This window comes from Bacillus rossius, chromosome 1, assembly GCF_032445375.1.
Source record: "Bacillus rossius redtenbacheri isolate Brsri chromosome 1, Brsri_v3, whole genome shotgun sequence".
NCBI lineage: Eukaryota > Metazoa > Arthropoda > Insecta > Phasmatodea > Bacillidae > Bacillus > Bacillus rossius.
In genome coordinates this window covers 70105293-70233925 of record NC_086330.1, presented here as the reverse complement: position 1 = coordinate 70233925, position 128633 = coordinate 70105293, and the positions used below count along the sequence as shown (strand labels likewise).

The 128633-nt window shown below is 40.8% G+C and overlaps 2 protein-coding genes across 4 annotated transcripts in view; both read right to left on the bottom strand.

The window, feature by feature from the left end:
• Positions 1-9993: 9993 nt before the first annotated feature.
• Positions 9994-123071, bottom strand: LOC134537359 (abscission/NoCut checkpoint regulator). 3 transcript variants are annotated; one of them, XM_063377720.1, is made up of 8 exons: positions 122935-123071; positions 55959-56134; positions 53708-53933; positions 49470-49613; positions 34389-34543; positions 26528-26627; positions 26362-26439; positions 9994-10814 (listed from the first exon to the last, which is right to left on the bottom strand). In XM_063377720.1, exons 1-8 carry the CDS (start codon positions 122935-122937, stop codon positions 10656-10658), a joined length of 1041 nt encoding a protein of 346 aa, XP_063233790.1. In that variant the 5' UTR covers positions 122938-123071; the 3' UTR covers positions 9994-10655. The 3 variants fall into 3 exon arrangements, 2 of the variants coding, with proteins under 2 accessions (XP_063233790.1, XP_063233782.1); XM_063377712.1 differs by lacking the exon at positions 122935-123071 and adding an exon at positions 74202-74463; XR_010075984.1 differs by lacking the exons at positions 9994-10814; positions 34389-34543; positions 122935-123071 and adding an exon at positions 74202-74442.
• Positions 123072-126648: 3577 nt separating this feature from the next.
• Positions 126649-128633, bottom strand: part of LOC134537352 (trafficking protein particle complex subunit 6b) — a 10821-nt gene continuing 8836 nt past the window's right edge. Inside the window, exon 4 of the mRNA XM_063377699.1 lies at positions 126649-127221. Coding sequence (XP_063233769.1) covers positions 127096-127221 — 126 coding nt within the window. The 3' untranslated portion in view covers positions 126649-127095. The remainder of the gene's footprint in view (positions 127222-128633) is intronic.

Sequence of the window (128633 nt, the reverse complement as noted above, 5' to 3'; positions counted from 1 at the left end):
GGCGGTACAAATATACTAGTTAGTTTTATGCATTTTTTGCTTTCCAAATTCAGCTTCTGTTTTGGACAAGTTACGGTACTAAGTTATTATCATTGAATTAATTATTTTTAACAATCTGACCATGTGGCATAATGAAAAGGGGAGTTTGCCACACAAATTCTGGGGGGAGGGGAGGGAGGATATTTTTCTGATCAGAGAATGAGTAGTGCTTGTTTTAACAGGAGCAGAAAAAACATTTCCATATTAGGAAACAGGAACCAAAACTAAGAAAAGTTTTGAAGGTGGGTTTTCGAAATATCCGACCGTTGTGTGCAGTCATTGACTGTTTCCCAGGAAACAATCCCTGTAATGGCCTGCCCACTTGCAACAGAAGCACAAGCGTTGCAAAACATTAGCCTGTGAGAGCGAGCACTCTGGAATTGCATGCCCTGGTTCACGACCTTGCCAAGGTCGGCCATTAGGCTGCACACCTTGCCTTGAGGTTCAACCAGAAATTTTACGCAGTTTAAACTGCAAGAAAATGACTGGGGAATACGTTGTGAGAGACTTGGAACAGTATTTTATAGCCAGTGAAGTAGTTGAAGGAAAAGGTGAGCCAATATTGCTGATGTTTTTTGGATAAGAATGCATATAATTGCTGCAGGATTTGTGTACATCCAAGAGGCCACCAGAATTGAAAATGCTAGAAATTGACATTCATGAAGGACCACCTGAAACTCAGGACATCTAAAGTATCGGAGCGATACAAATTTAAGGAGAGGAGGCAACTGCCAGATGAATCAGTTGTAGAATGCATGGCTAGTCTAAAACAATTATCGCTTAACTACAAATTTTCAAATATAGAAAAGAATATTAGAGATCAGTTAGTATGTGGATTGCACAAGTCCGGACTTCAGAAACGATTGCTTAGTGAACCAAAACTGATTCATGAAAAATCTTTTGTAATGGCCACAGCATTTCAAACATCAGTGCATGAAGAAGCAGAAATGAAGAATGAAAGAGCTACAACAGAAGGAGTAAACATTAATTATGCACGTGTTCAAAGGAATTCCAGAAATGAGGCTACTAAATAGCAAGTTATAGAAGAAAATTCAACACAACCACAAGTATCAAGTTCTGTGTGTGGCAGTGAGTTTTCTGGCCAAACACTTTTCCAAGATTTTATCAGAGTTTTAAGACTTGACGATGCCACGCAAATGCTGCAACGACAGTAGCATCCTCAATGTTAAATCTTTTCCATATAGGTCTGCGTCGGGTTGGCTGATGATATCAATCAGTAGGCACTTCTTGTAATGTGCTTTCAAAGTCTTGGTAACATTTTTATCCATTGGCTCTATCAGTGGAGTGCAGTTTTTTTTTTGGCAAATACAAAGCCTGTGTGTAACCAATAGTCATCTTAGCTCTCAATTATTCCTTGTCTGGGTGTCCTAGAGCATTATCCAACATCAAAAGGGCCTCCAATAGCATATTTTTTCCTTTTACGTGTTCTTCGACTTCTTGTACAAAATGTTTGGAAAACCAGCCCAAAAAAACTTCTTTAGTGACTTACGCTCAGCTTTGGTTTTTGTATGTTACTGGAAGAGATTCAACTTTTTTTTTAATGCCCATGAGGACTTGGATTTACCCACAGCTAAGAGTTTTAACATATGGCTTCCACCAGCAGCTCTTTGTAAAGTTTCCTCCCTGAAACTTTTTTTCTTCCTCCATTACAAAAGTTTTTGTTGGGAGTTGCCCCCAGTTTTAGCCTGTTTCAGCCGGTTTCATTGGCATTGTACAGTTGCTTGGGCGTAGAGCCTAGTTTGGCGATTTTGGCGTTTAAATATTGAATGAATTGAGAAACTTAAGTCTCATCGGCTGATAGTTCTTCTCCGGTCATCTGCAAAAAACGAATGTCATGCCACTTCTTAAATTTTTCGAACCAACCATTGCTGGCAAGAAAATCATCATTGTTGGTTATTCCAAAATGAAAAACTGGGCTTTCTGTTTTAATATATCTCCGGAAATAATGGCATGTCTGCTTCTTTGTTACTTAAACAAGCGTACAGAGCTTCCTCAACTTGAGTGTATTTGCTCAAGCGAAGAGTTTTTCTCTTAGTCATCTTCTGCAGTTTATGTAAAGTGTTTTATTTTACCCCTATTTTTTACTATGTCGTAAATGGTAGGTCGCCTGTAGTCAAAAACTTTACAAATGACAGTTTAAGTAAATTAATTCAGAAAACAACACCTTTATGATTTTCTATTTCAATCTGCACAAAACTTTACATTATTGTATGCAAAAGAAAATTTAATTATAAATTATTTATAATATATGATTGTGTACTAGCTAAATATAGCTAACATTCAAATACTATACTTCTGTAGTAATGCAATTTATGAGACGGTTACCAATACAAATTAAATATTAGTTAAGAGTCTACAAAATCCTGTACCGTACTTCAAACACTTGAATATCAACATTTCAAAAGTTAATCAGCTTAGCAAAGTCAATAAAGATGTTATTCAATAATAAAGTTACAAGAATAGTTATCTTTGGTAACCTCTGAGTATATGGGAAAAAATGCAAAATTGGAATCATAGCACTTAAATAGGGTGTAAAACAAATGAGAACCTATTATGAATTAAAACAAGTTAAAATGATACTTCGTTAGAATGTTAACTAATGAACTTATATTATGACTCACAATTACACACAACACATTATAACCCTACACAAATGGCAATATAACAAAATATACCTCATTTAGTCATTTACAATCGACATTCATCATATTTCCTACATTAGGAAATGGTAATTTTCAACTAGTGTTGATGACTGTGATATGAGTCCTTCTCTACACAACCACAGTGATAGTACTGGAATCCACCGAAGTTTCAAAACAGGACACAATGACTGTCGGAGTGCCGAAATCCTTCTACAGCAGCAGTAGAACACTCCAGCTCCAGAAATCTGTTCTGAGGCTGTCTACAATTCACCGAAGTAACACCGTCCTCCAATTGTTCACAAGTCAAAGTCAGTTCTTAAATCTTACAGCAAAACCAGTACAGCTGGGTTTCAACATGGTCTGTATTGATCTTGATAATTCAAATATTACACGAAACCAGTAGTCATATGTTTGTGCAAACATAGTTCACTTAACTGGTTTCCACTTCCAGTGTATTGCAGTTAATGGTGAACACTCTTAACGGTTCTGATCAACATCAGTTAAAATAGTTCACTTATTGTGGCTCGAAGTTCATTTCCCCACATATATTCTTACACATACACAAAATAAATATATCTTCCAGTTACACACAATGCTTAATTATAATTTGTCGCTTCATAGACAGTTTTTAGTAGTTCAATTGAATATATAGTAGTAGTGAAGCTCATTCAAGACAAAACACTTCCGCTTATATGAAATGCTAAAGCAAGAGACTCTGTTCCAAAAAAAACTTTTAGTCCATCGTCTTTTTTTCTCAAGGTAATAAATTCCTAACATAATAACACTCGTACAGCAATACATTACACTACCAAGAATTATAATTTTGCAAAGACAGAATGTCTTGCGAGTAAAATATTTACATCCTATGGTTGTAGTTAAATAAAAAATTGAAATTTATAATGTTTCTGTGTAGATAGTTTTCCATCCGCTCAATAATATTGAAACTGTAGTGAGTCATGGGGCAGATGGGAGGAGGCACTTCTCCCTCCAACAAGTGTGTGTGTTTCTGTGTCTGCAACAGTGATGTCATCCGACACTGCGTTGGACTACTTAGCGTGTCGGACTGTAAAATGTCGGATTATCGCAAATCAACTAAACTATCAACCATCCTATGCTATGAAAGACACAGTTGAAAAAGAAATTGATCATTCTGTAGAAATGGGGGTACCAAAACAAGTGGATTACTCAGAGTGAGGTATGCTTATTATTACAATTGTTAATAATGAAAGAAGTCACTGTCACAGTTAAAATGTGTTGAAAATTGACAGATATCCAGTTCCTAAAGTAGATTTATTGAAGACTTCGAATGGAGCCAAAAATTAGTCCAGTAGACACTTATTGTAACAGACAGTCTTTATTGACAGATATCCAGTTCCTAAAGTAGATTTATTGAGGACTTCAAATGGAGCCAAAAATTTGTCTGTTACAATTAGTGTCTACTGGACTGTCTTTATTTATAACAAAGATAGTCATTAATTCCTATAATCTAACAGAGCCAACATTTTTAATATTAAAAGATATAAAAAAAATTGACAGAAAAAGTTGAAACCAATAACTATAAAAGTAAAATTGATAAATACTAGGGATGGGACGAATCCACATTTTGGTCGAATCCGAATCCTTGTTCGAATCCTCAGTGTTTGTCATCGAATTTCGAATCCCAGTCCCACACTAAACTTCACATGTTATTAAAAATATCACACATTTATTTTAAAAAATTACATAGGCCTATGTATTCAAAAAAAATCACATGTGTATTTATAAAATTATAAAATAAGTGCATAGTGTATACACCTGATATAAAATAGAGACAAATAACCTCAAAAACTACACACGTAAGTTTGCATCTGTCTAATTCTCTGTTAAATTAATCCTTCCTATGTTTTCAATAAAATACGTTTGTATAACATACACCATTTAATAAAAGTTACGTTTTTTTTGCAATGTTATATTATTGAATGTTGGAAATGATTGAGTAGTTATGCTAATTAACAAAATGCAGCATAGTTTATCTTATGTTTGTGCTATTTCCGATACCTTCATAATATAGTTTAGGTATACAATTTTCTAGAGCTGGACGAACCTCAGTTCTCTGGTTTCGAACCGAACCAAACTGAATCGAACCATAGAAAAAAAATTTCGAGCCGAACTGAACCTCATACAGAAATTAATTGTTTTGAATTAAAATGAACCGGCCACCAGCATTTTGGTCTTTCACTGAATGGTGAGAACGAAAGGTTCTCCAGCCATATGTAAATTTAAAACATTATATAGGTAGGTTAGCTTTATTAAAACATTGCAAAACATTTTATAAGTAAAGTTTATGCAATAAATAATGAAGGAAATAAAACAGTTTAGAGAAAATCATTTTGCATTTAATTTCTTTATATATATATATATATATATATATATATATATATATATATATATATATTATATATATATACACACACACACACACACACACTTTTAATTCATGAATAAGTTCCATATAAATTTCAAAAAGACTATCTTCCTTTTTCAGTGTACACTAACCTTCATTTAAAAAAAAAAATATTATTATAAAGATGACGAACATTCAGCATAAGGCCACATAACATATTTTTGTGGTAGACATAACCTAACATTTTTAATAAGTAAAACTTTTTAAAAGGACATTAAAAAAAAGTCGAATGTGAATTAAGCTACCTATCTACATTACAAAACTCGCTGACTGCAGTTGCTGTTTTCTTGGAAGAATGCTGCTCGTCAGAAGAAACTTTAAACATTTTTTGGGGTGGTTCTGGGTCATATGGGTCGACATTATATTTTCTCCATTTGGAAAACTTAAACGACGTAAACCTGCTCATCGCAAATGACCTCAAGAACAATAATATTGTAAACGTAACGTAAGAATTGTGGTTATAGAAATTTGCGTCGGAAAAAAGAAAACACGAGAAATAATGATGGCTGCCGCGACTACGCTAGTCAACTTAGTACCGTACTGTAAAATTCACTGGCCAGTACTTTTAATACACAAGATTAAATTATTATTTTCAGTACCTGACTGTTATAACCAAAAAAGGCAAAGAAAACAAATACATCCCAGTAATTTACGTAATCATTTCCTACCGCATTTGTCTTGTGTTAACTTGATCACGTTAGTTTTGCCGAAATACGAGAGTTCTCGTACATGCGCTTTAGTTTAACGTATGGGGTACGCAATCTTTGGTGATTTCACAATACTTCTCGTACACGCACTATAGCTAAAACTATAATAGACAATACCTTTGGCATTTGTACGATAGTTTATATTACGTAGTACGAGAAATGCATACAAAAATCTCTAAAGTAAACAAAAAACAAAGCGCGCCTATATGAAAAAAATGCTATGCGAGTTATGCGACGATTAATAATTTTTTTTTTAACTTTGTCTGCGCTTGAAACTGTTGAGGCGACGATTATGCGATAAAAGTCGGAATATTACAAGTAATGGAATTTTGTTGTGCTGTTTTGTGAATGGTCTCAAATGGGGGTTAGAAAATTAGAAAAACGTAATTTTTTTTAAACGAACGTACGGTTTTTCGAATATATTTTAAGAGGTTTCGAACCGAACCGAACGTAAGGGTTCAGTTCGGTTCTAAATTTTCGAACTTCGCCCAGCACTACAATTTCAATTACTACCTAAAACTCTTAAACACCCACCTCGAATCCTACCTTGAATCCCTCCTCGGATCCTACGAATCCTCGAATCCATAGGATTCGGTATATTCGACGAATCCAAGATTCGAAAATCCCATCCCTAATAAATACATAAAGTATTAAGAGTTGTAGGTAAATTAAGAGTTATTTTCTTTCAAGTTTAGAGGTTAATGTTATTTGAAGTGTGATTCTGTGCATGTCTGTTTTGGTAATACAATAAATTAGAATTGATAATTCTACGTTAAGTCAATCTTTTCCGAGTACAAATACCCTTTAGTTATACATATAGTAACCAATTTTTATATATATAAAATCCTTTCAGATTATATGCAAATATGTAAATATAGAAGAAACAGTGTCTGTAGATTATTTTGGAATGCTTACATGTGGAGTTCAAGTCGCAAACCTGTCCTACAGCACTAGAAGCAACCATGTACAGCCCCCCTTTGCTATGAGTAACTGTTTGAATTATACACTCAAGTGGTTGAAACCAAGGTGGTGTCTTTCCGTTACATTTCCTTACAATACAAAATTTATTATTATCAGACGATGCTCTTGATGAAACACAACAAATTAAATTTTTTTAAATAAATTATGAAGTTGTGTCCAAAACTATTATACTCTTGGCTATCTGGCAACAGAGCACACTGAAACAAGGAAATCATTTATAGCAGATATCATGCATTTAAATATAAAAAGTAAATGCCTATTTAAATGCACACTGCAATCTAAGGATAAGGCACACCATAGTGTGGTATCGCCTCTAAGCACAAGGCTGTGTGTGGATAGGACAACTATGAGATTTCAGTGGTAATCTAATTTAAATTTCATTCATAAAACACTTCAATAAGTAATGAACTAATAATCCATTACACTTAATTCGCAAACTTTTAATTCTCTTCAACTAAACTTGCTTCATTCTGTTCAATAGACAAAACAGGTACTATTCCTTCCCACCAGTTAAAACAACTACTATAGTATTTATGACAGTTCAATCGTGTAAGAATGTTCAAAACTTAGGAACAAAGTCCTTATACTTGCTATTGGTACTTGTTCTTTTTCATTTTAAATGCCGCAGCTCCTGAGACTAGGCCTGTGTGAATATTTGAGAATTTTCAAATAAGAATATTTCATTATTCGTATTTGTTTCGATTTTGAATACTAATACTTTGAAATAATGAATATTCAATTGGTTACAAATATTAGACATACATGCCATACCTCATGAATTTGTCATATACTATCATCTATCACTCACTGTTGATTTTAAGTCATTTGTGCTATATAAATACCCAATTAAGATGTTTTCAGGAACCGCATATTGAAAAACTTGAACAATACTCAGTGTTTTAAACATGCAACAAGTATTCAAAGATATTTCACAGTGACTCATGAAACAGCAGAAAAATTGCACTGACAATTAAACCACTGATTATTTAAAATGTTCAAACTTAAAAACCAGCTATTATTTTAATTTTGCCAAATTTACCACTAGTGGTGGATAAATAATAAACATCTACAACTACGGACTACAACACAAAAAACACACACTCCTTTGATATCTGCCAACTTTTTAAATTTTCGGAAAATATTACATTTAGTGTAAATCATACACTGCAACTATTACGTAAGGATTACAATTTGGGGAAAAATTTTTACATAGCCTAACTTTCCTAGTTTACTTTTAGTGTTACTTGTGATACACAGCCAATTTTGTATTTAAAACATTTTTATAAATGTATATTTTCAATACAAAAAATTACACTCACAGTTTCTAATAAAAATTAATTTTATATACATGTAGCTCTAAGAAACAAAGTACATGAATTTGGACTTATATTTGAATCTCTTAGTGATAAATATAATAATACAAATATAATACAATAATACTAACATTCTGTCTCAGCAACCTTAAATTGTTTACAATCTTTATTTATTCTAACTCATTTCATCACTGAAATTAAAATTTGTGTACAGCACATTTGTTTAGGCTCTCATAACCTAAAAATTATAGGATCTTAACAAAAATAAACCCAGGGGGGGGGGGGGAATATATATATTTTTTTATGTCTTTAAGAATATTTGTTGGTTAAATGCACCAAAACAAAACTTTAATGCCAAAAAAAATTGTAATCAAACTTAAAACTTTAGCTAAGTAAAGTGTTTTAAATGTATGAACACTTAAATAAATATTGGAAATTTATTCTTTATACAAACCTCTTAACAATATAAATAATTTCTAAAAGTTCTACATTACTGGTACCCCCCGAAATCCTCTGTCCTTAAATAGATTACAGTTTTTATACGTCTTGGCCACCATCTTTCCTCTGCATATTTACTCCTAACAAATGACCACAAGTCGACAACTGGTGAAATGAAATATAGTGAAAATTAATAATCAATTAGACAAAAATAATAATACTAAGAAGTAAAATAGTGCCTTTAGCATAGTAACAACACAATCATCTCACTACAGACGTATATCTCGGGGCCGGGGCCCTCCCTGGAATCAAAAAGCCACTTGCTGAGGGGGTCCGCTTGCTCCTGCAAAATCTTAAATGTGAAATGGGAATGATCAGTGTTATCCTGCGGGCCCCACTGGGAATCCTACAGATTTCTGCCATGCATCTCACAACCATATTGGACATTACACCCCTTGATAACTTTATCAACTCTGCCACAAATACTTAAATGGTTTTTGTTGTTAGTGATTTGCAAACACAAAGCATGGTGCTATTTCATTTTTTTGGGGTCAAAATGTGTATCCAATGCTGCAGTAAGTTACAGCTAACTAGAGTCATGAAAACCTTTAGGGGTGACCAAAGATGTCAACAAAGTAAATTGACTCACCTACAAGTGTTAAAAACATCGCTCACGACCGTTTAGCATCTTAAATCTTATTTACCTCTGCAAAAAATTAAAATCTTTTATAACCTGAGTCATAAGCGTAGTAATCAGACACACCAACTGCCGGGTCAAGCTGCCCTAGCTATTCCAATTGCAATGTTAAGGGCATATAAGGTGTGCCTCATTGCTTGGTTGGCTATTTCTCAAGAAAAATTAAGATTTGGATTTTTTCTTTTACAAGCTAGATAGCTAATGGGAAGTATGTACTTGCAAAATGTTTTTTGTCAAAATCGGCAACCTGAAGTTTGTGCCCTCCCCTAAGTGTATGGATAATGTTTCATTGAACAAAGTTTGACAACCACCACATAGTTGCAGTCGTAAAATGATTTTATTCAAATATTTGGGGTAACAACACGTCACAAAAATTTATGGTAAATTAAAGCAGCCTTGAGAAGCACTTTAGACTTTAAGTTGTAGATGTATTTTTAACTTTTTTTTTGTGTGATAAACCTGTAGTCATCCTGTATTGGGTTTGAATTTAAACAGTGACTAAGAATTTTTTTTTAAATTTGTATTACATACAATAATACCGAAGATACCTACCATACTGGAATGCATGTAAATCAAATAATTTTCTCAAATTTGGGAGAAAGATAAAAATGAAATTGGTAAGAAAATCTTATGATTGTAAAACTTAATTTTCAATCAAAAACTTTAATTACATACAGCCACAAATAAAATATTGTTCAATAACAAATTCAGATTTTCTGCCTATTTTTATTTTGCTCAACTTCAAAGCACTTACAAAACTGATACAAATTATATTCATTCCAAAGAGAACTGAACATGCTTCTATCAAACATACATCTCACATATGCAATGTGACTAAGCAAAGCAATAGTAATATGATAAGTGCAGATATAATGTACTATGGCCAAAAAGGATTATAAAGACAAACCTTAGTACGATTATGCTGCACAACAAAGCATAAGCTAAATAATATGTTTGAAACACACTCTGCCTACAAATAAGCAGCCCCATCGAACGGCTGCCACAGCATGAATACCACAAACAGCACACAGTTCAATTTCACTTGCAGTACAATCAGGTATTATTTGTATTCAAGTTAATATTCAGAAGGTAAAATTTAATTTACATTTATTTAATAGTGCTGGTGTAATAATAAGGTAATAAATTCACATGTTTGTATGGAACATTTATATAATATTAATGCTACTTTCTATAAGCCAAGCTGTCTTAATTTTCAGTCTGCTGGCTGTACTATGTAAGATTCTCAATCACAGAAATAGCTGTGCAAATACATATGTAAAAAAAATAGCTGTTTACGATAGCAGAAAGCCTCTTCGTGTATTTCATATTTCCTTCCAAACACTGGGGAGCTGCAATGCAAATGCCAGAAACAGTTCACTCTGCTTGCGGATCATACTTCACTGCAACATGATCCATCATTCCCCACTGCTCGTGACCTTTGAAAAAGCAATCATTGCAGTACGTGTCTCCGGAACAGCCTGTGCACTTGAGCGTTGCATCTTTGTCGCAGATGATGCACAAACGTACTTCGTCCTTTAAAAAAACCACAGTATTTACATAGTCTTAGTACCACTTTGCTAAAACATAATGCACCAACAAAAATACCCCTATGACTAACATGTTAACCAGCAAAAGTCTAATTTATACTCTACCTTCTCTTTAATTTTGATGAATTTACTGCTCATTCATTATCAATTTAAACCTCTTTTCAAATCTAAACCCTACCAAGTAACCTACCTAAAATTAAATTTAAGAAGTTCACGTACCACATTGTCTACATAATAGGGTTGGGCATAACATTCCTAAGTAGGTGCCAACAACTTTTCAGAGTTACAAAATAATATTATTTCAGTTCTAATAATAATTTTAAAGGCATGAACTTAATATTTTCCATTATTATAAATAGTATTTAACCTGTTAATGAAATCCCCAACTCTGTTGTTTACTAAATGTGTTTATGCCATGATTTGCCACTAGCATATCCTAGTAAGCACACGGTAAACTAGCTCTGATAACTTCTAGCTTTACTCTCCAAAGATGCTGCTGACATGCGGGTTGGCATTAAATAAATGTTGGCTGAACCTTTGGGTGTCATCGGAAATAATACGCAACGAAGGAAGAGGATAGCTACTAAGAAAGAGCAAAATATAGTAGTTGATTTGTCACATACATTATTGATTCGTTGCATTGTATTTAATGCTACATAAGTCCAACGCCATTGTGCAGGCATAAAGATTCATGTAAAAGAAACAGCGCTACTTCAAATCATGCCATAATTCATTGGTGTTGTTACTTAAAAACCATGCACGTACATTTTATGTTTGAATCAGTTTGTTAATATGCATTTAAATTCAATATGCTAAAATACCGAAACTACACGAATTCGTAATGTCCGCGGTGATTGGCTAGAAGTTTGAAAATATTTCTGAATCAGTCAGACTAGCAGATGTTTTAAAAGACAAAAGTTGATCATTCGGATTGACAAAACAAGAAAATGTTCTGAAAATTTTTAATTTTTGTCTGGACTAGCTCCGAATAGGAAGCTTTGAATTTAAGGTCCAATTTTTCAGCAGTACAATACTTTGGAAGAAAAGATTTAATTCACGATGCTATCAAGTTAATCAAAATACAGAAATACATCAAAGACAGTAACATCAAAAATTTTATTTTGAAATGTTAACATTTTGTATGGAGTCATCGGCAATTGGAATCAAGATATGATTCGAGTTGAAATTTATTACTAACTGCTGAAACAAACAATGGAAAGAGGAAGAAATACAGATCCTGAGTCACTAGCTAATCATTTCTAGAGCCACAACGATTTCCCCTGAAGAAAGGAAGCTTCGTTGGTGTTATACCGCTGGATGAGATTCATCACCTTTACAGTTTTGTTACGTTGAGGTCACTAACAGATAGACAGTTGCGAAGTTGTTAACCATATCAAAAGCATTCTGAGACTTTATATTTTGACTGCAAAGTAAAATCCCGCACGTAATTACTAATTAGTTTTTCATTTCATGTAAAATATATTGACTATGTCACACTAACTATATTACATAGTTTATAGAGTCTTACACCATAAAGATGACTAAACTAGTTTTTCCAAAAATGATACGTAAATATTAGGTATATATTTGCTACTTGAATTTGTTTAAACGTTCACTAACTTGAAACGTCAAAACCAGTGTTAATCGCTCTGCCATTTGAAGTCTAGTCAAGGTATTTGCATGAACCAGTGGTATAACTTCCATACTACTAGAAGTAATTATAAATTTCACTATTTTCCCCTATATTTAATTCTTACATTTTGTTTTTCTGACTAATATTTTGTAATATATGTAATAATTGTCTGTGATATTTTGAACTCTTACATGTTGTCAATTAATTGGTCCACGGCATTACTATTTCATTCGTTCTAACTATACTGAACATAGTCTTCAGCTGACCAAATCATTTAAGTAATAAGACTAAATTTTGTGTAATGAATCAATGATACAATGTTCATGTGAATGTTCATTAAATTGAAAATACATATTACCAGACAAGTACGTAACAGTTAAAATTATTCCAAATTATTAGTTGGAAAATAGCACCCACAAGCATAAAGAAATTCATTAGTGGAATTTAAGAAATTCCAGGATTAATTCAGGTGAATATTTATTCGGTGATAGATACAGTTACTACCCAACTAATAAATATAACTGTGGAACAGTTACTGTTGAAATACATGCAAATATATTCTATTTTACATAAAAGTAATGAAAGTAGTCCCATAAATCTGTAGTCCAACATGATAGCTAAAAAGTTACATAGATCTAGCAAAACATATAAGTGTAGTTTAGCTACCTCATATTTGATGACAAAGTGAGAGGAGTCACCCCACAATGTTAAAAATACAAGGTTATTTAATTTGTTGACTTCATGCATTGAATATATATTTGCAACAATTTAATAGTATTGTAACCCCCTCTTTTGCCTGACCGAGCCAGAAAACACTAATAGGGACCAAGCAGAAGGCTGGATTACAATAATAATAAACCCAGGCTGATGGTATTAGTTTATAATATTCAGTTCCAAAAGAAAAAATATACACAGTAAATATTCCACATCAGAAGAAGGCATTACTTCAGTTACAGACTCCAACAATCTTAAAATCATATAAAAAAGAATAATCAATGGGGTCAAGGTCTCTAGCAAAGGGGGCATACAGGCCGTTCCCCTCCAATACAACCTCCAGCCTCACAAATTCTGGAATCACCTGCCCCCGTCGTCCGGTGCACCGGTTACACCAGACCACTTAACCCCACTAAAAATTTCATAAAAAAAAAATATATATATATATATATATATATATACATTCTTAAATACTCAGTAACTCTATCTCGGTGCTAAAAATGTATTTATGATTGTGAATAGGCCAGTGATCTAATGTGTATGATATTGATGTGTGTAATAGTACCTGAACAAGTAATTTAAGTATTTAAATATTTTTATATCGATTGTTTACTTATTCTATTTTGCTATATATATATATATATATATATATATATATATATATATATATATATATATATATATATATATATATAGAGCAAAATAGAATAAGTAAACAATCGATATAAAAATATTTAAATACTTAAATTACTTGTTCAGGTACTATTACACACATCAATATCATACACATTAGATCACTGGCCTATTCACAATCATAAATACATTTTTAGCACCGAGATAGAGTTACTGAGTATTTAAGAATGTACCTGCACTTCTGCTAAAACAAATTATAATAAAACACCTATTATTATAAAATGCTTCAAGCTGGACTGGCAATAAAATCTATACCTACTATGTACCTTGTAATCTCAATATAATACCACAAAACATTTCTAAAATTAATAATCACCTAACAAGTATTATAGTTATACCTAACCAAGAACAAAAGTTTCTTCAGTTCACTATTTCCGTTACGAATTTACTTTATGAAGATAAACCAGGTGAGCACCAATAAATATAATAAAAATAATTTAAATTCCAACGGCACAAAATCAACTTTACTTTAGCAGGAAAGGAAGAATTTTTAACAAACTACTCATCCTATTTGTGTGGCAAACCTGACTAAGCCTCAGCATTTCCTAGTCGCCGGATTTTACAGCCGAATAGTTAGTCGGCACCAAAAAAAAGCACAACGAAAGAAAAGCGACACAACATAGCGATCAATCAGTGCATAACTCCACGAGACAAAAAAAATATTAAATCTGAGGAAAACCTACACATGCCTAGACTCCTAATTAAGAGAGAAATAAATCTTCGATATATCCACAAAAAAAAAAATATAAAAATGTCAACACTTACAGTTTGAAGGAAAACTGATCTATGAAGAAAAATCAAATTGCCCCTAGCAATTTACAGAAGTGTCAGAGGAGCGGCCCCATTCTCTCCAGCCGCTGACATGCCTTGAAGTCGCCGCACTGACATCACTGCTGCACTGACTTCACAAAAACTTCTTTTCGTAGACTCCAGCTTCTACTTCATTATCCAAGCAGGTAGAACACGACATCCTCGTAGCAGCACTCTTCATATCTTCATGCGCCATGAAAAACTCTCTCTGCAGTAAACTTCCTTCTTGTCCTCGGCAAAAAATATTATTACAACTTGTGGCACCCCGACGTGTAGATTTATGAGAGCAAAACGTTTTATTCTCGTGATCAGTCCAATACTCCGACGCAGTTCGGCTTCATTTCTTTCTCCACTTGCTTACTCATCGTCACAATCTCTCGTGAAACTAATGCTGATTCAATCCATAACTCTCGTTAGCTAATCAATGAAAGGTGAGCCTCTATTCCATTGTACTCTTGTCTCGGGCGCGCAGCTAAATTTTTATTTTTTTAACGTCTCGTTATTTGTTGCGGAAGCTTCCTCACAGTTAACCGCCTTTTACTCCTCCTCCAACCCTTCTCTTCAGTAGGTACGACATTCCTCGTTTTGCGACTCGTATCAACTCACTCCACCAGCTGTCTCCTACCAACTCCTCACACACGCCCACTCCTGCCAATACCTTCACCCAAGCGCTAAATTCCCTCGCGTACCAACAGCACAAAAAAAACACACCCGATCGCAACGCCGCGCGACAAAACCAGCAACTAACTCAGATCGCCGCGCGCGCTTTCACACAGATAGCGTGCACGATTTGCGCCCGCGCCTCGATCACACACACAGCCTGAGCAAACACAACGTGGCACTCGAAAGAGTGTCACAGCCACCCCTCCTAAACACTCCCCCCGGCAGACAACAAACAGACCAAAACCGAAGAGAAAGATGATAGCAGAACCGCCAAACTCCAGGGGGAAAACTAAATCACCAAGACAATACCAACGATTACAACAAGGAACAACATCCCCAACAAACGAAAAGGATCTCACCCAACTAAGGAAAAACCCAAGAAGAAAATTCAAACACTTTCAAGCCCACCAAGAAACTGACAAGACACCATAAGGCACGATTCCTCTAAAACCCACCAGACAGAACCTCTAAGAAGGTATAAACTTCTTAACAGCTGAAATATGAGCCTTCTTCACTGAATGCCCTTTCTCCGGATCGCCAAGGTTGACCGTAACAGGAGTCAGAAAAGATAGCACACGAAAAGGACCCTCATATGCTGGACTCAACTTGCTAGAAATGAAATCTACTTTCTTACTCAAGACGACTTTCCGACACACCACCAGATCACCTTTCTTGATGTCCGAGTCCTGTGCTTGTTGTATCTTCTCGCCATCACAGTGTGTGCTTTCTCTAACGCCTTCTCTGTTTCCAACCAAACCTCCTCCAACTTTTTCCCAGTGCTCTCGAAACAACCTGCAGGTATTCCCCACATACTCAGTAAGGGATGCGGCAACTCACGCCCAAACATGATCATGCTAGGAGATTTACCAACTCCATGTACTACAGAATTCAAGGCAACATTGAGTGAAGGAAGTTCAGTATCCCAACCTCTTTGATTTTGATGATGGAAAATTGTCAATGCAACCTTTACCAATTTGTTTACCCGTTCGACCAAATTGGGGCATGGATAATATGGACTCGTATGCACTTGCTTGATGCCCCACTGGAAGCACATATTTTTTATGGTGATGGACGTGAAGTAGGTGGCATTATCAGAAATTAATAACTCAGGACTCCCAAAAATCTTCCAAACTTCATTCTCTAGCTTCGAGCTTACAGAAGTCACCTTCATGTCTCGGAGCAGGAGTAGAAAAACAAACCGTGAAAAGGCATCCACCAATATTAATATGCAATTCATCCCCCGGCTCGATCTAGGCAAAGGTCCAAATATATCAATAAACACCCGCTCCCATATCCTTTGTGGTGTCTGGACAGAGTACGCTCCCACTTTGGTATTCTTAGGTTGCTTTGCGAGTTGGCACTCCTTACATTTCCTGACGTAATCTCTCACATCTTCATGTAGGTTATCCCAAAAAAATTCTTGTCTAATTTTACTTTCCGTTTTTTCTATTCCCATGTGAGCTCCCACAGTAGAATCATGGAAATACCGCAACAACATTTCTCGTACCGCTTTTGGTACCCAAACACTTATTTCCCTTTACGATTGACTTTATGAATGATATTCTTAAGCATTACGAAGTCCTTACAACTTCCTCGCACGATCTTGTCTCTGAGTTCTTGACCCTCCTCATCATCTTGCTGCCATCTTTCAATGTTGATGAAGGATTCAGGAATGGTGTTGATGGCCAAAACAAATTCTTCTTCTTTTTCTCCTTCCTCTTTCTTCTCTACCTCGAATTCCCCAGGATCATACATTCTTGAAATGGCATCTGCCACCCCATTATTACAGCCTTTAATATGAGAGATATTAAACCTGAACCTTGACAATCGCATTATCCATCGGCTGACTTTACCTAACTGTCTCGGGTGAGAGAACAGCCAGGTGAGTGCCTGATTATCCGTAAGCAGATTGAACTCGGCATGTTCCAGGTAGTTAGCAAACCGCTCCATACCAAAAATACAAGCTAAAGCCTCTTTCTCATAGGTGCTATACATTTGTTCACACTGTGTAAGCGCCCTTCCCGCATAAGCTACAGGCCTCATGTTCCCTTCATCTCCCTGTAACAGCACTGCCCCTAAGGCTAAACTGCTAGCATCAACTTGAAGGGTGAAAGGCTTCTGAAAATCTGGTAAACGAAGAATAGGGGGATGAGAGATGGCATACTTCAGATCTTCAAAGGCATTCTTCTGCTCATTTCCCCAAACAAATTCTACATCTTTCTTCTTGAGCTTATTCAACGGCGCACAACGCTCAGCATAGTTAGGAATGAACTTCGAGAAATATCCCAACATGCCAAGAAACTGCATGACTCCTTTAACATTCTTGGGAGCTGGGAAATTCACGATTGGGGCAATTTTCTCTGGATCCATAACCAAATTTCCATCCGCTACCAAAAATCCCAAAAACTTGACCTGTTGTTTAGCCCACACCACCTTGTCTGGATTGACGGTGAACCCAGCGAAACGCAATTTCTGCAAAACCTTCTTCACATGCTCTAAATGTTCCTCGAAAGTCTCGGAGAACACAAGGATGTCATCCAAGAATGAGACAACAAAATCAAACTGAAAATCCTCCAAGAGTGTATGCAGGATTCTGGATAAACATTGACCTCCAAAATTTACTCCGAATGGTACTCTTTCCCATTCAAAATGGCCCCAAGGTGTGACAAAGCCTGTGTATTTACAACTCTCCTTATCTAATACACACTAATGAAAGGCTGAATTCAAGTCAAATACTGTAAAATATTTTCCTCTACTCAAATACTGAAAAAGAACTTCAATATTTGGTAAAGGGAAAGGGTCGACCTTTACCTTCTTATTGAGTAGACGATAGTCCAGTACAAGCCGGTATTTGCCAGGTTCCTTTTTCTTCACCAGGAAAGCAGGTGAAGCATAGGAAGATAAGGTTCGCTTAATGATCTTCTGGTTTTCCAACTCAATAATCCCCTTGAATGCCATCAACTTAGGTGGCGAACACTGGTAAGGCCTACATTTAACGGGCTCTTCATCACAGACCTTGATCTTATATGGCAGCATATCACATCTTCCTAATTTACAAGTTAACACATCTAGGAACTCTTCAATTATTTCTTTAATCTGATTTTCCTGCTCTTTAGTTAATTTCCCTTCCTCTACTTGAATTCTTGAACAAACTTCTTCCCTATTTTTCTTTTCCAATAACGGAACTTCAAAGTTATCTTGAAATCCAAACACCAGTTTCTGCTCTGCGCAATTAAGAATGGCCCTCGTCTCTTCCAGAAAATCAAGACCCAATATCACATCTCCTATAAGGTTGGGTAGAATCCAAAATTTTCTTGTCCACGAAAACTTCAGAATCTTGAAATGCATCAAGAAGAAAACTTTCACCTGGTAGCTGGCACCATTTGCAACTTGCAAACTGAAACCTTCCCCAATACGTATCCTACTCTTCAATTCAGGTCTGTTGTTTACTAGTTGACTCACAAATCGTTGACTGACAAAACTGCTATTAGCGCCAGTGTCTACCATGGCTTGAAAATTCTCTTCACCCACCTGCATGTTCACCCAAAAACTTTTATACTTCTTGCCCCCATCTTTAGCTTTAATGACAGCTACTTGACCCGCAGCATCTTTGTCATGTTCCTTCCCTTTTCCGACAGTCCCACTGGAAGTTTTTTGCCTGGCAAGATTTAGCAATATGCCCGCTCTGACCACACTGGAAACATTTTCTATAATCAGGTCTTTGATCCTTACATCTGCTAGCGATATGTCCAGATTTATTACATCTATAGCAAACAACCTCGCTCTTCTGATGTTTAGAATAATTTGTAGCGGACACCCTAAACTCACTTTTGCGCTGGTCATTCTCTTTACCTTTCAATTTTTCTTGGGCCTTGTAAACACGACAGGTGTACACAAGATTATCCACTTTTATTGCCCATCCACCTAACTCCTCTTCATTACTAGGACGCTGCAGGAAGGCACATTGTTGCCGGATTCCAGGATCCATATTCTCTAAAACCCGGTTGATAAGTTCCTCAGTAGTCAGTATCTCCCCTAAAGCAGAAGCATTTTCCTTTAGATGTTGAATATACTCCACCATGCGTTCCCCCTTCCGTTGAAAACGTTGGATGCAATTCCTAATCAAATCCTCTTTTTCCCTCACAGGACAAATGACCTTCCAAACTTTAGATTTTATACTCTCCCAGGTGTTCCCTTTCTCAAGACCTTCCAATAACACTTCCAGCACCACCCCTGAGCACTTAGTTAACAACCCTTGGATTAATTCGACATCTGAACTCAAAAGAAAACTGCGCTTGAGTTTATCTACCTCAACCATGAACTGCAACACAGCCATAGGATCATAGCTGTACAACTGTGGAATATTCTTAAAAGAAGATAATACCAAAGAAACTTTCATTTCAGCCCCCCTAGAGCTAGCGCTGCCCTCTCCAACATTCTCATTTACACCTCCCTTATTACCTTTAAGGAAAATGATCATCTTCTTATGCAAAGACTGTATATCCTCAGATTCCTCAGTCATAATCCCCGCTGCGGATAAATTTATTTTTGACTCAGCCTTGCTCAGCCGCTGAATCCAGGCGGTAGGCATGATGCAGAGCAAGGCTTGCCACAGCAATACAACAGAAACAGCAACACTGACAACTAACACCACAGCTCTAGTAGCAGAGTGGCACAGCCTGTAACCCCCTCTTTTGCCTGACCGGGCCAGAAAACACTAATAGGGACCAAGCAGAAGGCTGGATTACAATAATAATAAACCCAGGCTGATGGTATTAGTTTATAATATTCAGTTCCAAAAGAAAAAATATACACAGTAAATATTCCACATCAGAAGAAGGCATTACTTCAGTTACAGACTCCAACAATCTTAAAATCATATAAAAAAGAATAATCAATGGGGTCAAGGTCTCTAGCAAAGGGGGCATACAGGCCGTTCCCCTCCAATACAACCTCCAGCCTCACAAATTCTGGAATCACCTGTCCCCGTCGTCCGGTGCACCGGTTACACCAGACCACTTAACCCCACTAAAAATCTCATATATATATATATATAGCAAAATAGAATAAGTAAACAATCGATATAAAAATATTTAAATACTTAAATTACTTGTTCAGGTACTATTACACACATCAATATCATACACATTAGATCACTGGCCTATTCACAATCATAAATACATTTTTAGCACCGAAATAGAGTTACTGAGTATTTAAGAATGTACCTGCACTTCTGCTAAAACAAATTATAATAAAACACCTATTATTATAAAATGCTTCAAGCTGGACTGGCAATAAAATCTATACCTACTATGTACCTTGTAATCTCAATATAATACCACAAAACATTTCTAAAATTAATAATCACCTAACAAGTATTATAGTTATACCTAACCAAGAACAAAAGTTTCTTCAGTTCACTATTTCCGTTACGAATTTACTTTATGAAGATAAACCAGGTGAGCACCAATAAATATAATAAAAATAATTTAAATTCCAACGGCACAAAATCAACTTTACTTTAGCAGGAAAGGAAGAATTTTTAACAAACTACTCATCCTATTTGTGTGGCAAACCTGACTAAGCCTCAGCATTTCCTAGTCGCCGGATTTTACAGCCGAATAGTTAGTCGGCACCAAAAAAAGCACAACGAAAGAAAAGCGACACAACATAGCGATCAATCAGTGCATAACTCCACGAGACAAAAAAAATATTAAATCTGAGGAAAACCTACACATGCCTAGACTCCTAATTAAGAGAGAAATAAATCTTCGATATATCCACAAAAATAAAATATAAAAATGTCAACACTTACAGTTTGAAGGAAAACTGATCTATGAAGAAAAATCAAATTGCCCCTAGCAATTTACAGAAGTGTCAGAGGAGCGGCCCCATTCTCTCCAGCCGCTGACATGCCTTGAAGTCGCCGCGCTGACATCACTGCTGCACTGACTTCACAAAAACTTCTTTTCGTAGACTCCAGCTTCTACTTCATTATCCAAGCAGGTAGAACACGACATCCTCGTAGCAGCACTCTTCATATCTTCATGCGCCATGAAAAACTCTCTCTGCAGTAAACTTCCTTCTTGTCCTCGGCAAAAAATATTATTACAACTTGTGGCACCCCGACGTGTAGATTTATGAGAGCAAAACGTTTTATTCTCGTGATCAGTCCAATACTCCGACGCAGTTCGGCTTCATTTCTTTCTCCACTTGCTTACTCATCGTCACAATCTCTCGTGAAACTAATGCTGATTCAATCCATAACTCTCGTTAGCTAATCAATGAAAGGTGAGCCTCTATTCCATTGTACTCTTGTCTCGGGCGCGCAGCTAAATTTTTATTTTTTTAACGTCTCGTTATTTGTTGCGGAAGCTTCCTCACAGTTAACCGCCTTTTACTCCTCCTCCAACCCTTCTCTTCAGTAGGTACGACATTCCTCGTTTTGCGACTCGTATCAACTCACTCCACCAGCTGTCTCCTACCAACTCCTCACACACGCCCACTCCTGCCAATACCTTCACCCAAGCGCTAAATTCCCTCGCGTACCAACAGCACAAAAAAAACACACCCGATCGCAACGCCGCGCGACAAAACCAGCAACTAACTCAGATCGCCGCGCGCGCTTTCACACAGATAGCGTGCACGATTTGCGCCCGCGCCTCGATCACACACACAGCCTGAGCAAACACAACGTGGCACTCGAAAGAGTGTCACAGCATTAAGCACACAGCCACATGAGACTTACATAAATGTAAAAAAAATTTGAAACATAGTTTAAACTTTAAGAATATAGAAAATGTTTTAACTCAAAAGTGTTAGGGCTCAGTCTATAGTCAGAATATTTTGACCAGCTTAAGAGGGAAGGGGGAAAAAGGATGGGTTACTGGGGATGGACAGTACCTCACACCCCCTTTCACCCCATGGAGACCTACCTGACTGTTAGGCCTCTGAGAATTAAAAGGAGAGAGGAACTTCCCTAAAATGTACAGAACGAAAGGTTACCTCTCAGCTCTCACACACCAACTGTAGTTAGGCTTTGATCTGGCTTTTGCCTACCATATTCAACATGATAATATAACTATACCATTAATTTAAACCCCAGAATGACTAAATTAGTTTCTGTAAGTAAAAATCAAATAGTTACTGCAACCAGAAAATAGGTCTTCTTTGTCAACCGCAGTAAAATTCTGCTCATAGTACATGTATGTACTGATACACATGCACACCAGAACATTTGATGACATACAGCAGTTAAATTTGTAAATTCCCTATTGATTACTCAGGAAGTGTCATGCAATAAGGTGGAATACACATAATGCAATGAGATAAAGCACACAATAGCAGAATTTTTGGAAAATCACATAATTCTTGGCTCCAGTAAATGTGCACTGAGCACCACATGTAGCCAATTAGGATGAGGATATCACCGAATATTATAATTAATTCTCATGGTAAGTACTCGATTCAATTTATCACAAAGTAAGCTAAAACTTTATTTCTGGAAAATGTCAGGTAATTTTTTGGTAGAACTTCTGTAGCCACCCTGAGTCATTCTCAACCAAAAAATCAATATACTAAATGCCGATACTTCACAGTAGCTGCCAATCCCTACTTACTTGGGCATTCCACTGGCACTTAACGACAGAAAATTGTTAGGGCCGAAAAGCTCTTGAAACCAAGATGACATCTCTCAGTTAAAAATGTAATTTTGTTTAGTTTCATATGACACATGGTTGTCAATGTTGTATGTAGCTGTTCTGGTGGTATTCATTTACAAACATAACCTCTAGATACAGTAATTTTACATTCAGCACAAGTGAAAAAAAAATTATTTAATGTCTCTTACCACGGTGAGTATTTAATACAGCTTGAGTTTGCATTATTTACAGCATTAATGAACAAGTGTTGAATTTAAATTTCACAGATAGATGTGATGTATGTCATTTTCTTTGTCCTCTTAAGTACCGTGAGAAATATTGCAGTTTGTTATATGAGGTAGATGAAGACAAAAGGAAGCATATCAGGTTCTCTCCATCAGTAAACTGAATGTGGTACATAATGTCTTTTATTTCTGAAATAAAAAAACTGTTTTTCCAAGGAGAAAAATCACTATCCTGAAAATCGGGCATGTCTTTTTTCCCAACTCTCATTGTAAGTTTCAGGATTCCACCCACCTCTAATTTATAAAAGAACCAGCAATGTAAATGAAAATACTGTAATTGCTCACAAATAATTAAAATGTCAACATCAAGAATACTTAAATCAAAACAGTTCACACTGACTCAAAAGAGCATCCAAACAACCACCAAATACAAGCAACACATGTTGCAACAATGTGGAATCCTACTTCCGTATTTTCATTTTATTAAATATATATTTTTAAAATGCTTTGTTATATTTCCATATATAGTCCAGGAAAATTAGTTAAATGAGGGCCAGTATCTCGGAATGAGAGATAGTCAGCTATAAATTTGTATAAACCTTTTTTTGGCACCCTAAAACTTGTCTCAAAACCTACTTATCGTAGGGTGTCAGCGACTACAGATATTCCAAGGTCAAAGGTCAAAAAATTGATTTTTTTTACACATTTATTGCATATATCTTGTTTCCTATGGGTTTTATGCTATTTGTATTTATTATAAATATTGTAGAGGATTAAATTCTCTACAACTTTTGTTTAAAATTTTTTTTTTATATTTTGAACCATTTTCGAGACAGAGGGCAGAGCGCATGCAATGTTTAACTATTTAGATTTAGAGTATCATTCGAGGTCAACCTGTAGTCCCGATTAAAAACACGCCGTATAAAGTTTATAAATTATTGCTATAATTCTAAATAATTTGCATTTTTTATTAACTATTACGTTATAATTAATATTTTTTCCCCAATACTTCAGTATCTATTCATTTAATAACACTTACATACTCATGTAATTATAAAGTTATTAAAGGATATACTTTAATTATTTTTTTAATTCTAATTTTATTTATACTAATTGCTTCCTAACTAAATAAAAAGTAAAAGAATTAAATTTTTAATTAATGTTTTTATTGAATAATACCATTTCATACATTTATGAACGTTGAAATTTAAAAAATTGAATAATAAGAACTACAATTTCTAATTTCAATTTTCTTCTTCTTCATCATCATCTTCCAGTCGCTGTAAAATTTCAAATTCCCCTGTGTTCTCGTCTTCAATGACATTTGTCTCCAGTTCTTCCAGGATTTCGTGGTCAAAAGTATTGTCTTCATTGATATCACTCTGATATGGTGAAGCATTAAGACATGCTTGCCCATTACACAGGCCGCAAGCTAAAGAGCACTGCAACCCTGCTTTCCTGCATCCACATCGCGAACCACAACCTTTCTTGCAGTTGCAGAATATTGTGTTCAGCAATTCCTCCACAGCTGGTGGATTCATTGTCATAACAGGTTCCAGGAATTCATCACGCATTATCCAACCCCAATTCTGTTCTAAATCATGCCCTAACCAAGTCTGAACTTGATAATAAACACGGTTGAAATGTTGGTGAGCTGCTGCACTCGGTGGAAGATTTGATAACTGCACAGGTTTATTCAGTTTTGTTAACTTGATGAACTGTGCATAGCGAAGACGATTGATACAGTCCTCAGATTTTGGAGCATTATAGATTGCCCACAAGGTTCCTCATATTGAAAAAATATATGACTTTTCACCAATTCTCCGAAAGTATCACCACGTTCTTCTGTTTTTTTTTTATAACATTGTCTTTAAACTCAAGAGTACTCACTGTACTTATCTTGCGTTTATACTTTTCTTTTTTCTTTGTCTCTGCAGCCTCATCAGCTATTTCACCACAAAATAAGCACTGCTTCTTGAAATCAAACACTTCACTTAGTCTTTTATGGGGTACAGTTGGAGAAGCTGTAGTTTTGTCTTGTTCTATTCGCCGTTTTGCTGCTAGTATACAATTTTTACTAATGTAAGCAGTTTGGCACTTTACATGCACTTGTACAGAGGTCACGGTTTTTAAATAATCAATAAGACAGTTGTTTCGTTCAATACTTGCAGTTCTCAGAGTTTTTATACCACGCACTACATTCACTAATGATTCACCTTCCGAATCTGACTTTTTACATATAAAACACAAATTATCCATAACTCTTAAAATTGTACGTCGATACTTACCAAGATACGATTCAAAACTAACAAATGACAGTTGCTCCTTGAAAAAGAAACCGGTCGTGAGTAAACAATTGAACCTCTGTCCTTTCTGGTTATCAATAAAAAGGTTTGTACTATACAATAGAGATCTGTTGTACCAGGGATACTTTTTAACGTTTTAAAAGAATCTATAAGTTTACGGATTTCAATGAAGATGTTTTTAATTATTTTCTATTAAAACTGTAATTAAAGTATTTCCCGTAATAACTTTATAATTACACGAGTAGGTTAGTGTTATTAAATGAATAGATACTAAATTATTGAAAAAAAATTATTAATTATAATGTAATAGTTAATGAAAATGCAAATTATTTAGAATTATATAATTATAATAATAATTTATAAACTTTATAAATTTCTTTTTATTTTAATCGGGAATACAGGTTGACCTCGAATGATACTCTAAATAGTTAAACACTGCGCACGCTCTGCCCTCTATCTTGAAAATGGTTCAAGATATAAAAAAAATATTAAAACAAAAGTTGTAGAGAATTTAATCTTCTACAATATTTATAATAAATACAAATATCATAAAACCCATAGGAAACGAGATATTTTCAATTAACGTGTAAAAAATAGATTTTTTGACATTTGACCTTGGAATATCTGTAGTCGCGGACACCCTACTATAAGTAGGTTTTGAGACCAGTTTTAGGGTGTCAAAATAAAGGTTTATTCAAGTTTATAGCTGACTATCTCTCATTCCGAGGTGAAACCCCTAATTTTCCTGGACTAATAAAAAGATGCAGCATTCTTCTCAACATAAAAAAAAAATCAGGTTACTAAGGAAGAAATTTAATAAAATACTTACAGGTAAGTTTTCACTGCTAGTGGACATTCCATCTTCACTCGACATCTCATCCTCATTCAACTGTCCTTCAGCCATTGCCTGCAAGCAGCATAGCAATATACAATTTTAATCAAAATGTTTTCATTAATGATTTCACTCAAAAATGTTTTCTATGATGAATACTTGCCCATGAAATAATTTCTCGTACTTGTTTTTCTTCATCTGAATCAACAGCCCCACTTATTTCTGAATGTTTTGCTTCAAGTTTAGAAAGCATTTCCTTTAAACTGCAACAAACAATACACAAAAGAATCATGATAGTACAAGTCCAGTTTATAACATTTTCAGTAGTAGGAAAATGCCGCTTCAACAATAGACAAAGCTAACTGAGGAGCCGGCCGCTATATTGGATGACTTTGTCCTCGATGACCATCTTAGATAAACTTGAACCCCACAGCCAACACATTTAAGCACTCCTGAATTATTCAATTTCCATTATGGCCATCACCATCAAGAGCCCCGCTCCCAACCGCCATTATGAAATTTATCCTGCTCTATCATTCCACTTAAGCTATAGTCATATAGGGTGTTGGCACATGGATATTTAAATGAATCATGGTGAAGAATGGCTTATGACAGTATGGAGATCTACCAGCTGCCATTATTTATTTAAACCACTAAATTCAAATTCCCTTCTCCCCAGTACTGTCAGACAACACAGGACTGCCCTGTTAGCTGGACAGATTGAAAATGAAAGTATGTATGTAAACACTTCTCGTCCCCCTTCCCCTCTACCATCTTGCTTGCCAATGAAAGAGAAAGTTTATTTTTGCTGTTTGTTCCTACAGTGAACCAATATCGCTCTGTCTCATGCACCTAAGATCGAAGTTTCACTACCTACCAGTGATGTTATATCCAGGGCTCGATTTTAGCGCCTGTCCGCCTGCCCGGGACAGGCAAAATCTCGTCCGGGCAGGCAAAATAAAAAAGGCAACTGTCCGGTGGACAGGTGCAACTTGTGACGCCGAGGTTATTCGCACGCACTAATGCAGCAGAGGTGATTAATAACATTTATGCGACCACGACCGCAAATAAAACGTCTTTGACAGTATCTATAAATAAACAATAATGGCTGCTCTTTTGTGACGGACGACTCTGGCTATTGTATACCGCGGGAAAAAAAAGTAGGTTATGTACAAACCGTGATGAATACTTCTGAATCATAATTCTTAAAATCTTACTTTCACGTCATGATTCACGTAACATAGTCGTATTCGTATGCTAGAGATGCAAAACGTCTCACACCGATGATGTTTGTTTTTGTTGCCATGTTTTAATATTAATTTCGTTGCAGTGCAGCCAACAATTACGTAATTTACCGTTGCATACTTTCAAAATATAATTTTTTAAATTTATTGTCTTTATAAATAACGACTTTACTAATTCTTTGCTCTACTTTAACATAGTTTGTTAACAGAAAAGCGTTTTCGCATGGTTAACATTTCACAGCGTACTCCAGATACAGCTGACAGTGGCCGCAGTGACTGCGACTGCTTGAAAATTCGCCTGTCAACTGTTGCATCAAAAAACAAACATTACTTCTTTACAGAGGACACTGTAATCTTTTACAGTTTATCTTGTCACAGCGATTGTTTAAGTATTCAATTAACTGCGTTACACAATGTGGAAATTCATTACTGGTGTTTCAAAACCACCAGAAAAGAAAAGAAAAACGGATGAGGACAAGTCAGAATATATTAATAAATATGACAAAATAGCCCGGTCCCGTACCTTTTTAACGTCTTGGTGTTCCGAGTTTCTTAGGCTTTGTTACGACACAGAAACAAAACAAATGTTTTGCAAAGTCTGCGAAACGCATTCAAAATCATCTGGATCAGTTTTTGTTACGGACTGCTCAAGTCTGTAAAGACTGAAGTCTATAAAGACAGACTGGCGAAACTGTCTAAATGATGATACACTGTCTGCCCTCATGCGTGTTCAAATACAGTCACCTTCTGAAAGTGAGTTTGATCCAGCACCAGCAATAAATCTCTGGTATCATAATGTTCAGAGAAAACGTCGACCCTTTCAGCCTCCTTATCGAAGATGTTCAAGAGAGAATCAGCAAAGTAATTCGTGCAGTGACTTAGACAGAGACTCGTCTGAAAATGATTAAATAAGGATGTTAAGTGTGTGATAAAAATAGGTGCAAAATATAGTAAAAATCCTTTTTTCTCACTTTTTCAGCGACTTTGAATTTTTTTTTATTTGGGTAAAACAGCGGACAGGCAAATTGGATGGCGGACAGGCAAAATTTCGATTACACCTGTCCGTTGGGCAGGTTAAAATAATCCTTAAAATCTAGCCCTGGTTATATCCCTTATAGATATATTTAATTTAATATTTTATACAAAATATGTCGGAAGCGAGGTGATTTGAACCATGAAAGGTCAGACCTTTGCACTGAAAACGACAGTTCACAATTATTATTACAATTGCGTGTATATTCAAGTCTATGGCATAACCACAGTAGGCACAGTTTGGTGATGAAAAACCGACAGTTGATGAGGTTTCGATCATTGAAGTCACTGCAGCTGATATTATAGATACCACCGAGTTCTCAAGAATAGTCACTGAACTTAGGCACCAGACTAGTCCAACCAGATGACCCACCCCTACCAAAACTCCTGGTGAACTGACGGTACCTGCTACCTGGGCTTTACTTATATACTAATGATCAGTGGTACAATATGTAAGTCAAAACAACAATCATTTTCATTAATTATAATACATAATTTAGTGTTTCAGTTTTTTGTATGAATTTTAGTTTGACCAATCAGATTCAAACAATGAGTCCCACCGGGGTATGCAATAAAATCAAGTAAAAACCAATGTAAAACTTTATGATTACTATAGGTACAAAATTCTTCTATGCCTACAAATAGCTTCAACAACTGGTTTCAATAATCTGAAACATTCATATAAACCAAAAAATTCTTCAAATTAAAAGACCACCTAATTATGTTATATGCATGCTATAAGATCATGCTTCCTTGAAATATGATTGTATGCTTACTACAAGATCTAAAGATCTTGATCAATGAAATCTTCACACTCTCAAAACTCAATTAACTCATTTCACTCATGACACTCAATTCGCACATGCAAAAAACACAATTCATTCATTTCACTTATAACATATAAATGTATCACCAACATTTAAATCACTCAATTACAACACTTGATTTATTCATTGCAATCACTTACAATACTCACTTTACTAACTCAACTACTAAATTAACTCACTAGTAAAACCTCCATTAACGAATATTCTATTTAACGAAAAACCCCATGCAACGAAATAAAATTTTGGTCCCGCTGAACCTCCATAAGATCAATGCTGTTTTAACCTCTAAATACTGAATTTTATTTGTTCCGAAATAGTGAATTTCCCTTTACAACGAATTGTCGCTTTTGAAAAGCACGCAAAAATAAACATCTCCTACAAGACATCCACTAATTTTTTTTGCATTCACTGCTTAAAAATACGTACAATAAATAAACAAAGCATCATGGATAACACAAGTCGTGTATACATGCCACACTTTGTTCAAAATGGCGGGTACATTTAGCGCTAGTGGCGGAAACCTCCCGTACCATCGCTCTGGCAAGACGAACAACTAGTATATTTTGCGTTTCTATGGTTAAATATTTCTAACTAAGGTGTAGTACAATTTCCATTTTTTTTTCCCTTCAGTTTTCACTGTTTATTTATTTCCACACGTAGTTACGGAAATCAACACGGAATGTACTATTGTAAAATTAATTCTAATCATAAAAATTGGCGACAGATTGACATTAAAATAAAATTAGAAATTTTAAACACAGTTGACGAAGGTGGAAAAAAAAAGTGATATAGCTAAACGTTTCAACACCCGGCGTCTATACTTTCGACCATATTATCCAACCGTGAACAGATTGAAAACAACGCTTCTCTGGTAGGTACAAATCGAAAACGTTTGAAAGTATTAAAAATGATTTAAAAATGATGATTTGGACAAGATACTTTTTGAATGGCTAATGGAGGCTAGGGCATCTAACAACGTCTCTGGGCCAATTTTACAAGAAAAGGCACGCCAGGAAGCACTGGGGATGGGAATTGATAATTTCCAAGCATCAAATAGTTGGCCATCAAACAAGTGTATTCTATGTACGTTTTCATGTTTAATTCCTCATATTGTATTAAACAGTCAGAAAGACAGTTCTAGCCATTTATGTGAAGCTTTATGATGACTAAAAATATATCGTGCAAAACCTCCATTTAACAAACCCCTTTACAACAAACACAACAAATTTTGGTCCCTTGAGATTTGTTAAATAGAGGTTTCACTAACATTCACTTCACTCATTCCAAGCACTCAAGGCACTTCATTCGCTAATGTTACTTAATTCACTCACCCATAACACTCACTCCATTTACTCATTACACTCAATTCACACAATTCACTCATCTAAATCCACTCATATTACTCACTCATTTGTGACACTTCACTCACAACACACAATTGCACTCACTTATGACTCACAATTCACTCCTGACAACACTCACTTCAAACATTTCATGCACTCAATGACATTCAATCCACTATTACATTCACTTCACCTACTCACGATACTCCAGCCACTGATAAAATATGTTTATTTTATACCTTAATAACTTCTAAATTCATAAATAAATAGTTACACACTAGGAGCCAGATGGAGCCAGATTAAGCAAAATGGAACCAGTTGGAACTTGATGAAGCGATGTAGCTCAAATGCTCAATTATCTACATGTGTAACTGACACAGCTCATCCCACATTTGCTATCATCTACACACAATTAGACATACACTAACACTCTTTGACACATTTTACCAAAATCAACACACAAACACCTAGATACACATTCTGACATGCATTAAATATTCTATACACATTTTGACCCACTCATCATCACTGATGAACAATTTGACATACATCAACACTAGTCAACACAAAAAACACATATTCACCAACATAATCACACAACTAGACACACATTAACACTCATCGACACACATTAACTCTCGTAGGCACAATTTTACACACATTAACACTTATCAATACACAATACAACACACATTCATCACCAACTCACATCATCATACTGGATCTATAATTACATATGCTAGATGGAGCAATGTAGCTTAATTGGCTACATGTATAACAGATGCACAATTCAACACACATTTGCCATCATCGTCACTCAACTAGACACATAACCACCATCATCAACAAACAATTCAACTCACATTAACACTCATCGGCACACATTCAACATACACTCACCATCAATACACAACTTGACACACATTAACACTCATCGTCAAACACATTAGCCATCCTAAACTCTAATTCAAAGCACATTCAACATTATCAACACACATTTCAATACCCACTTTTATCGCATAATCATTGCACGTGCATAATCGCCACACCAATATTTTAGAGTGTCAAATATGTATAAAAAAAACCTCTCGCGTAAATGTTGCATGATGTTTTTGATCCCACTATTAGATTCCGAGCGCTTTGTGTAGGTATCTTTTCCGTATAAAACGATGTATTTTAAAGTAGAAATCTAATATTTATTCCATAATTATCTCCTACTTATTTTATTTACGGAAATACAAAGTTGTCTGATGTGTCAATTTTCTTTTAAAAACGTTTTTAAACGTTATAACCTTATAACCTTTATCTGTTTGTCTGCGTCGCCGTGGTGTACCGCTCATAAAAAAGTAGCCAGTGCTAGTTGGCATCATTCATGTTTGGTTATGTTGCTTCCCGTATAGAGCGCGCACACGTAGTCAAACATCGATATCTCACCGATTGCATGCAACGCGCGCTCTCTGTCGGGTGCCGAGTTAACTACATTTGATGGCCCGCATTCTTTCGTGGTTAAGTGTGTACTACGACGATAGTTCAGGCTCGCATTCACATTTTGTTTTTCTATTTAAAGGTGTAGAAATGTTTTTGTTGCACGAGTTAATTTAAATTGTTTGGCGTGCTCTTGTATACTCCACTTTTCAATAAACAAATGTTCGATGAATGGTTTTTTTATGAATAACTTTACCTAACAAAAAATCTTTTTTCCCGCATAAATGTCGCACCCCTACTTTTCAAACTTGGTTTTAGTATAAAATGTGCGACGATTATGCGATAAAACATGGTACATTCGTCATCATATACACACATTAACACATAATTTAATAAACATTGCACACCGACAACTACACACACATTAATAATCATCTACACACAATTTTGCATAAGTTTACACTCACAGACACACAACTTAACACACATTCAATATATATTCACCTATCTCAAAACACAATTTGGCACACATTCGCCATCATAAACACACATGATTCAACATACATTAACACACATAGACAAATAATTCAACACACATTTGCCATTATCAACATCAATCTAGACACTTTAACATTCATCAACACACAATTAGTCACACATTGTCATCACTAACACTCACAGACACATTTCGACACACATTTATTATCATTGATGCTCTTTTCGACACACATTTATCATCATATTCAATACATAGCAAACATTATCCAAAACACATTTCGACACACATTAATCATCGACACATTTACACTCATTCACGCACATTTCAACGAACATTCCGATACAATCTCACCTTCATCTACACACATTCGCCAACTTCATCATATAATGCACTTATCGATGCACAATACAACATACATCCATCAACATGTTATCGGTTTCGGTAACTTTCTTCATTGTTTAGTTAGCTGTTGCCTACATGAGTTTATTTTCTTTGAAGAAGTATTTATTTTTGTGTTTAATTAGAAAATACTCATATTTATTGGTTTTTGCCATTTTGTTAAAGTAATGTCGTTAGGATGCTAAAATGAAACTGAAATCGTTTGCTACATGAACGCCAAGTGTTGAGTGGGTAATGGGTGTTCCGAGCAATCCCGAGCATAGTGTAAGGTGCACGACGATGACGTGGCGGAGTGACGCGCAGAGCTGTGGCGCGCGAGCTGGTGAGCCGAGACTTGCGAGCCAGCGACGACGACAGCAACATGGGCCGGCGAGAGTTGGCGGCCGCAGGTGTGGCGGCGACCGCGACTCGCGTGGACGACCAGCTGGGGCCCAGTCAACGCATATAAAGTAAGGAGTCAACGCACATACACCTTGTTGCCAGAATAGGCGAAGGGCAGGCCCGTGTCATACTAGTTTTTGAAGTGGACGTACTTTTTTTTGGATGCTTTTTATGAGAGGTGCAACATTACCCACTTAGGCCGTGATTGCTCGAGACAGACAGCAAACGAGTACATGCATAATACCGTAAAAGTGCGCGCACAGGAACTATAGACACTCAAGGACGTTTCATTTAATATTTTGTTGTGCCAATCAAGTGAATTAAATGTACTTTTAAATATAGAGTTATAGTTTAATGTTCTTAGGAGTTAGTTTGAATCATGCTACTCAGTAACAGCCATGAGAAAATTAAAGAATTTGAATCCTGCTCTTACATTGTTTGGTTTTAAAGCATCTCACACTTGCAGAATGAAAAGGGGAACTATATTTTGTACAATCGCTTGCGGTGGGATCGTGCCACCCACGCAAAGTTTGACCCTCCTTGGGGCAAGAGTGTGAGGACAGATTGTTGACCACGGTGTTGTTGGAGTAAAGCAACAGGGCGGTAGCAAACATTTATAATCACTCACTTACAAACATACAACTATATACACGAGCAACAAAGACTATATAAATGCTAGAAAAATAATATTTAAATATTAGTCATACTCATCTCATTTATATGTATATGACCACTGCTGAAAGTTGCTCATCAAACTGTCACTCTATTCTCTTGTTTGTCTTCAACATATTTGTATCAGTATGTTTCTAGTATACTTGTAAGTTGTAAGCCCTAAATGTGAGGGAAGCTGTGTGCACTATGGTTTCATAATTACCAATGTTTATTTGTGCTCTCAACATCACTTTCATCTTCATCTTTCATTTCATTTTGAACCTGCAACAGCAGAGCCGTAACTTCGCCCAGCGATGCTGTTTCCAGCCGCGGATTGTCCCCACCTCCAGACGACTGTCTCCCAGGCTTACGCTCCGCCTGGAAAACAACCAGAGTGTCAACAAAGAGATTCTTAACTAGTGCTGCACAACAACGGCAGCCCATCAAGTGGTTGGCAAAAAGTCCTGTGTTCTAGCTCCGACTAGGTCACGATTTTGTCATCTGCAAGATTTCCTTGTTGAATTGTTAAGTTTCAGGACCAGATGATGTGTTAACCCTTACCTGTCGTATTGTGGAAGGCTGATAAGCACTGGCTAGTCTACAGTCTTAATCAGCCAATAACAGTCACATTTTAGCAACCTGACACCTAAGTGGTTGCAAAGTACTGGGAAGAAGGGGATGTGCATTTTACTCTTTGGCAGAACTATTTTGTATTACAACATGCCAACAACCACCTTGTGTATAGCGGGTAATGTGCTAGGAACAGCATCTGCTCTAACACTCTAATCCAGTGTCTGTATTCACCCACCGCTACTCTATAGCAACTTTTCCCTCTTATCGCTTTCCTTTCACTTCAACTACCCTCAGCTTTCTACCCAAACTTCTCTTTATCACTTTCCCCATCTCTCCAAATGCCCCTCCTCACTCCACAACAAATCATGGCCGATACTTTCCCCACCATCCCTGTACAACTGTACAATAAGCCTAAGTTAATACTCACCCTTCCCCTTTTCCCATAACTTCTCCTCCCCTTACCCCTTTACATCCTAATTTTTCCTATAAATTATATAAGGTAGTCACTACATCGATAGTTTCATCTGCAAAATAAAATATTTTTCACAATGATTTAGACACTGATAATAATTCACTATGCTGATGCAAGTACAAAAATTTGCTGAACTGAAACCAAACTATGTAATTAAGTCATCAGCAGCCTTTCCATAATAAAAATACTCAGTAAAAATTACAAATTCTTTCTCTTCCTTATTATTTGAACATGGGCTGCAAAACAAATGCATAAATTAAACCTTTCCAAAAAAACCTTCAACTAGTACTATTAGGTAAAAAGTACAATAATAAAGTTTTGCTGCCTACTTCATACCTGCCAACTTGTTAGGAGTGCAAGCAGTAAGATTTACAAATTAACAAATCTATAGTGTAAATCAGGCGCAATGTTTAAAATAAGTGATCCTGAAAACACGTGTTTATTTTGCATTGATAACACCACGTCTATACCCAAAATTAGGGGTGAGCCGATGCTGATTGCCGATTATTAAGATTGGCCGATTTTGGTCATTTTGTCATTTGCATGATAGGCTTCATGCATGCCGATCCTTTTTGCCGATTACCACTTTCTGAAGACAAAAAAAATCTCACGCAACACAAAAGTGCCGACATATTTTTTGCTTCAGAACTGTTGCTTGACATTTTTAAGTAACATTTACGTTACTTACGTGTTTTAATCTTTTCTGCAGAAAAAAAAATTAAGTTATTCTTAAAAAAATTAACATATTCATGAAAAGTACGTTTGTTTAAAAAGCGTAAACAAAAGCACACCAAACCATTTCATACGGCATGCAACAAAAACATTTTGTTCAACTTAAAATAAAACAAAGAAAACGCATTTCGTCGTTGTGTTGTCCATACTATTTGTTTATTTTCATCGTTGTGTTTATGTTTGCTACGTTGTCCAGGTTTGTTTTCTGAACTATCGTCGTAGTACACACTTTCCACGACAAAGTGCGGGTTATTAAATTTAGTTAACTCAACAAGAGAAAGAGCGCGCACGTTGCATGCGTACGGCGAGCTATCGATATCGATATTCGACGACGTGCGCTCGCTCTATATTGGAATCAACATAACTAAACATGAATAATGCCAACCGGCTACATTTTCATATGCGATACGTAGCGGCGACGGAGACGAACAGATAAAGGTTAAAACGTTTGAAAATATCTTTAAAAGAAAATTTACATATCAGACAACTTCGTATTTCTGTAAATTTAATACGTAAATAGTAAAATCCAAATGAATAATAGATTTAAACTATAAAATACTTTGTTTTATATGGGAAAACTACATACACAAAGCATACACATACATCTAACAGCGGGACCAAAACATATTGCGACGTTTTTTACTCGATTGAAAACAATCCATTATTAATCGATTGTGTGACAAACTGCGATAGTTGACCACGATTGTCTGGCGTATTTACAACAGTATTTTCATCACGTTTTTTGTTTAGTCATTTTGTTAATGTTTTGAAAGTCAGAGTTAAAAATTGGAGTTTATATTTTCCAGTTAAATATTGCATTTCGATTGTAAATGTCAAAGAAAAGCACAAATAGCTTTGTTTGGAAACATTTTAAGGTTGTTGTAGGTGATGAGGGGAAAGCAAGATGCAACCTTTGCAAAGCCGAAATTTCACGTGGTGGAAATTCAACACGTGGCTTCAACACTACACATTTTTCGAGACATTTAATGTAATTTCATGACGCGAAATATATTGTGCATATATATATATTTTTTTTTTATCAACAGTGATCACGTTTGTATCTTTATGTAATACTTTTCAAGTAATTTGGAGCATATTTTACAACCAACTTAAAAAAGCACTTATCAGTCAAAAAAATCGGCATGATCTGTACCACATTTCTGGCATCTGCATGATCGGCAAATGTGTTGATCGGCTCACTCCTACCCAAAATACGAAAGTTAAATAAAAAGTTACTGTAATTTATTAAAACTTAACAGCTTGAATGCAAAATAAATTATTTAATAAACATGTACACAAGTTAATGTATATATATATATATTTTTTTTTCTTACCAAGATAGGCCTTTATCATAAGTCCTTTAGTTTCTTCCCTTTGGAGCACAAATCATAAAATTAAGTTCACTTTAGAGCATGTCATTACTATCAGTTCAGAAAAAAAAAAAAACTTCAATTTGCTAATTATGAGTTAGTGATGGCCCGATATCCAAAAACCCGATACTTATACCGATATTTCCAAATTTACTGATCCGATACCCGATACCCGATAATAGGCCTATCTCATTTCTAATACTGATTCTATAAAATTGTGGTTCTGGAGTGTTGTTAGAGACAATAATTAAAAATGTAAAATATTAATAAAACATACTTATGTGAAAGTATATTATTTTTATTAATTGTAAAATATTGTAAATTCACATTAAATGAAAGCTAATAATGAAATTATCATAATGGTTTACAAATAAGCTCTCTAAATTCAAGGTCTTAAAAAATTAAATTGTTTTTCAAGGCCAGATAAAGCAATATTCTGGTGTAGGTATTACCTACAGTATGCAAAAAACATATTGTAACTACAAGGAAACAAATTTCAGATTTTTGTGGAGAAATGTTGAGAAATCTTGTAGCTGTCCGGTATTAGTCTCTAGTGTATTTGCCTATAATGTATGAATCACGAGTCACTGCATGTATTTAGTCCAGTGTCTCAACTGTAATCTACGAAAAATACAGTCCAAAAAACATCAAACTTTTGTACCCTTTGTAAAATTTCATCATGGTAAACGACACACTAGAAAGGAAATTCTTCAATTAGCAAATTTTGTGACCATTGTTCAAGTGTATCACTCCATTTATTGGTGTGAAAACACGTTAAAAATACGTGAAAAGTAAGCAATTGGGTACCTACGAGAAGGAGGCCTTGGCTTGTCTCTATGGCGTCGAGAAATTTGAGTCCTATCTTGATTGCCAGGAGTTTGACTTGTTTACGGACAATCAGGCTCTCAGCTGGCTATTTAATCATCCCCATCAGCTGGGAAAACTCGGTCGTTGGATTCTCTGCCTGTCTAGATTTTGTTTTGTGTTGTGTCAAATTAAGGGTGTGGACAATGTCATTGCAGACACCCTCTCACGTATTTTCAATCCTGACGAGTTTGAGCAAGCTGTAGATCCCGCGCAGGCAGGCCTTGTAGAGCCGGCGCAAGTCTCTGTAGCCAAGATATTTCCTGAATCATATTTTAACATTCGCGACTGTCAAGCAGAGTACATGTTGTGCTGTGAGATCAGGAAGGACCTGGCGGCGAGAAAAGTTGTGCCGTATGTTGAGGAGAAGGGCTTGATATTTTATAAAGGCAACTCCGGTCGCGCCCGCAAGGCCGTGGTGCCAGAAAAGTTACGCCCCATGGTCATGTCTTATTTCCATGAGTCTTTGATAGGAGGGCATTTGGGCGCAGACAAAACGTATAAGCGTATTGCCGCCCATCTTGCCTGGCCGGGATTGAAGGAGGATGTCTGGGTTTACGTCCGCGCCTGTCCTGATTGTCAGTTGTCAAAGCCGCCCCATAACACTAAGGTGGGCCTCTATAGTGCTGACGCCCCCATTGCCCCTTGGCACGTGGTGCACATGGATATTTTTGGCCCTTTGGCTCGTTCCCGTAAGGGTAATAACTGTTTGTTGGTTCTCTTGGATATTTTTTCTAAGTACATGGTTTTGCTGCCTCTTAAGAATATGAAGGCTGAATCCATTGTAAAGTCTTTAAGGGATAATGTTTGGAAAATTTTTGGAGCCCCTGCCATGCTAGTATCGGACAATGCTAAATATTTCCAGTCCACGGCCTACAAAAATATGTGTATAGAGTGGGCTATTAGGCCTATTTTTAGTAGTGCCTACTTTCCAAAGGGTAATCACAGTGAACGATTAAATTAAGTCCTAAAGAGCCGGGTCCTTGGGGACGTTCACGGGCTGCCGTCAGTACCTACGGCTGTGGAGCATCCGCTGGGGCCACCTGCGGGGGCTGCCGTTCGATTCCCTGGGGACGCTCGCGGGCTCCCGCCAAGGCTTGGTGGCAGTAGAGCTTCCGCTTGATTGCTGTCCCCGGGAGCTGCGCCGTTCGTCTCGCGCCCTTGTCTTGCGGGCTGCTGACTCCCAGGGCGCAAGCTCTTACTGCGCCTGGGATCCCTGGCCGCGGCTTTTCGTTTCGACAAGAACTACCGACGAGTCGCTGGTAGCTGGAAGCTGGTTGAAGGCCGCAGGACGCTGTTGCCGGGTGCCGCCACCTCCTAGCTGCGCAGCGACGCCGATCTTCAATCTACCTTCATTATGAACTGTTTCGTCAGTACTCGTGCAAGAAGATGGGTGCACATTGTGTATCATCTGGCTTATATAAGAATGCTAGTTCCTGAGGTGCTAAGTAATTAAAGAAAAAAAAATATATTTTTTTTAAGGGGGGCAGAATTTTAAGCGGACGTTTCCGCAGTCTTGTAAACGCGCGCCATAGTTACCCTCCCTTCCTTCTCTTGGTAGAACCCCTCCCCATTCCTATCTCCACCCCCCCCCCCCCCCTTGTTTAGCACCGTGTGCAGGTTCCCACCCTTCCGTTCTGCGCACACGCACTTGTTGTTGGCTCGTCTATATAAGGATCTGCAGAATGATTGGGGCCTTCTTATTCGCCTTAGTCGCCTTGCCTTTATTTTTTAGTCCTACCTAGTCTGTCGACCGTGCCGTAGTGAGGTGTATGTTATGTCAGTCCAGTATAATCATATTTTCTGGAGATTGTGTCATTTGGCAGACTTGGATTCGCGTAGCTGTATAGCCTTTAAATTTTCATATCTGTAGGGGCTTAGCTAATTATGTGCTTACGTGCTGCGCAAATTGAACCTTGTGCCGGGTATAGTAAAATTGCCGCTTAAGTTTTCTGATCATGCTATGTAGGGTTTATGAGGAGGGCTTGCCTTGGGTACCCGCGGGTATGATGTAAAGAAGAGGAGGTGAAACCGTCCGGCCGCCCAAACTCGTCCTCCACTGCGCACTACGTCACCTTGGTCGCACCGCCCGGTCTACACGCAGCGCGCTTACGGGAATACCACGCACAGACAGTTCATTTACAATAGTTTGAATAGTAAGAGTGACCACGAAGCCTCAAAATACTTTGCTATGTACATTGTATAGCATGCATTTAGAACATACAGTTTAAATAAATGTATTAACATCCAAACACGGGGTTTATATTAATAATAAAATCAACGAAGCAATATTTTTCTGCTATTTCATCACTTCAAAATGTTGATTGGGTCTTGTAAACACAGAATGTTAATGGGAATTGGAATGAATAGACTTCGAAAATATTAATTATGAATATTAATAAAATAGATATAATAAACATTCAGGATGCAGGCGACAAATAATAATACTAACATATTACATAAAAAAAAGCATCTGACACAAAGCAAAGTTTCTATAAATACGTATTTGTAATTTGCATAAACATAAGCGCTTTTGATTTATTTACTAATTTTAATTTTATTTAGTTACAAACAATAAACAAAACGGTAAATAATAATAGAAAGTATACTTAAAAAATATATTTAAAACATATTATTAAACCAAATAACTCTACAATATTCAGCAAAAGACAGCTTGCAGGCATTACAAAATATTTTTCACTGCAAAAAAAACGAAAAAGTTGGATTTGTTAATTATCTTGGAGAGGAAAAACCTAATAGTTTTCAAATCCCCCAAGCACATTGTGCGTTAAAACAGGGCACATAATAGTTGGTTTATTACTAAAAATAACTCAATTGCAAAATAACTCGCCGTAAATATTTCACAAAACCCGTATACCTTCTACACTACATTTTATTAAAGCCAAAATCGATTCATAATGGCTTGAAGAACTCCGTCCCTTATAGGTATTTGAATGTAATTTTAACGCGTGTATCTTGGCTGTAGGTGTTTCTTTCTCCATTTTTAAAACGTTAACTTCTGAAAACTCACAAATGTTGTTTGCTATAATTTTGATTACTGAGAATTCCATGTTATAACAAAATAAGTATTGTTTTACCTCCTGTACATTGTGCATTTGCAGGCACTCGCATAATTTGATAAGACAATTGAAGAGAGTCACTGCCTTTCCATGGAAAAAAATTACAAAATAAATATATAAGTTCATCTAATTCCCCTAAAAATTGCCGTTTCAAAATTCCTCCTGGATTCTGTAATACTAAAATGGTTTGAAGGCAATAAATTCAAGGGAAATGGTGTGATAAAAGCATTAAAAATATAAAAATATTGAAATATAATAAAATCATTGTAATCGTCGAAACATTAAAATCGGAAATACCATTTTTTCCACTTATATCTAGTTTTACGGAAAAGCCGCTTCCCTCCATAATTAGTATTCCAAGGCCGCGCTGCAAATGTCCACATGTATAATTTTCAATACATAGCTGTGATTTATATATCTCATGCGCTTTATAGTTATAGAATCTAGAAAAATGAATACCTACAAACATGCAAACTTATGTGCTACACTGTTTTTAGTTATAGACGAGTTGTGTTAGTGTTAGGATTGTAGACACGGTAGGGGCGGATCCAGGAATTACTGGGGAGAGGGGGGGCCGTATGATACCTGTTTATTACTGCAAAAGTCGTTATTAATCAATGTATATTTTACCCTTAGATGGGTGGGAGGGCACGTGCCCCTGTGCCCCCCCCCCCCCTTCTGGATTCGCCTATGGAGCACACACGCACGTGCGCTGAGAATGTACTGAGCGATGGTCCCGGCAAACCTTATTTTTAAGTATTTAAAAAGTCAGTTTTTTTAACGAGTTAAATGCTATTTAAGGCGTAAACACCAACTCTTACATGGAGAGATGAAACAAAATTATACCATTATCTAAACGCTTGAATGGAAAAATTGGCAAAGACAACATTAGATAACATGAATTCATTTACGTTAATTTTCATTATTGTGTGTAAACCAACAACATAACACAACACAAGCAGATTGTAATGCTGAAATCTTAAAATACCTTTAGGTAACTAACATATTAGTAAAATCAGTATCATCACATGTAACTAGAAAAGTAATTCACTTTCACGCACCGCATTTTGAGCGGTATTTTGCATTAACATTATTAATTTAAATACATATAGTAATGAAATAAAAATTAACTTCTTCCAAAGCCTAAACGAATTCATTTAAAACAAACATATTAGACCTCGAATTTCAAAAGTGGTTGTATGTAAGCATGATTCTTTTTTGTATATTTTATAATTCTTATCTCACGGTTTTGCGTGTATACTTAAATATACTTAAACGTAATGATATATGTCCTCCCCTATCCATTAAAGAGAACATTTTGAACAATAGAAAAAATGCGCATGTTACTTTTTGATGTATAGGGGGTTCACATTCCTACTTTCATTCGATTTTACATGCATTGATGAAAAATTTCCCCCTCTTTATTAATACTACACAACCTAGTGCTTCGGTTAGTTCTTTAACAAACAAGAAAAAAAAGTTAAATTGAAATCAATTTTGTAGTTCTCGCTGATGCCGAACACACAAGCATTTAAAAAACAATTGATTTGAGTTTTTATTAATACGTTGAAATTTCATTTTTAATAAATTAATTCAATAAATAACCTTTTTACCGCGAAAGACTTTATTATTATAGATAATAACTCAGTATTTTGCACGAAATATATTCCTTGACCTAATATCAACCAGAAGTTAATCATATAAAAAAATTAAAAATAAATACTCGTATTATAAAACAAGTGACATTTCTACTTAAAATCACGATTGTTATACTTACCTCTACTAACACAGAATGTGTCCTTCCTTTTCCATACGTTCACCCACTTATTGCAAGGATCTTCAATTTTTGGAAAAGAAAAATATTTTATGCCAGAATCTCGAGTCTTTTTGAAATGATTGTGACATCCGGACACTGCACAATTTGACATTTCAACTACATAAAACTACGTTCGCACGAGACGCAGATGAGATTGATGGGAAGCGCCTGGAAGAAGAGCGCTGGCTACAACCAAGGTGACGTAGCGAGGGAGCGCGTGGAGGGGGAAAACCTGCGCACGGTTTCACCTCCTCTTCTTTACATCATGCCCGCGGGTGCTCTCAGAGTAACGTTCGATTCGGCTTCGACTGTAATTGGCGTGAGCTTACTGGCTGTACGTTGCCTTTTTGACTTGAGTTTTTGTTGGCGCTTGGGAGAATTAATGTTTCAGGAGTTACGTTTTTGTGTGGTTGCGTAAGTTTCTTACGTGTTTTGTGCCAGGGTCCCGTGTAGAGATTATGTTAACAACTGATTCTTTTTGGTCGTGGGTAAGCCAGCCCCCTCTTAACATTTGTGCTTGTTGCGTAGCAGAATCATATTCGGGGCTTGTTTTATTGTGCCATGTCATGCCATGTTGAGGCATGCTGATTAAGCTCGCTTTTTGGAGCTCGTTTACGTAACGATACGTGGGTTTGGCCTTACGTTGTAACTTATATTTGTGATTACTTGTATGTGTTTTGTTTTACTTGTATTTAATTGTTTTGCTCTGGCTGACTGCCTACGTAACGTTTTTTCTGAATATGTTAAAAAGTATGTTAAAAATCTTAAGTATTATTTATTCTAACTGTGTACACAGCGATTAAGGTCATTCTGTGTTGACGTTAAATTATTGCCTTTGAGCCTTGTAAATATTGAAACTGGTTGTGTACGAAACTAGGGAAAAGAAATTAAGATATTAAATCTGGCTTGCCAGCCACCTTGAGACTTGATTCTTTGTTATGTTTGTAAGCATAGACACAACTTCTACTCCAAACCTGGGTTTATTCTAACTGTGTACACAGCGATTAAGGTCATTCTGTGTTGACGTTAAATTATTGCCTTTTGAGCCTTGTAAATATTATAACTGGTTGTGTACAAAACTAGGGAAAAGAAATTAAGATATTAAATCTGGCTTGCCAGTCACCTTGAGACTTGATTCTTTGTTATGTTTGTAAGCATAGACACAACTTCTACTCCAACCTCCGTAGTGAAACGGAGCCGCGTCTCTAGTGTCTTAGTGTTTTCTACTTGTTCTCTTATAAGGGCACATGGTTTGTAGTCCCTTTGGCTCCTCGGGGTCGGAAGCGGCTGCACAACTTTGAAAAGTACTGCAGAGTTTATAAAATCACACATCTTTATTTATTTTGTTGGCAATGCACTCAATATAGCCAACATAATACCTTTGCTGCAACTTGCCCTACTTAAATCACGTTTCATATTTTAGCTTTTGTAAAACTTTTGTAAACTTTTGTAAAACGTAACGTCTTTGTGTAGAACAGCAGTTGGCGACCATGAAACGACACGGAAAGAAAATGCCTGTTATATCAAGCAGCAACTTTATTCTTCTTCATGATGTTTACTTACGGCTTCACCACTTATTAAATTAAATATTGTAATTATTTTGGTTTATGTTTTCAATTTATGTACACATAGTGAACTTCGAATATTCATCACGCGAAAACATTTTGCGAAAATCTGAAACGATTAAATATGCACTAATGACTGGGATTTGTGTACACATGGAAGAATTGTACTGTTGGGATGCATTGCAGTATCAGAAAGAAGAAATTGGCTTGAAATTATTTCAGTGGAAAATATCTTGGAATCACTAGGTAATATGGTGACATGAAGAAAGATAAATTACGCCCGCGTAAAATAAGCTTGGAATTATGGTTAAGGTTATGTGAGAAGGATTATTGGCGAGAGCAAACATCGGTTATCAAAATATCACAAGTATTTACCTATGTCCGATATTGAAAAATGTGCCGATATTACCAATCTCCGATATCGAATATCGGGCCATCACTATTATGAGTTAATGTTAATATGTATGTACACAAAACGGCCACACAAACAAACAGTGTAGGAAAAAAACAGTAACTTATTCCCTACGACCACTTGACTGTGCACTGGAATTCTGCAGATACTGTACAGTATCATATTTAGCTCTTTTTAAAAAATCATCACTAAAAACTTGTTTGTAGCAAACTGGTGAGCTTCCACTCTTCAAAATGGTTATATCCTGCACTGTTCTGTTGCTCATTGATGACCTAAATTCTGTTCGTTTTTTTTTTTTTTGTAATACTGAACATTCTCTCACACTCCGCATTGCTATGGGGAATCAAAAGTATCGACAATACAGTTTCTGAAGTTCTGTCATATTTTAATTTTCCATCAACAGTGAGCATATTTCCTACTTCAGTCCATATAGTATCAATTCTCTCTTTCTTATTTATTACAACAGTGAGATCTTCAACTTGCAATGCTGCAAACTGCCTATGCAGTTCATCCATTTCACCATCCATGCCTTCACCATCTCTGACTGGCAGTATGAAAGGAAACAAATCAATGAAATATTTCAGATTTGCAAATTTTGCATCACTGATGTCACTTATTATTGCTACTTGAGCATTGACAAGAACTTCACTCTTCATGGGAAACTTATGTAAAACTTATGTAAAACTGAGGTAAAATATTTTCTGACAGCTGAAAAAAAAAATTTTTTTCTCCTCATCTGACAACAAACTAACAATTCTCTCAGCCTGACATCCAATCATTAACTCACTGTTACACTTTTGATTGGCTGCACAATGGTAATCAACTTCCAACAATGCCACACCTTTCACAGCACTACCACAAACAAAATGCAATAAGAGATTTCTCAGAAAATTTTGCAGGAGATCTAACAATACATGGATGTGTGAACTTGAAGACTGAAGTGTTACATTTAGTTTATCAAAGACCGGTACAACATTCAGCAAAAATAAACAGAATGCCTTGTTTAGTGAGGAAGATAAAAACATGAAAAGTTTCTCTTCATGACTCAGGGTAGGACTGCCACTCTTCAACACTGCACTGTCACTCTTTAAAACAGAACTACAATATTCCTTTTTTTTTGTTTTTTCACATCAGAAGGGTTGTCCTCTTTCTTTCTTTTACCGGTACTAGCACTAGTTTCAGTAGTTCTGCTGGATGGCCCTTACTGCTTTTTAGGGATCTTGTATGATGATAATGTGCCTGGCTGTTTCTGAGAACTCCCTGTAACCTCATCTTTGAAAAAACTTACAAGAGGTTCCCACTGTTCAATAATCCTAGCTAGGCTTCTTCCCAAAGACAGCCATCTCGTACACACATGTTTCAGGATCTTATGATCTTCATTATCATGGAGACCTTGAAAGTCACACAGCCTTTCCTTTCTTTTGGAGCTTTTTTCCAAAAAGTAATAAATGTCTACAAGTATTCTTCCACCCTCACTGGCAAACTTGCAGAAGCCTTTTCTGCAGCCAAATTAATTAATTGGCACAGACATCCTATGACTACTAAATTTGGCTGCTTTTCTTTTAATACAGAAATAACACCATTTTTAACTCCAACCATAACTGCTGCATTATCACAGCCAAAACCTATACAATTATGAATTGGCACATTCATACTTTCAAGTTCTGATAGCAATAACTGTCCAATATTTTTACCAGTAGAAGCACCTTCCAATGAAGGTATGCCCAAAACACAACTAGTTACTAACCTGCTGTCAGGGTTGTAATAAGTTACCACGAGAGGATATAGCTTATTACTTGTGTCATTGCTTCCATCAGTAGCTAGTGTATATGGGCCACTTTGCAAGCACTTTACTACTGAAGTAGTAGTATTGGAAGCCATTTCTTTTAATATTGCTGCAGTTTTAGTGCGCCCACAGCTGTACATTTTTGCGATATCAGACCCTGGGAACATTTTTCGAAACAAATGCCCGGCGTGGTCGGCGACGCTAAATGGAAGGTTATGTTCCACTAAAAAGCTTGTAAAATAACATTCCGCCCTAATCACATCACTGTCACTGTTACGGTTCACGGAAAGGAAACTACTGATTTTTTTGTTTTCTTCTGCAAGCTTCGCGTTTTTTGCATGTTTCTTGACGTGATAGGAAATATCGTGCTTGCCGCCATGGGAAACATTAATGTTGCAACGACAAACACTACAAAACACAAAATTAGAGCCTTTTTCACTCTTAGTAAAGAAAGGAAATAATTCTGAGTAAGATGACCGAAACACCTGTCCATATTGTTTTTTAATACTCGTAGTCATTATGAAATCATATTATCTTACGTTTTGTACAAGCGCTAACTTATAAAATATTTACCGCACTCGTACATAAACGGTTAAGTCGTTATCACTCGTCTCCAGCCAACCTGCTATGTACCAACAAAACTCACAAAAATTACTTTCATGACTCTTCTGCACAAAAGATTAGCAAGATCAGTTACCATCCAGCCTGCTGTATACCAACGAAAGGAAACATACAAAAATTACTTTCTTTTCGGAACAATTTTTCTCTGACTCCATTATTCTCATATTATCGCGGACGCCATGTTGTTAAACAATAACAAATGCTGCTCAAACGGTACATTTATATTGGCACTAAAATATTATACTGCATATTTGAACAGACAAAAATCGTAAGATTTTCCGAATTTCTGTACAATCGTAATATGAATTATTTTCCGTACAAATTACGGGAAAATCGTACAAGATGGCAGATATGCTACTTGGATAACAAAAAATTTAAGCATTCAGCTCCACATTTGCAAATGCTTTTTGCACGCACATACCTGGTACCCAATTGTGTAATCTCCCATGAGTAGAGATGGTGATTTATATCATTAAAAATAATAACATTTAGCATTTTGAATTTGAAATTTAGCATTTTGTAGCATTTTTAAAAACAAGATTTAGCCAATTCTCTCATTTTACATTACCGAAGAAAAGTATATTTTTAAAAAGCATTAAATAATACACATATTAATTATTAACAACCACAGAAATAAAGATCTAGCACAACTACAAAGAAAGCCTATCTTGGCAGGTTTCCAAACAACTTTTTAGCACTTATGAGTGCAATAAATTGAATACTTAAAATTACAATAAATATTTTTTAGCCGTGTTCATGGCCATAGTTAATGTAGAGTGCACAAATAATGTTATTGAAACTCGTATTTTTCAATTTTCGCCTTCTTTTGGTTTTTGATCATGCCAGAAACCGTTGCTTGCCATTTTACAGACTTTTTTACTTCATCCGATTTCTCGGTGAATCTTATTTTTTGCAGCCTGATGTCCCTCAGATTTAATGTGCTTTTCAAGTACATCTTTTTTTTTTTCCACTCCAGACGGCGATTACATAAATTATGCATTAAAATATTTATATCACTTTCGTAGAACTGTTCACTTTTGTATTCATTTATGCGATCGCGAATGGAAATTACGTTTCATCCCAATTTTACCACGAGAAATAATAGTATACAACACATTCACAAGTATGGACTTATTTGTAAACACACCACCTTCCACAGACTACACAAGAACGCGGCTTTCACGTGAAATACAGCCAGAAAATGGGAATTGTTAGCGCGGCGAAGCAGAGATGTCGCAATATGGCGGCCTAAAAACTTGTACTCTGCAAGATGACGGACACTCTTCCAGCTAGTTGTTCTTTGCTTTGTTTACAATCGCGAGGCACGGATGGCCATTTTTCATTCAATATTTACGAACAATAGTGTTGTGAATGACGTGACAATAAGATACTTGTGCTGAATACGCCATAAAATGATGGTTTCTTTTGATACTGAACTGAAACGAAATACAATCTGTAAATAAATTGTGTAGAGTGAAGACGAATCTACGTTTTTTACCTTGATTTCGCATTTATCTCGGAATAGTCTAGATTTCGCATTTTATAGCGGAAAAAATATAATTTAGCATATTTTCGCATCTATTTCGCGAAAACGATAAATCACCATCCCTACCCATGAGTCATCGGTGCAGGAGATGGACTACCCAACCACAAGACTGGCCCTGAGACTAAAACCACACTTGGACTGCACCAAGACACTTTGATGCCCCGGTGCCCCTACCGGCCTGAGACCCTCGCTCACATAGTACCTGGTCTGGTCAGAGAGCTATTCACACCCCTGCTCCTGAAGGTAGAAGCAACAAGGCAAGTATCTCCTCCTTTGCGCCGCCAACCCTTCATACGGAGGGAAACACTCTTTAGTGCCTACCCCAGCACTGCTACCTAAGTCCAACACAAACAGCAATCTGATCCGGGACTTGACTAGAGAAAACCTCAGCACGGACCTTTCGTCACAATTGGCCTGCGGTACTACCAACTTTCAATGGCACACTTGAAATTTCAGCGAGCACTCACTGAGACCCGCAGCTCAGCCAGCCGGCTCGCTATCTCCTGGTCAGGGTCCGGCAGCCTCGCGGCCAGCTCCCGCTCCTCTAGGAACTGCTCCACCAGGTTCTCTGCCCTCTCCTGGTCCGTCCTCGAGTCCACGGCCAGCCCTGCCTGCGCACACATGCAGTGCTGTGACAACCACTACAGGCCTGCGACTATTCAACAATTTCCAAGTCAACTGAATAATTTGATATTCAATTAAACTGCTAATCAAAAAAATTTTTAATTATTTCTTTCTGATAAATGCACCAAGTGGGCAAGAGACTTATTGAGAAATTTCGGTTGATTTTCTGCAACACAGCACATACATGATCTTAATATTAAGTGCAAACATGCTCTTTATGAGTAACAAAATAATCTACCTATGATTACCATCGATATCTTTCTCGCTTTTATTTTACTTTATTTTTGCATAATTTTTTCTTGGACTAATGTGAAGTGTGAAAAACATAGTTTCACTCTATGTTAAATTTGATCCATAAAAATTTTGATATTCATGAATAATTCTATAGTCTTGAATAATTTAATATCAATTAAAATGTTAATTATAATTTTAAAAACATGACCTGCAGAAGCCTAGCAACCACACAAATGTGACCTTGAGGAATACTAGATACTAGATTAACCTTGATGATTGGTGGTTGGGGGAAACAGCAGCACCCAGAGCAATGATATGGATAAAAACCTAGTACAGTTCCCTGTACATTTTCAAATTGTTAGAAACTGTAAAAAATTTTACACATTAGATATTGCTTACATACACACATAAATACAGCAGATACTGATTAGGATATTTGTTTAAGAAAAAATTATTTTATGTTGCACAAAATTAAAAAGTTATTTTCTTTAGTATGTTCAAATCACACATGTAGCATGATTCATTTGAGTGAACTTTAAAAAAAGTTATAAAATATTGTTTCAGACTTTATATATATAGGTTTTTTCATGCTTGTTATTTATAATTAGTTTATAAATACTTAATAAATAAGGACAGTTTCAATACATAGCATTTACATTTTAAATTTTTGTTTTTTTAGATCAGTCTTTTTATAGATCTTTTTTATGCAATATTTCTCCAAGGCCAATTTCTAGATACCTCCGCAAAAATTTTACCATTATACTACATTCATTTAATAAGAGATTTTAAAAATAAATTAGTGAAGGCCAAAAAATTTGAAGAAAAAAAAATCTAACAAAAAATTGTAAAATCTCGGTGAAAATCTAACAAAAAAAAAGGGTTACAGAAACACTACCTCAAGACATAAAGTGCAAATTAGGAGGGAATAGCAAAACCCTTGAAAAATTTTTTCACTAATGAAACGCAACTTGGTTTTCAGTCTGCCAGACCCCTAAACTATTTTCTTTGCAGCTATCATTTCCTTATTTGTCAGACTGTACGAGCCTAGTTCGTACAGAACCTTGCATACATACATATACCATTTTATAGTATGTATGAGTATGCACTACCATACCACCTGGAAATGCTTTTAAAGATTTTGATGACAGAAAAATTCTTCTCAAATTATTATCACTAGGGAATTTGCATGACTTTTCCAAGATTTCAGATAAAATTCCCAGGGTTTAAAAAAAACCATGCTTTTTTTTAAATACCAAGCAACCTGGTTTTTTGGTTTAAAAAAGATTTTTTTTTGTTTAAACCAGGTTTTTTATTATATTAGTTATTTTAGTTCTCAGAATGTTCAAATGAAAGCCATACACATCCCACTTTCTGCCACTCATTTTGAACCACAAAAGTTATAACTTGGGATGGGATGATTCCAAAATTTTTGATTCCGATACCCGATTATCGATTCCTTAAAAAATCCTTCGATTCTCGATACTCACCTAGTTAACTTAATATTAAATAATTCAAATTCTATTTGCAACATTTTTTTTTCAGCTTTCAATACATATATCATGTAGCATACATCATAAATTCATATTTATCAAATTTGAGTACACAACTAAGTTATTAATATTAACTCATATAAATGTTTACATCATTAGAAGTTAATGGCTCATATGTCAAAGGGTCAAACTAATCTAAAATTTGTTTTGTAATACGTAATAAACTATAAAAAATTTTTTTAAGCTTTCCTTGAGCAGTATAAATTATTTTGGTTCATACAACTTGCCTAACTTAGAGAAGGGTACAAATTAACTAAAAAATTTGTAAAATGAAACAGTAACAAAATTAAGCAACAACTAGAGAACTAGCAAATGAAAGTGTTGTACTTGATTGTGGTATTTCGGCGTTAAGTTACATTTAAGAAACACAAATTCATTTGTTGTTATTTCGGCGTTGTGGTAACGACCCAACAAAATCTATAAAACACTTACCAACTAATCATCATCGTCACACCATTCGAAAATGAATGTTTGTTTACATTTTTCTGCTTTTTGGCGCATTTTAAAATGCTTGTGCTGCCACGTACGCTGTTCCAAGCTGACGTCAGTGCCCCAAGCGGTGTGCGTAGGCTTTAAAACTTCGCCTGTTTGTCATATCTATCCAAACATTATGCCGAAAAGGAAAATAAACGCCGTAGTTTTGCGTATTTTTACACTATATTTTTGGGTTTAACATTATGTGAGCGTGTGTAAGCTTTTGTTTGCTTTAGTGCATTTATGATTAATGTTTAGTGGCGGCCATGTGCGGTGTTTGTTTACCAGTGACGAGAAAAGTCTTTTACACAGTATTTAAATTTCCTGTAAAAACATTGGGATTTCGCATTTTAATACTAAATTTCGTGGAAAAACGCTGTGTTGTGGCGATTTCGCGTAAAAACTGTATTTTACGGTGATTTCGCGTTTATCGTCGTTTAATCGCGATCGCGAAAAGAATACGCCCGTTCCTAATACGCAGTGATAATTTTTTTATAAATAATTTTTGTACTTTGACTTGTTTATAACATCGACCCAAGTTTGAGATATTGTTTATTTGGGGAAATATGACTTATATATGCGTCTAGTCAGTCATAACCCCACTCAAAGAGTCGTTAAATAATTGTATCTTGACAGATTTGCAATGTTGTGAAATGATTTTTTTTTGCTACATGCGGGAATCGACTTTTATCATCGATTCTCGATTATCGATTATTTAAGTAGAATCGGTAGGTATCGATGAAATTGGGAATCAGTTTTCCCATCCCTAGTTATAACATAAAAGAACTGAAGTCCAGCAAATCTACACATCTGACTGGGACTTAACCACAGAAAGGGCATTTCGCAAAGTAAAAATAAAATTACAAAAATACTCTTTTCTAACACTACAGACGTTCCTGTATTTATCCTGAAAACAGCGTTAATAAATTTCTAAAAGTTTCTGAGAAATCTAAGTTTTTAGCTCATATTTCAATATCTGTGCATTGCTGCTGCCCATCATTAATTGTTTACCCATGTCGGTTTGTGTGTTTATTTTGGAGAACTTTAGTCAACGGTATTGTTTTATAATAAAAGTAGTTAATATAATGGCATATTGGAGTTGGAGGGAAATATTAAGGTTTATATTTTCTGTTTGTTGGTTGTTTGTCCAAATATCATTAAATTAAAAAAGTTTTTTTCCCATGACATTTCATTCAAAGTAGTGTTTTGAATCACGTAGCAATGAATAATTCATAGGTTTCGTTAGCGACGTATAATAAAGCTACATAAAAAATACTGTAAAATCTTGTTACTTTAGTTAGCGCTGTTAAAAATACTAAAAAATATTGTGGCAATATTTATATATAGGCAATATTTGTGAACTTTACAGTGATAAAGCTATGAGTGACAGTAATGTTTGAAAGTGGGTGATAATGAGTGACAGTTAAGTTTGAAAGTGGGTGATAATGTTCAAGGATGGCAGGGTTAATGTGCAATACAGAATAACAATTTGCCCCCTAGATAATACTAGTTCCATTTAGTAAACCTAATATAAATACTGTTAAGAACTTGAGTCCAACAAGTAAAAGTAAATTAAGATGTATACCTAAAAAAATAAGCAGAATGTAAATAAAATGATTTACAACAGTATGAACTAGCAAGTTGCAACTATAGCATACAGTACAAGTATTTTTAATGTGCATGTCTTTCATTTTGGGGAAGAAAAAAAAAGCTCAAATGAGTGTACAACCATTCTGGTACTCTGGAAGAATAATCACGATGAGTAAGAGAATGACACCGGCCAGTATCCGCACGAGCAACGGAACACGTGGGTCGGAGCGCACCTTGTCGCCGGCGAAGGACGGCTGTCCTCTGAGCTGCGCCAGCCGCCGAGCGACCTCCTCCTCCGTGGGCACGGGCTTCCTTCGCACGTCGTCGCGCAGCTTCTCCAGACGCTCTGCGATCAGGCGGTCCGGCTCCTCCAGTCCCGTCTTGAGCTGCTCCATGCGCTGGTTGTGCTGGTACACCACGATGGGCGGCCGGTTGGGGTCCTCCAGGCTCTCCAGCCGCCTGTCGGCAAGGGCACGCTCGCGTCACTCCGCACAAGGTAACACAAGGTCTGGTTACCCCGATTTCCAATTTCCGTGGTTTACTGAAATCAATCCAAGAAATTGCTGGAATAGTTCCTCAAGTCAGCATCTCATGATTCCCTATTTCTTAGTCATTTTCATTCCCCTTTTCCGCTAGCACACCTGCTTCAGTGCTGGTAACAGTTCAGTCCCGTTACCTGTCTGAGGCAATTCAAAATCACGTCTTCTTGTAAAAATAACCACGCCAGCGATTTTAGTTACAACCAATTGAACAGTTTTAACTAAGTGGATATGCAGTTCTTCACGTATTAATATTACATAAAAAGTAAAATAAAATCCCATTTAAACAGTACAGTATTTATGGTGGTTGGATGTTTTTTTTTGGTAAAATATTCAATGATTATGATTATTTACGTTCATTTTCAACATTAAAGTTAATTTTAATATTTAGTTTAGTTCATTTCAGCCCCAACCCATTGCAGTGCAAAAGATTAATTCTACACAAAACATGGATGAGTGTGCCATTATTACATGCAAGAATACGTATGTATGGTTGCCTTTCTCTACTAGTATAAAAGCCTTTCCAAAAGCAGCAGTTTGTTCTAAAATGAACCCCAACACCTTCAGGCCAGGATTACGATCCGTTCACTTAAGAAGTAAAAAAAAAATAAAGAGGTTTACCTGAGATGCTGACACACAGAAGCTTGATGTGCTTTTCAAAGAGTCCTTTTATGTTCATTTCAAGTAACATAAGAGATACAATTACTTAAAACTGAAAGCTTGTCAATGTTCAAGCTTTCAAGTTTCTATGAAGTTAAAGTACAAATAAATGTGATTCCAGCATTAGCAAAAATTTTAGGGTACTAAGAACACATACAAAAAATAAATATTAAACAAAATTCATAATGAAACCATTTTTAAAAACATTAATATGATATTCTATAGTTTTGCCTAATCCAATATTTGCAAATAAATATATAAAGCCTCTTGTTTAGCTATAATTAAATTTAAGTAAGAAGAAAGAAATCATTACCAATATTGTTGTATTATCAAAAAAGTTAATCACTATCCAGTGATTGTAAAAAAATTTTTTGTCAGGGTTAATTTTTTTTTATGAATATCTTATGAGTTCAATCATGATTAGGTTACCTATATTTATTAACGGATATTAATTTAAAGTCATTATAAATATGTGAACACATACAAGTAGATCGGAAATTGCAGGGCATAAATTAAATGGGTGGCAGGGAACATCAAAACAAGAAGCATTCTTATTAAGAAATATGTGTCCATAAAAGCAACCCTGCAAAATTACAGGTATAAACATTAATGCACAAATTTTAATTTTGCATGCATATGGGCTCCACTCCAATGACTGAGAGGAAAAGAAATTGCAGCGAACATACTGTTTATAGAACACACATATACAACAAAAACACATACAAACCACAAATGCACACACACTCATGTCTAAAGGTAGAGCCTTCATAGTCTCATTGTGAGCATTCTAAAAATAAAAATTTACAATAATATTTTATAGTAAAATTTTTAGCTATTCAAAAAAATGATATTTATGTGCTCAATAAATCAAATAAGAATGTGTTCCCTGAACATCGCAGCACAGTATTGATATGGCAACAGCAAACCACATTAACCATGTGATGCAGACTATGAGAACTAAGAGCATTACATGCTACAAAAGTGCATTTGAAATATATTTAAAAAAAATTAACAAGCCTTTACACGTGCGTGTACACAACACAAGTTGCCAAAAAAACTCACATACATGAGTCGAGTTAAATTTTATGTTAGATTAACTTTACATGGTATTGTTAGTTTATATCGGAGTATTCCAAAAAATGACCATTGTATTGTATGTGAAAAAACAGTGTAACTTGCTGTATTGTATATATTGTTTTAACAATTTTTTTTTTTTTTTTTTTTTTTTTTTTAAATCTTGGACAAGATATGATGCATGTCAAATGGATGCATAAATCAATCACACCTCAAAAATGCTGAAGGTGGCGAGTACTGTTTCTCAACAGCTGGTTTCCTATCACGTTCTGTCAGTGCAGAATAGCACGTACGGCACACGCGCTGTTCCGAGCCCAGCTTCGGCACCACACACTTCATGCACAGGCACTTGTTGCAGAACGAGAACCCACAGTTCTCACACGCGTGCTGCAACAAAACATCCAGTTCACTCAAATGCAAGTAAACAGATGTCTCACTCATCTGTAAACATCAGTTGAAGAAAAAGAAGTTGTTGATTATATAACCAGTGATCTTAATCTATCACAACTGAAAGTCGTTAAACTACGATCCAAATATGACACCTATGCATCTTTCCATGTATCAGTATTAGAAGAAGACTTTGAAATGATACACAATACAGTTTTCTGGCCGAGCGGTTGCCTTATCAGCCCATTTTATGGTAAGCTATTCCCGGATCAAATATTCAAGAAAGCTGATAAAAACATCAATAACCATGAAACAATCAACTCTGCATTAAATTCTTCTGTCCAAGATCACATTCCGGTGCCTGGAGGAGCACACTGAAACCTGTGTTGCGCATACTGGACTTGTGTGAGTGGGAAATTCTTTACCAAAATGTGAGAGGACTGAGAACTAAATCAATAGAATTTTATAATAATTTAGCTATTAATAATTTTGACATTATTTGCTTAACTGAAACTTGGTTTAATAATAATTGTAATGACTCGCATTACTTTGACGATAGATATTTGATTTTTAGAAATGATAGAAACGCAAAATTAACATACAAAAATAGAGGTGGTGGGGTTTTAATTGCAATCAACAAGCAAAAATTCAATTCTGCTTTCTTGATTAAAATAACTAAGCATCATGAAATTGAATCTATTTGGGTTAAGGTCAAAACATCACATACCAACTTCTTAATACTTGGCAATATTTATATTCCTCCTGATACTTCTACGGCAACCTACCAGTCCTACTTTGAAGATCTCGAAGAAAAATTTGCAAATTGTTTAGATAACGTTATTATACTGGGTGATTTCAATGTGCCTGGTATACATTGGCTAAATTCTCAGTCTGTTAGTATAAATTATAGAGGCTTATCAGCCAAAGCTATGGCTATATGCAATTTCACAACAGGTTTAGGCTTGTCTCAATTCAATTATACTCAGCAGCCCATCCATCTTTTAGATCTTTGTTTCTCTAATTTACAATATTGTTTGGTCAGCAAATCATTAAATCCTCTTGTTACGGAAGATATTTATCATCCTGCTATCATAATTAATATTAAAATTGATATAATAACAAGGGATGTTATTACTACGTCTTCTTATCTGGACTACAAAAAAGGTGATTATTTAAGTCTATTTATGGCAATTAAAGAACATGACTGGTCTACACTGTACAAATCTGATGATGTTAATCTAATGGTTGATTTTCTCACTACTACTTTGATTAACTACATCAAGAACTACATCTCGAATAAAATAAATAAAAAATCCAGTTACCCACATTGGTATTCCAAACAACTTATAGAAACATTAAAATCCAAAAAACATTTCCATAAGTTATATAAAAGAAATATGAACCCCTATTATTATGATTTATTTTCTCAATATCGTAGAGAGGCCAAAAGTCTCATTTCTCGGGACAAAAATTTTTGGCTACAAAATCTTAACAATAAAGTTAAAAAAAATCCAAAAAATTTTTGGCGCTATGTAAAAATTATGAAAGAAGGATACAGACAGAAATTATCTCTTAAAATCAATGATAACGTTACCAATGACCCAGTACTTATTGCTAACAGTTTTGCACATCATTTTTCTAGTATTTATGTAACTCCTACAAATAATTTAAATTACTCAATTTCTGAAAACAGTAAGTGCTCTATTCCTATGACTACCATATCTGAGAGCCTTGTACTTTGGGGAATTAAATCATTGAAATCCACTATGTCAACTGGGCCTGATGGTATTCCAAATTTTATTATAAAAGGATGTGCTGTTATTCTGGCCCCTATACTTAACTTTATTTTCAATTCTAGTATAAATAGCGGAATTTACCCCAAAAAATGGAAAATTGCAAAGGTAATACCTGTACATAAGAAAAAGAGTAAACTTAATGTTGCAAACTACAGACCGATATCACTTTTAAATGGATTTGCTAAAGTATTTGACAAAATTATATGTAAGGATCTTGAATTCAATCTTAAAAATAGACTCTCCGACTGTCAACATGGGTTTAGAAAGGGGAAATCTACTACTACTAATTTAATTAGTTTTGTTAACCCAATCTATTCAGAAGTAATAACGCGAGGTCAAGTTGACACATGTTACTTTGACTTAGCCAAGGCTTCTGACACTGTTAATCACTGTATTTTACTAACAAAATTATCAAATATAGGATTAAGCGATAAATATCTAAAGTGGTTCAATAGCTATTTATTAGATAGAATCTTTTATGTTTCAATTAATAATATTAAATCTGATCTACATATAGTTAGTTCTGGTGTACCCCAGGGTGGAACATTATCCCCTCTTCTATTTAACATTTTTATAGATGACATTACCAAAGTATTACAATTCTCTAATTGCCTACTTTTTGCTGATGATCTTAAGATTTACAGAAAAATTTATCTTCATCTAGACTGTAAACTTCTTCAAAATGACATCTCATCAGTTTTCGATTGGTGTAAAAGAAATCTGGTTGACCTTAATTATGAGAAAACTACATCTATAACCTTCTCCAGAAAACATCATATCATTGCTTCTGATTATAAACTTGGTAATCATGTTATCTTGAAGTCAGTTTGTGTTAGAGATTTAGGTGTCTTACTTGATAATAAATTGTACTTTCATAACCATATTGAATCTCTTAGATCGCAATGTAATAGATTGTTAGCGTTGATTAAATATATTACTTTCAATGCCACTAATTTAGATTCTATTGTTAGTTTATATTTAGCTTTAGTAAGATCCAAGATTGAGTATGCCTCCGTGGTCTGGAACAATATCTCAAAAACAGATAGTGACAAACTAGATAAATTACAAAATAAATTAATCAATATCATTAATCAAAAGACCAACATTACCAACAATTCTAATAGTCTATCCTCTCTCAGATCTTTAGCTCTAAGAAGAGAGCTATTAGATGCCCTTTTTATCTATAACTGTTATACCAATAAAACAAAATGCAATTATATTCTAGATAATACTGGGATTAAAGTACCTACCTTTAACAGTCGACAGACACCTTTATTATGCTCCTTAGGCAAATCAAATGATATATTATACAGAATTATATCAAATTTTAATAAACATGGATGCTATGTGTCTCTATCAAAAAATAATTTAAATATAAAACAATTTTTCTTATCTTAATTTAATTTGAATATGTTTAAGGTTAATGATGCTACCATATTTAATTTTTTTTATATAATCAGGTTCTGGATTATCATTACTGTTGTTAAAGAATTATGAAACTTGTTCTTGTTTATCTGTTAGTTGCTTGCTGTATTGTCTTGTGTATGTGTTATTATAGTATTGTCCTCAATGTTATTCATTTTGTTTCATGTATTTGTTTTGTTTATGTATTTTTTATGTTTATCGTGCCTACCACCCATGGCCTTATGCCGTTGGTAGGCATGTAACAAATTGATAATAAATAAATAAATGACTTTCAATCTTTTTTTCTAAATATTTATAACAAATAGACATATTCTTTTTAACTGTCATGTTACTCCCATAAGACTTCTTTCACTAACTACAAAAAAAAAAAAGAATAACAATTAATTTACTACTAAGTCTCATTTTCTTTTCCTAAATTAAGAACGGTCTCAGTGAATGTATCCTATAAGATAAACAGAATTTTTCACGAGGATGTACAGTTTGTGGAACTCACATATATATTATCATAAAATGCAAGTTTTATTATTGAAAGTTAATAACAAATTACCTATTTTCAGAAATACATCACTGTTTTCGAATCTAGTTTCAGCTTCAGAGTAAATACAGATGTTACCTATGTATTTCTAAAAATCACCCACTTTATACAAATATAATATAAATAATTTATTTAATAAAAATATGTAAGAAACTGGTGATAAAAAGGTTTCATGTCCAACCATCTAAGTGATAATGTTCGCAAGCAAACTTTTATGGGCATTGTCTGAATTGGCCTGGCTTGTGGATTTCTTCTGCATCAAGTATCAAGATGTTTGAGTCGACATTCCAGTCACCATCTTCAGGGTGTCTGCAATGTTGATCCAAACATCCCAGACTATTTCTTAAAACTTGACGTAGTTGAAATTCACAAGCAAAGCACATTCATATAAAACACTTGCATGTTTATATAATGTTCTTGCTTAAAATGGGTTTAGGTAAATGCTATAGTAAATGTTATTGGCTCATCCAATTGATAGATATTACTGAGATTTAACTAAGATATTACTAATAGTTAACATAATTTTTTGTGAGGGTTCTTATAAAAAAAATAAAGACTAAAAATCATAGCCTAGGCCTATTAGAGAGTAAATGTGTCTGTCTGACATTAACGTGGTAACCTAATATTTAACAAAAAAAAAAATAATAATAAAATTCTATCAACAATATTTTTTTTATCATTATCTCAAAGAGTACACTAAAATTTAAGGAACGGAACACATATTACATATCATCTGAAAGATGATTTGAGCTACAATTATGTTTGACACATATACTACCCCAGTCAAACTTCCCGCCTGGCCGTGTCCTTGGCTTGATCACGCGGGGGTATATGCAACCCAGAAGCACGCCAAGACGATGCAATTAAGACTTGGGAAATTTCACCTATAAGTATATTGACAATTCAGAGAATTGAAAATGATTCAATACAGTACTTTAGAATTGACTTCTGAACTTTCAATTACATTTGTAAATAATTTGAAACCTCCGATATTAACAATAAAACTGTTCGAGGTAAAATGTCCATAAATTGAGACTGAAGTGATCACACTAATGGAAATGGTTATTAACATTATTTAAAACTCAAAAACATATGTTTAATTTTTGTATGTTTTATTTGTTTGTTTGTTAGTTTGTTTCATGTAGCATCAACAAAGAACTCCTTGACATTGTAACGGCAGTAAGGGGTGGACACTTATGATTTGAAGAATCCGCCACAAAATACATGTTTTCCGATTCTGGACTGTGTCTTTCCCCTCCCTTCAGCTTGCTTCTCCTTTCCTTCCCCCTCTTAGGTTGAATCCTTCCCCTACGCGTGTGCACACTGGGTTGTAGACAATTGTAATTATTATTGCGGCATTATAATATTATAAACCTTCTCTTCTGGTAGCTCTTTGCAAGTAAACATGTTAGGATTTTTACGTTGAACCTTTGATCGGTTTGTTGTGCGTGGGCTGCACATACATGCAAAGTATTTTCTCTTTCTTGTTTCAAAATTATATTTTGGACCGGCATTTCAAATTACCCTTTGGTTTTTTGAGTACTCTCTTCAATATTATATTTCTTGTTGATTTTGAAACATCTGTAAACACGTTGAATTTCCTGTACATTTATATTATATTAAATTGTTTTCATGTTCACTTGAAATTTTTCCATGGATTGCCTCTAATGGCCTTTGTATTATATGTTGAAGTATACATCTGATCTGTCTAAAAAAAAAAAACTCACTACGTTTAATAAGTGTATTTATGTATTAAAAGTAATTATTTTGAAAAGATTAATTTTGGAATAATAAACAATGTCTAATCAATTTTGCTCTTGAAGTTAGTATAACATGCTGGATGTTCCTTTGCTGTTTTTAACCTTGGAAACACAGTAAGATGCACTTAGTTGGTCCCATTCTCTGGGTTCATTGTAATTAAGTGAATTCTAGGAATATAATTGTTATGGAGCACAGCTTCATTCAACGTATTTGATGGAACACTTTTGTTATTAATGTTTTCAGATAACTTAAACACTAGGCTATATATAATTTTAAATTTTTAACCCTAAGGAGGTGGACAAAAGGTAAATAAGATTTAAGATAACACAGGTCTAAGATGAAAAAGTTTTTTAAATAAATTTATCACAAACATGTGGATGTTGGTCTGTATATAGCAAATATAAACTTTGTTTTAACGTCACATTCTTTTTGCATATAGATAAATATATAATAGTTTGTTAATTTTTTTTACAAAATTGATTCCATGATCTATATTTCTATTCTATACTCTATGACCGACCATCCTATAGTCTATTGTTACTAAACTGCCTTTCCCCTGTGAGAAAAAGTATCAAAAAAAAGTTATATGTAGTCTATGACTAATCATAGTGGTTTAAAATACAAAAAAAATGTGTAATAAAAGATTGTTTTATTAAATCTGTAACTATGGCTCCTCGGAGTTGCAAAAACAATCCAAATGTATTTTGCTATATTTGCGGACAATATACAATAGTCCAGCAAAGATTAAAAATAACTGACTTTGTAAAAAATGCTTATTATTACATTACTTCGGAATGAGGTTATCTTACCAAGAGAAACAGTGAATTCTGCATACAGTATGCCGGCTAAGTGTTGAAGTGTTAAGACAGTGGACTTACGGTAAATCAAAATCATTGTCATTCGGTATTCCTATGTTGTGGCGGGAACAAAAAAATCATACAGATGATTGTTATTTTTGTTTGACCAAGTAACAGGAAGTGTCGGCCGGGAGTTCAAGCCGGACAGACGTGTCTTGTGCGCGCAGTCGGTTCTTGTAATTATTGATGTTCAAAGTGTGATAACTACCAATATTGATTTGTCTCTACTAGATCAGCAAGACTTTAAGGGATTTCCCTTACCCTTACAAGATGGTGTATTTGTGAACTGTATTAATAATACTAATTTAGCCATGTTCAGGTCGCCTACGAAAAAATCATCAAATAATACGGTCGACAGCCCGAATAAAAATTCAAATTCACCTTCATTTACTCTGAAACTTCAAGACACCAACATGGATGATCTATTTAATATGGTAAAATCTCTCTGTGTTAAGTTTGATGAGCTTAAGAGTGAAAATGCGGTGCTTAAATCCTTGTTGATGGACTCAAGAGAAGAATACTCTTTAATCAAACAAGAGTTAAATGAGATCAAAAAAAGCTTATACATAAAGCAAAATTCAGACTTTTCTTACAGCCAAGTGACCAAAAGAGCGCCCAATAATAAGGTGATCGATGTTAATGGTGCAGTGAGTATACCCAGCAACAGCTCCACGTGCAGTGTCCTACTTTCTGGTCAGCAAGAAACGCGCACGGTCAGGAACTCTAACAATAACAACCAGCGAGTCGACTCTGAAGGTTTCACGTTGGTACAAAAACCGCATAAGTCAAGACATAATGAAAACCCAGTTGGTACTCATGATCAAGAACGTAAGAAATCTCCACCCCAAGTAGGAATACGTAATACATCCACTCTTAAAACTGTCTCCAAACCTACCTACAAAAAGACTAAATCCCTGTTTGTTACCCGTTTTGAAGCCTCAGTTAAAGAACAAGAAATTATGGATTACATCACAAATGAACTCAATTTATCTCAGGTCAAAGTTACTAAACTCCGAACGAAGTATAATACTTATGCTTCATTTCATATATCAGTACTTGAAAATGACTTCAGTAGAATCAATAATATTGTGTTTTGGCCAAGTGGCTGTTTAATTAGCCCGTTTTACGGTAAACTACATCCCGATCAAGTCTACACTAATCTTACCAATCAAGACAATACAGCAGTGACCATCATGCCTCCTAATCCAATGGCGTCAACTTCCACATCTAATTTGATGCTGGAGGAGCATCCTACTTCCCACAGTGAAGCAGTTCCTTAGAAATTATGATATTGCATATCAAAATGTGAGAGGATTAAGAACTAAGTCTAACGAATTTCTGGAAAACCTTTTAAACTCTCATTACGACATAATTTGTTTAACAGAAACCTGGCTCAACGATAACAACATAAATTCTCACTATTTCACAGACCAGTATATAGTTTTTAGAAATGATAGAAATCCTCAACTTACACTGAAAAATAGAGGGGGTGGTGTACTTTCAGCCTTTAACAAAACCAATTTTTTATCAGTGCTACCTGTTTACATGTACGACTTTCTCGGTATTGAAGCTACCTGGATCAAGGTAAAAACATCACCTGCAACAACTTTTATCATCGGAACTATCTACCTAGCCCCGGACATCTCGCCGAACAAATATCTCGAGTACCTTGAACACTTGGAAGAAAAACTATCTACCACTCAAGAAGATATTTTAATTCTTGGTGATTTTAATGTTCCAGGTATTGATTGGCTCACTCGGCACTCTTCAAACATTAATCATTCACATGTCAAATCCAAAGCCAATTACCTTCTCAACTTTGTGTCTACATTGGGTCTGACCCAATATAACCACACTCAACCTTGCAAAAATCTTCTCGATTTATGCTTAACAAATCTACCTCAGTGTACAGTAACACAAGCCTCTGAAATACTTACCAAAGAATATTCGTATCATCCAGCTCTAAACATTAACATTGAAATTTATTCTAGCTCAAGAAGTGTTAATCCTCCCTACAGAAATTACAAGGACGGTAATTTTTTAGGTCTTTATAATTCCATAAAAAATTACGACTGGTCACATTTCTATGAATCAACCAATGTTAATCATCAGGTGGATGTTTTAACAAATTGTATAACTGACAATATGAACACATTTATACCACTAATTTCTAAAAAATTACCCAAATATCCGTTATGGTTTTCTAATGACTTAATTCAAGCATTAAAATCAAAAAAACATTTTCACAAACTTTATAAACGATCCAACAATCCTTATTATTATTTACAGTTTTCACATTTTCGCAAAACGGTAAAATCTTATATAAAACGTGATAAAATTAATTGGATCCGCTCTACTAATATCAACATCAAGAACAATCCAAAGAAATTCTGGAAGTATGTTAAATTAATGAAAGATGGTTACTATGAACAATATTCTTTAAAAATCAATGATGATATTTGTGATGATCCAAATGTTTTATCTAATGTTTTTGCACAATATTTTTCCAGTGTCTACAAGACTTCAACCAATAATGTAACGTCTTCAAACATGTCCTCGGATTCTATTCCTATGTGCTACATTTCTGAATCCCTTATTCTATGGGGCATCAAGGCTCTCAAGTCATCCAAATCCACCGGCCCAGATGGCATCCCTAATTTTATCTTAAAAGGCTGTTCATACTTATTAGTTCCTCTTCTTTATCATATCTTTAACACCAGTTTGCATTCTCAAGTTTTCCCTGACAAATGGAAAATAGCAAAGGTCATTCCGATACACAAACATGGCTCTAAATTGATTGTGTCAAACTACAGACCAATATCTTTACTTAATGGCTTCGCAAAAATATTTGAAAAAATTATACACAAAGTTTTAAATTTTCAACTTCAAAATAAATTATCAGCCAGTCAGCACGGTTTCAGATCTGGAATGTCTACCACTACTAACCTAATTACTTTTCTTAACCCAATCCATAATGTAGTTACTAACAGAGGTCAGGCAGATGCCTGTTATTTTGATCTAGCCAAAGCATTAGATACAGTAAACCATTCGCTACTTTTAAAAAAACTATCAAACTTTGGTTTTTGTACTAACTACTTGAACTGGTTTTCTAGCTATCTTAATAATAGATACTTTTTTGTATCTGTCAATAACCATAAATCCTCTTTACACCATGCTAGTTCTGGAGTACCACAAGGTGCCACTCTCTCACCTCTCCTCTTCAATATATTTATAAATGACATTACCATGGTCCTTAATTACTCAACTGGTGTACTCTTTGCTGACGATCTGAAAATCTCTAAAATAATATCTACAGTCAATGATTGCGCTCTTCTACAAAGGGATATTAATGAAATCAATAATTGGTGTCTTCTAAACTTGGTCAATCTTAACGATAATAAAACTAAGGTAATATCCTTTACTAGGAAATATAACCCTATAGTTTATAATTACATTCTGAATAGTAACCCAATCTCAAAAACTTTCATTATAAAAGACCTTGGTGTCTTTCTAGATTCAAAATTATTTTTTCATAAACAAATAGACTACTTAAACTCCATTTCAAAAAGAACATTTGCTATTATAAAATGTATCACTCATTATGCTACCAATTCCGATTCAATTATTTCCCTTTACTTGGCATTAATTCGATCTAAATTAGAATACTGTTCAACTATCTGGAATGACATTGGGTCGACTGATATTGAGAAACTAGAAAATTTACAAAACAAATTGTCTCAACTAGTAATTCATAGAGGTTTTCCGCATCCCAATCTTATTCCTCTAGCAGACCGTAGAGCCTATTTGGACTATCTTTTTGTACATAACATTTATAACTATAAAATTAAATGTAGCTATATTCTTGAGAACACCGGATTGAGAATTCCCCAATTCAATTCTCGCCTCTTTTCTAGTTTATGTACTATTTATAACAAGAATGATCTTATTTATAGACTCGTTAAAAACTATAATAGACACAACACCAAGTCAAATTAATTGTGTAAAGAGCTATGTTTTAAAGTATTTAATGTAATTTATATGCTCATACTAATTATAGTCTGTATTTTTTCTCTTTCACGTATACATTATTGTACTCTATTAAATTTTATGTCTTGCTGCTTACTACTTTGTACTAATTATTATTTTAAGTATTATATTTGTATTTGTCCTTGTGTTGTCTGTGTGTATGGATGTCTTGTCCTTTGTTTTTTGTTTCTTTATGTATTTGTGTATATTTTGTATATGTCGTGCCCACCACTAAAGTCCCTGGACTGTTGGTGCGCATGTAACAAAATTCAAATAAATAAATAAAATAAATAAATAAATAATTCTAAAGCTACGGCCACACAGAGCGCTATGCTCGCTATGTTCGCGATGTTCACTAAGTGATCACAATATAGCCAGCTGCATCTCAGGTGCCACTGGCCACATAAAACTGTGTTCGCTATGTTCGCTATGTGCGCTATGTTGGCAACGTCACCAGGTGTTTGGTTCTTGGCTATTATTCTAAAACGTCGCTGACTTCGCGCATGCGCAGATAAACAAAAACATCTGTTTTCGCGCAGAATTGTGCTGTAGGTACCCACTTCAGTGTTTACATTATTAGTATAATGTCAATGGAAAATTTTATTGAAGTAAGAGAATACCCATGTTAATGGAATAAATCAATAGAAGATTATAGAAAGCAGGACATGCATGATAATGCCTGGGATTTGATTTCAAAAGAGGTTAATAAACCAGGTTAGGTGTAATTGCAATTTATTAGTTATTAAGTTAATGATCAAATTAAATTTGCACATATATAAAATTTACTGTAATATTGCAAATTGTTTATACAACTGAGGTTTTTACATAGTATGAACATTCATTAACATTTCAAAATACATTTTTAATGTCAAAAATTAAATAATGTTTTAAAATTAAAAAGATGACAAAACATTAATTGGAGTCACAATATGTTACAATTATTTAAGCTGCACGATTTACAGCATTATCTTGCCAATGAACTCGCCCTTCGTCGGTACCAAAGTACTCTATGAACAAATTCCGAACAGACAAAACCTCCTTCGTAGAATTTGTAGCACTTGTAGCATTTAGTTGCATAAGATCACATACTACTTGAGTGTGCTCTTCGTATGGTTCACAGTGACTGTTGGTTGCAGTGTTTTTCTGTCGTAAATAATTGTGCAAAACAATTGTAGCTTTGATAATTGCTACTGCAAGTTCAGTACTGCATTCCAGAGGACTGTGATACACTCTCCATGTGTTGGCAAGAATACCAAACACATTTTCAACTGTGTTTCTTGTCCTAGAAAGTCTGTAGTTAAAAACTTTAGCAGCATCGCTGAGACCTCTGCCACTTCTGGGGAAAGGTCTCATGAGATAACGTTTTAGGGGAAAAGCTTCGTCACCAACTATGACATAGGGCAAAGGGTTTCCTAGAATGTTCTCGTCAGGAGGCAGGCCAATAGTGTTGCTTGATAAACGAATTCCAATACTACTGTTGGCAAACACATTTGCATCACTGAACCTCCCATACTGTCCTATGTCTACAGTAAGAAATCTGTAATTTCCATCAACTAGAGCCAAAAAACGATGGAATAAAACTTCTTATAGTAGAAAAACTGTGAACCCGTCATCGCAGGGGCCTTAACTCGTACATTTTTTCCATCAATCGCCGCAACACAGCGGGGAATTCCACCTCTCTCTGAAAACTGCTGCAGAAACTCTCCAAATCTCTTCATTTGGCTCGGGCATGACGATAGGTTGAAGGGTTTCCCACAAGGCTGCACAAACTTTGCTAATAATATCGGAAACTGTAGATCTGCCCATGCGAAATGAGAAAGTCATGGATCTAAATGAATTTCCATTGGCTAAGTAGCTGAAAAATAAAACAAAAAATAAAAATAATTTGTGCACAAGTTTCTCACTTTTTTATTTCAAACATAATATAGCTTATTTAGTAATATAAGTGACGATCAGTAGATCATAAATGGTATGTATGTGCTATTGTTTGTTGCAGTGGCGGATCTGAAAGTAGAATGGAAGATACTGTAAGACAGCTATCATCAAGCATTGCTAAGAAGGAAAAGTAAGAGTGATGATGGTGCAAAAACCATGAAAGTGTGGAAGTTCGACCAGCAGATGTCTTTCCTCTAACCAAATGTATTAGGGAGAGAAACACATTCCAATGTTGATTTGCAATGCACTTCTCAAAAGGCTCAGGAAATACCGGCCAGCCCAGATGTGAATGAACACCTTGAATACCAGGTTGAAGAAATATCAAATGATACTCGACCTAAGAGGAAGAAAGTCAGCACTGACGAGAAACTATATGTGAATAAGGTACTTTCCTACATGATGCAAAACAAAAAAGAACACAAAAAGCAATTGGGCGATATAGATTACTTCTTTGCGAGTGTTTGTGAAAGTACCAAGCACAGTGCAGCTCAAAATCAAAAAAGAAGTGATGAACGTTGTCTTAAGTGCCGAAATGGAACATGAACTTCAAGTTTCCGATTCCTCTTCATCTTTTACAGGGTGGCCACTATATTTGTGATAAAAAATTCCAGGTTTTTTCCAGGTTTTTCCAGGTATTTTCAAGATTTTCCAGGTTTTGCAATATATATACAAAATGACATGTTTTTTGTAATACATGATACAAAGCACACATTTTAAAACACGGAACTGTATAGTACTAAATATAAAACAAAAATGCACAAAATGTGATACATACCCAACTAAAAAAACAGGTGGCAGTTTACTAAATATATATTTGCCACATAACTTTAACCTTTTTTGTGTTTAAAAATTTCTTCGTCTATGAGAGCGGTCTGTTTTAAGGCATCACTCATTATTTTGACTTTTATTGCCCTAAGATCCCTGAGGTTCTTTTTTTTTTTGAAACAAATATATTTGGTATATTTTGTGCGTATTAAACAGGGCACAACACTGGCCGGCTGGTGGTTGTTTTCATTCAAAACGTGGCTAAAGAACTTGCATGGATCAGGCTGAAAACATCAGGCTATACGTGTAAGTTATAAGGAATCTTATTAGTGTCATGAATTGAGAAATGTTTTTCGAGTAGATACACACATCGACCTACCGGATGCTCGCCCGCGTTTTGTTTTAACTGTCGCAGCGATGTTTATTTTGACAGCTCAAGCAATTATCTTTTCCTGTGAGTTGATAGAAAAAGGTCGCTTCACACAGCATAAAAAAAGGAGCTACGCCACTTATTCCCCACGCAGGAAACACACTGGCTGCTGTCTGACATCCCCCGCATTTCCCCCTTCCTTTCTTCTAACATTCCACGTCCCGCCTCTCGCGCGAGCAATAACGAAGCGATGTAGCAGTTGCACCACGCATTGGGTCGTGTTTATGCTTTGCTGGTGACCGCAGGAGGTCCAACATGATTTTATTCGGTATATATGATCTTTCATTGCGTTTTTTTTTAAATATTTTTTTCTGTTTTTCACATTTTGGTCAAAATTTCCAATTTTTTTACGGTTCCCGAGAATGTACTCGTAAAATCACTGCTTCGTTAAATCCGGTGTTCGTGAAATTGGGGGTTCTAGTGTACATAATAATTATATGTTTAGTATTATTATTTTACAAATTTTAAGTGGACATAGCATTACCGACGTTAAAGGTAAGTTAATGCGGAAGGTTTATCGGCCGGCCTCAACACGCTGCGAATATTCATAAAAAAACGTGCAGTGTCGTTAGTTACTGGACATATTTGACAGTTTATTGATAAGCGATGGATTACAAGACGTCGTAGTTTATAACACCGCTAAACCGTTGGAAGCTACTAGTATAAATTAAAGTACTAATAAAACTTTGTTACAGGAAGCGTGGGCTTCATCCTGAGCAGGTTGAGTGGAAACAAAATTCTGTAACTTGCAGGTTTCTTGATTGGTTATTTATAACTCTATTGTAATTCTTAGATTTGGCATGGCTTGTAAATGCTCCCCTACCCATCGTATCGATCTTGAAACTTTTATTGCATATCTTGCATCTCGCACAAGTTCTGTCTTTCGCATCCTCAGTAGCCCATGGAACCTCAAGACTCATAACGACAGGAATACCTAGTAGACATTGCCGCAATAGCTTCCTAACAAACTGCACAGCGTAAGACTAAAACCGCTCGAAGACTATTACTGAACAGAACAAATTAGAACAACACCCCGTGTTGCACGCCGTAGTGCGGTTCATATTCCCCCTCCCCCTCCGCCTCTTAGTGACGTATTGCGTCTATGAGGAAAGAAGAAACATGACACGCCTGGGAACACTACAGTCGCTGCCAACATGACACTGTACAGATTTGCCGCGTGATTATCAGACGCCGCGATGTACGTCTTATATAAGTTGTGCGCATTTACACCGCAGCATTTGCCCAGGAAAGAAATAAAATTCCAGACAGTTTCCCGGTTTTACCTGGGCCCTTTCAAATTCCCGACATATTCCCGGTTTTTCCCGTTTTCCCGGTTTGGTGGCCACCCTGCTTTTAATGTGGTTTCAACACCATCACCTTACTTATTACTTCCACAGACATCAACACCTTCACCTGCTTTCCATGTGGAAATACCACTGTCACCAGGCTATGAGACAGAAGCTGACTTATAATTATTTCAACTTTGTTAAATTGGTTATCTGTTATAAATATTAGTAGTATTTCCCCTATGAGTTAATCCTTAATCCTGGGTATTTATGGAATAATATTGATTTAAAATTACTTTATTCATACTATTCCTTTTACTTAACTTGTTGATATTAATCGCTAAAGAATTATATCGTAATGAATTCATTGTTTACTTACCTCAAGCAAACTGCTAATCGTTCTTCTGCTACAATGCTTTTCCTGTAATTTAAATTCTTCTCAATTTTATTCTTGATTAGCAATAATATGCTATCAAACTGAGTTGTATTTATTCTAAAGTATTCAATAAATTTGGCCTCGTACGCACGCAGCTGCTTCATTAAATGATGGAATTCATCAAATTCATTTCTTTTGAGATTCACTTCATGAACCCATTTCTTTTTTCGTTTGCATACTGTGAGACCCAACAGAATATCATCCTCGTCGGAATCATCACTCGAATCCCACGGCATGTGTCTCGCCGACATCGCAAACTACACTATTCTGTGTGGCCACCTCGCGCAGCAAACATAGCGGACATAGCAAACATTGCGAACATAGCGTAGCTTTCTGTGTGGCCGAAGCTTAAAAATGCGCCAAAATTGTGTATCCTGATGTTTCGTCTGTAACAAAGCTAGTTCCACATGGATCCGAATTATCCATACCAGTTCCTACTAACACTAACAGCTTCGAAACGCCTTTATCACAAAACTCAGAACAAAGTGATCATCTGCAAAGCAGTGGTGAAATTTTTCACCCTACAAATGACTCACGACCTTTAAAACAGCAAGAACTGAATGATTTGGTATGGGATCTTGGATTAGGTACCTAAGGACGTTGCAGAACTTCTCAGTTCTCGACTAAAAGAAAACAATTTATTAGATGCTGCAACTACATTTTACTGGTATCGAAGCAGAGAACAAGAATTTGTGGAGAATTATAAGAAAGAGGATAGTTTAGTATTTTGCTGTGATATTGGCGGTTTAATACAAAAATTTAATATCGAATACAATACACAAGAATGGCGACTCTTTATAGATTCTTCAAAAAGAAGCTTAAAGGCTGTCCTTTTGCATATCTGCAATAAATTTGCATCGATACCTGTCGCTCATTCAGTTTAACTTAAAGAAACTTACGAAAACTTGAAAAATGTTTTGGAGAAAATAAAATACACCGAACACAAATGGTTAGTTTGCGGTAACTTAAAAATCATATGCATGCTTCTTGGTCAACAGCAAGGCTTCACAAAATTCCCCTGTTATATTTGGGAATGGGAGAGTCGAGCAAGAAATTTACATTGAAAAAAAAAACTGATTCGAAAATTAGAATGGAATTGAAAGTTGGAGTAAAAAATGTCATCAATCCAAGCTTGATGGATACCGAAAAAATATTGCTTCCACCACTTCACATAAAACTTGGTTTGATCAAACAGTTCGTAAAGGCATTACCGCAAGATGGAAATTCTTTCAAGTATCTTTGTTTATGTTTCCCTAGCTTATCTGATGCGAAGTTGAAATAGGGAATATTTATGGGACCTGATCAGGAAACTGATTACGGATAGCCTACAGAATTTGAAAAAGTGATGACAACCTTGGAATGAAATGCCTGGCATGGCTTTAAAAATGTCATAGGCAACACAAAAGATCCTGCGTATAAAAATATTGTCCAGGAAATGTTAAACGCCTATAAAAATTTAGGCTGTAATATGAGTCTGAAAATTCATTTTTTGAAGTCTCACATTGATTGTTTCCCAAAAAATCTAGGCGACTACAGTGAAGAACAAGGTGAACGGTTTCATCAGGACATAAAAGAGATGGAAAGAAGATATCAAGACCGTTGAGACATTAATATGATGGCGGACTATTGCTGGATGATACACAGAGATGAAATAAAAAATCATAACGAAAACCAACAAAATGCAGATTTTTTTCAAAAAGAAAACGTTACTATTACCTATTGTTTTCTTCATGTGTACCTTAATGTTGTATTTTAATAGCTATAGACTCAATAAAACTTTATAAAATATTCTAAAATGATTCTCATTCATTTTATTAAATTTTTGGTTTGTTCTTTTTCGTATTCAAATACTATATCATCTAAATCTGATAAATGTGACGTGGTATATATCATACGAATACCGTTTTCTATTACTTTAAAGACAATTAAAACAAATATTAACCATTTAACAAAAAACTTTCCAAAGAAAATTTTGCAGACCTGTGTAATTAATTACATCTACAAATTTAATCAAGCATAAGAAAATATATTGGGTACGTATCAAAACTACTGAATGCAATTTTATCATTTTGTGAAATTCAACCCCTAAGGGGTGGCCAAGGCATGTGGTTTTAGAAAGAAAAATTAATACTTCTGAATTATTGAAATTAGAGGTAAGAAACTAAAGAACAATGTGCACGTAGTTCCATTTATCTACATTCATCCTTTAAGGAGGGGAAAACGAAGGTAGGTTTTGGTTTCTCTCTTTATCATTATCCCTTTTGTTACTATCACTGTAGCAACTTGAGCTCATGTCTCATAAGCATTTTTTTTGCATAAACTGCACTCATCAACTTTTCTGCATCCATGTTTGATGGGAAAGAGACGAGACATTCTCCTGAACAAACTGAAAGACGGCCATGCTAATATTTATTGCTAAGTGTCGCGTCGCATCTCCCTCGGTGTGGCCACCCACATAAAGAAGATCTGTTTTATTCACGAATGTCATGTCTCATCTCATCACATCCAGTGTAGCCAAGCCCTAAAAGTACTTGACAGATCGCTATGTCCTTTACATAATTGTTTAAATAAAGTTAATAAACTAAAAAAATTCATTTTCACAATTTTTTCTTTACTTTTATGATTGCACCTCTCTCGTAATTAATAACCCTTAGGTTACACAGCTGAAAAATTTACAGGTTAGAAACACAGGCCAGGAATACAATTAAAAATCACTAACTCTAAGATCAAGCTGACAATAGTAAGCGAGATGGTGTTAGCCATATGCATATACACGTATACACGTTAAAAAAATGTAATTAATAAATCTTATTACCTCTCGACAGAAAAATCCAAATGAAGTCGCGCATCCATGACATGACATTTTGCCCAAATTAAGGCAAAATGTAGAGAACAAAAATATCTTCCTATTCAAATGCCACAACCAACGTATTTGTTAAGTTAGGAAATCGTCGAATTAAATCTTTAAAAAAAATTCTTCAGATGATCATAAAAGTTTAAAACATTACAACAACAATAACACCTAGAGCCTTAGTATATACTGCCAAGAGGACGGCACTTGTGTCTAGCCGCTGACAACTGTGCCGCATCTTCGGCTTCATTCGGGAATTCAAGCCGCTGCTCGTGAGTGTGACAGTGCATGAACGACACAATAACCACAACAATTTTTTGTGCACTCACACTTTCAGTTACCGTGTTCAAATAAACTGCCGTTAACTTATTAGATGTCATTCTTAAAATTAGCAAGAAGTAATTTAAAGAAATATTCAGTAGGTTAGCTACATTATAAGTACTTTAAAACATTGTGGATGGTTGGTTATATTAGGTGACGCCAAACATTAGTGCTCCGCGCGAAAGTCGACCACGGGGGTACTGTTAGGTGACCTGAATACCTGGACTTTGAAATTAACATTCAGCACTCTAAAAAACAATATTAATTAAGTAATGACTATGCTTAAATATTAATTGTAATTCTGGACTTTAGCGCGATCAGGCGGCGTGCATGGCCCGGAATTACTTTTGCACACGACACGTTTTCGCGGGAGCGAGGCTGGGGAGTCGTGCGGACGTCACAGCCATCGCCAGTTAATCACCGCCCTCCAAGGAGACGAGACGCGAGTCGCCCGCGGAGCCTCTCGACCTCCGCCCTTGCTATCTCTACCGGAATTGCGTGAGTTTTCAGCCCATCAGAAACGTGTCCTGTAGAGCGCGGCTCCCAGTAAGCGGGTCATGCACGACGCAGCGCATGTATAGCATGCCTGACAATAAATCACTTTGAATTGAGCCCCCGCGTATTTGTTACAACGCCCGTAGTATAGCGTCCCTGGTGGCTAAAACAGCCGGGGGTAACTCTGACGGAACGACCCTTACTGCCTGCCGGCCACGTGGCGACGTCACGCCCTGAGTCAAGAGTCTCGGCTACGCACTAGCATGTAGCTATTATTGCTAGTTGGCGCCCAGAAGAAACTCCACACCCTCAACATCACCTTGGCAGAAGGCAGAAGGCGTCATAGGTAAGTATAGCTACATTAAAAAAACTGTAAAATCATTTTTTGGTTGCTTAGTAAATAACTTTTTAATATGTAGCTATCCAGCGCTAGGAAAACGTTTACATGATTTCACAATATCTTTTATGTAGCTATCCTAATCAAATCAACCGTCCACAATGTTTTAAAGTATTTATAATGTAGCTAACCTAACCTAATTGACCATTGGTTATCATGAGTTGTCCATCCTTCCACGCCGTCTTTTTTCGTCAGGAGTGTCGGGTGTGTCGAGGGGGGCGCTTGTTACTTTCACAAACACTCGCAAAGAAGTAATCTATATCGCCCAATTGCTTTTTGTGTTCTTTTCTGTTTTGCATCATGTAGGAAAGTACCTTATTCACATATAGTTTCTCGTCAGTGCTGACTTTCTTCCTCTTAGGTCGAGTATCATTTGATATTTCTTCAACCTGGTATTCAAGGTGTTCATTCACATCTGGGCTGGTCGGTATTTCCTGAGCCTTTTGAGAAGTGCATTGCAAATCAACATTGGAATGTGTTTCTCTCCCTAATACATTTGGTTAGAGCCTTCAGCCTAAATTAATTAGAGTATTGTGTAACGTAAATATGACCTCCCTGTTTTTTGTGTATAACTTGCAACAGGAGCAGTCAACAAGTGACGAACAGTCTCTGGTGTGACTCTGATTATTTAAACTTAATTTATGTAAACATTTTAAATCTAATTCTTAAAGAGTATCTGCAAATTAGGTTAATCCTTATTATTTAATGTACGAATTTAGAGCCACTTTCAATCTCTTGTTATTTAAATAATTTCCGAATAACGGAACATTAGAAACCTTGGTGCGAGAGAATGCTGAGCCCTTCCCTCGCGCCAAAGGCAAACGCCAGTACATTGCGACTCGCGGACCGGGGCGGACGTGCGTCTCACGGGGAGACATCATTCTTTGTCTCCACTGAAATTCACTACTGGTAACTATAGTCATTAATTCAAATCCTTTTCGTTGCTTAAAATCCCCGTGCGTACCCGGTCCTTTTTACGGTGTAGGGCCTAACCCAACCTCTTAAATATAAACTCCCCGCACGAAGTATTACGCGGGGCAGTTTTTAACATACGGCACGGGCCGACTCCTGCCACCGATGACTTTTTGATAATCGTCGAGTGCACAAGCACCGACAACAACGATACATAGGATTTGTAACTAATTAAACTGCGAGCTGCGGGCCACACAAGTGGACCCGGGTACCGCAGCTTTTGCAATTTTCGGGATTGGCCTCCTCCAATCGACCTCCCCCTTAACCTCGACTGGCGTGAGGGTTTAAGATTAGTGACGGCGCACCAGAGCGCCCAGTGTCAATTTAATGTAATTTTATAGGGTAATTCAACGTGCATCGTGTAAATGTGAAAGCTTATCTTTCTATAATTGCCGTCAAAACGAGAGGCCGACTTAAAGTAGTCGGCAGGAACTAATGTGTTTGTGTATTAAAAAAAAAAATGCATTAAACAGGGTTTATGAAGGTAGTTTCCAATAAGAGAATATTTAAATTCAAGTTTTACTTAAGCCCAGACCATAATTAAGCTGCACAATACACACTAGCAATAGAACATTTCATACAAAGTAACGTGAAATACCATGATCATGAGAATTTATCATTAGAAGTTGTGCTGTCCATGAACATCAAGACATATAAATACAAAAAAAAGTACAATTTAGCGAAATACAATTGCCTCAAGTAATGATATCCTGAAGGGACACACACGAACAAGTACGCCTAATGTAGACGAGCATTACAATTATCATATCAAGGCCATGAACTTTTTTAACGCAGGTATCGCCCGCATAACGGGAGCATAATCCCTGTACGAACCATCAAAAGGGCCGTCGTGTCAACCAGCTCAATTACCTAACAAGGATTACGCCACAGATACAGTATAATAATTTAACGTGTAGCAAAAATACATGAATCATAAATGCTATTACACGCGATAAATAACATTATCATAATTAATAATAATATCAACTTCTCGGGGGAGAAATTAAACAACAGAAATTTAAATCCAAACACAATTTTTTCCAAGGTGGCAGCCGAAAGAGAATTTATACTAAATAGCAAAAAGTTAAAGTATGTGGATTACATAAAGGCAAGGGCCACCGCCTCACTCACGAGAAATAAAAATTACATAGCTTTCCCCCCGAGGTCGCTCTCACACGTCGTTGAAACTCTACTTGAAGACTACATGCTCATGATTACCAAAATGAGAGAAGAAGAAGGAATAAATCCCTGATGACTGCTTATATTGAATCGGCGCGGCACAGCGCGCATGCGCCAACCCCGTGATGGGAGGCGAGGAGAAACAAAACACAACACTAAGAGGAGGATGGCGGAGGGGGAAGGACGCGCCGACGCCTGCGGTGAAGCGCGAAGTTTGAAGGCAGCGGACCAGACTGCTGCAAATGTAAACTGCAATTGTAACTATTCGAACCAATTAAACATCCACTCTGCACACTCCGTGCGCGACGTGTTACCGACAGTACAAAACCGAATCCGTGTGTTATTGTGTGAGTCTCCCTAACCCAGACAGAAATCAGCGTGTTATGCTGCACACGGCTTGTAACGTGTAAGGGATCCCTCCAACCACAACCACCGCCGACGGTCCTAGCGGGCCACGCAGGGGCATTCGCACCCAACGACCCAACTTTTGGTTAGACACAGAGCTAACCTGGCGCCCTCTCGGACACATTTTTTTTAAGAGCCAGTTTTACCGCTGGGAACCACGCCCGGTCTCGAACACGAGAAACCGGACGACGGCACAGTGAAGGCGGTCTTGGGGCATCAGGGCCTACTGGCACCTTCCAGTACCTGTATATGAGATCGAGAGTTGTGAAAATAGTGGCATTAGTGGCATCTCCCAAGCTGGACAGGGTCAAGGGTTATATTAATGAGAGAAGGTGGTGATGGTATGGTCAGTAGATTAATGGGTTTGAAGTTTACACAGAAGGAAGTGGAGAGTACCATATTTTTTGTTTGCCATTACAATCCTTCTGTTGTACAGGGTTCGATGAACCAGTCCCTCAACATTTCGCCCATCTGCTCCTGGGTGGCCTCCTGTTCTCGGAACCACACACAAACACTTTCACCTTAGTAGGGTATCAGTGGGATATAATGTTCTATGATTGTGGTGCGGCACAGCCTTTCCGCAGCTGCAAACACCTGGGGCTGACGTTCCAATGAATTGTTTATGAGAGTGATGTTCTCACTGGGCACATATGACAGACATCGGCCTGTCTAGGGTGAAGCAGAGGGAATAGGGGTTCGGATGACGATGACCGTTAACAGTCCAGAAGTTGTGCTTGCCAAATTATAACCACACAGAACGGTACTCGGTGGTGGCTTCCACCGAGGCCAGCCATGGAACCCCCAGGATGAGATCCGCCTGCAGGTTTGTCACACCGAGAGTTTTCGTGTTACTGACATAGTCCCTCATGTCGTCTCTTACTTTCATGACCCCTGTCGTGGTTGTGTTAGCATCTCTGGTGGCCAACTGAACCATCCCAGGCCGTGGCATTGCCTCACCCTCGAGGACGAGGAATGCCATGATGTAGGAGTGGCTGGCTGTAGTGTCCACCAGCACCTCCATATCTCCCCCACTCGCCCAGATTGGAATCCGAAGCAGCTCGCCAGCCTCCAGCTCCAAGTTCCCGAGACGGGCCATGCTTCACCGGGTCCGACAGCTGTGGCCGGGGTTGCCGGGGACATTACATGAGCATTGGTGCTCGTCATGGACTCGGGGTGAGGCTCTTCGTGGTGCTGCAGTTCAGCCACGCTGACATCAGGTGGGTGGAAAGGCACATGTGCCCGCAGCTGTGGCCAGGGACACTGATGATGTGTCATGGGCGGTGGCAGTCGCCGTGGACATAGAACCAGGCTTATTGTGATGGTGAAGGCCAGCCATGCCAGTGTCAAGTGAACCAGGCGGCATGTCACTGGTGGGTTTTCGATTGAAAAAATTAAGAATTATAAAACTAACCCGTACACCGACAAACATACTGAAGTAATATCCAGTTTATGATTGAAGTAGTGGTCGTTAATTTCAGCCAATAAAAACAGGAGTGAAAGTAACCATGTTATTAAAATAGTATTTTCTAAATCGTAGGTAATGTCTGCAATTTGTAATTGATTTCTGTTTATAATCGTTGTTGATTAATAATTCGTTAAGGTAACATTTTTTAATCATAGTGAAATTCGTATTCACTTTGCCATCAACCGGCCTCTGTAGAAGGTCTGGGAAGTACCTGGTGGGCGCTACGGGCGTCGCGGTGCTGGTGTTGTCCGGAGGGGGGCGTCAGACTTGTGAGACACTAGGTGGTTGGGTCCGCTGCCCCTGCATGCCCCACCAGGTACGCGGCTGTGAATTTACCCTGAAACTCCCTACTTGGCTGTGAGGCCGCTCGGCCATGTGGAGGAGGGAATGGTGTGGAATAATCGTAGACGACACAGTTAATATTAAATTGGCTTTTAATCCACGGACTTCTCCGGTGGTACACATGGGTACGCTGTACACCCTACACATACACTATGCGGTGGCAGAAATGCTACAAAAGCTGGTATAGTGCGCTATGCGGCGTCTAAGCTGTTGTATTATTACACTGATTATGCTGATTACAGAACATAACACGACACTAACATAACACTGTGACATTGCTGTGGCAGTCTCGTGGGGATGTGTTTGCTAGTTCGCTGGAGGTGGCCAGCGCCGAAAGTTAATTGTCTTAGGAGGGCTCAATGAGCGTAGTCCTAAATGCGATTCTACACTTATGTGCGGTTGTAGCCGGCAGGCGTATGCGCAGCGATCTTAACGAAAACGCTTTGGCTGGAGTCGGCCAGTGCTGTAAATTGCGTGGTCCGCGACGTGGTGCGGAATCACCAAGGAAACGGTCGAGATAAGCCCGGGTCCGCGAAATACACGCTGTAATACCCCAAGTGTCTTAAAGAATAATGAAATAATAAGGTTAAAAGATTTGGAAGCTTTGATTACTGAGGCCCTCAATTAATAACTATAAAAGTCAACAACAGAGGCGACACTAGAAATAAACAAAGAAAATTTAGGGACTCCCTACAAATACTTGGGAGTAAAAGGATCGTTATTATATATTAAATAAATAAAAACAACTGTTACGTCTATAGACTTCCTTATTTTATTAATCATTGTTCTTTTTTTTGATAGATTAAATTTTCCTTAGTAAAGACTGTTTTTCATTGATAAGTGATCTTATTTACATAACTCACAATTACACTTATTATATGATATTCCTTAACGTTATTTACGATAGGGCCGGCCCCGAATGTATAACAAAAATTAAAATATTTAAAAACAAGAATGAAATTAACATTGGTAACTTTAAAGATTGTACATATAGTCCTTTCCAAAACATAATATAAATTTCTTCTCCTCGAACTGCTTTTTACTGTCCGCTGTCTTAACTGGGTTACACTAATCTTGGGTTCGTGAATAAAAAGATAGAATTATGCGGGTATCACCCGGGGCTGTAGGTAGACGGTGATCAAGGTAATAGGCCTAATGATGTTGGATTCTGCGCAGGAACCGACTCCAGAGGTTCTGGCAGAGGATTTTGGTTGCCCCAAACTTGGAACCCTGTCTGAAACAAAAGTCCAAATTCCAAAGAATTAGACCTGTTTCCAGACAGTATACTTAAATGGCGCAAAAGGCCAATAGAGGGAAATAAAAGGGGGGGGGGGATGACGTCAAGACTTACCAAAACAGGGTGTTGGTCCTGGCGCTCAGGAGAGGGCGTCTCGTCTCCGCAAACTCGAACCACGATTCGCGGTAGCCACGGAAGTCATCATGATTAATTAAAAAAATAAATTTATATAAAAATACTAAGTTTCTCTACTTTCAACTAAACTACTGACTGGTTAATAATTTTAGCTAGGGACTCCATCCCTTTAGTCTGAGAAGACTACATAATATACGATGTCGATGATTCGCAGAAGATCGCAGATACAAATGGTACCAGTCAGTCAGGAGGCGCGCACCGAAGTAAGTTCAGAGCGGGATCTCACCAAGATATCATAAGCGCGGGGTCTCTAGAGAATGGGAGGGGGGGGGGGGGGTAGGCTCTGAGCCGAAAATTATCGAGCCCACCCGAAGGTGTCCGGCATAAAAAAATTAGATCTTACTGGAGTGACTGCGCGACTGAGGCGCTATCTTTTGGTGGCGAGAGGAAGTACTAATAAATCGACTTGTGACCGACGAGAGTGTCAAGCTAGGGGGTTAATGGAGTAACCAGTGGTGCCACCTAGCGGCCTGAGACATAAGGAGGGGAGAGGTTGTCGTTACCTCCGCGCGAGTGCGGTAGTGTCGGCGCTGCCGACGCCTCACAAGTGGCATTAGTTACCACAGCCGTCGCTAGGTGTCGTTAAGGTGCAGAATCGTAACTGCGGCTGTCAAGCCTGAGATGGCCTTGACTTCGGTTAACGCACTCGAGCGGTCGTCGCTCCTAGCCACTTCTGAGAAGAGAGGGTGGGTGAGCAGGCGGGGGGGGTGGCTTCAAAAAACGCATGGTCTGTGGGACACAAGGCCCACGGCATCCTCCTGTCGTGTCTTGCTGCTAGTGAACCTTATACCGATTCGTGACAGAGTTAGCCGGGCTCAGCACTGCTTCACAAGCTGCTCTTAGCAAAAGGTGACCCGCGAAGAAATAACGTTACCGGCCCCGACGTGCCTGGAGGCGGGAGAAATATTAGCCAGAATGCTAGCCTAGCATGAGGCTGGGAAAGAAAATCAGCTCGCCTCTGAGAACAGAGGCTGAGGGCCTGGCCGTAAAGAAAATAAGATGAGAGAAAAAAAAATAACATTTCCAAAATATTTCAGATCACAAAATTTTAAATAAACGTGCCTAAATCCCTAATACACGGCACATACTCCCCCGCGTTAAAGCGGAGCTTAGGGGAAAGCAAAAACAAGAAACCAAAAACTTCAGTAGGACGAGTTACCAGGTTCGCCTGTATCCTACTACTTACATGCTAAAACACAAAAAAAATATTAAACACTCTTATGAACTAATGTGCACATTCTTAATGACTAACATGATTAAATTCATTATCTTAATTAAAATTATTAACTTAAGTGGCCACTTAAACTAACACCTTATATTAAGTTTTCTTACAAACTAGTACCATGGATTTTTATTGTTACTTAATGTTACTACCTAGGTTTTGTATCCTTCAATTAAACTCCTTATTGAGTCTTAAGTATATATATTTATATCTGGCATGCCAAGGCTTAGAGAAAGTAATCGCTCCTATTTTAAATTCGGATGCGCTTTCTTAAGGTGGGAGATGTGCGCTCGTGTCACATACTCTCCGGAACTGGGGTCGGCTAGACTCACAGTCACTGGGGTTAGAAACCGTTGGATCTGTAATGGTCCAGTCCAGCGATACGACAACTTGGCCGATCGCTTATCGATGGCCTTACTCTGCGGATGTGCTTTGCACATTACCGTGTCACCTACCCTGTAGGGGTTAGGGGAGTGGTACTTATTGTACCTTCTCTGACTTGTTTGGTGAGCCAAATTTAAATTCCTACGCGCCTTTCTCCAAATCTCCGCGATGTCCTTGGGATCATCCGGCAGTAGGTCTTCGAGAGACCAAAGATTGGAAAGGGGTGTGTTGGGCTTATAAGTAAAGATAATCTCAAATGGGGTGGATTTGTGTCCTTCATGTCGGGCATAATTAAATGCCATCTGTAACCACACCAAATTACTGTCCCATTTTTCCTGCGCATTCGCGTGGAACGCTATGAGCGCCGAACGAAGATTTCTATTAAATCTCTCCGCGTGCGAGGGTTTAGGGTAGTATGGCGATGTTGTCACATGCTGTATACCATGCGAGAAACACATGTTCTTGAAAGTTCTGGATGTAAACTGTGTTCCGTTGTCGGATACAATTATGTTCGGTAATCCTGAAGTTTTAAAAATGTGATTTTGTAATGCACGCACAGTGGTGTCAGCTGTAGCCTTACGGAGTGGAATAAGCCAAACGAACTTAGAAAAAGCATCTAAGCCCACAAGAAGCATAGAGTGTCCGGATTTGGATCGAGGAAATGTCCCTACAAAATCAATAAAAAGTTTTTGCATAGGTCTTTCGGCTACTTCTGAGGCAAGAAAACCGTACTGTGTATTTTGTGCAGGTTTACTTAGTGCACATAGCTTACATAACTTAACTCGCTGTGTAATGTCCCGGTGCATTCCTTCCCAAATAAAATGGCGTCGGATACCTTGAATGGTTTTATAAATACCTAAATGGGCACCGAGAGGTGAACTATGGTAATATGTGAAAATCATATCACGCAGATTTTGTGGAAGAACAATTTTAAAGTGCCTTGACTGTTGTGTACGTTTTTGTAGGAGACCTTTAGCTAACTTATAAAATTTCGGAGCTGTACCCGCTTTAACTTGTTCAATTATTTTTGCCAAATATGGGTCGGCTTGTTGATGTGTTTGTATGTCCTGAAAAGCTAAGGGGAAATCGGTTAGGAGTGCCTGACACGAAATCTGAGGTTCCTCCTGAGATATTGCTTCGGAGGGGTTCTCGAACATTCGAGAAAGTGTGTCAGCCACAGTGTTTTGAGTACCGCGAATATGTTGAATATTAAATTTGAGAGAAGAAATTTTGGTGATCCACCTTCCAAGTTTTCCTAATTGTTCAGGGTGAGCTAACAGCCAGGCGAGTGCCTGATTATCAGTTTCCAATAGAAATTCCCTATGTTCCAGAAACTGTCGGAATTTATCAATACCAAAAACTACTGCTAAACATTCCAATTCATACACTGAAGATGCTTTCCTTTCCTGAAAAGTTAATGTACGTGAGGCGAAGGCAATGGGTTGCCTGGCGCCATCTATTTCTTGAGACAATACCGCCCCTATAGCAACACTTGAGGCGTCTGTTTGTAAAATAAAGGGTTTACTAAAATCTGCCATGCGCAGAACAGGTGGATTCGCTATAGCTTCTTTCAAGAAATTAAATGCCTTGTCTTGTTCAGGACCCCAAATATATTGTGTATTTTTCTTACGTAATGCATTTAAAGGTGCCGCATGCTCGGCGAAATTTGGTATGTATTTGGCATAAAAATTAGCCATGCCAATAAAACGAGCTATGCCCTTTGTGTCTTTAGGTGGTTTGAATTCCCTGATCGCCTGTGTTCGTTCTGGATCAATTGTAACACCTTTGTGTGATACCAAATGTCCAAGAAAAGATATTTCGGAAGCAGCAAATTTTACCTTTTTTGTATTTACAGTGAGGCCTGCCTTGCGCAGTCTTTCAAGGACAAGAGTCAGATGCTGGATGTGTTCCTCAAAACTTTCTGAATAAATTACAAGATCATCCAAATAATTGTAAACAAATTTAAATTTAAAATCTCCTACTACTTGTTCAAGAAGTCGTGTGAGTACTTGAGCACCTGTGGCCAAGCCAAAAGGTACCACATTATACTGGTAAAGATTCCAAGGTACGCAAAATGCGGTAATAGGTTTTGAGTCTTGCGTGAGTGGGATCTGATGGTACGCCGAATTGAGATCGAACACACTGAAATACCTGGCCTTACTAAACCAATGAAAGGCTGAGTTCAAATCTGGGAGGAGTGTTTGCGGTATTTTAATCTGTTTGTTCAGTTTTCGATAATCAGTGACGAAACGTTGTTCCGTGCCCTTGGGTACTAGAAATGCAGGTGAACTGAAAGGAGAATTAGAAGGTTCTATTACCTTATTATCTAACATTTTCTGTACGTGTTTTCTCATAATTATCATTTTAGGACCTAAAAGTTGATAAGGGTGACTTTTGACTGGCGTGGTATCAGTCAATTCAATTTGATATTCAATTAGGTTAGTTCGACCTAATTTCTTAGTAAGCACATCTGAAAATTCATTACACAAATCTCGAATAGCAACTTGTTTACTGGGCTCGAGATGATCCAGGGACAAAGACTTTCTCTCGTCAGTGTTGGTAGAAACATTAGTAATTTGTCCTGACCTTTTATTTTCAGGTTCCACGAATGATATGACAAGATTTTTACTAAATTTAAATACAAAACTTCCTGCTTGTAGATCAATTAAAATACCTGTTTTAGCGATGAAGTCGGAGCCTAGAATAAGCTGCGTGGCTAAGTTTTCTGCCACAAGAAAAGGGAAATTCCAAGTGAATAATTCTATCCTGATTTTCACTATAGCCACTTTGGATATACTAATTGGTTCGTCCGCTGCAGTAAAACAGCGCACATCCGTGACTTCTGTTTTCAGAACCTGCTTGTTCTTCTGTAATTCCCTAAACAAATCGCCTGAAATAAAACTACGAGTAGCTCCTGTATCAATCAGACCAATAATTTGATTTTTGCCAAACATTGCTTTAGTGTATGGTAATACAGTTCGGACGTGACCGAAAATGTTGTGACACTTACGTTTTCCCTTGTTAGTCAGGCTAACACATGTTTTGCAAATTCTTGTGAATTTCTCAGAATTTTCTTTATGATTAATTTGCTGTGTTATAATCTTCTGTTTGTGTTTCCTGTCTTTTTCTGTGTATTTCTTTCGTTTATTTTTCTTGTGTTTTTGTTTTCCTGCGTTATGCCTTTTTTGATTTTTGTTTTGTTGTTGTGATTCGTTAGTATGCACATTATGCACTGAAAAATTCCTCTCGGATGAAGTTTTAGGTGGACCAGGTAGAAATTTGCCTGGCCACCGCCTTACGCGTTTTTTGCCTTGTTGAAATTTGGTTTGAAATTTTTGTGGTTACATTGCTCAATGTAATGTCCTGTTTGCTTGCAATAATTACAGAAAGGTGTTTGTTGTTGTATGTTCTTGTTTGAACCATACTTATTATTTCTGTAGTAGTTTGTTTTCTGTTGTGGGTGGCTATTTTGTTGTTTCGTGTATGGAAAACTATTTGCAGTTTCTGCCTGAGAATCATGCTTATCCACGGACTTCGCTGACCTGTTTCTCTGAGTGTCTGCATATTCGTAACTCATGGCCTGTATACAGAGTTGATCTAGTTCTACAAAACTCCGTGGCCTAGCCTGGAAAACAGCGCGTGAGCGCTCTGCCTGATTTAGTCCGTCTACTATGCAACTAACTATTTCGCTCTCTGATACGCCCAATCTGAGAACCGCCGCGGCTTCTCTGATTGATGCTACATAGTGTGGCAATGCTTCATTACTTCGCTGTAGCCTGTTGTACCATTCCAAACGGTAATTTGTCAAAAGTCTGGCAGGTATAAAAAAATTCAAAATTTCTTCGTGGTATTTGTCAAAAGAGTAACTATTTTCTATTGCTTGACTCGTTCTTTCACTCAGTGGTGGTTGGGTGTAGGGAAAAACTATCTCCAACAACTGTTTGTCAGGAATGCCCCCTTTCTGTCTGATTTTAAGTAAGTGCCTTATGAATTCGATTAATTTATCTGGGTCAAGACCACTTGTTTCGGGAAAACCAACAAGTAATCTCTCGACTGGATGAGCAATTTTCCCATAACAGCTATACTCAGCCGCCCTTGGCGTAACTGGTAATGTTGTTTCTGGTTGATTCTGCGTTGATGGCGGAGGTGGGGGTGAAGGATGTGCAATTTGCGCGGTGGGGATGGTAGGGATTGGAGTTCCTTGCCCGGATGTCAATAAAGAATGAAACTGGGAATATGGATTAAAATATGACTGGTTTGTGGTGGATAGGAAAAACAAATTTTGCTGTGTTAAAGGATGCGGATTTACAGGCAAATTACCGGAAAATGTGACACTGGTGATGGGAGCTGTAGAAGCATGCACGCCTGAGGGAATTTGAGTGGTGGCTGCTGGGATGGGAGGGGTTGAAACTGCGAAGAATGATTGAGATGTTGATGAAATGGGCGGAACCTGCCTTGTTTGGCACAAAGATACTTGTGTGTCGGGTTGCCTTATTTCCTGAGGAAATTCCGGATTTTCACTCTCTACATTTCCTAGTGTTTCCATTCCTAGGTTTTCTGCCTGGGCCATGTTGGCCCGGGGGTCCTGTTGAGTTTCTAATTGGGCTTCCCTAGCTTTCAATTTAATTTGGAAGGCGTTTGTCTGTTGCAGACAACGATTTAGCTCTGTTCGATAAACACCATTGAGCACATCTGCGGAAAGTACCACAAGATTTTCCAGTCGTCTGGTGACATGCTCTAATCGCAAAATGTGTCGCTTTACATTGGGCAAATTCTCTTCTACATCTGAATAACTTACGAAAGCAGCTATGTCGTAAAATTTGGAGCAAGCTATGTTGAATTCCTCGAGTATTTCTAAATTTAGATTATGTACTGAGGTAGGTAACTTATCACGTACTGCGGCTCGAAGCCTCTTTCGCAGCTCTTGCGCATTTCCAGTAGTTGGTAAATTACGCAACTGCAACTCGTAACTTAATTCATCTACTAATAATAGCTCCGGAGTAATCATCCTGTCCGGATTCATAGTATTACACAAAACAAAACACTACCCTCTTAAAATTATCTCTTAAACTTTAAACTTAGGTATACACTTAAATCTAGCTTATGATTAAAACAATTGCTTTATTGCGTGGGAAGTATGTGCCTTCATAATTTATTATTATTATTACTACCCGCATCGGGAAATGAACGGTGTACTCTGGATGTAACAAGCTGTCAGGTTAGCTTGCACAACACGGTACCTACAATGAACGTCACGTCAGCCGGCAGGACTGACCTTGGCGCGCAGTGCCTTTAACTAGGGGTGTGGGGGGGAGGGGGGGGGGGAGTATCTTGTCCAGCGGACACGTCTCTGTTGATAAACCACGCGCGCGGGCTGCCAGCTGCCTCACAGCGCGCGCTCAAATGTAAACACAGAGACTGAAGTGCAGCAAAACTTATGATAATTTTAAAATTCAAAGGTCAATTTAGCTACTATGTGTATCAGCGGACAGTTCACAAATTACTTACTACAAAAAGATTCTAAGTGACAAAAAAATATATATAAAAAAAATTTTTTTATTCAATTTTTTTTTTAATTTTAATATTAGGTATGGCCTTTCAACTTAGGTATGCCTATAGACGTAACCACGCTCTGCTACCATTTTGTAATACCCCAAGTGTCTTAAAGAATAATGAAATAATAAGGTTAAAAGATTTGGAAGCTTTGATTACTGAGGCCCTCAATTAATAACTATAAAAGTCAACAACAGAGGCGACACTAGAAGTAAACAAAGAAAATTTAGGGACTCCCTACAAATACTTGGGAGTAAAAGGATCGTTATTATATATTAAATAAATAAAAACAACTGTTACGTCTATAGACTTCCTTATTTTATTAATCATTGTTCTTTTTTTTGATAGATTAAATTTTCCTTAGTAAAGACTGTTTTTCATTGATAAGTGATCTTATTTACATAACTCACAATTACACTTATTATATGATATTCCTTAACGTTATTTACGATAGGGCCGGCCCCGAATGTATAACAAAAATTAAAATATTTAAAAACAAGAATGAAATTAACATTGGTAACTTTAAAGATTGTACATATAGTCCTTCCCAAAACATAATATAAATTTCTTCTCCTCGAACTGCTTTTTACTGTCCGCTGTCTTAACTGGGTTACACTAATCTTGGGTTCGTGAATAAAAAGATAGAATTATGCGGGTATCACCCGGGGCTGTAGGTAGACGGTGATCAAGGTAGTAGGCCTAATGATGTTGGATTCTGCGCAGGAACCGACTCCAGAGGTTCTGGCAGAGGATTTTGGTTGCCCCAAACTTGGAACCCTGTCTGAAACAAAAGTCCAAATTCCAAAGAATTAGACCTGTTTCCAGACAGTATACTTAAATGGCGCAAAAGGCCAATAGAGGGAAATAAAAGGGGGGGGGGGATGACGTCAAGACTTACCAAAACAGGGTGTTGGTCCTGGCGCTCAGGAGAGGGCGTCTCGTCTCCGCAAACTCGAACCACGATTCGCGGTAGCCACGGAAGTCATCATGATTAATTAAAAAAATAAATTTATATAAAAATACTAAGTTTCTCTACTTTCAACTAAACTACTGACTGGTTAATAATTTTAGCTAGGGACTCCATCCCTTTAGTCTGAGAAGACTACATAATATACGATGTCGATGATTCGCAGAAGATCGCAGATACAAACGGTACCAGTCAGTCAGGAGGCGCGCACCGAAGTAAGTTCAGAGCGGGATCTCACCAGGATATCATAAGCGCGGGGTCTCTAGAGAATGGGAGGGGGGGGGGGTAGGCTCTGAGCCGAAAATTATCGAGCCCACCCGAATGTGTCCGGCATAAAAAAATTAGATCTTACTGGAGTGACTGCGCGACTGAGGCGCTATCTTTTGGTGGCGAGAGGAAGTACTAATAAATAGACTTGTGACCGACGAGAGTGTCAAGCTAGGGGGTTAATGGAGTAACCAGTGGTGCCACCTAGCGGCCTGAGACATAAGGAGGGGAGAGGTTGTCGTTACCTCCGCGCGAGCGTGGTAGTGTCGGCGCTGCCGACGCCTCACAAGTGGCATTAGTTACCACAGCCGTCGCTAGGTGTCGTTAAGGTGCAGAATCGTAACTGCGGCTGTCAAGCCTGAGATGGCCTTGACTTCGGTTAACGCACTCGAGCGGTCGTCGCTCCTAGCCACTTCTGAGAAGAGAGGGTGGGTGAGCAGGCGGGGGGTGGCTTCAAAAAATGCATGGTCTGTGGGACACAAGGCCCACGGCATCCTCCTGTCGTGTCTTGCTGCTAGTGAACCTTATACCGATTCGTGACAGAGTTAGCCGGGCTCAGCACTGCTTCACAAGCTGCTCTTAGCAAAAGGTGACCCGCGAAGAAATAACGTTACCGGCCCCGACGTGCCTGGAGGCGGGAGAAATATTAGCCAGAATGCTAGCCTAGCATGAGGCTGGGAAAGAAAATCATCTCGCCTCTGAGAACAGAGGCTGAGGGCCTGGCCGTAAAGAAAATAAGATGAAAGAAAAAAAAATAATATTTCCAAAATATTTCAGATCACAAAATTTAAAATAAACGTGCCTAAATCCCTAATACACGGCACAACGCGAAGTCTACGTGAGCAGCAATGAATTTAAAAAAAAGTTTGGTTATTAAATCAAGTGCAGAGTGAACTATCGTTAGAACAAAATTGAAGTCTGCTTACAGACACACGTCTTGACCCGGCACGGAGTGGCTGGAGACTGCCGAACATGGCCGCCTCGCAAGGGAGGGAAACTTTCACATCCTTTATGAGTAGGCCCAAAAACTTATATCAACTTTATTTGCTCTATTATAAGCTAAAAACATGTTCCAGGTGCTCAATTAAAGGGTAACATCTGGTAATTGGGTGCTTAAGGCTTAACAACTGTTTTATAGTATTTAATTATTTTAATTGTGGCATCAAGTTGGCGACTGTAAATTTATTAACATTGACGACAGTCGTCGTGCCCTCCTAGACGTAGAGGCAGTACCTGTCCACCAACGTGGGCCTAAGGGAGGTATTTTACCCATTAGTGCAACCTAAGTGCAGTGCAGTGTCTACGATCAGGGATGCACCCGCGTGCGCCCTGGAACGTCCACAGAGGACCACGTGCTTTGTAAATAATTTCTACTATCTTATAATTATCGTGTCATTGTGTTTCTGTTGTAAATACTCACGAGCATCTACGTTTTGTATAATTTTGTAATATTTGCATAATTCTGAATAACTTGTGTTTACGTTTTTTTATAATTACCTATAATGCTGTCTTAGCTCTTGAATAATTTGTATGTAAACGATTTTGTATTTATTTTCAAGTGCTGTGTTCGTAATATGTAAACTGCAACCTGGCCCGCCGCGAGTCGCGTCTCCCCCACTCTGAGCCGAGCTGACGTGATCTCGCTCGCTCCGCTCGAGACGCACGCTCAGTATGGTATAATTCTCGCAACCAGCATGTTTTGTCACGGGACTGCAGTCATATCAAGTCGCGTATAAGTTGCTACCAGTGTATTTCCCGGAGTCAAGGTCGCGGCAAGGGAGAACGTTCGTCCTGCAACGTGTCGGCCAGGCTGCGATAGGGCTTCGACGGAATAAATTAGCTCGTGAAAACGGACAGAAATGTATTCTCCTTCCAACCCTCATCTTTACCTCCAACCTCTACAAGTTTCCCTCCCGGTCCCACGTTTTCCGGTCCCGGCCACGTTGGCCTGAACTTCATCATCTCTCCGACTGGAGCTACGCGGAAAAATCAGGGTGAGTTTCAGGACAATTCGCAACAGGGACTTAGGGTCCTCAGGGCGAGGGACGTCGACATATTGTCTCACTGTGAACTGTTCTAGTTGGATTTCTTCTAATCTGACTCGATCATTGTCACAGGCACTTTAATTAAGGCCAGTGGCCGCGGTGACTGGTAATGAGGTTCGTTGTCTACTCCGTGTGTGTGGTGCTCGCCCGTAGTAGCTACGACACATATGTTTAATGCCTGTGAATTAATAATTTGACGCGAACCCCGCTACCTCTATGAAAATTTACGTGATTTTAGTATTGTCCGAAATCTCAGGGTAGGTTCGGCCTTGTGGCTAGAGGTAGTGGTTTGAAACAGTAGGGCCCCACGAGCTGTTTAGGCCACTCGGGACGCCTGAAAAGCACAAGAAAATACCGACTGATGTCTGATTAATTTATTACGGCACATCCCTATACATAGTGCTGCCCGTCCTGGCCGTAACGGTTGTCCCGAATTGAATCGTCACACGCGCGACCACTCTATCAGTGGCGGCTCACGATTTTATTCCCCGGTAAGGTCATACATTTGGACACGATGCAGTGATTATAAAACATACCCTAAAATTACATACTATAATCCTGATTAAAAATTACACTGCACAATTACAAATTATGTAGTACACTGGGCTATGAACATGTAGGCCGGTAACTCTGGCGACGCTACCTGACTCTTAGGCCTGTCCCAGAAATTGATGCGTTAGTAAGTTTGAATGTACGTGTTGCCTACTGGTTGCCCCGTGCGGGCTGAAACTAGTTATCCGGTTGGCTAGGTTATCGCGTGAGGCGCCGAAGTAACATCTCGTAGTTCACACACAGTACTTACATATTACAACGTACGCTCGTCTTGGAGCACTGAATTATTAAGTTAAATACCACTTGGTAAGTCGAGGCCGACCACGGAACTGAAAGAAAAAGGTTTGCGAAAAATTACAACTATTGAAACTACATATCAGTGAAAATAAGAATTGCTGGTCCCGTGTTGCGCGGAGGCTGCCGGCCTCTATGAGCTCCGGAAGGATACTTCCGCTATCACCGCGCGCGACCCCCCTCCCTCGGAAACGTGTGATTTTCGCGGGAAACTGAACCGGCCAGGTTCGGGACAAGGCGCACAGTGAAACATAATTTTAAAAGAAATAAAATATTAAATAATGAAAATAATGTCTAATAATATCCTGTGGAAAAAATTACAAACATTACATTTATTGTAGTTTGGCGGAGGTATATGCCACACCTGGCCGGATCCCTCCGCCGAAGTAGCACTTGTTACCTGACGTTCGCCTCGTTCCACTTTCTACACTCCGTGGTGCGCACGAGAGTGTTCGATGCACACGCCTTCGCGGGACGTTGATGAGGCATAGCTGTCTATGCGACATAGAGGAGCATTGGCGGTCGGCGTCAAATTGTGTCCTAATGTCTTGTTCCTTAATTGTTTTATGGGGTCAAGCCCCTGGGGCTTGGTGCCCTGACATTTATTTGAGTCTAGTGGGGTCATACCCGAGACGCTCGCCTAACTCATTCCCACTGGTCTAGGGGTGCGCTTCGAAAACGAGATCTGGTACCTGCGGTGCGGAGCACGGGCTTAGAGGCAATGGTCGGGACGACGTCAACTTATGTATTTGAAAAACAGGAAACATGGCTACGATTTAAACTAAAAATTGCAACCTTCCTGTTCGTAACCTATAATCCATAATCAATTCAGAATTGATGATAAATAACATAAATATATAAATACTAGGTCATGTAATGGTAATAACATACATTTACAGCCACCATAAAATGGCTTGAGTGTAACAAATATATTCATGAAATGTAATACATATTAATATACTCTTATAATAGCAAAGACACGAAAACATCAGAATAATTAATTGACAAAATCATAAAAAACATAAATTTCCAATCAGTGTTTTTTCTAAAATGAATACTTCTTTAACCCTCTCCACGGAACATCGCTTTTTTATCAGTTAAGCGGAACACCGGTCCGTCAGACCAGTATAATTTTTTTTAGGATATCTGATGATAAAAACATTGTCAGAGGCCATCTCCTGATTTTTCGGTTGGCCTAATACACGCTGCACTTCATATCCAATGTGTCGACTCCAGATTTGGTGCGATTATAAAATGAAATTATCTCCAGCTTGTTACTCTTACTGTCGACATAATTGTCGTGATGCATTGATGACAGGAGAATGACAGCCTTGTTTTTTTTGGCACATACGATAAACGTGTAATTTCTTCGGTAAATCCATATAATGATGACTCAACAGTCCGGCTCTTATTTGGCTAAAATTCAGGAGGAATTTCTGGCTTGTTTCTCTTTAGCGTCCCCACGTCTGTCAAAGACCTGTTGACGCCACTCCCGCTGCTGCCAGATTCATTTTGAATAAATATTAAATTGAAAATGATCTTAGGGGAAAAAAAGGGGGGTTCGACCTCTTGGCTGCAGGCAGGAGCGCGTCGTTATTTTAAACTACCCGGACTGTTCAGGCCACCCAGGACGCCTTGAAATAAAAGGAAAATGACTGAGAAAAAACTGTACTTTATTACTGCTTAATAAACTTTGACGCCACCGTCGGTACTCCCTCTGAGAGCACAGGCCGTTATGTGTCCTCAACACCTGATCAGTGCCGTGCCACGAACACGCCCGAGCGTGCAACATACTGCAGTGCCCCGAACGGCATGACGTCAGTCACGGCCTCCTACGTGTGCAAAGCGCCCGGCCGGGTGTGGCACTGCGCATCTAGGTAGTCTGTGTACATGCATTTGATACAACAATCAAAAACTAAAACTTTTAAAATAGCCATTATTTATTGTTAATTAACTAATCATTTTGTAAACCAATATCGTTCACAAAACTGGCCGGAATCATCTTCCCGCGCTCCGCAGTTTCCCGCGGATTTTCCCCCCTCCCTGACCCGGTGGCCAGGGAGAGACGGGCAGTAGCGATCTAGCTCTCACCTGGGCCGGCAGCCCCGCGCACGGGGAGCCTTCATATTTCGCGCTATCTCCACGTTAACAGCAATAGGTAACTATCTTTAAATCTTTTCAACAGCTCCCCGGTCGGCCCAAACCGGCCGTACGATATTTCGTGCGGTGTTTCGTTAAAATGTGTGACTCGCCACCGAGTCTTTCCAGTGCTACGTAAGTGAACTTATTTAGGCGACCCGAGGTGGCGCCTGCGCCTCACACCCCCTTGGGGAACTAGTTCATAGCCCACGCGGGGCGGCCCAGTGCCGAACGCGAAACAGAGTTTAATAACGATTCATCACCTGGGACGTGCAACAGTCGCGGACGAGATTACCCGCCGGATTCCGCCGCGCCCAACCCAGCATAACGTGGCCCACGCCACCTTGAGGAGTAGCCACCTTTGTGTGACCACCTGAGTGGGACACGTAAACTTTACCCCGAACTCGGGACTAGCCCTTAGTGACTCTAGTGTAATATTTCTTTGTTAAGTGAACTTGTATAACCAGACGTTAATATACCCGTGGTACGTCCCGCACAAACATCCACGTGTGCAGAAACGGGCTTGCCGCTCTCCCGAGCATTCGTCTCGTAACTCGCAGTGTTACCTACCCCTCTTAAAGTACTAGCCGCCGGGCTACCGAGCGACCGTAAAGATTACCGCCAATTGAGGGTGGTGTAGGCTGAGTGGAGGTCGACGATGATGCGGCCAGTCGCGTGAGAGTGCCATATGTGACGTAGAGAAGTGTAACGTGTGCGACGTAATAAATCTGTTAAACGTACGTGTGTGTTATATCTAATACGGCATCCTGGGAGGCCATAACAGCCCGGGGGGCCCTTTGCCGACGCGTCCCTGCCTGCAGCCACGAGGCTAGGAACCCCGCCCTTGAGATCAAAATTCTTTAAACCCCTTTTAATTCAAGTAATTTCGAAACAGACAGCGGGGACGGCGTCAAATTGTCGCCTAACTTGTGTGGCTAAAACACCATCAAACTCTTTCGACAAACAATCCAAGAAAAACAAGATGGAAAAAATTAGCAGACAAAGGGCTTGAGTAGGGATAGGGCAACAGCGCACAACGTGGCAACACTGCGCGACGGAGCGGTGCCACGCCAGCCAGACAACCCCCCCTCCACCGCTATCCAACCCCCGCATTACACCCCTCCCCTCATCCGCTATCCACCCCTGCTTTACACCCCTCCCCTCATCCGCTCTGTACCAACCCTCACCCCGCACGTCACCCCATTCACCACCCCTCCCTCACCCCGCTTTACCCTCAGGTCAGCTGTGAGGGGTGATGTCACATGACCGCGCCACCACGGAATCGGGACAGCGACGTAACGACCCGTCGCCCGGGCCAACCTACCCCGGCGCGATGCAGACTGACGTCACAATTGACATGGGCGAGTGGTGGAACATGGACTTATTGACATGCGGGGCCTAAGGGACCGCGTGAACAGAAGCGCACATCACACGGGAATGCGGCGCGCGGGCAGAGATGGCCCAAATCAAGAAGGAGGTCAGGATCTCGTCGGCACGACGCTGCCACGCCGTGGGGTGCCACCGCCAGGCCGACGAGATAGCCTACTGCCACCAGTGCGGCACCACCAGGCACCGCACGTGCACGGAAGCACGTGAATTTCTAAACATTCGCGATAGCCTGTTCATGTGCAGGACTTGCGAGGGCAAAATGAACTCGCCCGCACCCGTGACCGTCGTGAGCGAGACTCGACGGGACAACATCCGGGTCAAGCTGCCAGAATTCTCCGGACACACATACGAGGACCCAGAGAAGTTTACACGGGCGTGCCAGGACCGCCTGGCCAGGTACGGCATCCCTAAGGAAGAGTGGACGGAACGCGTCACCAAGCAGCTTAGGGGACACGCAATGGACTGGTGGGCCATGACTGGCGAATACGGCGTAGAGTGGGAGGATTTCGCACCACGCCTGGAAGCCTGGTTCAATGCCGCCCGCGCACGCGCCCAGTGCCAGCGCGCCCTGTTCTGTAAGCCGCAACGAGCAGACGAGGACGTGGAAACCTTCATCCGATAGAAAGTGAGGCTACACCGTCGCCTAGACGCCGGCGGGCAGACCAACGCGGTGCTTGACGTAACGGTAGAACTAATGAAGATGGAGCTGCGCCGGCACCTGAGGGGGGCCGTGGACAAGAAAGAAAGAAAGAAAAGAAAACCGGGACCCCTCGTAGCGTTAGCCTTCCGGGGTATTTACGTTAAATTTTATTTAATGATATTGTTAATAATGTCCCACAGTGAACCAGACACCGTGCCCCATTCTCTACAGTTCCACCCAGATCGGACGCTAGGGGGGCCCCCCTGTGCGCTCTCCTTTTCGAGAGGCCCCCCCCCTCCCTCACTGGGTTTCCCTGCCCAAGGCCCGATGCCTCCCCCACCGCGGTATTTTGAAAAAAAAAAGGAAAAAATTTTTTAAGTGATAATGAACTTAGATTTACTTTAATTGAAACCACTGCATTTAAAATAAAAAAATAAAAAAAGGGAACAAAAAGATTAAGTTATTTTTAATTTTTTTTCGGTTCCGGGCTATGGAAATTTCGGTTGGAGGTCCGTTCCTGCTAGGTCCCATTTGGGGCCTAACAAGAACGGAAGACGGTCGTTAGCCTGGGCTCTCGAAGACTAGGTGCCACTACTGCTAGTCGATCCCTCACAAGTGAGGGAGGACAGTCCGAGTTTGCTGCTAAATTGCATCCTCCCGCCACAGGCACCGAGAACGCCGGCAGGGGAGCGGAAAATCCAGCTACCCCCTCCAGGCATCCACGGAAAACCAGTGGTGAAGGAGCCTATAAACTACAGGGATCTTCCCTTCGGAATGGACCAGGAGGGGGCCGTGGACAGGGAGCTCGAGGACTTCGTCCAGCTGGCAAAAGTAATCGAGCGAGACCTACGCCTGTCACCGTGCCCGCGGGACACCGCAGCCCGCCGACGGGGAGCATCCCCGCCACCCACGACGGCCCCGGAAGATGCTTGGGCGGTGGTGCCGTACGTGAACCCCCCTTCCCCCTCCCAGCACCACCCGCCGGGGGGGCGAGACGACGGAGAGAGGGGCCACGACGCAACCCGCCATGCACTCGCCAACACCGCCACACAGCGGGCCGCGCGCGCTAACCCGCGGGCAGATGGACAGCGGGACCAGCCCCCACAGTGCCGTTATTGCAGGGAGGAGGCCTACCATTGGCACGAGATGTGCCCCACCCGGGCAGTGCTGTGGCAGGATCGCCGTACCGGCGCGACGCAGCCAGGAAACGCCCACTATGGAACAGGATACCGGCGGGCTACTGTTCCTGGATTACGGCCAGCGCATCACCCATGAGGCCAGTCGCACAGCACCATCGTCGCCTGTCAGACCAGGCGGTGGTGTTCCCCAGCACCCGTCAGCGCCCCGCACCGGGTCGTCGGCGAGCGGCGCCGCGGCATTGGTGCCCCCAATGCACCCAGCACCACCTGCGGGGTCTGACCAAGCACCATCGCCGCCCGTCAGACCAGGCGGTGGTGCCCTGCAACACCCGTCAGCGCTCTGCACTGGGTCGTAGGCGAGCGGCGCTGCGTCACTGGAGCCCCCGATGCACCCAGCACCACCTGCGGGGCCTGACCGAGAACCATCACCGCCCGTCAGACCAGGCGGTGGTGCCCCGCAACACCCGTCAGTGCCCCGCAACGGGGCGTCGGCGAGCGGCGCCGCATCATTGGCGCCCCCGACGCACATAGCACCACCTGCGGGGCCTGACCGAGCACCATTGCCGCCCGTCAGACCAGGCGGTGGTGCCCTGCAACATCCGTCAGCACCCTGCACCGGGTCGTCGGCGAGCGGCGCCGCGTCACTGGCGCCCCCGATGCACCCAGCACCACATGCGGGGCCAGACCGAGCACCATGCCGCACTGCGCCATGCCGTTCGGGCTGATGGACGCCCCTGCGACCTTACAGACCATGATGGTGCGCGTCCTGGATGGGTTCGTGGGCAAGTTTGCCGCGGCCTACCTGGATGACATCATCTTATTCACGAACGTGGGAGGACTATGCGCACCACCTCGCCAAGGTCCTCAAACGGCTGGCCCGCCACGGCCTGACCTGCACGCCCCACAAGTGCCATGTCGGCGCGGTGGAGTTAGCCTACCTGGGGCACATGGTGAGCGCGGTCGGGTGCCGGCCCCTGCCAGCCCAGCTCGATCTGATCGAGTCCAAGTCTCCCCCGCGTACCCGGAAGCAGCTGCAACAGCTGGTGGGGCTGCTCAACTGGCTCAGGAGCTTCATACCCAACATCGCTGTCGTCACTGCCCCCCTGACCAACCTTCTGTCACCAAAGTACCGGTTTCGGTGGACCCCGGAGGCCGACCACGCCCTGAACGCCGTCAAACGCCTGTTCCAGGAGTGTCACACCCTTGCTCGTCTACAACCCGCAGAACACATATACCTGCAGACTGACGCCAGCCAGGAAGGCATGGGCGCGGTCCTGTATCAGCTGGGTCAAGACGGGGAGCGGCGCGTAGTAGAGTACGCCAGTGCCAAGTTTGGGCCAGCTCTGCGCCGCTACCACATGAACAAGCAGGAGTGTCTGGCGGTCGTGTGGGCCGTGGGACGCTATCGGCACCACCTCGAGGGTCGACCGTTCACACTCCGGACTGACAGCCAGTGCCTGAAGTGGCTGGATTCTGTACAGGGGCGCAAATCAAAATTCACACTGTGGGCGCTCACCTAGCAGACCTTCGATTTTCATGTAGAGCACGTGCCGGCCGGGAGAATCAGCTGGCCGACGAGTTGTCACGCCACCCCGACCCGGGCACCGAGTTCGAGGACGAGGTGACGTGGGAGGAGCTGTTGCCACCGCCAGGGACTTCCCCTGACCAGCCCGAGGGGGAGGAAACGGCCACCCTGTATGCCAACCAAAACCTCGCGACCCCGGAAGTATCCCGACCCGACAATCTAGCCAGCCTCATCCAGGTCGTGTGTCACGCACAACAGACGGACGCGGTGGCGCTCGCCGATATGGCTGCGTGCTCGGCCGGACACCGCTTCTTCCAGCGGTGTCTGGACGGCGAGCTACAGACGCGCGCCCCTGGCGATTTGGAGAGCTGGCGAACACACGTGCCCGCCGCTGCTCGTCCGGCGGTAATGCACGTTTATCACGACCACGACTTGGCGGGCACCCAGCGGCGGAACCAAAAAAAAGGAGGCGCTGCGGCACACCTTTCACTGGCCCGGGGTAGCACGGGACGTACGGGAGTACGTCAGAGGCTGTCAGCTGTGCAAACAACGCAAGGCCCGGAGGGCCGACGGGGTCGAACAGCAACAGCCCCGCAGGCCGCACGCACCCTTCCACACTCTGGCGTTACACGTCATGGGCCCGTACCTCAGGACACCTAGTGGGAAAACGCTTCCTCGTGGTCGTCACCGACCTCGTCATGCGCTGGGTGGAGGCATTTCCGGTGTCTAACGTTCGGGCCCGGACGATCACTAACCTGTTGGAGGGAGAGGTCTACTCCCGTTACGGCTTCCCAAAGGTCCTCCTGACGGACAATGGAAGTCAGTTCATGGGCAAACAATGGCGGGCGGACTGCCGCCGTTGGGGCATCGATCGCCCACCACACTACACCCACGAACCACCCCCGCGCCAATCCTACAGAGAGGAGGAATCATGACATCAAGGCCCAGCTCCGACTACCCCTGGGGGACGACCACACGAAATGGGACGTTCACTTACCAATGATTTTGTATTGTCTGAGGCGGCGCGTAAACACCGTTACCGGCCACTCTCCCGCGGAGCTCGTGCAGGGGCAAAACCTGGCACTCCCGGGGGAGTGCCGCGTAGCCAACACAGCCACCGAGTACTGGTGGGGGGAGGAGTTGCGGCCCCAGGTCGAGGCCATGCGGGAGCAGGCGAGGGAGAGACAGGCCCAGTTCCTCGCCCACAAAAGGCGACCACCATACACGCCCCTGCCCCCCTCACACCCGGACAGTGGGTCTACGTCCGCCAACACCACCTATCGGCGGGGGCAAAGAATTTCTGCGCCGGGCTGGCCCCAAGTGGTCACCGCCGCGGCAGATACTGTGGAAGACGGGGCCGTCCACCTACTCCGTACGCACCCCAAGCGGGCGCCCGGCCAAGGTGCACCGGGTCGATTTGCGGCTAGTAATTACCCCCCCCCAAATACGTCAACCCCCCACGACTCCGGACTCAGCGGGGCCATGACCAGGGGCGCGGGAAACTCGTCGCGAGGCGACGACGCAACACCAGGACCGGGGTCAAACACCGACACACCGATCGGCGAGGCAAGGGAAGGACGCACGAGGGACTCCGACTCTCCTGGACCCACTGACGTCAACCTCCCGACGAGTCCAGATACCACCCCCACTGATAACCAACCTGATGAGGCAGGGGAAGCGACACCCTTCCGTCACAATCCCGCTACCATCCCTCCCGACACGGGCGAGACCACTCCCATCATTAGTCACCCGGACGACGAGACGCACGTGCCGGAGGCGGACGAGAAGGACGAGCCTTGGTGGCCATTAGACCTGAATCTGAGCACTTTAACGTTCCGGGTAGTCATTGAGGAGCCAGAGGCCGAATCAGGGGAAGAGGAGGTAACTGATAGGAGGTATCCACGCCGGAAGCGGCGTCTAGTACAACCCACATGCTGTACGGGAGAGCCGCCAGCTGCGGGGGGGAGAGACGGGACAGTTGGCCCGCAGGCCAGGACAGTCAGGAACACGGGGGACCTAGACAGACAGGCCGACACAAGAACGGCCCGACCCTGTAGGGACCGGCGGGCCCCTCCGCACCTGGACGACTACATCATCACTAGCAACCAGGCCGCCAGGGAGACAAGCGGCGACAGGGAGGTCAGGGCCCCCATCGTTTTCGCCTGCTCGAAACCTAGCACCCAGGTCCCAGCGACAGACTAGGCCGCACTCGCCATGCCCCAGCCCACCTCCGGGACTACTTCTTGGGGGTAATCACGTCACTCGCCGGAGGCACACAGCCAGGAGCTTCCGGCAACCACATTGGGGGGGGGGGACCACCCTAGGGACCCATCACCGCCCGGGACACGGTACAATCCACCACAAGGGGGTCCCCTGTTCACCTGAAGGAATCACACCTCGCCCCAGTGAAATACTCACAACATAATAATACCTGTGTGTGCACCAGTGCAACGTCAGAGTGCTGCGATCCAATGTGTGTAGAGGTGTTGAGGCACAGAACGGCCTCGTCCAGGGGGGGCATTTGACGCCGCCGTCGGTACTCCCTCTGAGAGCACAGGCCGTTATGTGTCTTCAACATCTGATCAGTGCCGTGCCACGAACACGCCCATGCGTGCAACGTACTGCAGTGCCCCGAACGGCGTGACGTCAGTCACGGCCTCCTACGTGTGCTAAGCACACGGCCGGGTGTGGCACTGCGCTTCTAGGTAGTCTGTATACATGCATTTGATAAAACAATCAAAAACTAAAACTTTTAAAATAGCCAATAATTATTGTTAATTAACTAATCATTTTGTAAACCAATATCGTTCACAAAACTGGCCGGAATCATCTTCCCGCGCTCCGCAGTTTCCCGCGGATTTTCCCCCCTCCCTGGCCCGGTGGCCAGGGAGAGACGGGCAGTAGCGATCTAGCTCTCACCTGGGCCGGCAGCCCCGCGCACGGGGATCCTTCATATTTCGCGCCATCTCCACGTTAACAGCAATAGGTAACCATCTTTAAATCTTTTCAACAGCTCCCCGGTCGGCCCAAACCGGCCGTACGATATTTCGTGCGGTGTTTCGTTAAAATGTGTGACTCGCCACCGAGTCTTTCCAGTGCTATGTAAGTGAACTTATTTAGGCGACCCGAGGTGGCGCCTGCGCCTCACGCTTTTAAAACTCCCCTTGGGGAACTAGTTCATAGCCCACGCGGGGCGGCCCAGTGCCAAACGCGAAACAGAGTTTAATAACGATGCATCACCTGGGACGTGCAACAGTCGCGGACGAGATTATTCGCCGGATTCTGCCACGCCCGTCCCCAGCATAACGTGGCCCTCGCCACCACGAGGAGTAGCCGCCTTTGTGTGACCACCTGAGTGGGACACGTGAACTTTACCCCGAACTCGGGACTAGCCCTTAGTGACTCTAGTGTAATATTTTTTTGTTAAGTGAACTTGTATAACCAGACGTTAATATACCCGTGTTACGTCCCGCACAACCATCCACGTGTGCAGAAACGGGCTTGCTGCTCTCCCGAGCATTCGTCTCGTAACTCGCAGTGTTACCTACCCATCTTTAAGTACTAGCCGCCGGGCTACCGAGCGACCGTAAAGAGTACCGCCAATTGAGGGTGGTGTAGGCTGAGTGGAGGTCGACTATTACGCGGCCAGTCGCGTGAGAGTGCCATATGTGACGTAGAGAAGTGTAACGTGTGCGACGTAATAAATCTGTTAAACGTACGTGTCTGTTTTCTCTAATACGACTTCCTGGAAGGCCATAACAGCCCGGGGGGCCCTTTGCCGACACGTCCCTGCCTGCAGCCACGAGGCCAGGAACCCCGCCCTTGAGATCAAAATTCTTTAAACCCCTTTTTATTCAGGTAATTTCGAAACAGGCAGCGGGGACGGCGTCAACTTGCTTGTCCAACGCCTGGTCGATTCTGTTGTCAGACCGTCGCTTCACAATCGGTTTAACACATTGATGTTGCGCGCGAACAGGATAGGCTGCAAACACGTGTATAAAGTACTTCCTGAGAACGATACTGACAACATGAAGGCTGTGGCAAATTATTGTAGAACTGATAAATTGGAACTGTTTATATGATAATTGAAGATAAACATACAATGGCAGCAGTATACGATCAAACGTTCTTAAAAGTGATAACAATCTAACCTACTACAATATGAACGTTTCGGATTTTGCGTAAGCCCGACCAGATGAAAATCATACTAGTCACAGTAGCTCCTTAAAGGTTGACAATGTTATTACTCGGTTAGATTGCAAATACATTTATTACACAGTTAAAATTAGCTACATCGAAGACAGTTATATTAAAGAGTTAGTACCTACACCATAACACTAAAGGCTTGCCAGAAGCCTTTATCACATAACGATTAACTGGCGCGAAGCCTGGAAAAATTCATAAGGCTCAAGTCCGTTGTCCGAGTACTGTGAAAGCAAATACGTAATATGAGTAGGCCAGTTGCAAAGTAAGCCTTGTCCAGCATAAATCATTTTGCGTAATGCTTGAATAACTGCTGCCGCCATTTACCAAGCGTTAACTGTGATTTAAAAAATACTACTATACTGCTAGTGAGTCTTCTTTCCACAGCACAAAGTATCATACAAATTGCACAATTGGGGTGTCTTAAATTAAATAAAATTGTTTGGACATAGCCTATTTTGCAATAGTCAGCTGGACATAGCTTATTTTGAAACTGCTGGGTTTGGACAAGATGCACTTTGCTAAAGGAATGTACATTATAACTAATTAAATTTGTATTGTGTATTTTAGCTACAGATGCAGACTTTGGAACAGACAGGTCATTTAAATTGTAAGTTAAGAACACTAAACAAACCGACTTGCTTACCATTGCTTTCAACACAATTTTAACATACATATGCAAATAAAAAAATTAAAGGTTAGCAATGAGCAAACAGTGAGTTTCTTAGTTTGTCCTAAATACTATATACTAAGTTCATCATCTGTCATGATAATGTCAAATTCAGCATCTTCTGCCTCACCTACTGTTGTGTCTTCAAGGATAGAACTGTACCAGCCAAGAAGAGGATTGTCTTTCCATTCACTTCCATAATGCTTACACAAAAGGCTTTCCACACCTTTTAGTTTCTCAGGTTTTATTGGTACTCCAAATTTCAATTCTTGTGGTGTTATGTATGAAATGGTTTTGCCACGCCTGCATATTGATTTAGCAGCTCCAGCATCTATCTACCTTGTAGTTAGGCTCTCCTCTTACGAGAACACTTCCATTTTCTGAACGATGTATTACGAACCGCTTGAACGGAGAAAATTGAAAATGCCAGTTACCAGGTTTCTTTAATATTACTTCAGCTGCACTCTTCCAATCATAAACCTTATAATATTCTACTGGTCTAAATAGCTGGCCATGCTCCCTGGACAGTTCATAGTATTCTTCAGGAGCAACTATGGTTTCCCTCTTCTTTACCACTTGTTCAATGAGGAAAAGACTTTATCGGGAGGGATGTATGAATGTCCTGTGATCGGAAACGTCAGTATAATTCTGTTTACATTTTGTGGAGCATATGATTGTAACCATTTGCATAGCATACCGATCATTGAGCTATTTTTGTTCTGGCCACCACAGCCATCACAGTACAGACTTACGGTATGTACACCAGCAAGGCTTGTGTTCCTTAGTCGATGGTAGACTGCAGATGCAATAGCATTAGACCCGTTATACATTTCTGGTTCAGTCCACGTGTAAACATAAGTACTATGGTAATCTTGTATGGAGGATGACGTGCCCTGGCATATCGTAAAGTTGTAGCAATAGAGTTGTCGGCTGCAGTAAGCAGACTGATCAGGTAGTTTAGGTAGCACTTGATTTTTTTGGCAATCAAAGCTAAAACTAACTACACCATCTTCTTCTTTCTTAAGCAGTTCATAAAACACTTTTGCTTTGAGCTTATGCGTTCTGTATTGAGTAATTAGATCTTGTTTGCTGCCCTGATCATGGGTGTAACTAATCTCCTCTTTCAACCGAAAACAGAATAAAAATGCATCTGTTGATGGGCAACCAAAACTAATATTGAAGTCCTCAACAAAGATCTTTCTAAAGTATTCATATTTAACTCTTAGGCTGATGTCTGAAGCTTGGTTAAAATAACGCCAAAGCTTCTTTATTGTAAGAGAACTCTGCAAATATTGCTGTTTTGATTTGCCATGACAGTAGTGCGATTCTAGTAGTTTTAGTGATTGAATGTATGTTTTGACAGCTTGTTTTTTTAAGGCAAATTGTTTGGATCTAACATCACCACTGCGATTTTCTTTTGCTGCACCTTCAACAAAACTAAACCAAAATTAAGTAACAATATTAATGCTGACGTCGTCCGACCGAAGGCCACCCTAAAGCCCGACCTGCAACCGCCAGTATTCAACCCCGCTAACGGAACGCGCCCCTAGCCATGGCCCACCCGAGTCAGGCGAGCCACCAACAACCAAGGTAGAACCCGGCCCCCCCCCCCCCAAAATAAACAGACTGTCATATAACCAACCTCATTAAAAAAAAGCATAGATTATTAAACAGTGTTACGTAATTATTTGAAGTTGGTCAACGAAAGTGCAACGTAGGAGTGCCCGGGCACTCACGTGTGTAACTACAGCAATACGCGTGTGAGTGTTCCCCTGGCTGCCTTCTGCCTGAATCAATCAATCAGACCTTATGACATAATTATTCAAACCTTGTGTTGCGTCATTAACCTCACCAGAGCAATCTGACAAGAGACGAACAGTCGCTGGTGTGACGTAAAAATTCAAACATTATAATTCTTAAATATAATAACTTACAATTCGTAGAAGGGACAAATGACCTTGATTCAGCCTTTATAATTAATATAAGAATTTCACATCATTAAATTCTCTTATTAACTTATCAGATCAGAAATTAACGTAATGAGGTCAACCTTGGCGCGAGGGCCACCGAGCCTCGGCCGGACGCCATGACATGACGCCAGTTCAACGCGACTTGTGGACCGGGGCGGACGCACGTCCCACGGAGAGACATCATCCTTTGTCCACACCGAGTTCACTTCTGGTAAATATAGTCATTCTTCAAACCCTTTTAATAATCTCTCCGTGTGTACCCGGTCCAGCTTTTCGGTCCAGGACCTAACCCGGCCGCATAAATATCACACCCCCCCCCCCCCTGCATCACACTTGGTCCGCGGGGTAGGTGCATTATCCGGTACGGGCCGACTCCCGAGGACAGAACTTTTGCTAATTTCAGTCGCTCCGGCGCTGACACTCCCCGTAAGGGAACTCTTGAGCGAATTTAGCTGCGGTCCGCGCTCCACTGCCGTGGACGCGAGCACCGCCTCAATACGCAGATTTACGGGATTGGCAGCCTCCAATCGCCCTCACCCCTCGTTGAGCAGCCAGGCTCAGGAACGCCTAGGGACACGATAATACGGAATAATTAGTGAATTTGTAACATTTCTTTGTAACCTTGTGCAACGCACCCTCGTGTAACATTTTACTTGTGCAACGCACCCTCGTGTAACATTTTACTTGTGCAACGCACCCTCGTGTAACATTTTCTTTTGTAAACTTGTGCAAGCAACCTCGTGTAACATTTCTTTTGTAAACTTGTGCGACGCATCTCTCCACGTAACATTCGTAAATTTGTATAACGCAACCTCGTGTAACATTCCTTTTGTAAACTTGTGCTACGGTAATTCAGTAACTCTCAGACTCAGTTGCGTGTAATTGTGTAATTTGTATCTTGTAACGCCACCTATTGTACGACGTGGCGTGTAACCAACAACGTTACACCAGAGCCACTGTCGACCGAATAAATGACGCACGTCATTTATCACCTCACTTCAGCGTACGCTTCTTTCAACCTGCGATTACCAACCATCGCCGAGTAGGGAACTCCTCAAACCCACGCAACACCGCCGACGGTCCTAGTGGGCCACGCAGGGCAATCGACCCCACGACCCAACTACCGACTAGCACCAGAGCTAGTCTGGCGCCCACCCGGACTCATTACATTTGCAACAGCCACTCCCGCTAGGAACCGCACTGGGACTCGAGCCCGAGACCCCGGACGACGGCATTTGGCGCCCAACGTGGGGCGAAGATAGAAAAATCAAGATTTTCCCCACACAAAATTACAAGAACTTTCACGAAAAAACGGAAAATTTGAGCCATTATTAAATCATAATTTTTTTTCCGGCCACGCCAAGCCACAGCACTGACACGGGACGGCCATTTTGCACAGGCAAAAGTAATTAGGGTCAAGACAGGCCGGCGCGACGAAGCAAGTGGACAAAGGGGCCGCAACCACCCCCCACCTCACTCGGCATTCCAGCACCAGCCGCGACGCAGAAGCCTACATCACAGCCCGACCCCCCTCTCCACAGCGGCCATCATCGACCTCCGCTTTGTGCGAGTGTCCGGGCGCCCTCGCCTGTTGCCTCGCACGCTCATCCGTACCCCCTCCCCAACGCGGACAGTTTTAGACCTCCGCTTTGTGCGGCTGTCCGGGCGCTCTCGTCCGCCGCTGCGCAGAACGGTCTGCGCACCACCTCCGCCGCGACCATTCTCGGCCTCCGTTTTGTGCGGCTGTCCGGGCACCTGCCCGGCCGGCGAGCGCGACCCCGCGCGTAAGCCTACACCGCGCACACAGAGCCGCGAACGAGAAGCACTGACCAACACCGCTAAATACGCACCGTAACTAGAGCAACATGCAAACCCGGAACTCCGACGTTGTATGCGCCCAGTGCTTACTGCCCAGGGGAACAGATCTACTGACGGGGTCGAGACCATGGTACATGACCTGCCAATGCACCCTTCACAGTCAGGACCCACACGACCACTCATGGGTACAGCCGTGGGACGGACAGTTCCCGGGGAAGAACCAAGCACCAACCGTAAAGACGGAAACAGTAACTAACACCACCGTGGTGAGCACTCGCCCGACCACCTGCACGACATGCACACACGCCGCGAAAGAGGAACACCATACGCAACAGCCAACGCCACTCGCCGACCCAAACCTCGTTACGTACAACCGCCCCCAAGGTTATCAGGGCAAGTTCACACTACCTGAATTCGGTGGCCTCACACATGAGGACCCACGAAGTTTCGTAGAAAACTGTGAAGTGCGATTGACCCAGGCAGGTATACCCGTAGACGAGTGGTCGGGACAGGCCAGCGGACAACTGCGAGGCACAGCCCACGAATGGTGGGACATATGGGGACGGTTCGGCATGCCGTGGACGGTTCGGCATGCCGTGGACGGAATTCGCCGGCGCGCTAACCCGCCGATTCGACACTGAACAGGCATTAGTCGACTGCACCTCACAGTTCTATGGCGAGCGACAGAAGGACGGCGAGACGGCCGAACAATTCGTAGCACGGAAACTACGTCTCTTCGCGTGCGTCAACCCGCACGCTCGACCCACGACAGCGCTACCCACTGTCACAGCGTTACTCCACACCGGCCTCCAGCATTTCATGCGTTGTCGCCCAGAGTCGGTAGAGGAATACGTGCAACAAGCAGCGGCCATCGAACAGAACTTGCGCGACCTCTGGCAACGGAGCACACCGGGCACGAGTCGGGGCCGCCTCAGCCAGGCATCACAACAGGGGGGAGCTGACGCCCAGCCACCGACCCGGCGACGAGCTATCGAAAACACGCCCAAAACCAATGCCACACCCACCAGGTCGGCAACACAGGACGTCCCGGGACTACCACTGTGCCAGCGAGGTTGCCCAGACGGTACACGCCACTGGCACAAGGGCTGCCCATTACCACCTCCTCGCGCGAACAAACCGCCGGGAAACGCCAACCCGGGGGCGGAGCATTAGGAACACCGCCCCCGGTTGTCACAAGAGGGGAAAGACCCCCCCAACTGTACCAGCTGACCCGCCCGTGGGACAGCCTCCTGCGCATCCCCGTAGAGGTTGACGGGCGAGCCGCGGCGGCTCTAGTCGACACAGGGGCGAGTCACGTGTTCGTAGCCCCCCACCTGGTACCGCCAGGGAAACTCCAACCTCAACAGACGGAATTGCAATTAGCCACGAACACCCGACCAGGCCTGACCGTAGGGCGAGCGACGCTCCAGGTTAGGATAAGGGGCTACACCACCACCGTGACCGCCCTCGTCGTCGAGGACCTCCGCGAGGAGATAGTCCTGGGGCAGCCCTGGCTAGCAGAGCAGGACGCCGTAATCGAGACCAAGGCCACTCGGGTACACATCGGCACGCCAGAGCGGCTGGTAGTCTATGCCGTCGGGTCCCGACCCGCACGGGCTCATGAAACCGTCACACTTCACCAGGTACGTCACGACGTCCCACCCGAGTACCGCGCCGCCGTAGACCGAGTACTAGCAGAGCGACAGGAGATATTCACGGTGTCTGACCCACTCAGACGAACTACGGTCACCGAGCACCACATCCCGACCACCCACAACAACCCGGTGTACGAGCCCCCCAGAGGATACGGTTTCCGGGAGCAACGTGCCATACGGGAACAGGTCGCGGAGATGCTCCGGGATGGTGTTATTGAACCGTCGAATAGTCGCTACAACGCCTGCATAGTACTCGCGCCGAAGAAGGACGGATCACTACGGTTCTGCGTGGACTTCCGGCCACTGAACACTATCACAGTTAGCGCCCCGCCACCCCAGATCAGCGTGGAGAATGCGAAGCAAGACTAGGACGAGCAACGGTGTTCAGTACCCTCGATCTTAAATCAGGGTACTGGCAGGTTCCCATACGGACCGAGGACCGCGAGAAGACCGCGTTCACCATCCCCGACGGCCGCAAATTCCAATTTCGAGCGATGCCATTCGGACTGAAATGCGCCCCTGCGACGTTCCAGGAGATGATGACGCGCGTACTTGAGGGCTACGTCGATCGTTTCGCACTAGCGTACCTCGTATTCTCAGAGACCTGGGAGGAACACATCCGACACCTTACACTAGTCCTAGAACGCCTCGCTACCCACCACTTGACCGTCGCGCACCACAAGTGCCACATCGGGACGCAGGAGGTCGAGTTTCTGGGGCATGTCGTGAGCGCCGCGGGTAACCGGCCGCAAGCGAGCCACCTCACGAAGATCGCTGAAGCCGAGGTACCGCGAACGCGGAAACAGTTACAGCGCTTCATCGGCCTGATCAACTGGCTCCGGTGCTACGTCCCTAACTTCTCGAGGACAATAGCCCCCCTGACGGACCTCCTGTCACCCCAGTCACGTTACCGGTGGAACGACCACGCCCAGCGCGCATTCGAAGAGGTTAAACTCGCCTTCACACAGTGTCACACGCTCACGCGGGTAAACCCAGAACGTCGCCTCTACCTGCAGACGGACGCGAGTAACCTCGGGGTGGGCGTGGTACTATACCACGTAGGCCCGGACGGCGAGCGTGAGGTCACAGACTATGCTAGCGCAAAGCTCGGCTCGGCAGAGCGCCGATATCACAGCAACGAGCAGGAGTGCCTAGCTGTAGTCTGGGCCATGAAAAAGTACCGGCCACACCTCGAGGGAAAGAACTTTACACTTCGGACAGATAACCGATGCCTGACGTGGCTGCACACAATGCAGGGCAGGAAGGGCAAGCTGATTCGGTGTGCCTTGTTTCTCCAATCATTCGATTTTGAGGTAGAGCATGTCCCCGGCACCGAAAATCAGCTGCCCGACCTGTTTCACGAGAACCCGACCAGAACACCGAACTGCGGAACGACGACGACTGGGACGCCATGTTACCCCCAGTCACGCCAAACCCACCCGAACACGGCGACACTACGTGTAGCCGCCTCACGGCCGAAGCCCAGGACGAGGAAGGACCACCCAACACCGCCGCCGACCTGTATCGGCGCGTATGCCAGGCCCAGGAGACGTCAGCCGACGCCGACCGCCGACGTCGACAGATCCCAGCAGCCGAACACGGTACCTGGCGCGTGCAGGACGGCGTGGTCATGACGCGGACCCCAGGCAACCACGGCGACTGGCGAACCTACGTCCCCACAGAGGCGCGAGAGGCCACATTGCGGTTCCACCACAACCACGACCTCGCCGGGCACCCCGGGACGGACCAGACCCGCCGCGAAGTGGGCCGACACTACCACTGGCCAGGTCTGACCCACGACGTCCGTGAATACGTACGCGAGTGCGAGGTCTGCCAGAGGCGAAAGGCTTGCCGACGGGACGGGGAGGAGCAACAACGGCCTAGGGAGCCCACCACCGCCTTCCAGACCATTGCACTGGACGTGATGGGCCCCTACCCCCGCACGCCCCGCGGGAAGCGCTTCCTGCTTGTCGTGACGGACTTGTTCACGCGGTGGACCGAAGCGTACCCGTGCAGCAACATCAGGACCACCACTCTACTTCACATCCTGACCAACGAGTTTCTGTCACGTTGGGGCTACCCCCAGTCCATATTAACAGACAACGCCAGCCAGTTCCTGGGCCGTCAGTGGAAGGCCTGGTGCACCGACCACGAGGTCGAACACCACACGACGCCAGCCTACCACCCGAGGGCAAACCCCACCGAACGACGGAACCAGGAGCTGAAGGCGCAACTGCGCATACGACTGGGGGCGGACCACACTGAGTGGGATACCCACGTGCCAGACGCACTGTTCTGCGTCCGGAGACGCACCAACGCCACCACCGGCCGCACACGGGCAGAGATGGTGCAGGGGCACAACCTGCCACTGCCAGGGGAATGGACCACACACGGACTACCCCACCCGGCGGAAGACACAGCCGATTGCGACCGGCGGCGCACCGCCGAACACGACGAGGCTCGACAACGTCAGAGGCGATACGCCCAGGAAATAACACCCACGACCGAACACCCCCCGCCTGCGGTGCGGGTAGGCGACCAGGTGTTTGACCGCGTGCACCCCCTCTCCAACGCGTCCCGCAACTATTGCGCTGGATTCGCCCCAAGGTGGAGCGGCCCCCACCCCGTACGCCGACGGCTCGGGAGGACCACTTTCCTGGTACGCACCGGCGGGAGACGGGACAGGAAGGTACACCGCGACGATCTGCGGCTGGCCCACCTACCCGGGGAGAACTCCCCCGACGTGGAGGTAGCACCCACACCGGACACCGAGGGAGCGCCTGAGGGGGACACGCCCGCCGAGACCACCCCGGCACGAAGGCCAACTGGTCAGAACCGACCACGGACGCTCGTGTACGAGGACACGACGGCCACGCCGGCACCAGAGGTAGCCGACGAGCCCAGCGAGACACCTACCCTCGAAGACGAGCCCCAAGGACCCCTCATCGAGTGGCCTCCGGACAGTGACGAACCCACGACTACACCGAGACCGCCAGAGGACGGCGTCGAGACACTCTCGATCACCGAGCTCCCGGACCCCCTCAGCACCCCGACAGAGGACGGCGAGGCTGAGACCTGGGGCCGCCTGGCATCCCAGAGCGGGAGAGACGTCCGTACCACACTACGCCGCGTTCAGCCCCGGACGACCTACGGCCAGACGCCGCCACATCGCCCCAAGAGCCCCCGGGCCCAGGAGACGCCCCAGGGAACCTCCCCCCGAGGAACCACCGGCCACCCAGGTACCTGGACGACTACGTACAGGGGAAGGCGCCACGGGCCCCCGCCAACGTCCCACCACCCGGACTCCCGACGCGGGACCACCCAGGTCCAGAGCGCGGGCCCTACCAGCTGCCGGACCACCTCGGGCACTCGACGCGGGACGCCCCAGGTCCAGAGCGCGGGCCCTACCAGCTGCCGGACCACCTCGGGCACTCGACGAGGGACGCCCCAGGTCCAGAGCGCGGGCCCTACCAGCTGCCGGACCACCTCTTGCACTCGACGCGGGACGCCCCAGGTCCAGAGCGCGGGCCCTACCAGCTGCCGGCCCACGCCGACGAACGGACACCCGGCTGTTCGACGTGGGACGACCTGGACCCAGTACGCAGGCCCTACCAGCTGCGGCCGCCGCGAGCACCACCTGGCTGGAGCTGCTGCCGAAGCTAGGGGCGCCCACACGTAGCGGGGTCACTAGCGGCGCAAGGTCGGGCTTCTCGAGGGGGGGGCATTTGACGTCGTCCTGCCGAAGGCCACCCTAAAGCCCGACCTGCAACCGCCAGTATTCAACCCCGCTAACGGAACGCGCCCCTAGCCATGGCCCACCCGAGTCAGGCGAGCCACCAACAACCAAGGTAAAACCCGGCCCCCCCCAAAATAAACAGACCGTCATATAACCAACCTCATTAAAAAACAAGCATAGATTATTAAACAGTGTTACGTAATTATTTGAAGTTGGTCAACGAAAGTGCGACGTAGGAGTGCCCGGGCACTCACGTGTGTAACTACAGCAATACGTGTGTGAGTGTTCCCCTGGCGGCCTTCTGCCTGAATCAATCAATCAGACCTTATGACATAATTATTCAAACCTTGTGTTGCGTCATTAACCTCACCAGAGCAATCTGACAAGAGACGAACAGTCGCTGGTGTGACGTAAAAATTCAAACATAATAATTCTTAAATATAATAACTTTCAATTCGTAGAAGGGACAAATGACCTTGATTCAGCCTTTATAATTAATATAAGAATTTCACATCATTAAATTCTCTTATTAACTTATCAGATCAGAAATTAATGTAATGAGGTAAACCCTGGCGCGAGGGCCACCGAGCCTCGGCCGGACGCCATGACATGACGCCAGTTCAACGCGACTCGTGGACCGGGGCGGACGCACGTCCCACGGAGAGACATCATCCTTTGTCCACACCGAGTTCACTTCTGGTAAATATAGTCATTCTTCAAACCCTTTTAATAATCTCTCCGTGTGTACCCGGTCCAGCTTTTCGGTCCAGGACCTAACCCGGCCGCATAAATATCACACCCCCCCCCCCCCCCTGCATCACACTTGGTCCGCGGGGTAGGTGCATTATCCGGTACGGGCCGACTCCCGAGGACAGAACTTTTGCTAATTTCAGTCGCTCCGGCGCTGACACTCCCCGTAAGGGAACTCTTGAGCGAATTTAGCTGCGGTCCGCGCTCCACTGCCGTGGACGCGAGCACCGCCTCAATACGCAGATTTACGGGATTGGCCGCCTCCAATCGCCCTCACCCCTCGTTGAGCAGCCAGGCTCAGGAACGCCTAGGGACACGATAATACGGAATAATTAGTGAATTTGTAACATTTCTTTGTAACCTTGTGCAACGCACCCTCGTGTAACATTTTACTTGTGCAATGCACCCTCGTGTAACATTTTCTTTTGTAAACTTGTGCAACGCAACCTCGTGTAACATTTCTTTTGTAAACTTGTGCGACGCATCTCTCCACGTAACATTCGTAAATTTGTATAACGCAACCTCGTGTAACATTCCTTTTGTAAACTTGTGCTACGGTAATTCAGTAACTCTCAGACTCAGTTGCGTGTAATTGTGTAATTTGTATCTTGTAACGCCACCTATTGTACGACGTGGCGTGTAACCAACAACGTTACACCAGAGCCACTGTCGACCGAATAAATGACGCACGTCATTTATCACCTCACTTCAGCGTACGCTTCTTTAAACCTGCTATTCCCAACCACCGCCGAGTAGGGAACTCCTCAAACCCACGCAACACCGCCGACGGTCCTAGTGGGCCACGCAGGGCAATCGACCCCACGACCCAACTACCGACTAGCACCAGAGCTAGTCTGGCGCCCACCCGGACTCATTACATTTGCAACAGCCACTCCCGCTAGGAACCGCACCGGGACTCGAGCCCGAGACCCCGGACGACGGCAATACTATGGCTGAAGTGATAATAAATTAATATAGTATACAACTCCTGTAAGCAATTAATGTTTGAAGTTGATGTTAGATTTATCACTTTGGTATATTTTAAAAACTCGTTTTATTTTATGCCTACCCAGTACAAAACTACACAAGTGAAATAGTTTTACGACACTATAATATTTACGACAATATTCATCAATATTGGCCTTTTTATTTTACACAACATTTGTAGATTTATAAAACCTCTCACAGCACGTACTAATGTTTAAATAATGTTAAATGGACAAGACCCGTTTTGACACCACGCATTTGAAAACACTAGATTTTTAAAGGACAAGACCTATTTTGCTACAGTATTTGGGATGGACATAACCTGTTTTGTAACAGTAGCAAATTTGGACAAGGCATGTTTTGAAACTGTACCGGTATTTTGTGCTGCTTTTAAACAGGGACAAGAATTATTTTGTTCCAGTTTCTTAACTGTCACTGATACCAACCACAAAGGTGCACCCAAAACCACCATAAACTCGTTTTTCAATTTTTGTGGACAAGGCTTACTTTGCAACTGGCCTACTCATATGCCGAAATATCCCTGTTGGGATTTAAATGATTAAGCGAAGAGCCGCACGTAAGAACGTACAGCTAAGTGGGGTCGGGCGCAGAGCTAATTGAAAAGATTAGGTAAACTTACGACAATGGTGATGAACTGGAAATGTTTCGCGAAAACTGTAGGCTCTGCGTTCGCAGAGCGACCGACCCCTGTGAGCTCCCGGCTGCAACTGGCGCTAGAGCACCGCGCGACCTCGTGCCAAGACGCGTGTAGCGCGGGAAAACAGCCCCAGGGGCGCAACAACAGGGAGGGTCAAGGGTATTTTGCCCCCCTCTGAAACCTCGAAGTTGGGGCAAAGGGGGGCAAAGAAAGTGCTGTGTAATCAATTTTTAGATAATAAAACTGCTTTAATAGCACCATTTACCACCTTGAAATACAAATTTTCCCGGGGGAGGACCCCCGGACCGCCCCCCCCCTTCAATAGGGGGGATCGATAATTCTTTATAAAAAGGTATATCCCCCCCCTTTTGAAATTTAGTTGTTGCGCCCCTGAACAGCCCCGACCAGTATTGGACTTAGTTGTTAAATTTGATATTACATAATTATTTTACAATTGCACATAACTCTCATATTATTTCAGTATCTTTTAATTGTTATTATTTTGGTTTTGAAAAAAGGAATTACTTATTTAATTACACACTAGCGCATTGCCACACCTGGCCGGGCGTTGTAGTCGACTTGCTGTTCATTGCGGCACATTTTAACTCACACGGCGGACATCAAGCACGTACGTGTTCGTTTTAATTACTAGTAAGTGTTGTTGGGACGTAATGGCCTGTGCGTCTCAGAGGGAGCACCGGCGGCTGGCGTCACTGTCACACAAATATTGTGCCAGCTCCATACTCAAAAAACCAATATCTACAGTTATGTTCCTATTGGAACCATACAAAGGCTTGGCTAATCATACTACTGCTTGTGTGGGCTTCTTCAGCACTGAGTCATCCCGTCACTATCTTTACCGACATAAATGTAGGCATTTTGTCATGTCCACCATTTTGGCCTCGGCTGGTATAATAGCACAAGCCCCAAGTGCGCCACCCCTCCTACACAATCTATGGTGGCGAACGTTAGTTCGCCACCCGCCCATAAATGGCAGACAAAGGGGAATGTGAATTAAGGTAACTTTGTCTATCTGCCCAGCCTAACTCAGGGCAAATATGTAAATATATGGTGTTGTGACAAGAAACTGTTAATGATACAAGTGAATGTAAAGAGTTTTGTAAGTCGAATATGTATGCACAGGAAGGGTGCAGATGTGCCCTCCCTACTGAATATGTACATATTTTGTATATTTACCCTGGCTGAGCTAAGCCAGGCAGAAAGCTCTTCTCAGTATTTCTGGGCCAATAAAAGTGACTGAATACTTGAGCAGTATTGTTTTAGGCAGCGACCTCTCTGGAGGACCGCTCCTCCCCCTTCCTTCCTCTGGTAGGCAGCGACCTCTCTGCAGGACCGCTCCTCCTCCTTCCTTCCTTCTCTGGTAGGCAGCGACCTCTCTGCAGGACCGCTCCTCCTCCTTCCCTCCTCCTCTGGTAGGCAGCGACCTCTCTGGGGGACCGCTCCTACCACTCCCTGCTCTTGGGCAGCGACCCCTGCTCGGGGACCGCTCCCGCTCCTCCCTGTGCCCCTCTCAGAAGCCCGGGACAAGTCAATTTGGCGCCCAACGTGGGGCCAGTCAGCTTGGATAACCTGAGGACCACGCCCTGCCTCTACGAGAGCTATCAGCACAGCCGGAGCCACATCCACTTCCAGGAGTGCAGAAAACACCTGGTGGCGCCCAACCCAACTGAAGGATGTCTTCTGGATCCTGTGCCGCACCTCGCTGCAGTGCACCGGATGGACCCAGCATTCCCTGTGTATGCTGCAATGCCCAGTTTCACCTACAATGCCTTGGTATCGTGGAACAAGTCATTGAACAGGCGTATATCCACATATGCCAGCCCTGCAGACAACTTCTGGTAGAGAAGAAGCCAACAGTTCCAGCTCCCCGGCGCTGCTTTGCGCCGAACTGCCCTGGGACAGCCCTAGTCCTTGTCACCTGCCAGGCCTGTCAGCGCGACTACCATCTCGCCTGTCTAGGCTGGGAAGATACCCCACTGGACCTTGCTGGGATGTCGTTTACCTGCGCCCAGTGTAGAGTGAATCCCACTTTACCTTCAAGTACAAGATCTGCAAGTGTACCTCGGCCCTTTAGAGGTCAGGATCATGAGGACCCTGTGCAAGCTGTACACCAATGGGAGCAAGCCCTACGGGCACATGCAATCCACCGCACCGAATGGGTGGACCAGATAGGTCCATTACTACTTGGGGAAGCCTCTAGATGGTGGAATAACCATGAAGGGCTGTATGACACCTGGGAAGAGTTCACAGGGGGCTTCCTGAACCATTTTGGAAGCCAATCAAGACTGGCAAAGCTTACTGCCCAATTATATGGTACCAAACAAAAGGAAGGAGAGGATGTCGAAAGTTTCTTACTACAGAAAAGGAAACTTTATAAGAGGCTACACCCAGGGAGAGACCCAAATGAATTTCTTCCTACCTTGTTGGAGCTGGTGCGGCCCAACCTACGGCCATTTCTACGGCATCCGCCTCCCGAGAATTTATCCGAACTTATGGTTCGAGCCACTGCCGTGCAGCGAGACTGTCTCGAAACTAGGGGCACTGTAACAAGTAAACCTTGTTCACCACCAACCCTGGTACAAGAATATTCTACCCCCAACAAAAGGTTGCCGAAGTGTTGGCACTGCCCTGAACAACACTTTCACAAAGACTGCCCACTGCTCCGCTGCCAACAGTCTGAAAGGAACAGCCTCAACACAGTAGACCCCTGGAGGGAAAGAGTGGTGCCAACGAGCCCTACCCCTACACCGAAGGTAGAAGACCTCAACTCCCAAGCTCGGCTCGAAGGTAGACCGACCCCGAGCCTTATGTGCATACAGCACCACCCACAACAAGAACTGCCAAGAGTCAAGGTGCAACTAGACTCACAGCCCATTCAGGCTCTTATCGACTCAGCTGCCACCACTAATTATGTGCGCGAGAGTGTGGTGCAGATAATAGGGACCCCTATTAATTCCCAACCCCAAATGGCACAGCTTGCCACCCAGGGATCCACCATGACCTTACTGGGCAATGCTGTGGTACAATGCTGCATAGCCGATGTGGAGATGAAGATCCCATGTCTAGTCGCAAAGGACCTTCGAGAAGAACTTGTGCTGGGCCAAGATTGGCTCACGCAGCAGCAGGCGATATTGGACTTTGAAGATCAAACTATACACTTCGGACGAACGTCCCGCCGGACTCTTGACTGGGGAACCAAAGGAATGGGTGACCTGAATGCCCCTAATCAAAGTGGTGGTAACCCTAATCCTGGAATATGCACTGAACAACACAGAGACCAACTTATGGTTGTGTTGACGCAAGGGGACCAGAGACCTCAAGAAACTCCTTCCCTTCGCTCTGCCACAACCAAGCTAAGCCAAAATAACTCGAGCAGTGGTTTTCAGTGGTGCCAGAAAGGAGGAACCCCAAAGGGGAAATCGACCATGCAGTCATGGAGACAGCCGCTGAGCGGCGCCCTCTCAAAGGCAAGATGCCACTAGAAGAAAGAGCCTTTTCCAGACAGAGGAATATGGTTTCCCCAGAATAGGATTCACCTGCAGCCATGGAGACGGAAAACAGATCTGTCCAAAAACCCCGAACCCCAGGAACCTACGAGCCCCTCTTCACCAGGACAACTACCTCCAGGACCCTACGACCAGGGGAACAGCTGGGCAGACCAGCCCGCTACCGTCTATCCTCCACATAGTGTAGTGGCCAGTGTAGAGGAGCCAGCCCTGGGACTGAAGCCCAGCGTGCTGACTCCTGGCCTGTGCAACGATCCCAGTCAAGGCCACAGAGGGAGGGGGGCGAATTGTCATGTCCACCATTTTGGCCTCGGCTGGTATAATAGCACAAGCCCCAAGTGCGCCACCCCTCCTACACAATCTATGGTGGCGAACGTTAGTTCGCCACCCGCCCATAGATGGCAGACAAAGGGGAATGTGAATTAAGGTAACTTTGTCTATCTGCCCAGCCTAACTCAGGGCAAATATGTAAATATATGGTGTTGTGACAAGAAACTGTTAATGATACAAGTGAATGTAAAGAGTTTTGTAAGTCGAATATGTATGCACAGGAAGGGTGCAGATGTGCCCTCCCTACTGAATATGTACATATTTTGTATATTTACCCTGGCTGAGCTAAGCCAGGCAGAAAGCTCTTCCCAGTATTTCTGGGCCAATAAAAGTGACTGAATACTTGAGCAGTATTGTTTTAGGCAGCGACCTCTCTGGAGGACCGCTCCTCCCCCTTCCTTCCTCTGGTAGGCAGCGACCTCTCTGCAGGACCGCTCCTCCTCCTTCCTTCCTTCTCTGGTAGGCAGCGACCTCTCTGCAGGACCGCTCCTCCTCCTTCCCTCCTCCTCTGGTAGGCAGCGACCTCTCTGGGGGACCGCTCCTACCACTCCCTGCTCTTGGGCAGCGACCCCTGCTCGGGGACCGCTCCCGCTCCTCCCTGTGCCCCTCTCAGAAGCCCGGGACAAGTCAATTTGAAAGGTAAAAATTTCGAGTGCCTGCCAGGCAAACTAATTTCATGCCACATTCGGCAGGTTTGTTAGGCATGTACGTCCTAAATTTGAATTTTCCCCGGAACGGGACAAGTGTCTCGTCGACACAGGCAAAGGCTCCAATTTCGTAATCTCCTGGCAGTTGTTTATGAACCTGTTGAATATTCCAGAAATCGCAGTGGCCGGATCCTTTTCTTTCCTGGTATGTCGGGTACTAGAGTCATCAAAACGTGACGCCACTCCCGCTGCCTGTCTAAGTTTTTAAATTTATTATTGTTGAAAGTGATCTCAGGGGTTTTAACGGGGGTTCGGCCTCGTGGCTGCAGGCAGGAGCGCGTCGCTGTTCGAAACCTACCCGGGCTGTTCAGGCCACCCTAAACGCCTTATAAATAACTGGTAAACGATTTGACACGACACTGCACTTTATTCAGAACCGATACACTTATTGGTCCAGATACTGGCGGCTTCTCTTGTCTGACCGCTGCGACACGCGTATCTCCCTACGTAAACGGTGCGCGCGACCAGGATAGGTTGCCAAGTGGTGTACACAGACTTATACAGTGGCCGATTATAAATGTGAATGGCGCGGCGGATAGCCACAGATCTCCTGTGCTGCAAGAACTTCTACAGGGAATTACGTTAACATGGAAAACAGCACATACAAACGGACGTTCCAAAGTTATTTGCAATCTAACCCATGGCGAAATATTGAGGTCCCGAAAAGTACGTAACCCGTTACGTGGAATCATACACGTTACAGTCACTTTCTAATTGGAAATTACTCGGTTAGATTGCACATTACAAGTTACACTTTTACAGACGACGAAAGTTAGAAGGGGAAAGTTAGCGAGTAAGAACTCGACACACGTTGCTAAAAGTCTTCGATGATAACAATTAAGTGGCTGTGAAGCCGAAACTGCGTAACTCAATTACGCTGTCCTTAATCTTTGGACACGAAATTACGTAGAAAATGTAAAGTTCCCTGTTGGGATTAAATTAATTAGTTACGAGTCGCACGAAATATCGTGCGACTGGGTGGGGTCGGCGCAGAGTTGGTAAAAGGATTTTAAAACTTACACTAATGCTGATCTGTGGATGTAGCGCGAAAGTTGATGGCTCTGCGTTCGCGGAGCATCTGACCCCTGCGAGCTCCCGATGGTAACTGAGTTCGAGACCGCCCTGCGGCCTCGCGCCTAAACGCGTAGAACGCGGGAAAACAGATCCGGCCAGTTTTGGGCTTAAAATACATGTTACACAATATAAGATTATAAAACAATTAGACATGATTTCCCTTGAATTAATTATCTTTTAAATTGTTATTAAATTGGTTGTTTTTGATTTGAACAGAATAATTACATATTTAATTTGGCGCATTGCCACACCCGTCCGGGCGCTGTCGTCGCGGCGCACTTTTACACACTCGGCGGAAATCACGCTCGGGCGTGTTCGATGCACTTAAGAGGTGTTGTTAGAGGTGGGTTGTTACAGCAATTTTCGGTATCTGTTCCAACCTGATACTGATACAGCTATGTACCATGTTACAAGTCTCTGATACTTCTGTATCAGACGGTCCCTGGAGGCAACAAAGCTCCGCATACGCAGACCGTGCGACCGGAAGGAGAATCTGATACATTATTTATCACGCCCGGTAATTCTGTACCTCTGATACTCTCATGCCCGCCTGATACAACCAGTATCAATCAGTTCAACATTCACTGCAGTTCGTCCTGGCCGTGTATCACCATGTTGCGGGCTGTCATGCTTTATAGTTAGTATCTTTATAGTGAAATAAGGAATGGATAAGTGCACGAAAAAGACTTCATTTGTGTGGAATTTTTTCACGGAAAATAATGAGTTTGCTAATTGTAATTTGTGTAAACAAAAACTGAGTTATAAATCATCGACTAATCTGAAAAACATTTGAAACAACATTGATATAGTATGCTCACTAATGTACCTATCTGTTTTTTTATTTTTTATTTTTGATAAAATCATGAATTTTTAATGTATAAAAAAACACTAGTTACTAATTGTTTTCGAAAAAAGAAAATCCATATGTTGATTACATCTGTTATTAGTGTCAAATGAGAATTTATTTGCATTTTCATAGTAGTGATGGGTCGTTCGTTAACGATTCGTTCAAAAAGAACGAATCTTTGAGAGAACGAAATCTTGCGATTCGTTCGCGATGTAAAGAACCGGCTCTTTGAGAGCCGGTACCTTGAAAGATTCGGTAGAACGAAAATGCGGAGAGAACGAGAGAACCAACCGGCTCTTTGAGAGCCGGTACCTTGAAAGATTCGGAAGAACGAAAACGCGGAGAGAACGAGAGAACGAGATGAGAGAACCGGCCACGCACCCGGTCTGATTCGTTCGTGAAATGATTCATGACGTCAGGAGTCTGAAGAATTAGTAATCACAGCGTGAGCATGTTCATAAGAGCAAACGATAACTGATCAAATAAAATAGGGTAACATGAAAAGTATCTATACCTGAAAATGTCAACTGTTAAGTAGTGGTTTAAAATTGCGTTTTCACATTCACATACACAAATTTGGGGGGAAAAAAAAACATGAATTAAAAATAACAGGGAAAGTAACTACAAATGTTCACACTTACCATTTAGGTGCCTCTCGTTATCGGGTCACGCGATAACGAGGGGAGGCTGGAAGCAAACACGTAGCCAATACTCTAAAGGATGAACGAGTTACGACACCTGATAAAAGAGCCAGATCCTATTCACAGAAAAGAACGAAATGACCGAGATGAACGAATCGTTCTGAACGAATCTTTCACGGAACTGATCCGAAAGTACCGGTTCGGTCAAAAGAACCGTTCTGCCCATCACTATTTCATAGCTGTTAAGCTGGAATCACAATGCCCCGACGGGTCCGACACGACAGGCCCGACAAACTGTCGTGCAGCATCTCAGCACGACAGATTGAAAAGCGTAGGGTCACAATACCACGACAAAAATAACCCAACGATTTTCAATTTGGCCTTCGGCAAATCGTGCCAAGCTAAATACTTCAATTAAAATGCATTATAGAAAGCGCTAAAAACAAAGTAGGCTCTTTTATTTATTATTGACAGTTGAAGTGCAAAAAAAAAAAACATTTAGTCGTCTGCGATACGAAGTAAGGTTAATTTGATTTGTAAAACAAAGAGTAGTTTATTATAGTTACAAGGAAACAAGATAAAGATATGTCAGTGAGGGACAGAAAAATACTCCTGATGTTAGCTGTGCGAAGAATTAAAAAGAAACGAAAAATTAAAAGATGGATTCTAAAATAACGTCTTTAACCATAAACACGATGATATCTGTTTATGTTTATACAAAGAGACTAAGGCAAGCTACAAATTTTTCAATTCACCCACACTTAAAACGAAATTTCACTTTTCAGCAAAAAGATTTACCAAGTAGGTAAATATTTTCGAAATTTAGTTCTGTGCTGTTTCCTTTCCGTTGCCGTTTACTTTTCTGTCGGGCCCCGACACGACGGAATTAGAAATAGAATCTATTCCTTGCGGGCCGTCGGGGTGCGTATTTTGTCGGGCTGACGTCACGGCGAGCTTGTATTTCATTGGCTGTTGAACTTGTCGGGCCTGTCGTGTCGGGGCCGTCGGGGCATTGTGATTCCAGCTTTAGGTGCACAAATATAAATATTATATCTTGTATTAATGTACTTTTTAATATTAAAATTTCATTAGTTTTATTATTGAACGAGACGGTGCACGCACTGTGCACTGAGCGTACTTTGAAGTAGGACAATAAACAAAACGACTTGTAACCAGGGCTGCCACTCTGATATTCATGAAAAACCTAGATAACCTACAAAAAAAACCCAGACACATGGGTAAAAAACCCATATGCGTCTAAAATGCTATCGTTGAAAATGTTTGCGTACTAATTCAAATTCATATAAACATAACTGGTTTTAATATAAAACAATTAATTACCTTACAAGACTGAAAACGGTTAAATACAACCAATACAAGAAAATTACACTGCAGCAAAATGGCTGTATAAGTGATTCTTGGACCAGCACATATCATAAAAAAACCTACAAATATATACATGACAAAACAAACACCATCACTGCATTCTTTAAACCGGTAATTGTTTTTATAAAACTGCATCATGTACGTTAGTCTTTATTCAGAGTCTGATTCTACAAGATTGGTTTGAAGGTTAATTGTTGCATTGGTTTTGTGTTCTGCAAGCCTCTTTGAAGAATGTGTCTAATTTAATATTCGACTTAGCTTCTTGAAAACTAGTTTTGTGTTTATATGTATTTTTGTGTGTGAAACACATAGACTTGTTTGCATTTATCAAACAGATATTGCAACAGATACAGTAGCTACTACCTTTATTATTGTTTTAGGTATAAAAATAATTAAAATTATAAAAAACCTAGAATTGTTGGAATTCATTATTTAAAAACCCAGAAACCCAAACACCATTGGAAAAACCCAGATCTGGGTGGAAAAACCCATGAGTGGCAGCCCTGCTTGTAACAATATCGCTTTGCGCCTCTCCTTCAAGGCTTCAACGCCTTCCCCTGCGCTTCCTCCCCTTCTTTATCCCTTATTCGTCGTTCCTGCTCCCCTTTCACAAGCTCCGCCCAAGTGACCGTCATCTGCGATCGGGTACTGCGCTCATTGGCCGTGGTGTTGTTCCAGGTGAATTCTGAACTGATACTAAAGTCTCTGATACTTTTCAAGTGTACTCGTTTGCCGTTCCTGATACAGGCGCGTATCAGTGACAAAGTATCAGGTTTATACTTGTCGCCCTACCGGTCCCTGCTACGATGTTGCCGTTGCTGAGGGCGCCAACTAGCCTAAGTTTAGACCCTGTGGGCCAGTTCACAGGTAGAGCGGAGATCCTCGGGGTCGTGACGTCGCCACGTGGCTGGCAAGGAGCTGGATCGGTAGAGGTGGTAAAAATGTTAACTCACTAAATTAAAAAAAAAATTTTTGCCAGAAAATAACTAAAAATGGCACTAGTGAATCAGTTGAAGAGTGAAGTGACGTCACAGCTGGCATCCTGGGAACAGAGAGATCCGAACCACTGGTCCCCGACCCCACACTCTCCATTACTGTCAGAGGACACACACCTGGCCTGCTGATCGTGTCGCAAGCCACTGAAGGTGAAAGTGACTTGTAGCTAGGCAAACATAGCCCCCCCCCCCCCCTTCTCCTCTTGTTCTCTTTCGCTAGAAGATCTCACTAGCCAGTGAAAGAAAAGTTGTTTGTGCTGTTTGTTCCTAAAGTGTGCCAGTATTGATGTCTCATGAACATAATGTAAATGTTCCATTACCTACCAGTGTTTCTTATCCATATAGACATACACATCAAATAAAATTTTCACACAAAATACATTGGAAGCGAGGTATTATGAACCATGACAAATATAATGTTTTGTAGGAAAAACATACACCTTTAACCACAGTCCCTTAATTTATGATTTATTTAAACACATTTGTGTCCAAAATGTTTAACTTTTTTTATGTTTTGAAGCAAGTTCATACCATAATTGCAACTGTGAATAAATCTCAACAATGTGAGACAGTAGCAACTAACTTACTGCATTTTTTCCATAACAAAACAGATCACATAAACACAGGATCAGATTCCAGAGGAAATTTGCAGTACATGTGCTAATAATATTGCTCAATACAAATAGAGTTCCATGGCCATTGTTTAAAAAAATAAGGGTGAATAACTTGGGTTTAAATGTAAATATTAGCTTATTTGTCACTAGTGTGTTGATGTTTTTTTTTAATTTTATGTTTTACGTGAAAAGGCTAGAATTTACCAGTTCCCAAAGGAAAAAAAAAAAATTGCTGATGCAATCAGCAACCAGTAAATATTGTTATGTATTGGCCAATTATCTCTCACTGGTATTCCTCAGCTATAGTAATGAGCTTAGTGCAATGCTGCTATTCAAATTCAAAAGAGCAACATATTCACTAAGGAATGACTTGGCTTGAGGTGCTGCTGGGTTTAAAATATTTGCTGAGGACACTGATTAAAAAAAAAAATTTGGACATGACCACTGACAAAGTAAACCAGCAATGCCACAATCATTAAAAGTGCATGCACACTATAGTTTTTGTATTTTTTAATCAGCCTATACCAAAATTATTTTAGTAATACATTCATCGAAATTGAATTGAAATAAGAATTACATAATTTCAACACCATTAAAGATCACAATTTAGTCAAGTGTTTACCTACTAAGACTCATGAAACAATACCTGTCCGAATAATATACCAAACAAAATAATACACTTTGTTAAAGAACTATCATAAATAATATTAAAATAACTATTTTAATTGTGTTTTCATAATTTATTCCTAGCACATAAATACATTTTTAAGGTTCTGTAACAGAAATATTATTGTAGATAGTTTTTGACACTTTTCAGATAGCACATCTCTCATAGGTACAAAGATTGAAAACACAGTTACATTATAATAATACTACTAATAACAATAAATTATATACAAAAAATATAAATAATCAATTGTGTTACAATTCATAAATATAATTTTTTTTTCCAGTTTGAAACTACATAAATTCTTTGAAACCAAAATGTCATCTATCCGTATTGACATATTGTTACATCAATTAACATGATGACAATAAGACATAACACCTGGATTGTTAAAAACATATGTACCTATAAACAGCACAAAATCAGGAGGCAATGCTTTGTATAAGTTCCCAGTTTATCATCGATGCCTTGATTCTTTGTTGCCCAAGTAGCAGTCTTGTTATGTCCTCTGAACCTGTATGTGGAACTTGCACGCAGGCATGGTCTGAACCTCTGCTGTCACCATGCAGTTGATCCCGAGGTTAGAGAGTGCACCACGTATCAGGCCACACGTGAACGCAACGTACTGCAGCACAAACAAGACAGAGGTTAGGATACATAAATACTCAGGACTCACTGTTTTCCTGGGTCTCTTGCAAGCAAGACATTTCGCAAGCTGGCAGATGAAGATTTTCTGTAATTTTACATTAATTTTTTGAATTTTAACATTTATCATTTCAAAATCAGTTTTCTGTAAGTCATTAATATCTATGACAGCAAAAATTGTAAGGAATATACTTAATTAGAATAAAAAAGCTAATTTTCTATGCAAAAGCAGATAAAGTACATCCTTTTCATATTTTTTTTAAGAGACTAGGCTCTATAATAATCATTTAAAGAATTTAAAATCCTGTTTTTTTCCCTAAATTAACTAAAAACTAAATGTGTTTGGGAGGGGTCTGGGCCGATTGGGAGGGGACTCTAAGCGTGTCTCCGGCCGAAGCCTATACACTCTAATCATGCAGGATTTAAGGTATGCAGGAGAGGTAGCATGCATCATGTGTTAGGAGAAGATTGGCCAGCCATGGCAGTGTTTGGCACCATGACTAACTCCCCTCACTGACTATTCTAGATTAAAACTAGATAAGTTGGGCCCAGGTAAAACCTGCATAGACACAGGGAAAACCCTGGGCACTTTCATGCGGGATTCAAAAACACAGTCCACACATTTTCTTGGAGGGATTCCTGGAAAACAGAGACAGTAAATATCAGAGTGGTCTAACTGGAATTCAAGCCCAGAGCCACCAGAATGCAAATACAGTGTCTTGCCACTGCACATCATCACGTCATCACATCACTCCATAAAACCTTAAAGTTGTTAGCAATTAATGAGTCACAGTCATAACATCAAAAAGAAACACATGTTGAACTTCATTTCTTACAATAACCAAGATGAAAAAGAACCATAAGTTTATTGAAACAGCCACACATTTTCAAACCCAACGGGCATTTATACACCTTGTACTTATCATAAATAATATAATGAATAGGCATGAATGTTTTTAAATTCTACAACAGGTACAATTCAAATGCAGCAGAGCAAAAAACACTAAGCAGTCAGATGCTGAATGCATATTATCTTTTGTTAGAACAACAGAAGCTGTGCTGTACCAGTGCAAGAGTAGACCATAATAGAACATAACAACGTAACTGCTAAGGTATAGGTAGCCATGCAAGTAATTGAATTGCTGCAATTTGAATTTACATGGATGCTTCCCACAGTAAAACAAATCATTAAAAATAAATTAACTATATAAATTAATAATTAACTATATAAATTAATAAAATATTGCAGTACAGAATAATTTAATAAAAAAAAACCACAGAATAAACTGATTGGTATCTAAGGAAAAAACAAGAAAATAACCCAATGCAAAACTAAAATAAGCAAAACCTAACATAAAACCACACGCAACCTGGTCGAAAACTACTTAATAC

Coding starts and splice junctions, on each gene's coding strand:
- LOC134537359 (XM_063377712.1), bottom strand. CDS start 74,249: ATGTCATGTCATGGATGCGCGACTTCATTTGGATTTTTCTGTCGAGAG. Junction 49,614..53,707: donor CGTCCTTCGCCGGCGACAAG/GTGCGCTCCGAC, acceptor ATGTGTGCGCAG/GCAGGGCTGGCCGTGGACTC. Junction 26,628..34,388: donor GAGAGCACAAATAAACATTG/GTAATTATGAAA, acceptor TGTTTGTTGCAG/TTTAAAGGAAATGCTTTCTA.